The 115,020-nt window shown below is 40.6% G+C and overlaps 5 protein-coding genes and 1 non-coding gene across 8 annotated transcripts; 4 read left to right on the top strand and 2 right to left on the bottom strand.

Moving 5' to 3' along the window:
• Positions 1–973: 973 nt before the first annotated feature.
• Positions 974–14,644, bottom strand: LOC105928174 (STAM-binding protein-like A). The gene is made up of 10 exons (XM_012865314.3): positions 14,510–14,644; positions 10,581–10,809; positions 10,357–10,432; positions 10,173–10,268; positions 8,903–9,302; positions 8,620–8,744; positions 6,785–6,922; positions 4,385–4,497; positions 4,174–4,273; positions 974–3,252 (listed from the first exon to the last, which is right to left on the bottom strand). Exons 2-10 carry the CDS (start codon positions 10,781–10,783, stop codon positions 3,196–3,198), a joined length of 1,308 nt encoding a protein of 435 aa, XP_012720768.2. The 5' UTR covers positions 10,784–10,809; positions 14,510–14,644; the 3' UTR covers positions 974–3,195.
• Positions 14,645–14,911: 267 nt separating this feature from the next.
• trnap-ugg lies at positions 14,912–14,983 on the top strand. Its single transcript has one exon. It is a non-coding gene; the product is annotated as a tRNA-Pro (tRNA).
• Positions 14,984–17,369: 2,386 nt separating this feature from the next.
• slc39a14 (solute carrier family 39 member 14) lies at positions 17,370–55,375 on the top strand. Of its 3 annotated transcripts, none has more exons than XM_036144359.1 (10): positions 17,370–17,595; positions 29,083–29,261; positions 31,549–31,894; positions 36,948–37,125; positions 40,663–40,832; positions 44,131–44,253; positions 46,880–47,050; positions 50,952–51,186; positions 51,293–51,477; positions 52,221–55,375. In XM_036144359.1, exons 3-10 carry the CDS (start codon positions 31,577–31,579, stop codon positions 52,371–52,373), a joined length of 1,533 nt encoding a protein of 510 aa, XP_036000252.1. In that variant the 5' UTR covers positions 17,370–17,595; positions 29,083–29,261; positions 31,549–31,576; the 3' UTR covers positions 52,374–55,375. The 3 variants fall into 3 exon arrangements, with proteins under 3 accessions (XP_036000252.1, XP_036000254.1, XP_036000253.1); XM_036144361.1 differs by lacking the exon at positions 40,663–40,832 and adding an exon at positions 38,946–39,115; XM_036144360.1 differs by lacking the exon at positions 17,370–17,595 and adding an exon at positions 21,434–21,534.
• Positions 55,376–58,315: 2,940 nt separating this feature from the next.
• On the top strand, positions 58,316–72,021 carry ascc2 (activating signal cointegrator 1 complex subunit 2). The gene is made up of 19 exons (XM_012865319.3): positions 58,316–58,457; positions 60,140–60,250; positions 60,342–60,500; positions 60,578–60,751; positions 60,837–60,966; positions 61,375–61,442; positions 61,530–61,643; positions 62,745–62,857; positions 62,947–63,021; positions 63,108–63,212; positions 63,297–63,365; positions 64,220–64,294; positions 64,467–64,716; positions 65,982–66,178; positions 67,732–67,851; positions 67,957–68,184; positions 68,996–69,086; positions 70,942–71,033; positions 71,144–72,021. The coding sequence occupies exons 2-19, from the start codon at positions 60,167–60,169 to the stop codon at positions 71,313–71,315; spliced, it is 2,316 nt and encodes a 771-aa protein (XP_012720773.2). The 5' UTR covers positions 58,316–58,457; positions 60,140–60,166; the 3' UTR covers positions 71,316–72,021.
• Positions 72,022–73,269: 1,248 nt separating this feature from the next.
• Positions 73,270–82,133, bottom strand: rnf215 (ring finger protein 215). Its single transcript, XM_036144358.1, has 10 exons — positions 81,777–82,133; positions 80,469–80,621; positions 79,263–79,334; positions 79,028–79,113; positions 77,207–77,261; positions 76,992–77,096; positions 76,695–76,811; positions 74,651–74,794; positions 74,470–74,572; positions 73,270–74,390 (listed from the first exon to the last, which is right to left on the bottom strand). The coding sequence occupies exons 1-10, from the start codon at positions 82,005–82,007 to the stop codon at positions 74,368–74,370; spliced, it is 1,089 nt and encodes a 362-aa protein (XP_036000251.1). The 5' UTR covers positions 82,008–82,133; the 3' UTR covers positions 73,270–74,367.
• Positions 82,134–83,568: 1,435 nt separating this feature from the next.
• LOC105928182 (SEC14-like protein 2) lies at positions 83,569–109,487 on the top strand. The gene is made up of 12 exons (XM_036144357.1): positions 83,569–83,896; positions 88,878–88,953; positions 94,948–94,991; positions 95,379–95,441; positions 95,528–95,716; positions 96,103–96,198; positions 96,282–96,342; positions 96,917–97,000; positions 97,604–97,710; positions 103,175–103,314; positions 106,344–106,513; positions 106,596–109,487. Exons 1-12 carry the CDS (start codon positions 83,843–83,845, stop codon positions 106,769–106,771), a joined length of 1,260 nt encoding a protein of 419 aa, XP_036000250.1. The 5' UTR covers positions 83,569–83,842; the 3' UTR covers positions 106,772–109,487.
• Positions 109,488–115,020: the final 5,533 nt, after the last annotated feature.

Below are 115,020 nucleotides of genomic sequence, written 5' to 3'. Positions count from 1 at the left end.
TTAGCCTAATTAGACTTTTTCCCATTAATCTGATTCAAAAAGTCATAGAAATTATTTAAAGTAAATTTAAGTTTTTCAATAAAGTCCAGTTGGGTAGATTTTACTAAATGATAAAAATATATTTTTTGCTGTGGCAGAATATATATATTTTAACAAAAGTTTAAAAAAAAAAATTATCATAAGCATTATAAAGTTAAAAGACTCATGTTTTACACATACTGTACCTAAAGTCGCATTATATAAAGTCACAGTTAGAAGTTAACACCCCCTCATGATAAGATGGAATGTCATTAACTTGTAACTCTTAACAATTTATACAGAAAGGAAGCGGTGATTATACAGTGTAAAACATGACATTTGAAGTTCAAAAGCTGGGTAGAACTTTTAACTTATTGTGGCTTTTCGTTTAATGTCATATGGACAAAATTACGTGATATGTAATATAAATAGACCCCCAGCAGTATTTCAACAAAAGCCCTCTTGCAAGTTGCACCTCAACCACACGATGTTTTGTAGTAATCAATGAGCAGGCCTGATTTTGGCTGGATACTTGATCGCTCTTCTTGGTAGCTATGGTGCTGTTTTACTGATTGCACAAACTGGAAAAGCAGAGAGGTGGTTGTATTATGCTTTCAGGCCATTTCTGCTGACAGTCAGCTATTAATCATGGTGGGGGGGGGGGGTGCCATCCTGGCACAAGGTTGTTTCATCAACAGTTGCAAGGGTCAAGCATGGAGGGAGTTGCTGCCTCATGGTTTGGGGGTCTTTCACCAACTGCAAATCGAAATTTTTTAATTTCACCAGAAATCAACACATTGGTGGTTGAGGCAACAAACCCTGCCACACATCAGGAGAAGAAGATCGACAATAAATTAAATTTGATTACCACAATTTTCAAAATAATGCAACAACAAAAGGATGCAAACTTCTGACTCGAACTATATGATGAATAAAAACAACAGTAAAGACTAAATTCATCCACAAGTTTATTTTCTTTCTTGGCATATAAGTGATAGTTATGGCTACAAGAGAAAGGAGAAATTAAACATGGAGAAGCATTAACCATGAACACCCAGTTAGTAATGCTTAGTGTTGGGGGGATTTCTACTGTTTTTGCTCTTTTTTTGTCACATGTTGGACAAATATAACCCAAATAAGTACAAAAAGCAGTTTTCAAATGATTATTTCATTCATTGGGAGGCAAAAGCTATCCAAACCAACTTGGCACTATGGGGAAAGCAGCGGACCCTAAGCTAACGCCCTTAAGAGCAACACCAGACACCAGGAGTTTGCAGCGACAGGCAATCTTTAGCATCACTGTGGAGCAATTCTGACCCATCCGCCTTTTGCTCAAATGTTTTATTTAGTCATGTTTAAAGTCATACTGCAGCATCTGAAATGATCTAGACCACTGCAAGACTTTGATTTTTGCGTCATTCAGAGGTGGCCTTGCTGCTGTGCTTTGGATCGCTGTCCAGCTGCAGAACCAAAGCGTGCTTGGGCTTCAGGTTCTGTACTTACGGCTGGACTTTCTCCTGCAGGATGTTCTGGTAGAGCAAAATTTATGATTTTAATCAGGACAAATCGTCTTGAGGAACCAAAGCGGCCCCAGATTATCTCTGAACCACATTTGACTGTCTGATGTTCGGTTTCTGAACTCTTGTTGGTTTTAACGAGTTTTAACACGACCCACACCTTCCAAAAAGGAGCCCCCCCCCCCTTTGTCTCGTCTGCCCACAAAATATTTTCTTTCTTGCAGATCATCAAGGTGTTACTTTTTTGGTAATACAGAAACTAACCTTTGAGGTTCTTTTGGGTCAGCTCAGCTGTAATGTTGGCATATGAATCATGAATTCTGACCTGATCTGAGGAAAGCGAGTGCTTTAGGTGTTCTTGTGATTTACGCGACCTCCTGGTTGAAGCGCAGATGAGCTCCTGGTAATTTTCAGTGACAGACTTCTCCTGGGAAGGTGACCATTGTTTTTTTTTTATTGACTCACTGACGTCTAAGAAATGGCTTTGTAAATCTTTCCAGACTGATAGATGTTAAGGAATTTGTTTTTCAACCGTTTTAGTTTTTTTTTTCTAAGCAGATGTTTAGCTTTTTGAAAAATTTTAGTCATCAGAGAGGCTCTGTTTGAATTATTTACTATATCTGTAGGTCAGGTTATAATCAGGCTTGTGAAACTGAGCTCAGATTTCTAATAAATTCATTACTTAACATGGGGGGCAATTACTTTTCCCCCTATAGAGCCAGTTCAGTTTGGACAGATTTTCAGCTTTTAATGTCTGAAATAAACTGAAAACCGGTTTTTGTATTTCAAGTTATCTTAGTCCAATATTAAAATTAGTTTGATGATCTGAAACTTGCAAAAAAAAAAAAAAAAGCAGCAAAAACAGAAGGAATCTGTAAGGAGGCCAAACATGTTCACACCGCTTTATGATGATGTAGAAAATCACCTGTTGCACACGGCTAGTCTGACACATGGACAAAACCCGCACCTCTACGTGCCCGGTTTCTCTGAAAACACCAAGAAACGATTAAAAAGATGGTTCCGTCATAAACCATTTTAGAAGCAAACGTTTCATTTGGTGAAGAAAGGCAAATTAAAATGCAGGGCGGGAACAGCAGCAGTGCCTGTGTACCTGAGTTACTGCTGAGCTTGCAGGTCATAAGTTAGAGCGCTTCAAACGCTGAGGAACGAAAACCCGGAAGAGTTTGGACCCTGGCTTCACACAGGGCCTTGCACAGTGGGAAATAAAAAAAAAAATAACAACTCAACAACGTATGAATGTCCAAATCCTTGGCACTTTATCTGTTAGGCAGAACCAAACTCTCTCCCGTCAGCTGTCACTGACAAACATGACTCCAGGAGAAAAGCAGAGCAGAGACTTAATAATAATAATAATAAAAAACGCAAAGGAAAGAAAAAGAGAGGTGTGGAAAAGACCAGAGGTTCAGAAGTCCACAAGTCTGATAGTAGTTTCTTACTTGGAAAGTGCAATAATGTGTGGATTTCTCTTCCTACAGAGCAGAAAAATTGTTTTTTTCCAACTTAAATGGTAAACATGTGGCCGGCCTTCTTCTCAGTACCGTCCAGGAAATAAAATGAGTGTTTCTGGCTTTTTGCTTTTCTTCCAGTAAAACAGGTTGTCTTTGATAAAACAGTCCTTGAGTGTTTGGTTTGAAGGAGATCATCGCAGGTCCATCATGCACACGGAGTCGTCGGTGATGTTCACATGTCCCGCGTGCTGTGAAGAAGAAAAACCTTTAAATTACACATCGACAGAAAGCATCCATTCTCCTGCTTTTAGATTAAAAAAAACAATTCTTCTCTTTTCCCCCAAAGTGTTAATGTGCTTAAAAGCGGGAAAAAACGGCAAAAAACAACTTCCTGTGGTTTTCAGAAGCTGGTGGTGAATGAGAATGGTGAAGCTGGGGCCAAGAAACAAAAGAAAAGACAAAAGACACTTCAGTTCTCTATACGCAGATGGGTGCGCTGCATTTTAAAACCTAAATCAGATCTGTGGACTTACGGAGGTTTTCGCTCATTTAACACAAACCGAAAACTATTAAGGTTTGTCTCTAAAAAGTTTTTGGTTCAAAAAGCTGTTGCATGCGGGAGGAGCTGCAGCTGCAGACGGTATCCTTCCCTCTCTGGATCTAACCCCAAAAACACACCACCGAATCGGTGCAGCGCAAATATCCAATATATAATATCAGACCTAAAAACAATTTCACAGCGGTCAAAGTCTACGGTCTTGCGCTTTAAAGTCCTTACTGTCCTTCTCACCATGGTGGAGGCAAAAACTTCCCAATAAAGTCCTAAATTTTAACTCGTGATGTGTAACACCAGACTTATGAAATACCTGTAACTTTTAAAACTTTAAAGACTCTCTTGCATAGGAATTTCCTTACTAACCAGCAGGACTCAAACAGGAAGTCCTAACCCCGACGATTATTGAAAAGATGATATAAACAATCCAAAATACAGGATTAAAGCCAAATTCAAGCAATCATTTCAGAGTTTTTTTTTTTTACCAAAATAGTAAATTATCCAGGGGAAACATGAGGTGTATGATATTTGACACGTTTTCTTCCTATATTACGAAGCTCTAACCCTTCTTAATAGTCTACATGTCTACATTCGCACGCAGGCTTTTTATACCCACCGTGAAGAGAGGCGGCTCTTTGCTGTGAGGGTGGAACCCCTTCTGTTTACACGAAGAAATCTCATCTGTTCCTCGGTCGGTTAGCCGGAAGTAGCCGATTCTGACCGAGAAAACAACCGGGCAGCGTCAGAGCAGAGTGTGGAAAGCATGGAGAAAACCACGAGCAGTACGTGGGCAGACTTTTCAGGGCAGGGGTGATTTTCAGACTCACTCGTTGAATTTCGGTGAGCAGACGATGGCGATGGCCTCGGGCAGCATCATCTGGTAGGAGCAGTGCGTGTGGAGGTCGACGCTGGACAGGAAGGCCGTCTGAGTGGGGTGAGTCTGAGAAACAAAAATTAATAATGCAGTTTCAACGTAATCCAAAAAAAACAAACATAGCTCTAGAACAGGGGTCACCAACATGAGGCCTGCGGGAACCAGGGAGCCCCCAGGACCATAGGCTGTACTGTAAAGCATTACAAATTTACTGAGATTTAAAGGTATTTATCGCTGTATAATAAATACATGATTTGTAGTAAATATTACAGTTTTGACTTAATCCTTCTACTCATGCTGGCGTGGGGGGAATGCTCCAAAACCGATGACTCGATTTAATCAACTGAGCTTCTTAAGGTGGAAAACCAACTTGGTTTATAAACTGGATTTGACTTTGATACACGATGAACTGAGATTAAATTGGAATGCGTGTAATTCAGTCTGAATCTGATCCAAATGTTTGGGCCTATTGGATCATTTCTGTCTATAAGCTGCACCTTTTGGCCAATTAGAATAGAACAGAAAATGCCTTTTATTGTAGGTTGGAATTAAAATTAATTATCCTGACAGAAAAATATATACACAAATAAAAACATCTCTTATGTTATAAAGAAATTATTAATGCACAGGTTGTTGGACGGACGGGCCTTTTCGGCCAGGGGTTCCCAAAGGAGGGGTCAGGAGTCACGAGATGATTCAGTTTGAGGAATACCCTTCAATTTTCTACCTTTGCAATGTTAGAGAATATACTAATTTTTATACAGCAAATGTATACCTTATAGTGGAATATTATCCTTCTCAAAAATGTAAGATTTTTTTTTACATCAGAGAAGTCGACGTTTTTGTCTCCCACCCCCCACCATGCCAAGGGGGTCCCCAGTCTCCAGCACTGTTAATTTGGGGGCCGTGGGTTTAAAAATTTGGCAATGCCAGTTTTAGACAACAAGAAAGTGAATATATATTCTGAAAATACAAAAGTTTTTAAAATAATCTGTTTTCTGTTAACATGCAAACCAAGATATATCCAGAGTATCAAGGTAAGCTGACGTCATTAAATTAATGTTTATATTTTACATATTTTACCACATTTCTCCACTCAGCTTCCTCTGCCTCACCACTGAGAGAACCTGGACGTAATCTCGGATAACGAAGAGCTCAGATGCTGTTTGTAAATTTGTTTTTCTTTCTCTCGGTGGAGGCGGTCACATTGTCCTATGGATCTGGTCAGCTGGTCTCTCAATGCTACCGATCACATTTTTCCCACGGGAAGGCAGAGAAAAGGGGAGCAGTCCTGTCCTGTCGGGACACACCCTAGATTCTTGGAACAGGTGGAAAATGGTTTGTCTTTCGATTTGGTCAGTTGAGGACGTTGAAGACGTATACATGTTTGGATTCATGATACTCAGATTTCTTCTATTTGGATTCGGAGGATTTCTTATGTATCTGCAACTTTAGAGGATGTTGGTGGCAATTATGGCCATGATCAGGCTGCCGGCTGCATATGATGCAATCACTACGGCTGTGAACGAGCAGAACCATAAGTTGGATGCGATTGAACGCAGGCTGGGTGGTGTGGTTAAACTCAGAGGATAGACGGGATGAATCTGGATGTGAAACGTGGAAAAAGCCCAACAAATTTGGAATATTGGATTAGAGATGTGGAGCCCAGCGACAAAGGACTTTAAAGCTGACGGAAAAGTTGGTGCAGTTTGTTCTCAAAACAAAAAAGTGTATTTGAAATTGCCTGCTGCCGGCGGTCAGAGGGCCGGTGGCGCCGGTGCGTGGCCGTCTGTCAGTCTGCTCAGGGCAGCTGTAGCTACTAACAGCTTCAGTCAGGGTGTGAATGTGTGAATGACTAAACTGTAGTGTGAAGCGCGTTGGAGGTTATCAAGACTAGTTAAAGCGCTATACAAGTACAAGCCATTTACCATGGACTCAAACTGCAGCACCTTAAATGCCTCCAATGTAAACCCTCTGCTGAAATGTTGTCTCATCATATGTGCTTTTCTCGTGATGAGGTTTTTTTGATATCTCAAACGGTACCCTGTGTGAAATATGTATTTTTTTCCCTCTCCCTCCCTAAATGTGTCTCCTGTCTTTCTACAGAGTTAAAGACAGCGCTCTATGGAAACGGTGTCAGACGGGGTCCTGGGCAGTTTGGAGGAATGCGCCTTACAGCAGCGTTCTTTGGCCTCAGTCGACCGTTCCCCCCAAATGTATGTGATGGATGGTTATACTGGAACTGTAATTTCGATTACAATGCAAACTGTAGTTGACAATAAAGATTGATTGATTGATTGATTGATTGATTGATTGATTGAAACTAAACCAGGAGTTGCTTCTGGTGACTCACATGTATCCATCCCAGGGTGATGAGGTCGTGCTGGTCCTGGATGAGGAAGAGTTCCTCCTCGTTTACCGTGTCACAATAGTCCGGCCCGCCGCACTGCTTCGGGACGATGACGTGAGTCACGGTAAAAGCGTTTCTGGTCTGCAACAAACACAAAGAGCGCCACCATAAAACATCCCGGGCTTGTAGACTGTCGGCACAAAAAGTTATCCAGAGACTGTGCCGGACATTAACACGCAGGAGTAGTGTAGTCGCAGAAATGCTTAGTCATGCTTTTACAAAGGGAAAACAAACAATAGCTAAACCAGAGCGAGGGAAATTCTTTAAACAAAAAGGACAGAGAGGAAATAGTCAGAATTCCCAGCAGCCCTCTGGTGGGAGACGTACAGTGGCTTCATTCATGGCCCTGGAAATATTTCACTTTTCAACAAATAACAACCAGGAACTGTGATGGATCATATCTGGGGTTTTATGTGACAAACCCACATGAAGGGGTGCATTGTGAGCTGGAAGGAAAATTGGACATGGCTTCTTAATAATAGAAAATCTGAAAAGTGTGGTGCGCATTTATATTCAGGCCCACTAAGTCAATACTTTGTTGAATCGCTATACTTTCTCTACCAGCTACGCGTGTCGAGTGGTTGACATTTTGTCCTCTTCTTCTTTTCAAAGTAGCTAAAGCTCAGTCAGAGTGAGAGTGAAACATCTTTAAGAAGCCATTTCTATGGCTTGTATTACCACAGATTTAGTAATAGTAATAGTAATAGATTTGTGGTTTCATGTAGGTCTAAACTATAACTGGGTAGGGATGGGCACCTTTTACATTTAAACCAATACGGTATCCATACTGGTGCTTAACGGTGCCCATTTTCTGAATTTTTAGGTGTTTATGTAGTAATAAATGTTAATTTAATAATAAAATCTCTACATTTTTCAATTTTTTCTCAATATGTAAAGTTGTTTGGATCTACAAATTAATCTAACGAAATAATTTATTAATCTTAATAAAGTTCCTGAATCCACAGCACAAACCAAAACAGCAGTTATCAGAGGCACTGAGTGAACGAGGCATTGCGTCCAATGCTGTTTGTGTTCGGCCTCTCTTCCTCTCCCTCAGCGTTTAGGTACTGAAACCGTTTGATTTTACGTTAGAGGGTCCTCGGTAGTATCGATGGGATTTGGTCTGTACCTATAAAAGTACAGAATTAGGCATCTATGGGCGACTCTACTCATTAACACAAACTAAAACCCCTCAATTGTAGCTCTGGCTGTTTGTTCGGGGTCGTTTTCCTGCTTCAGGGTGAACCTCCGGCCCGGTCCCACTTCTTTATCTGCAGCCATCCATCCCATCATCTCTGACCTGCTTCCCGGTCTCTGCTGAAGAAAAACATCTGCACAGCATGATGCGGCCACCACCATGTTTCTGTTTGAGGATGCTGAGTTTAGCTGATTTCTGAGGGCCACCTTTTGCTCTGGATATTAATTAGGAGCAGCGGCGTAAAGGAGGGCCACACCTTTAAGATTTTTATATAAACCACAGTTTTAAAACCATAATTTTCCTTCTTTGTCATAATGATCCACAACTTTGTGGATCACATACGATTCCAAGGAAAACTGAAGTTTGTGGTTGTGACATGAAATAAGTTTAATTATGAATATCTATGAATATTTTTGCAAGGCGCAGTAGGTGGATTTGTCAGAAAGTTTCAAAGTTTGCACATTTCTAGCTATGAATGGTCTTTAACCATCTCAGGCGCAGCTCACTGACGGTTTAAGCTCCCGGCTGAGAAATATGACGAGTGCTTTGTGACTTCAGCTGCTCTGCTGCCCAGACCTACCAGTTTTCCACACAGGATGCCACAGGTTTCCACAGCTCGGCTGGTGTTGGCCTCAGCCAGCCTCAGGAAGCTCCGGCACAGCTCAGCAGGAACGGCCAGCTGCCGGACGGCATCCACCATCGTGTCTGCAAAGAGCGGGCAGAGAAGGAAAACAGCAGCTGAATGACGCATGGCGTAAAGCTGAACTACAGTAGGTCAGGAGGGAAGAGATCTGCTCACAGGAATAAACGCTGTAACCAAGGAGCGGGGCAGCGTTTCAGTGTAAAAGGAAACATCAACTCACTGTTGTTCCCTGGGCTGACCAGAGAGCCGGGTTTGAGCGAGCGGTCAAAGCTGGGTGTGGCCGTGGCCGGCGTGCCTGGGGTGGCGGCGGGACGGGAGTACTGATAGTCGTTGGCGCCAGGCAGATCCCTGGGGCTCAGCGGGGTTATGGGGGATATCACCGGCGGGCCCTGGACGCCAGGAATGAGGGGCGTGTCGGTGGAAGGCGTGGCCGGGGTGGCAAACTCCAGGAGCACCTGCTGGCGCTCCTTCTCCAGCTCCTGGCGGCGGATCATCTCCTCGAAGGCACTGAACTGCTCCTGCTCCCGCTGCCGCCGCTGCATCTGGGCCACGCGCTCCCGCTCGGCGTCCAGCGCCCGCTGCCTGGACTGCTCCCGCGCCAAGGCCTCCTCCTCCGCCTTCTGCAGGGGCGACACACCAAAGCTAAGCAGGAGGTCCGTCTCAGCTCTCTGCCACAGTCTGCGTACGCAGATTTGAGTCGATACGCTGCAGAACCGCATTTCTCTGCGATCGCAGCTTTAAGTCCTTCTGGGTTTGTCTTTACAGGCCTTCACCATCTACAGACATTTCTGCCCATTCTTCTTTGCAAACTAGCAGAAACTCAGACAGAGTGGATGATGAAAATCTTTGGGAAGCATTTTTGTTTTACTAATTAACTGGGGAATAGAAAGTATGAATTGAATGAGGAGTGAAAATCAGTTTTTCATTTGAAAACATGAATAAGCTTTGATCTAAACAATTATCTCTGGACGTGTATTTAGCATCGTCCTGTTGAAAGCTGAACATCCACCCAGTCTGAACTCCATGGACGCCTCTAACAGGTTTCCTCCAGTTTTGCCTCATATTTAGGCCCCTCCATCTTCCTATCAACTGCGTACAGCTTCCCTTTCATTCGTGAAGAAAAGCATCCCCACAGCATGATGCTGCCACCGCCTTTCACAATGAGGATTTCACAGTGGAGCGTCTAAAGAGCTGCAGGTTGCAGACACAGGTGATAAACCTACAAAAAGTCACGCACAACTCAAGAAGAAGACAAATTAATACAGTTTTCCAGTTTTTTATTAACAAAAATCTGAAAGGGGCGCTGTGCACTAAAACATATCCAGCTTTCCTTCCTCTTCCTAAGCATAAACTACTTTGTGTTGGTCTGTTGCATAAAACCAAACCTAAATAAATGGCTGTAACCTGACAAAATGCATGAAAAGGTTGAGGGGAGTGATTATGTTTTTAAGAGAGTCTGTGCAGACGGGACAAACAACGCTTCAGCTTACCTTTTTGACCAGATACTGCGCATATTCTTGTTCAAATCTTTTTAAAAGAGCTTGTTTAAGAATCTCTGCTTGAGGAAACGCCACATCCTTGAGTTTCTGTTGAGGAATCACAAAGTTGAGCTGTGAGTTTTTTCCCCAAGACAAACAATCAGATAAATGGTGAAACAACAAAGTGTTCCGGCACCTTTACTGTGTCCTTTTTCTCCGGAATATTTGCCGTCTTGTAATCCCGATGTTTGGGAAGTTTTTCAATAAAAAGCCTAAGAAATGACAGAAGATTGTGATGAGCGTCTCCATTTACGGTCGGTTGAACATGCACTTTAAATAAAAACCACAAACTTTTTTTCAGCTAAAGCCAGAGATATGTTGAAGGTGCTTTTGTTGCCACAACTTTTGGACTAAACTCACGTGATGTATTTATTGTAAAGCACGAAGGCGTGCTCGATGTTGCCCTCCTCCGTGTAGATGTGGGCCATCCGGATTATCTCCATGCCGGAGCGGAAGTAGCGTCGCGGCGGCACGTCATCGTTGACCTCCACCGAGCTGCCCTTTTTGGTCAGAGCGCGGACCCGCTCCTCCGGCTGCAGACTGACGTCGTTGGGATCCGCCATCGCAGCAACCGGCTCAACCTGACAGACTGGAGAAACGGACCGAAACGCTCAGCATAGTTAAATAAGCTCTGATAACACCAGTCCACATTTTATACAGCCAAGGCCTGAAAAGGTCTGAGAATGTTCAGGTTTGCACTGCAAAAAGGGAACTAAAAGTAAAATTTTTCTTGAAATTTGTGTATTTTTCCTTGATTTAAGCAGGTATATAAGACAATTTGCCAATGTAATGAGTTTTTTGCACTTAAAATAATAATTCATCTCCATCATTTCAAGTGCAGGATAGCTAATAATCTTATTTTAGTGGTAAAAATACTCATTCCATTGGCAAATAGTCTTATTTACCTGCTCAAATCAAGGAAAAATACAATAATTTCAAGAAAATTTGACCTACTTTTAGTTCACTTTTTGCAGTGTGTGCTTGCTTACTGTATCTTTTTCACTGCTAAGAAGCAGTTCTTTATCAAACAGTGAAGTTTTTCAGTGAACGTAGCCGGACACGGGGCTAACTTTAACCCCGCTTGGCTGTTTTAGAAAACCTTCGCTGCTTTGGTCTTGCACTGACTTTCGAAAAGAGACGGCGCCTGGCTGCTGTCTTTCCAGCGCCTAGTCATCATGACATTGTCGTCTCAGGGATAAAGAGCTTGCTCATTCGTGCAAGTCATCCCCGGTGATCTTTAGCAGGAGAGCTGCTTCATTTGCACCTGAATGTTAGAAGCAATCTTTCATACTGCAGCCGTATTGCACCCGCACAGGGCAGCTTGGGTGTGATATTGAGGAGGAGTAGGACATCATGGTTTGAGTCTGATTCATGCACATCAGGGCTGCATGATATAAAAAGAACTTGTAATGGCAAAAAGATAGTAAAACATTGCACTTATGATATCAGTTGCTAAAATTGTGCCTGTGTTCTTCTTTCCTCTCCTTATCTGTGCTTCCATCGCTCTGTGACCTTCAGCGGTTTGTAATTTGTCTCCAGCGTGAGCCTCTGCTGCTGCAGGACTCTTTCCAACTGCATAAATACTACAGTAACGTGGAAAATGCACGTTCACAACACTAGGAATATAGTGACCTCAGCTATCTCTGGATGTTTTAAGCATAAATTAGCACCGCAGTGTTTATCCACCGTCAGGCAGCTGCCTGAAAGGAGGCTTCTCCACTTTTTGTCCCCTTAAAAATACATCTGACAAACCACAAGCGGTCGGTTAGCCGGGCAACGGCTGACTGTGTTATACTCTTTAAACGGGTCCAAGTCACGTCCTATAACCATGAAAAGAAAAACACAACAAAACCATATATTTATCTTCAAATAAAACAATATACACCAAGCCTGAAAAGAAACTTGCACGGCCACGATCAGCAGATATAAACATTGTTGTGCCATCTGCTTACAGTACCGCAGAACTATCAGAAAGCAAGATGGCGACAGCTGATGCAGCTCCTGAAAGAGCCAATAGCTCGTCCCACGATGCCTTCAGCGGTTTGTAATTAAATAAAGTTTGTAAGCGAAGTGACAGCTCTGCGTGGTCGAAGACCAACCCGATCTACGGGTCAGGGTCACTTAACCTCTTTCCTTTCGCACCTCTGCTGGACGTTGCTGACTCGTTGAGCGAGTCCTTAACATTACTTCATACTTGCATAAAATGTTCACTTGTCTTTCCCTTTTGTGGCCAAGTTTCCAAGAGGCCGACCAAATTAAGCAATTTACTAAAATGTTATCATACTATATCTGTTGTTGTAATACCCACAGATGAAAACAATAATCTCCTTGTTAGGTCAATTTTCTGTGAATCTTTCTAGACTATAAATGAAGACTGATGAGAGACTACACCCTCTGCACACTGACTAAGAACTACAAGGTCCTGTTTTGATGCAGTTTTCATATCTAGTTTCATTTTTTTAATGTAAATCTACCAAAAATAAATTAGTAAAAAAAAATATATGAATCAATCTTCTGCCAGTAGGTGCAGCCTTATTACTTATTAACAGTTTTGCTTAAAAGGGCGCAGTGCAGATAAAAGGAGTGGGGGAGCCACCAGGCTATGAAGCATGAGTTTGTTCATACTTGTTCTGATTATTTTTGGCTTGATGTGCAGCACCTGCACAGGAGTTCTGGCTCCTCTAAAACTGAGGCCAAGCAGGAAGGTGGAGAACAGACAACTGTATTAGAGTGATGATGGGAGAACAGATCAGGAGATGGAAATGTGGATCAATTTACTGGTCTGTCTACGTTCCAGCCATCACCTAAGGTCACAAAACAGAACTAAATCCAGGATACAAGTGGTTACAATGAGATTCCTCTGTAGGAAAGGCTTAGAGTAAGAGTGAGGGGCCGGGCTCCATTATTTTTGGGGCGTATTAGCTCTCATGTCCCACATCAAAAACATCTAACCAAAGTTCCTTGGGGCATCCAATTAAGAACGCATTGGAGACTACACCTTCCAGCTGGATGCCTGTGCTGACTTCGGACTATTCTGAGCGTCTCCAATCTTCCTCCAGGCTCTGGTCTCTACATTTCAAAATTAATATTTCAAATTTCCATAAAAAAAAATACTTATTTTCTTTCCATAGTCCGGACACTTCTAGTGAGGTGAACTAGGTGCAGCCACAGCCCAGAAATATTCCTGACAAACCCTTAAATGGGATATGCCTCACGATCATTTTAATGCTGCAGTTACTTGTGCTTCCTGTTCTACCAAACTTCTTGCTTCCACTCAACCTTCCCTTTATAATTCTTTCTCTCTAGCAACAACCTTATGTGACTTCACCCTTCTTGTGAAGAAAGTCAGTGACTGCCTGCTTATTCATCATGACTATGACGACATGCCTTTCCTCCAATAAAAAAAAAAAAAAAACACCCTTTCTTTATTGATCTTTATGTCCAGAGAAACAGGATTTTTTTTTAGGTCTTTATTACTTTATTCCATAATCATTCAAATGACCAGAAGCAAAGGCTTGTATAATGAAATGACCTAAACACAAGTTTCACTTTCAGTTTCCAAGCACCAAGTCTCAGCTGCTGTCCTGGTCTTTAAATCCATACAGGAAACTATTAATTATTTTTAAACATCCAAATGAAACAGGAAATGATGGTAATGAATGGGATAATGTACTTGACCTTGATACAGTTTTAATACATCTGTTAGTCTCAATTTATTGCGCTCGATTACACAATTTGCATTGGGTTATTTGTATTATAAAGTTGTTGAAAGTAAAGAACTGGTTTAAATTTAAATCATACATCAACTGAAACAATTTGTTATTGTTCAATTCCCATTATTAGGCGATGTTAGTCTTCCTTAAAAAATAATTGCAGATCATACATGGTTTTTATCCGAATATATAAATTATATTAGATATAATCAATCGTCAAACTTGACATTTAGATTTGGATCAGAAAAGTAAAGATTTCTGGTCCGAATGAAGCTTGGTTAGTCATGCAACTTTCCAGAACACATTTTAAACTGATAGACAATTTTTCAGCTCTACTCTCGTCCTTTTCACCTCTTCAGAGAACATGGTGACACCACGAAACAAAAGCCAAAAGATACGTTTCGTCCTGCACACACGATCTTTGTATCGACCCACGTCCCTGAGGAGGAGGCGATCAATGTTTCCAAAGAACGTCGCCTTGGCCGTTAGCTAACTTAGCTAACGTGAACTTTATCAACGGTTTAAACAGAAAACAAACCATTAGATAAAATAAACAATTTGTTTTTCTATTCTTACCTGGTCCACCCGAGAGCCTGCAGCTCAAAGAAACCTACATACAGCAAAATAAACGGACCGCGAACGCTTTAAAGAGTCGCAAATTTGATCGCTACAGACAGCTATAACAACAACAGAACCACTGTACCAGTTCACTTCCGTAATTAAAGCAACTTCCGCCTCACGCTACTACGTCATTGGAGATGTAGATTTTTGTTCTTTTAAACAATAGATTTTATTTTTCAAATAAAACGTATACTGGACCTATATAATTTATGAACTAATTGTATATTTTTAATAAAAAAAAAAATTCTAGCTTTGTTGCCGTATATCTTGTATCGCGCATGCGTCATCCACACCCTTCATATTCCAAGCATCTGTGTTAGTTTTTTTGTCCAAGGTTTAGAGGACACGTTGTCAACTGGCTCGTTGGTCTAGGGGTATGATTCTCGCTTTGGGTGCGAGAGGTCCCGGGTTCAAATCCCGGACGAGCCCTTTATTTTCTTTGCAGTGATGATGTAAATTTGTGGTTAAGTCTAAATAAAAAATTATTTGTGATTGTCCCACAAATGGGCAATTTCGGGCGTGACAGTGTCACAGACGCATTTAAAACAAATTGCAGTGCAGTACGTTGGCAAACTGTCTTCATTATTAAATGTGTTCCTCACTGGCAGTTCCATTTTCATCCTATAATATTTAACAACGTGTGAGATTTTATTTGTTTTACAATGAGATGTAGTTCATTTTGAAACATGTATAGAAGCGATTTATTGTTTGGTTGTTAGAAAGTATGCACAATAAGACCATGTTCTGTCTGTATATGTCTGGTATTAATTTACTTATTCAATTTGATAATTTGAGTTGCAGTCTTTGATTAGACATGTATTGATTGTATTAGCAAAAATAAATACACTAAATCCAAAACGTATTGACTCACCTGTCTTGACTCACATATGTACTTCAGTGACATTCTGCTCTTAGTCCACAGGGTTCACCTGTGCAGCTATAACAGCTTCAGCTCTTGTGGTAAATCTGTCTGTCCACAAAGCTTTGGAGTGTGTTTCTGGGAATTTTTACTCATTCTTACAGAAGCGCATTTATGAGGTCAAACACTGATGTCTAATTTATTGCAAAGGTGTTCTGGCAGGTTAAAGTCAGGCCTCAAGGTCATCCACACACCAAATCTTGGTCTTTATGGACCTTGCTTTATGTCATGTTGGAAGACCAAGGGGCCATCTCAAAACTGTTCCCTCAAGTTTGGAAGCCTGGAGTTGTCCAAAATCTCTTGGTCTGTTGAAACATTCAGAGCTCCCTTTACTGGAACTAATGGACAAAGCCCAGCTCCTGACAAACAACACCACTCCAGAATACCCCCCCCCCCCCACACACACACACACACACTGGGATTCACCTGTTCTTTTCGACCCATTCTTCCAAACATATCTGTAGAAACAGCGTGGGCGGTTCTACACAGGGGCCAACAGGGGCCAGAGACCCTGTAGAACTGGCCGTGGCCCCTGTTATGGCCCCTGTACAGAAAACTTAATACTAAACCAGTGTCTTATGATATGCACTGCAACAGGGACTGTAACTGATTAATCCCTTGGAACAGCTTAATTTTTTACCTTTACAGTTTTATTTAACAATAAAACACAGTTTAGGCATCTGCAGTCTGCAGTTCCATAGACACAAGTATCCCATTTACTCTTAATATATTAAATGACAAAACATTACCCTGCTTTTTTAAAATTTTTTCTTTTGTTCTGTGCCCTCATTAAAAAAATACTGGCCCCACCGGTAAATTTGGTTTAGAACCGCCACTGAGAAACCGTCTACATGCCTAGGTGCTTGATTTTAGACACCTGGGTGGCCATAGAAGGAATCGAATCTCTTGATTTCTATTATCTGCAATACTTTTGGTAATTTAGTGTATGTAAGCCAAATATATCCTACATTTTTTTTTTGTATTAATACATTTATCAGTTGGTGCCCTTTTTTGCTTGAGGACCTGCCTCCAAACATTTGGACTGGCTTAATGTGAGGTAATCTGAGTCCTTTCATCTGCTCCTGGTCACCACGGCAAGTCAATACAACTTGCATCCAGACATGACAGAGTTTTTCCGCTAGATACCTATGGAGTAAGATAATTGACAGTGTAAACATATGCGTAGGTCTCTGAATTTGTAAATGTAAGTCAATAAACTTAAATAAGATTTGTATTTGTTTTTGGTTGTCAACTCAAATATATGTCAACTCAAATATATGTGTGACACCACGTTTAATCTGTGAGAAAACAAGTTACAACTTTGCAAAAATGCAAGTATAAATAACAAATTTGTGAGTAGAAATAGCTATGACCTGTGACAACAGATGTTTCATTAGTGAGAAGAAAAAACATTCAAGTGCATTACCGTCATTACCGTTCTCTTGCATCTGGTAAGGAGTGTAAAACTGCTTCATCAGGGGTTGTAGGTTTGTAATTATATATTTTGTTATTTTTAGTCATAAATTTGTGATTTGTAGTTGTAAATTTGTGATTCGTACTTGTACTGTTGCAAAGTTGTAACTCTGTAACTTATGTTCGTAACTTCTAAACTTGTATTCCCACAAATGAAACGTGATGTCACACGCATACATGAGTTGACAACCTAAAACAAATACAAATCTTAAATTTATTCACGTTTGTCGACTTACATTTACATGTTGAGAGACCTATGCAGACGTTTATATTGACAGCTGTCTTACCCCATACCTGCCCTTCATGACGACGCCGGGATTCGAACCCGCATCCCACTCACAGCCTCGCCGCAACACATTATTGTAATGGCATATTCCAACCGCCTGGGGGCGACACATCCACTTCAAAACCCACCGGCAGAAAACCATCGACGTCACCACGCATCCCGAACTTATGTCTGAAACAAAGGTCAGCAGCAGCAGCAGCAGCAGCAGAGAGAGCGAAAACCAATGTTAGCGGACGAGACTGGCCCCACGCAGGGCTTTTTTTCTTCTAACGTGACCGTGGATGTTTGGCGTGTCAGAGCCGGAGGGACGCAGCGGCTGAGTGGAGTTGACGTCAAAGCCCGTTTCCTGTCACCATCACTGGGGTAAGCTAACTATCGCCACAGCTAAAGAAGAAGAACCGGGACCAACGGTCCTGACTCGGGCTAAATTATCAATATTTTTTATTACGTATTAGTGGAGTAATGTCTAAGACGTAAACACAGGACTAAAACAGAGGAGCTAGCATAACAACGCATCACCAGCTATATTACTTCTATAGCCTTATTATTATTTCGCTAGGAAAGCAGTTACTGTGTTAAAACACATTCCAGCCTGGAACTCTGAAGCCTTTGGTTTGTTGTCAGATACACAGAAAGAACATTCGTGAAAAATTTAGTAGAATAACAATATTGTTATTCCGCACTTTATTCCCGCTGTGAAAGAACGAAGAGTCTGTTTAGAAAAGGAAAAAACACTAAAAACCAAAACAGAGTTATGTCTAAATAAATGCCATACACTCTTGTTTAAATGTAAGTCATATATATATATATATATATATATATATATATATATATATATATATATATATATATATATATATATATATATATATAAGTTAGAGGATGTACTTCAATAAAAAATAGAATACCTTCCTGTGCATCTAAGCAATAAAAAGTAAATATAAAAATGTTATCCTCTCAATAAAAATATATCTATCATTGCAATCACAATGGACTGATTGTAGGCAATATCTTAAAAAAAGAAAAACAGGTTTAATGGGTTCAAACTCTGCATACCAGTAATATATTTGGCCAATTGCATTGGTATGGTGATAGTGCTATTTGTTGTTTAATAGAAAGCTTGCGCTACAGAGCCAACCAGAGCTGCACACAAACCACTGGGTCTCCCTGGCAGCTCAGCAGGCAGAGTCTGCTGTGACTCTTGCTTTAAATTACATTGGTGCTAGGGGGCCAATTAACCTGTCAGGTGGTCATTCACCTGACAGGTTAATTGGTCCTGGAGTAGGGCTGTACGATTTTGCCAAAAATCTAAATTGCGATATATAGTTCAATGATAATTGCGATTTAATTTAGACTATTCTCTGCATTAACCACAAGCAACAAAAATGGCCGGTTAGTTAAAGATGCTTGTAAACAAGGACCGTTTAAAACAAGAAATTTTACTGTTTTTTTTATTAGTCAGAATGTTATTATTCAAGAGAATAGCTTGTTGAGTTGGACATCAATTCTTGTTGAACATAAAGTTTGACAGTTTGATTTATGAAAGTTTCTGGTAAAACAATATGATTATATCAACTCTAAAACAAATAATAACATTAGATTATCTCACTGCTGCAACTCTCCTCCCTTCCATGTGGAGGCAATCCCACTTTTAACTTATTACAACACCTAAAGGACGCGTCTGATCCATTAATTGTTACATAGCCACAAATTGCTGACCTCTTTGATTTGGAAATTGCGTTTTTATTGCAATATATTAAAAACGCGATTAATTGTGCAGCCCTACTCTGGAATACCTATACTTCACTTGTATCAAACTTAAGGCCTACAGGCAGAATCTGGTCAGTTAGGGCCAAAAACAGTTATATCATGTCATAAAGTGGACACATATATCCTTTTAAAGTGTATAAAGTGGCTAAAACTGTGACTCCTGTAGCAAATGTTGATTATTATTTTTTAACAGTGTAGTAACAGCATCCTGCCACTAATGTTAGTTTTCTCACAACACATTAAAACGATCAAGAAATGTCCAAAAAGAGAAAAAGTGACGCAGAATGATGAGTTTAAAGAGTAACTCGCCCCAATATAAACTTTCTTTTGCAGATAAACTGTTCAAATGAGCCTAAGGTGCCACTTTTATGTTACTATGAAATTATTTTACATCCTTATGTGAACTGGAATGAAATTATGAAATCAGAAGTGTCATCTCTAACAGATTCATTGACTTCATGATGCCAAAGCGGCCCCATATAGAAATGAGTGTGACTCCCCTGCTTTACTCATTTCTCTCTCCTCTTGCTGTTTACTGGCGTCAGTGTTGTGTACGGCACCTCATTCAATCCACCGCCAGTTTTTTCCTGCTTCTTTTTCTTTTTTAAGTGTTTCCACTGGCAACCGTCCATTAAATGTTCTGTTCAAAGTGTCGTCCTCATCGGGGTGGAGGCCAGTGATGGCAGAGTTCTGCAGAAGGTTTAGCAGACGGCTGTTTAGAACGAGGCCTGCCACGTCCAGGTGGAGGAGCTAAACAGAAAGCGAGAAAGCTAAATGATAATTAGCTTGAGAAGAACACCATGATTTATTTCCTCTGCGCTTCCAAGGGTTCTGTGAAAGAGTACGAGCTCCGGTGCCGGTAGATGATAGTGGTGAGGATGTCAGTCGCCTTAATAGCAAATTGTTAAAGTAAAAAAAAAAAAAAAAAAAAAAAAACAGAGCTAGATATCCTCAGCAGGCACCTTATGTGGTAAATAAATTGATTACTTCTTTTATTATTTTACTTTTAATTGAATCAACAAACAAATACAATTATTATTTAATTTCCCCCCTGTTTTTTTTTAAACATATATAAAAAAAGAAAGAAATTATTCTAACTGAAAGTGGGTCACAGGTTCTGCAGTGTTGCCTCGCAGCTGTAAAGTCCAGACTGTAGCGTGAAGTTTGCTGGTTCCTCCGGAGCGTACGTGGGTGGTTCCATGGTCACTTCTGTGTTTCCTTGAAACGGACTGCTGACCTATTTCATCCAGTCACCCCCCCCCCCCCCCCCCCCCCACCAGGCTACGCTCGATAAGGATAAGTGGCTTTAGATCAAAGATGGGTGGCAGCAGAAGAATAACGGGGCTTATCTTCCTGTTTCTAGTCGTTTATCTGTGGTGAGGACCAGGGATGATAAATCCAGGAGGTGCCTGTGCATCTCTTGGCTGGTTTTCCAACTCGTCGGCTTTTCCCACTTTCCTCAGATAAAAACAGTTTAAATCTAGTTAAATTCTGAAGAGTTTGGACCGTCAGGCAGGAATTTCATTGTACTGATATTACAGGTCAGATAGATAGATAGATAGATATCTTTATTGTCATTTTGTATGCACAAAGTGCGTACAGAACAAAATTTCGTTTGCATACAGCTTGAAAACAATCACTCTAGAAATCACTCTACAAAATCACAGTAGATTGCACTATTTTTCAGGATAAAGATGCAGCAGCGATTTATGTAAACAATTGAGATGAAAAACAATGTAACAATGTAAACAATAGTCCATTTGTGGCTTCATCAGTCCAGCATTCTGAAGCATATGTGCAAAAACACAGTTCTGTGTTTTTACAGCTTCCTTCTGAAAGGGTCCTGCTAAGCATCTGTAATAGTACCTGTACAACCATATAGTTCTAATGATCTCTTTTAGACACGTGAATAAAAGTCTGAAAAAGGTCCGTTTCTCTTCAAACATGTTGGATCAGTTGTCAGCCTCATTTACAGATCTGTCAGGAGAAAGAAAAACATATATATGTGAAGAGAAACTGATAATTTTTAGGTTTAGACTAAAACTATCGGGTCTTTAGAGGTTAAATAAAGAATTAGCGACGGTCTGGTGGTAGATATTGGTGAATGTTCTGTGCCGTTGGATACCTGGATTACTGATGTCAGAGCCGGCCTCAGGGTAAAAGGGAGGAGTCATTCCCTAAACCTGTAATTTTAGGTTGGACAGGAGTTTGCTGTGAGCCCAGGATGAGTGGAGGACGTGGACAAAGAGCTCGGTGAACCCACATCGGGCCTGAAACCACCATCTCTCATCTAATGACCTGCTCTGCAGGTGGGCTAGGCTGAGAAATGAGAGAGGCAATAATTAGGGGGTCTCAGGTTGAGGGGGGTGAATCACTCTGTAGCTCAGGCTGCTCTCTCCTCCACCTGGATATAAAGCAGGATGAGAACGCTGAGTGCAGCGTCTTCAGAGGACAGATGGTGATCAGACTGCTGCGGGTCAGGAGGGATCTCACCGGGAGCTGCTGACGTTTCTCTGCTGCTCTTCTTTAAAGGTACAGTTAGATAAGAGCCGTTGGGATGGCTCCACCAGTCAGGCTTTCATGGACCGACCGTTCTTTCTTTCTTTCCTTAAGTCTCAGTTTCTCATTTTTCTGTCTTGGGAGGAATGTATTAGAGAGAAATAAGGCTGAAAGGTTTTGGAAAATAATTGCAATTTTTTTCTATCTCAATATTGCGATTTAATGCGATTATTTTTTTCAGTTTAATTTATCATGTCTTGTTAAACGTTTCATCGCCGTGCAGATCAGGTGCTAAAAGAGCCGCTGCGTCTGAACTCAGAGCAGAAATTATTGCATTCTGACTATGATATATTTCAACCATAAGTGCGATTTAATGTAGACTTTTCTCTGCATTAACCACAAGCAATAAAAATGGCCTCTAGACAAAGATGTCTCTAAACAAGGACTATTTATAACAAGAACTTTTAATGTTTTTATTAATCAGAATATTATTCAAGAGAACAGCTTTTTATTGATCTGGACATCAATCCTTGTTGAACAACCAACAAACAAGTCTATGTATTAAACTGATTAACCAGAACTTAATGCTGTGGAGAGATTCCTGAAAGTTTCTGGTAAAACAGTATGATTATATAAACTCTAAAACAAGTAATAAAATTAGATTATCTCACTGCTGCCACTGTCTTCCCCTCCATGTGGAGCAAACCCACTTTAAACATTTTATTGACACCTAAAGGACGCGTCTGATTGTTACATAGCAAAAAAAAAAAAAAAGTATAGACCTCTGGGATTTGGAAATTGCATTTTTTTAAAAAAAATTGTGATTATATTGCAAATGCGATTAATTGTGCATCCCTAGAGCAAAACCTGCGTCCTTAAAATTTAGTTTCATAAAAAAATGAAAGACTTCTGATTTTGACCATAGAAGAAACACCTTTATCCTCATGATGCAATAAGTTCACCAGAGAACATTCTGCAAAGATGTGTTTACTTTAGTTTTTACAATGAATCGCTAATTAATTGTTGCTTTATCTGTATTTATTTAGCTCTGCAGCTGTTGTGTCGTGGAGGACCAGTTGTTTGTTCTTCTTGTTTCTGATAGGAAAGATCAGTAAAGTGCTGAAATAAAAAGCAATAAAACACAACCTACATTATTAGTAACACTGAATGATTCATTACAGCACCTAAACAGTTTTAAGTGAAGATTAACACTCAATGATTACCTTAAAGCTGCGTGGATCTCCTGCCCAGCCTGTTTAATTGATTTTAATCTAAGCATCAGGCTTGTTGAAGCCAACATGTAGAAGACTTTAAGTTGTGAGACTTCAGATGAAACCAGCCCAGAACTTTCTGGACTGAGAAACTTCTGATAAGGAACCAGGAGTAGATCTTTGTTGGAAGGTTGTCCGCTTATCTGTTATTTTCTTTCCATCATTTTAAACGAAGGACGTCTTAAACAAAGTTCTGGATAGGCCACACATGTTTGATTGGATGATAAAGGAGATTTTTAATAGCTAAAAGTTAACATATCTTTGACCTCACAGAACTTTATCTTATGGCTGTCAATGTTCTTTTAAATCTTTTTTTTTTTTTAATAATGCCACATTTTAAGAAGAAAGAGAGAGAGATTTAGAATTGTGTTTAAGCTGCAGCTGGTTGAAAAAGAGTTTTGACCACAGGCCAGTTATGCTAGCTTCTGCAGAATGTAATTAAAGGAGGAGGAACATTTTTAGACAAGCTTTTATTGAGAAAAGACTCTTCTAGGGATCCTCTCATCTAAAGGCAGAGTATAGGCGCCTTAAGGTCGTCCTTTGTGGTGAAACCTGCTAAAGAATCTCCTCCTGTTGGATACAAAGATTGAATACAAGCCTCTTTTAAACTCTAATCCTAAAAGTTAAGTAAACAAAACATGGTACCAACGCCTTGACCTATTATCATGATATTTGGATAGAAATACTTAATGTTCAAGGGCTAATGCCGATCGCCGGCAAGGATTTAATTTCTAGCTACAAGCAAAGATCACGGACCGATTTACTGGAGAATCCGCAGTTTGCTAGTTTAACAAAGAGAAGTCAACAAGCGGTTGTTTTTCCTGAGCTGTGGCCGCATAATTATTTCATGTTTTTTTTTTGTTTTTGTTTTGTTTCACCAAAAGGTATTTTTATTAGTGTAGGGAATGGGAGGTGTTTGTAGTCATTGTAGCCTTCTGAATCGTTTTTTCCCACTTTTCCGTTGGCTCCCGTTTCCTCCACCCGTCCATTCTCAGTACCTGCGTGGGTGAAGCATGATGCAGCTTCTCCCTCACATTTGCCTGTGGTTTCATCAGCCGTCCTCCGTGATGTGGTTTGTTGGAGCAGTGGCCGACCTGCAGCTGAGAGGGAGCGTTTAGATGAGCTCATCAGGAAGGTCAGCTGCTGCATTCTAGCTGCACAAAGCGGCGCCATCGCAGATCCTTCCTCCCCGCAGTTGTTAGACTTCTTAACCGTCACTGTTCCAAACAAACGCAACAAGTTGGTTATCCTGCAGCTATTCACACAGTTTTTTTCCTTCATGTATATTAGGGCTGTGCATAAATATCGATACAAAGATTATTATAGATGTTTTTAAAAACGATTTAATATCCATATTCTGGCTTTCAATATTGATATACCTCCCGACCCCTAGGGGGCGGTATTACAGCACACCATTACTGTTCACAGCTAGGAAGAGCAAGTGAGACGAATTTGTGGAATGGCCGACAGGATTTTAGAAGCGCCTTCCTCACTAAAATCAGGTTTGGTTTCTGTGAAACGTTAAGTGCATTGAACCAAATGCACTTTATGTTCGTGTTAATACATCAGTGTTGAATAAATTTAATATAAATATAATATGTGGCTGGTGTTGTTGATTGAATGACTTTAAGCATTAATTTGAAAGTAATAAATATTGATATTGGAGTCAAATCAAGCTGAGCTAGATGATACCCGGCTCTAATGTAAATAGTCTGTTGTTAAAAAATCACTCTGCTCAGTTTCACACTTCTTTAATCTGAGTTTGTTCTTTTCAGTAACTGCACCATAGATTGTTTTTTTCTTGTACTGTAAATATGACCTTACAATGTGCAGTCTCCAATTCTTTTCAATTCTTATTTTATTTTTTTTCCATTTTTTAAATTTTTTTTTACTTTTGCATGCTTCCGTTTGCCTTTTCACTTTGTTTCTGAGTCACGTGAAGTTCGCCGCCATGGGACAATACAGGACATTTCTGTTCTGCTAACATCCTGCCAACAAGCTGTAGAAAGGAGTTGGAAACTGCAGGACCCTGTCAGATAAACAAAGGCTCAGAATACTCACATTTTACTTTTTTTCAGGGTTTTTGTTGTTCAGCTGATTTTATTGGGTGTGTTGACGCTGACAAGCTGCCGTTCATACGGTAAAACTGATATGATTGAGAAGGTCAACAATCCTACGTTTTGTTTCCCGCCTGAACTCCTGGTTAAAATACGGAAGAGGATTATGGCCATTCAAAGAAAAAAAATTATTTTCAATTCTGACTTTTCTCTCAGAATTCTGACTTTAATCTCAGAATTTTGAGAAAAAAAGTCAGAATTAAATAGTCTTATTTTTTTATTGAATGGCCCTAATCCTCTTCCGTATTATCATGTGAGCCGTCGCTGGTTGTTTTACAGCTCGGTCACCTGGTGAAGCTGATGATGACAGGCAGAGTACTTTCTGGGCTGTGGTTACTAACTGTTGAATGTGAGAGTGTCGGACTGCTAAATAATTTGTTCCACGTTCTCCTTTACTTGCTGATAAAGCCAGAGTTTAGTTTGAATGCTCGTCACATCAGCAGTTTCTCTTCTCTGTTGTGTTTCCTCTGGATCCACAGCTACACTGGACCTTGATACTTCTTTTATCCTGCACCCATACAGTGCAATAAAATTAGATTATCAAGACACTTTCTAAGAACTGAAAAAGATCAGAAGAACGGCTTTGAAGTCCACGATGTGTCAAAAATATTTACAAGACCACTCCAGAGCAAGAAGCTGGCGAGTATTTTAAGAGACGGCGGAGCCCACAGCGTTCCTCTTTTTTAGCGAGTAAAACAGAAACAGACCTGAATTTAAACACTGAACAAAATATTACTACATAAACAGCGTAGTAGTGTTGGGCCATTTCATCCCTTGCTTTGAACTATTTCTAAGTTCAGCTCACGCAGTTTAAAACTGCAGTTAAAGTTCATAGTATATTGATTAAATATTCCAAACAAGTCTTAATTATTTATCATGTTTTTTTGACATTAGGTTTAAAACATATAAAGCTCATAGGGATGCAAGTTTTCAATTAATGAGTTAATCTAAAGTTGATCGATCTTATCGACCGACTAATGATTGATTAATAAGCGGCCATTTTTCTGATAAACAGATTTTTCTCTTGTATCAAGAGGGTCTTTTCATCACATGAAGGGTGTTTTTTTAACAATATGATTAATGTAAAAAAATAGGCACATCATTATATTTTAACAATTTATTGGGTTTTTTCACACATTGTTAAACTTAGACATATTCATAATATATAGAAAAAGAGGAACCTATTAGGTTAGGTACAAAAATAAGATGAACAGAATAAAAAAACACACTTATAGTCTTCTCAAAAGCCTTGACTTCTGGCTGCCTATATGGTGATAAAGACATTTTGTGTTTATCCGTAATAGAAACTGCAGCAGGTTAATAGTTGAAGATGTTTGTTGCATTGATGGCTAATGTGAAATATTTTAATGGTAATAAATACAATATGTTCTGGCAAGACAATGGCATAAATTAGTAGCTACTTGGAGACAAAGTCACGATTCTCGCCTCGTGGATTTTGTCCTTTTTATATTCAAGCTTTAGTTTTGTGTATAAGTTTCCTTAAGTTTTTGAGCATTTTCTCTTCAGCCTAAAGTGATAAACCTTAATTTCTTGTTCAGTGCCTAAAATGATTTGTAGATTTTTTTTTTAATTCAGTGCTGTGTTTGCCGTTAGTAGTCTTTAGATGGACCAATTGTTCCAGCGTAATTCTCCACCCTTGATCTTCCTGTTTGCTGAGCAACAACAAGAAACAAAGGTCCCTACGTCATGCAAATCTTTGCTTGATTATGAAAGAGCAAATGCTTGGAGATATAATACCAAAAAATGAGAGATAAAGAGGCTTATGACATTTTTTTCCTCCTTGTGGTTTCCTCATTATTCCCTCTTATTGCCCTAAGCCTCCATTTGATCAAGTTGAGCGTAAAAACCTTTGCAGACAGATGTAGTTCAGTCTGGAGAGGTGGACTAATTGAAGACGGCAGTCTTGTCCTCCATCCCAAAGCTACGTGGATATGTAAAGTTAATAAGGTGAAATGCTGTTGACCTAGCACACTGCAAGGCTTAATAGTGAGGAAAGCTCTATGGATTTCCTGGTCATAACATCAAATGTATGAATTATCTTTAGGCTCACAGAACTGGATCCATGCAAAGAAACCGCCTTTGAAATATAATAACATTTGGCAGAATTAAACAAATACAGATGTGGTGATAATAAGCCCCATTGTCCTTATGCTTTATCAGTTTACTGGCCTGGAAGTGTCGATAAATAGACAAAATAATACTAAGTACCCAAAATGTGCCACAAATACTAAATATAACTTTTCATCGAGCCAGATGTAGAAAAGTAAGAAAGGTATCAATCCCAAAAATACTTAGTTTGTGTGGGTATTTAAACACAATGTTGTAGTTCATTGTCATTATAAATCAAAATTCTCACAGTGATTAAAAACAACAACAAATCATGGCAACAAAAAATGGTACAATCCGTCTCTAATGTGAAATCATGAAGACTTAATGGTGAAAAAAAAGGACCAAGCATGCCATCACATTTATATCCTTTATATCAAGATTAAAAACACATTAGTTTAGGATTGCCTTCGACTGTTCTAGTTAAACTGTTTTAATAAATAAAAGCCTGTAGAAATAATGAATTATATTCAATCCTTAAAGCAAACCTAAAAGCATGACGTGACTGAAACATCGTTAGTTCAGCTTTGTAGTCCATTTTTAATTTTGCTTTAATTTCTATTTTCCCATGTTTTATTTTGTTTCTACATTCTATTCCAACTCGCTTTTATTCTGTTTTATTTTCCTATGTTTTAATCATGTAAAGCATTTTACATTACAAATAAATTTGCCTTGCCTTACGCGGTACTTTCTAGAACTTACAACTTGCAGGTCACTTTCTCTAAAGTAACTAAGGCTATACGTTCACACTGCAGGGAAATGCGACTCATATCCGTCTTTTTGACGCCAGTGGGAACGACCCAATTCCGATCTTTTCACCCCCGTAAAAATCAGATTTCTGCCTCTTCTATATATGGTACTAATTCGGATAGGTATCAGATATTTTTGAAAGCGTCCGCAGTCGCATTTTATTCATAATGTCGCATTTTCTTTGCCATTGACATCACTGTCCTGACTCTCATTACACATCAACTAGCACTCCATAAAAGGCCGTTGTTAATAGTTGTGCTGCTTTCTTCTTTCGTCTTGCTATGATGTTGTCTTAATATTGTTATGTATTATTGCTCCCATAGCTCAACAGCTTTCTGATAATAAAAAGGAGAGATGCTAGATGGTATCTACATTTAAAAAAACAGCATGTGGACGTAGCCTGCGTTAAGCTAATAACAGCTAGCCTGTTAGCTATTTAGATGGGGAGGTTTTCTCCTGGAGGGGATCTAAAATGACCGCTTTTTGTCACTGTAAAACATTGAGCCGTTTAAAATAAACAAACGATGCTTAGCCTGACGTCCCCTGTCACTTTGCACTCTTGAACTATTCAGACAGCAGTATGACGGTGGTCTCATTTATTAGTATGAACGGCCACCCCAAAAAAATCAGATTTATGCAAAAAATGTGAACGAAATGCAGTGTGAACGAAGCCAAAGTGCTTTCTTAGACCTACAGGCTTTCCTGGAACGTTCAGGTTACATTCCCAGAATGTACAGTTTACTCTCTCTAAACTTACAGTTCACGTTCCAGACCTGCTGGTTACTCTCCATGAAAGTAGAAGCTGTATATTGTGTTGGTAAACTAAAAAAAACACTCTAAATAACATGAAAACTCCCTTGCTCTAAGGCATTCTAGCTTTTTTAACGGAGGTTTACTTGTGCCCTTTGGCTTGCGGTATTGTTTTGGTCACAGTTGATTTCTTTCGTCCTCCGTCACAGAAATGTGATTGTTTATTTAGCTTGCAGTGTACTTTGTCTTTTTTTACTGTGACTAAACTGCATTTTTGCGGCTCTCCGTCTGAGTACTATACCAACAAACTAAGTGACCTTCCCTTTAGATTGCTGGGTACAAATCAACAAGGAATGTTCATTGCAGGTTTTTAGAGAAGAAAAGATCAGGAACGGCTTTAATGCCAAAACTTTGTGTCTCGATCGTTAAAGTGGAAAAGAAACAAACTTTGCTTGTATAGTCATCGTTTCAGGGTTGTTTTTTATTCCACCTTAACCTTTTTTTTTTTTCTCTTTCCCTTCCATCAACAAGTCGTAACCTTAAACTTTATCTCTTTTTCTCCACAGTCCCCTCCATCCTGACCCATCTGTTCCCATCAGGCACTTCTTCCAGCTCCCGCTGTTCCCGCGGCGCAGCTCGGCTACGGGGTAATCAGTGGGCATCGCTCCGCGCGGTCAGCGCCTCGGCCCAGACTGAATCAGGCGCTTCACGCTGCAGCTACCGTTAGCGAGTCCAAAGAAAAAAGGTGAGCGTTCTCCTGCAGCACAAACATGAATGGTTCTGTTTGTTTGGTCCAGCTTTACATTTACATCTGCAGGCGGCTCTGAAGTGAATCACTTCTCTGCAGGCTCAGAAATGCTGGAACTGTATTTAATGTGGGCTTCAAATTTTGTAGGAGGAACTGGATAAATAAAATTATCTTTGAAGTATAATAGCATAAAACATGTCATTTTACTGTTTGTATAAAGATGAAAATCATAATATGCTTCCCTAACAAATCTCTATTACCCAATCAGGAGGTAGTTATTATGCAGCTGCTGGCTGCTCTGCTGTCACACATTGCTAGTTTGATCCCACTTTGCTTTAAAAACTGATTTCAAGGTTCAACGTCGCTTCAAGGTTTGTGTTTCAGAGATTGTAATTTACTTATCTTGGTTGTAGCAGTTATTTGGGCTGCTGTCCTGAACTTTCTATTTGTTATTCAAAACACTTTTATCTCTCTGTAGCAGTCACAGTGAATTAGTGAAATAATTGTATTTCCTTTTGTTTGTTGGTGTGTTTCTTTTTTTCTTTAGCTGCTGTCACACTATTTTCTATCCCACCATGTTTTCTAGTCTAGTTTAAAAACACGTTTTACGAGGGTCTAATACACGAGGAAGTCGTGGTGATATTTTGTGGAACATCAAGTCCTGAGATGTTAGAAGTACTCCTGTTTAGTTAAATCAATAAATGGCGTTTTGCTGTTTTTATGACTTTTGGCTCAGCTCTCTCTTCACCACAACGGATCGGTACAGCGCCCGCTTCACAGCAGACGCTGCACCAATCCGCCTGTCCATCTCCCGCTCCATCCTCCCCTCATTCCTGAACAAGACCAGAGATACTTAAACTCCTCCACTAGGGGCAGGACATCCTCCCCAACCTGGAGAAGGCACTCTACCCTTTTCTGGCTAAACTGACGCCGTGGAAATTAAAATGTTGGTGCTCAATGTTCACAAAGGGTCAGATAATTATTAGCTGAATGAATCTAATGTTAAAGGATGCTTTAAGTTTCACTTTCACAAGCAAACCATCTGCCTAGAGTTGTCTGGGATTGTGTAACGCACTGTTGGGTCATTGCTGTGAGTTGGATGTCTACTCATTCTGTAGCAGTGGTGCTTTAGTGCAGTTTACATGGCGTGGGAGAGCTGAGGGGCTCGTGCAGCATTTTTCCGACTCAATTCATGGAGAGCGAACCCTAATCCAATGTGATCGTTGCTAATACAGCCACGTTAACTTTTATTATTTAATGCGTAATTATGTTGAAATCTCCAGTTATACACACCTTTGTTTAAATCCCTGTGGATTCCCTGGAGTTAGCTTCAGTATTAAGCAATCTGTTCATTTCACCACCTTAACCTCCATATTAGTCCTACAGGTTCATTTCGTGAACTCCTGCTCTTCACCTAACATTTATGGCCTGTTTTTTATCTTTAAATCATTGCTACAGGGACTTATTTCTTCTTCATAGAAGGTACACCTGGTCTGGCGTTCTGTTAGCTGTGACATCATCAGGGGAGGCAGATCATCCTCTATTACCATCTACCATAGAAAGTACTCCTGGGTCAATGTGAGCTTCTGAGCTTTCTGTGTCTCTGCTCTGTCTTCTCTAACATAGAAAGTACTCCTGGGATCTGCCTTTCTGTGTCTCTGCTCTGTCTTCTCTAACATAGAAAGTACTCCTGGGTCAATGTGAGCTTCTGTGCTTTCTGTGTCTCTGCTCTGTCTTCTCTAAGCCCCAGTGGGTGGAGGCAGATGAGCGTTCACACTGAGCCTGGTTCTGGTTCTGCTGGAGGTTCTCCTCCCTGTTAAAGGGGAGTTTTCCTCTCCACTGTCACTTCATGCATGCTCAGTATGAGGGATTGCTGCAAAGCCATCAACAATGCAGACGACTGTCCACTGTGGCTCTACGCTCTTTCAGGAGGAGTGAATGCTGCTTGGAGAGACTTGATGCAACCTGCTGGGTTTCCTTAGAGAGGAAACTTTCTCACCAACCTGGAGGATCTGATGGAGTCTGACTTTGGAAAGAACCTTGAGATGTCGTGTATCTTAATTGGTGCTATATAAATAAAATTGAATTGAATTGAACTTACCTGCTAAATGATCAATAATCAGCCTCTTCTGTGGGTCTATTAGTGTTTGGCCAGATTTAAGATTTTACTTTCCACCTTTTGTTTACTGTAACAGACAAGCCGTTCATTTCTGTTTTTCAGTTGGACCAAAGTAGCTGTAAACATTTCTTTTAAAGCAACACTCTCTGCTTTTGTCCTCTGCAGATAACACCCACCATCCATTGAAGAAGTCATGCCCATCTGGTCCCCTCATGGCAGGGTCACTATGACAATCACCTTCTTCTGCTCCCAGCCGGTGTTTATGCTGGCGTTGGCTGTGCTCCTCTGCCCAGTCAGCCAGGTGACTTGTCAGGATGCAGGTGAGACACAGTCACCTGCCCAGGTTCTTCAGGACCTGCTGGCCCGCTACGGAGACAACAGCACCATCACGGTGCCTCAGCTGCGCTCGCTTCTGGCCTTGCTCAGCCAGAGTCAGGGTGAAACGTCCGACCACAGCAGAGAGGAGGCAGAGACGACTACAGCTACGCCTCCCAAAACGAACAGCTCTAAGGTAGAAAAACGCTCCATCTTTGGTCAGCATCGCTAGAGTTGGCAGAACTGATGCCATTTGTTGCTTAGCTTTCGTTAATTTTTATAGTTTGTCAAACTCTGGGACGTAATGGTTAAGCAGATGCTTAAAAGGAGGGTCTAAGTAAGCTTAATAGTTTTCAGCTTCTTTGGCTCGTCAAGTTTGTTTAAGTTGTGGATACATTGACTGGACAGTATAAACATTCAAAATGTTGTAAAATATAACCTGAATCCTGTAAATGCTTAATTTCTCTAAAGTCGATGCAGGAATGATGTTTAGAGTCTGAAAAACTCTTTGGGTTTGGAAGAGTCTGCCGTTCTGTTTGTGTTCGCCGAACATTTTAAAAACTTTTAAGTGTTGATTGTGTTCCTGATCCACTCTGGTTGGATCAATATCAGACTTTCAAATGTTCTTTCTACTCCTGCATTGTTACATCACAAAAGCCAGAGAAATGAATTGTGCTCCAGCTTAGCGTCAGAGTAGAATTAGTCACCGGGGGCCGGAACGCAGGCATAGTTTTCATATTTCCCATACTTAGTGTCACAGATGCTTATCTGCTTTTGGTAAGATTTATCTTGGCTTCTGATAAAAAGTGGAGAAAGCCCTGAGTGATTTAAACGTTTAGATATATTCAGCTTGTTCCCACCAGGGGGGTTGCACTGTAATTAAAGGTCACAAATCGAGTAATTTGAGGTCAGGCATTTAGTGATGTCCCAATCCAGTACATTGAAGTAAAGAAAATCAATATCAGCTTTATGTTAAAAATCTAAATAGCGTTGCTTTTAAACAACACAAAGAAGCAGAACATTGTAGATTCTCCATTATAGTCCAGGAGTGGAAACATACACTCCTTCTTCTCTTCTCCCTGTCCTGTGCCGGTCAAGGCTCTCATTTTAACTGTGGTTTGTGGGGTATTTTATTTTGAAAAATTAGTTATTTTGAAAAGGATATACATTTTCCGCTTGTGTTTATTTTATTTTTTTATCCAGCAAGGATGCCTTACACCTTTCTGCCGTTCTGCCGTCTTTGTTGCAGTTGCCTGAACTGATGCACTAGAGCTGGGTCAGTCTAAGCAGAGGCTTCTACCACCATGTGACACAAGTCGTTTTTACTTGTTGGCACTTAGCACACAGGTACACCATACATAACCCCCATCCATTTAAAAAGCCGGGGCTTACGCTGACTACGGTTACGATCCTGATCCAGTTCCGGTTAGCCACAAACTCCGAGTCAGAATGCTCCCAGGGAAATGGTGGCAGCGGCAGAAATGGCGCTCGGTAGAGCAGAAGTTCACGCGGTCCTTCCTGTTACTATCCCTCGTATATGATTAAAAGACAGCTGTGTTTTTTTGTTTTCTAGCTTAAAAACTCGTTATCTGTGCGCATAAATGTCATATTTCATTCCCCAAAAGCCCGTCTGCTTCCTCGGGTTTCTGTGTCGCCGTTTTGTTCAAAATAAAATCACCCCACCAATTTACACTAGTCAAGCTAGCGTAAATTGGTGGGGTGATTTTATTTTGAAATCCATCAGAACTTTATCTTGTCTGGTACCCGATGTTTCCTGTTTGGCTCTTGAGTTGAAGTTTTCATTTTAAATAAATGTTTGTTAGTTGTCATTATTCTTTTTTCTATTCCTTTTATGGGAGCAAGTATCTAGATTGCTCCAGGATCACAGCTTGGCTTTAAGTCAATTAAGGGGCACAATCCTACATGCGAAACAGGACGAGAAAATCTGATATGAAAATGTTTAAAACTGTTTAGGTTTATGTTTTAAGGCATTAAGTTATTATAAATTTGTGGACATTTTGTGGCGTAGCTCTGAAAAGCTGCTGGATCTTCTTCTGGCTCTTGTTGCTGAACCGGCTGGTCACTAAAGACGGTCCTGATGCTGTAGATCAGGCATTTCCATAGTTTGGCCCGGGGGCCATTTGTGGCCCCTGGACTGATTTTGTGCCCCCACCCCCCCCCCCCCCCCCCCCCTTCCCAACTGCATTTCTAGAAAGACTTGGTCTACTGGAAAGATCTGGCTGATGGAGATGGAAACATTTTATTTTTATAAGGGTGAAATCAGCACGGACATGTTAGGATGTTACAACTGAAAATGTTGGGTACAACACAACGTATTCATTCATTCTTCTTTATTTCATAACTACACTTTTTACATTCTAAATATGACATAAATACGACCACACCTGTCTTTAACTCAAACTGCAAACATTTGTGGATTAAAAGATGTTTTTTTAATCATTTATCAAAATTAGCTAAATACAGTAAGTGTTTTCAAAGAAATATCAGCCCAAGTCCTGTTCTCATGTTGCTAGACCAAAATTAATTAAGTTTTTTTATTTTTTATTATTCGAGTCTAACATAATATCAAACTGGGTAAACTTCTTTTAATAAAGGAAATGTGGAAAACCTATTTTTAACTTTGGATTTCCTTCAGAAAATCAGAATAAGTTGTTTAAATATAAATGATCATATTCTTTAAAGCAGGTAAAAAAAAAAAAAAAATCACACAATTTTTGGGTTATTTCTTTATTGTAATTATTCATTTTTTGGCTGGTAACATCTCACCTGAAATGGTAAAGCTCACACGTTGCTCTTGCTGATCATGATTTCATGAATGCCTCTTCTCTGACGTGCTAGGCTATTGTTAGCACCTTTATATCTATTTTCATGTTATTTGTTCACATATGATTAAGATAAGATACGCTTTATTGATCTCACATTGGAGAAATTCAAATGTTACGTCCACCAGGCTCGTTTGGTGGTATAACATTACAAGGAGACCACACAAGGATTTTCTGGTTAAATTAAAACTGAATTTTATTAAATTATACTAAAGAAATAAAAGCCCAAAGAGAGAATACCTGAAATAAGAAACCATAACTAACCAGAAATAAGCAAATTCAAAACAAACCTAACAAAACCCAACCATAAGCCAAGCTCCAAACCAAACAAACCAAATGGGGATCTGAGGAGGGAGAGCAGGAAGAGAGCCTCCCCTCTGCTGCAAGCATAGCAGCTTTAAAGCAGCAAAGCACCAATCAGGGAAATGCATCCCACCTGCAGAAGGCCTGTCTCTAACCCGGCAAGGAAAATAAGGTAGAGACCCACTGCAGCCATAACACACATGTCACATATTTATTCATGTTATGTCTGGTAAAATATTTCAGTGCGTTTGCAGTTAACCTTGTGCAGACAGAACTTCCAGAAAAACCTTCTCAATACGTGCTTTACTTTGAATGTCATGAAATTTTAATGAGTACTACACAGACAGGACACATGAGACAGAAGGGAAGCTGCATCTTATTTTTTCAGGGGGGTATAACTTTCCTGGGGGAAAAGCTCTTAGATTAGGGAAAACCAAAATTATTAATATCAACAAAAGAAAGTACGCTGCCTGTAATCCAGTTTTGTAAGTGGTGGACACCAAAATAAACCTTGATTTTTAATAACCTGCTGCCTCTTTCATGGCCACGTGGCTTGCTGGATAACACTCTGGATGTTTCTGACATTAAATCACCAACAATACCCCAGAAACAGTGAGCTGGAGGTTAGCTCGGTGTAAGTGAGCTGTGATTGGGAGCAATTGAAGAACTATTTTCCTTATCTAGCCCTGCTGTTGTCAGCTGATGTTTTCTTCTGCCACCTTTGTCTGTGGCAGCTTGTGTGAACACTAAACATGCCCCTGATTAAAATAGCGCTGGCTGCTTGATCGAGCGTTCCCTGACAAGAGAAACATTTTAATTTGTCTGGTCAAGCTGATAAAACTGAAACCAGACCTGCTCTGGTAACCTACTAATTATTCTGATGTGTCTGTAATGACGAGAACCCCCATACTGACCACACATCTGCATAAAAAAGCATCCAAATGAAGTGGGACAACATCCAGAGCAAGAGGAACGCTTTCATTACCCTTAAAGTTGTCTCATTGCTTTGGTTTCTATTCCATAAAGGGTAGTTAGCATATAAAAAACCTGCCCATTGCTATCTACATCTACAAAATACTGTTTGCATGACTATGAGAGGTACGAACTTGGTAAAATATTTAAAATATCTGCTCTGGGCTTGGCCTGAGTCTGTAAAAGTTCAACGCTCTCTTATTTAGCTTTTTGCTGTTCATGTTTTCTGTTCACATCAGTCCTAAATGTCTGTCTTTAAAAAGCGTGTGCATTCATTTAGTTTATTTCTGAAATGATTGATGAAGGTTTATACAGTGCCACACACTGTGGGCTGTATGCTTAGCGGTGGTTTAGAGTCTATTTAGCGCTTTGCTAGTCGTACAGGTTACTAGCTTCACACTAGAGCCACATTCACATTCGTACAGCGCTCTGTAGGTAGTTTAGGGTTAGCAGCGTGTCCCAGGGGGGCATCAACATGTGACAGAGGAAGCTGGAATCGAACCCAAAGCTGAGTTCCTTTATAAACAGATAAAGGATGGAGCTCATCCCTTTATCTCATGGATAATTCTCACAAACATTACAGGTGTTTGGATTCAGGTACTTACAGAAATCCCTATAAATAGCTTTAGCTCTCACTTTATACATCTTGTATTAAACAAACTTCATATTATTCAGTGATGGTGTGAATGTGTTGGTTGTTTACCTGTAATAATATATCAGTTGGTTTTTCTGTTCTTTTTATATCTCTCTTTGCAGGTGTAGAAGCAGACTCAGAGCATGTTATATTGCTCTCTCCCTTTCCTCTCCTCTCTTTTACCTTTTCTCCCTTTTTAGCATTTCGTCCCATCTTTTTCTCCTACTTTCTTTCTCGTTTACCTTTCCGTTTGTGTCCATTAAACGGGAAGTTAATACCAAAACAATATCTAATAAAGCTTTTTGCATATATAAATCAAGCGGAGCAACTATGGTGAAAGCAGTAATGCTCCACATGTGGAAGTAAATCTGCTGGGCTCTTTTAATGCCACATTACCAGACAGGACACGTAAAATAAATAAAGATAAAAATCAATAGTGGTTGATGCCAAGTTGGTTCATAAATCTGACTGATTCATTTCAATGCTTTCTTTTCCAGTGCTTGCCTGCAGACACGCTGGCAATCTACAGCATCAGCGAGCAGTCCCGGCTGGATGGGCAGGGGCTCCAGAAGCTCTGCCCCACCATGCTGCAGCAGCTGGATGCTGGCACCTGCAAGGCCAGGAAGGGGGAGGAGCCAAGCCCAGACCCCTCCCCTAGACCTACAGATGCAGAAGGTGAGCCATTAAATCCTTTTTTTTTTTGTCATATATTTAAATGGAATTATATTAAGATGTGTCTTTATGTTGGCAGAAGTGTTGTGCTGTCACCTCTGACACTGATCGTTGTAAATAATGATTCAGCCCCTAACCACACAGGAGGCTAAACGCTCTGTTTTGTAGCCTTGGAGTAGGGCTGGGCGATAAATCGATTTAATCGATTAATTCGAATTTACAATTCCTTAAGATTTCATTTTGGGAAAATCTGGATTTTATTTTGCCAATACACTCACTGGGTTTCCATGAAGAGAACAGCATGTGATGCTGAATATAAGTTTAGGCAAATGTATTGTCAAAATATTGTTAAGTGGAAACTTTTTTTTACCATAATACGAGGTACTTCATTTACTTATTTACTTTTTTTTTAACTTAGTTTGAAGTTAATAAGTGCAGTGAAGCCTGTTCTTAGCTCAATGTGTAATACCACTAGCAGCAAATGTTTTGTTATATTTTCAATGTTTATAATGGCACGGCTGCCATCTTGTTTTACAAGCATGTTTCACAGCTTGTTTTTAGTTGCACTTTGAATTCAGGATAACTCCCTGATGAAATGCTTGACATAAAAGCAAGGTTTTAAAAATATTTCTTTAATTTCTTTTTATGAAACAAAAAGGAGGAAAAAATTTAATAATCGGATTTGGTATGATAAAATCGGAGATTTATTTTTTAATCCATATCGCCCAGCCCTACCTTGGAGTGTATTCATCACGTTGGTTAAAGACCCAATAACCCTCCAGAATCGGCGGTAATGCTCCGGCTGCACATCCAGATGAAGAGGTCCACATAGGAAAGCTCATCTTTCATCATCTGCTGATTCTCAGTAACTTAATCCCAGATGCTGAGTGTACACAGCCGGGCGGGACGTCCTTCAAACGCCTGGAAATACACGGACCTCTGCAGGCTGTTGTCACAGACTTCTAGTTTCATATAGGCTGCTTTAAGGTCGAGGCTGCAGATTTAAAGTTTCTGTGAGATTAATGTTGGTCAGGTGTCTGCAGCTGGTTGGATAGTTTTGTTCTCTTAAAACTGAACCTGTTCAACGCTGGACAGGTGACAGAAAGAGCTTCCTGCTCTCCACTGACAGATTTGTTTTTCCTTACCAGACACTTTCTCGCGCCCTCAGCTCACCTCAGCCACCCCCCCCCTTCCCCCCTCAATCCCCCCCCCCTGTGAGAAGCTTATTTTGGCCCCTCAGCAGTTTTTCTTTTCAGAGCCGGTGAAGATTTCCCAGCAGCACCGAGGCAGATGAACGTTCATACCTGCTGCAGATATCGCTGCCTTAACCTGTGACCATTTTCATTTCACGCACATTTGGACCGTTTATGAAACTGATTAATGTCCATGCTACAGTTAAGCTTGTTCTGTTTTTTACCGCCGTTAGTTTTACTTCTCTTAATTGTATTTATTGCCTTTATTCAGGTTTGCTTTTTGTTGAATCGCCATAAACACTGCTGACGACTGCAGCCGCTGTCTGCTCTGCATTCAGATGATTTATAGACGTTCCTACTTTTACTGTCTGTATAAACTGTTCAGATTTTCATTTTCTAGCCTTTTAGATGTTATTTTTATTGTGTTATTGATATTTATCAGTTTATTTTTCTCTCTTACTGCCTTTTTGTTTGGATAAAATTGTTTACATTTCACAAACTGTTAAAGTTGAATTTCTCCCTCTAAGGTACCAGTGATGCAGGTTATTTTTCATCATATTTCTGTAATGTAGACGTCATTGCAGCTCATTATGCCCGGTGTTTTAACGCTCCTCTCTATTCCACATCCAGTTTGGGGTTTTTCTTTTTTGAGCGTGACTGTGATCAGTGTCTGCTCCCTCGCCGGAGTTGCCATCGTGCCTCTGATGAAGACGCATTGCATGAAACATGCGCTCACCTTTTTCATCGCTCTTGCCATTGGCACGCTCTGCTCTACAGCCGTCCTGCAGCTCCTACCCGAGGTTTGCTCTCTGGCTGTAAACATACACCTTTTACACCTTTTACACCTTTCCACAGCCCAAACGTCAACGCTTTTCTCCTTCTTTGAAAAGGAAATGTGTTTCACCTTTGGCCAGTCTTGGACTTTTACCTCTTCCTGCTTTTGTTTCTTCAGGGTGGTTTTCTTTAACTTTAATCAACGTTGAATTATTTTTTTATCCAATCTAAACGTGATACATGAACATTCATGATAAAAAAAAAAAAGAACAAAACACCCACTTTGAATTGTGGGGTTTTACAAATTAGAAAATGATCTGGTCTTTAGCAGATTACAAATGATATAGTTGTTAGATTGGGTGTGCAAAGACACATCAGCTTACCAGCTTACTGTATATAGAAGATGAAGATTATAGTAATAATTAATGTGTAACTCCATCCTGTTGTTCCAGGAAAATAAAGCAGCCGGTCTGGTTTTAATCAAATGTTCTTGACTAGTGTGAGAACCTCCTATAAAAGCTGTAAATCTGGCTGGTGGCCGTCATGAAGCCAAGGCAGAAAGACATCAGCGAGTGCAGAAGCAACGTTTGCTGCCCATTAACCTGATTAGGGTTCAAAGATAATTTCCAAAATATTCAAAGTCCCTCATTCTGCAGTGGGAAAGATTTTTCACAAGTGGAAAACATTTCAGATGGCTGTCAGTCTTTCCAAAATGATCGCTTTAAGCAATGCCCAGACATGCCTCGTGTAACACGCCAACATTCATGACAGGAATATTTAAAAACAATCTGATCAAGTTGGGCTTTTTTTAAAGAAGACAAGTCCTGCTATCAGGCATGGTGGTGGAGGGGTAGCGATATGCGTTTGGTTTGTCTGGCACTCACTGAGTTTTGAGGCTATCTGTCTGAACGCTAGAGTTTAGGGTACAGCAGGGAGATTAAAATCTAAATTAAAAAAGTAGTGTATTGAATCCTGGCTTTATCTTTATTTCATCAATAATGACAGTGTGCCATCTGCTGTGTGTTTTTGCACAGCGTATTTTAGATTTATACAGATGTTATGATGCGTTAAAGACCAGATCAGTTTTATTTTGTCCCAGCGTGAGCAGAAAGGTCCAGTGTTTTCTCTTTAGCAGGACTGTAAGCGTACGCTGAAAGCATTCTCCGTGCGGCTGCTTTGGCGTCCTTTGTCTCAGCAGCGATGTAGTTATTGTTTTCCCACGAGGCCCTCATAGCGACACGAGCACACCCGACTGCTCTGGAACAAGGTTTGTATGTCTCCCCATAATATCTTCCTCTGTACAGGAAAGGAAGGGCTTTCAGACTCTGCTTCACAGGAAGGAGAAATGTTACCTCCCAATGCAGATTCTCAATTCTCTTCATCTGATTTCACTGGATAATTGGCCTCTTGTCTGTGAATAGACTGTTCAATTCTTCCTCCTACAGGGGTCATTGGTTGGTGTTCTCTTAACTGTTATTGTTTCTTGCCCTGGTGATCAGTCAGATCAGATAATCGCTGAACTAACCTCCCCTCTTTGTCTCTCCTTCCCTCTCCTTTCTGCTCCGTTGATCAGTGTGGGGTTATGGGATCCTGTGTGTGACACTGATCTCTCTGTGTTCGCTGGTGGGGGCCAGCGTGGTGCCCTTCATGAAGAAAACCTTTTACAAGCGACTGCTGCTCTACTTCATAGCCCTGGCCATTGGCACGCTGTACTCCAACGCGCTGTTTCAGCTCATCCCAGAGGTAGAGTTGCTGCTGCTGCTGCAGTTTGACACCTCAGGGCAACGTTGTTGTGTTTTAAATCCTCTGTAAAGTCTCCTGGGTGCTGATTTTACATAATCTGAATCTAGGTCTGGGCGATTGATCGATTTAATCCATTAATTTGAATTTACAGTTTTTTTTTAAGATCAGATTTTTTTTTGAAAATCGGGATTTTATTTTGCTAATGCACTCGTTGCGCTTCCATGAAGAGAACAGCAGCTGCTGCATAAATATGTTTAGGAGAATATATTGTCAAAATATTCTAAAGAGGAAACTTTTACCACAAGATAAGACCTTTTAATTTATTAATTACCTTTTGTTTTAATTATTTTAATTAGTTACACCAGTGAACTGAAGCTTGTAACGCCACTAGCGGCAAACATTTTGTTTACAACAGCAGGGCGGCCATCTTGTTTTACCAGCATGTTTACCAGCTGGTATTTAATAGCACTTTGAATTCAAGTCATCTCCCAGAGTAAATGCTTGACATAAAAGCATTTTTTTTTATTTCTTTTTGTGAAATGAAAAGGAGGGGGGAAAATAAATAAATCGATTAATTGGATTTGGGATAATAAAATGGTAGATTTAATTTTTATGCCATATCGCCCAGGCCTACCTGCTTCCATCTGGTATTTTCTTGGCTTTTTCCTGCTTCACATATTCCTGTTTGATGCTATTTTTAACTGCATTTCTAAAAATGACTTAAACTCCATCGCCTCCTTAATAATGACACATAAATCCACCACCATCAGAGTTTAATTGGACAAAAACGTTTCATCAGATTTGTTCACAAAGACGAGTTCACATAAATACCGATTGGATTAAATAGATCTGCATATATTTATGTTGAGATAAGTGTTCACCAAGGTACAACTTTTATAAACAGGCTGTTGTGGTTAAGTCGGTGCTTTAGATCCTGTTCAGAACTTGCTGTTAGCATCCTGGGCTGATTTATATACAGACGGACAGATTTAAGTGTGACTTTTCACGCTTCTCCTTAAAATCTGACCTAAAGGCAAAACTGTGTCACTAAGTGGCCTCTCAGCTCCATCAACATGTTCTGAAAAATCGCTGATAAGTTACTCCTCAACAGAAATATAACATTAGTGAGATGATTTACAGGAATCAAATTTTTTCTTTTATTCAGGCTCCAATGCGGCTGCTTATGTTAAATATTGATCTTAAGGCTCTGTTCATACCTGGAATCAACATTCACTCTGCTTCAGATGAGATCTGATCCCAGCCAATAATTAAAAACAAAACTAAGCGACCAAATACATGCGAATAAATACATTGTCGTTGCCACACCATAGGCCTAACATTCAGTAATATTACTTGTCATTTTATTGGATGTTTTTAACAGTTTAAGTTCAGCTACACAGTATATTTCCCTAACAGTTTTTTGTTTGTTTTTGCTGTTAATGTGACACTTAAATATTGCAGCTCAACAGATAAATAATAATAATATTGATCACTGATAACCTGAGTCAATACAAAATGGAGTTATCAAATGATGATTTGGTTTAATAAGGAAAGAAAGCTAATAACGTAATTTAACCTTTTGCACAAATGAGAATTTAGTCTGATTACTGCAAGACATTGGTATTCGAGAAATAGTTTAAATAGAACCTGTCTGACAACATCAGATGGGCTACAAGATCTCATAAAGCAACACATTATACCCCAATGTAAAGAAATTTAAGTATGGATGGGAAAGTCGTCCTCTTTCAGCTGGAAAAGGCTTAGAAAGCAGCGGTTGACTCTCTGGAGTGGCTGCCTTGTCAAAATTACCCCAGGAGTGCTTAGTTTACTCATCCAGAAGGTCAGAAAAGAACTCAGAACAGTTTCATGTCCTAAAACTTCAACATTACTGCTTTTGTTATTGTTTAAAGGAGCAGGAAGGCGATATTTCAGCCCGCTGGGAGTCCTGTCGGGTCAGCGGGCGCTTCAGCGTGGCTCAGGACGGATTGTGTTCAGATCGCTAAACTAGCGCAGATAAAAGTGTCTCAGAACATCTCTGAAGGCGTTCTGATCCGTGCCATCTTCAATCTGCCTTTAGCACGTTCACACCTGTGTTTAACGCTGTGATCGGATCACCCAGGGAGGATGCTGGTGCCAGGTCTGAGCAGGACGACCAAAGACGGGTTAAAGAAGTCAGTCAGGAGACAACACGTTAAAATCTTACTTTTACTACTTTATTTTGGAGGTTAAAATGAAATAAGAGGCTTGCCATGCATATTCTTTTGTTCCTATAAAGCAAAAGTTAACTGAACATGTGAGAGGATGCCTAATAATCTGATTTCATCCTCTTTTGTGTGAAGCTTTAAAGCCTCTTTAATGGTCTGGCTTTATGAAGCTCTTAATCTGCTTTAAGTCCAGCTCAGAGCGTAAAATAAAGACACCTAACAGTTTTAAACACTAAAAAACTACAGATTAGCCTGAAATTATTCATTCCTGGCAGATTTTAGATAAATATTTGTTTTATTCTATGACCAAGACGTATGTTTTTGATAGGAAAAGAGATGGAAATCCCCCAAAAGCATGGAACAAAAAAAGAAAAACAACTTTTTTTATTTAGATTCTATGATAAAATGGCGTGTGGAAAGTTATGTACAGCTTTCTCAATAATCAATGAAAAAAATATTTTTTTGGCATTACGGCAATCAAACCTTGCTCATGATCGCTACCCAGGGTTTTGCACCATTCCTCTGGTATTTTGATTATTTAACGTTGGAGATGAGCTCCATGCCTGTGAGGCTGGGCGGCCTCCTCACCATCACCCTAATCTTCAGCTAAAATTAAAAGCTCACTTTAAACCTAAATCTACCAGGGGTATGAATAATTTTGGGGTTAACCGTAATTTCTATTGCTTATTTCTAACACTAACACACCCACTGGGTGGGTTTAAGAGACGAAAATGTTTCAGCTGTGCTCACAGTGATGACAGAGCAGTTGGGTAACCGTAAATAATCTGAAAAATACACACCTTTAAACTCCAAGTACCCGCAGACGAATGAGTCACAGGTGAATCTGAGCTTTGAGCCTCGCTTGAAACGATGCAGTTTAACAGGATTTTTATTGGCCGTCTGCTCAGTTAAACAAAACGTGACGTTATTAGAGTTTTCGCGTGCGTTAAATATCAATAAAGTGGTTTGAAGTTTGAGCTACACATGACCTCGACACACTGAAGTTTAGCAGAAAAATAACAATAAACTCACAGGTTATTGTGTAGTAAACCGTGACAGCACAAACTGACACGCCCTCTTTCTCCGCCTGCTAGGCCTTTGGTTTTGACCCCATGGTGGACTTCTACGTGTCCAAGTCGGCGGTGGTCTTCGGCGGCTTCTACCTCTTCTTCTTCACAGAAAAAGTTCTCAAGGTTCTCCTCAAGCAAAGACAAGGGGTGAGTTTATAAGAACGATGATGGGCCACTGCTCTCCACCAGATGCTGCAGCCTGGAAACCTCCAAATGAGCCACAACTGTTCCTGAATCTGCTAAAAAGAAGAATATACATTATTAGGTCAGACTAAAGGTCACTTGGGATTGAAACATCAGTCTCCATTTGCTAAATCCCAGAATTATCAGACGTTTTTTACAGAAATGTCATCAAAGTTTATACATTTGCTCAGTATCAGCTTAGCACTACTGTTGTCCCTGATCTGTATGGATTAGGTCACATAATAATCTCCTTTAACAAGCTTCTCACAGGTTCTTACTTGAATCTCGACTCATTCTTCCCGGCAGAACCGGTGAAACCGAGCCAGGTTTCTGGGCTGCCAGCTCCATGTGTTTTCACACTAACTTTATTGTCTTTAAGCTACTTTATAACTAATTTAAAACCATGTTTTGGGTCATTTTTCAGACGTATTCAAGCTTTAAGTACTTGCTTGACGTCTTCAGTGTCTCGTTTTCCTCCCCATCCCTACTTTGTGTTGCCCCTTCACACTAAATCCTAATAAAATACATAGAAATTTGCAATTGTAACATGATAGTTAAATGAATACCATTTGCAAGGTTCTGAATTCCCTCTTCATATTTGGTCGTGGCAGTTTTATTCATAAGACTAAACATTTGCTTTGATCGGTATTTGCTCTGAATGCCAAATAAACCTCTTGAACTTGTTTTTTCTGTTCACTTCTGGCAGGTTTGACTTGTAGGATGGGATGTTTGCTTTCCAGCAACGCATGAGATCAGAAATGACGTTCAGTAGCGTTACGGCTTGTTTGTTATTTCCTTTTGTTTCCTCGGGGCGTTGCACAGTCAGTCAGAGTGCCAGGTGGTGAATCATTGTTCATAACGTTCACAGGAATCCTGCTAATGTACAGTAAATAAAACGAAGAACTGGGACAACTTTCTTTTCTTCTGCATCCCCTAAACAAGGTTTTCTCATCACTAAATCTTAAACTTTAATACAGTCTATAGCTCATAGCCACTCAACAACTGCGGTTGTTTGTCTCGGCGTTAAAGTGTTTATTTAACCCAGAATATTTAAGATCTATTACAGACTTTTCCAAAAAGTGCGAACATGTTGTAGTCTGACAGTTTTCTTCATTAGAAAATGATGAGAATAAACTTGGTCTTATTTCATTCACAAAGTACAGCAGGAGTCAGTAAGGAGGGAATTGTTGAGCAGCAGCGCCACCTAGTGGTCGCTCCGTTTGAATTAGCAGGTTAGAGGTGCTGTCTGACCAAAACTGGCAACCGCAATACTTTCCCCCCTAGCAAATAAACAGAAGAGCTTCTGCTTTATATCTTTAAATCTAAATCTGAATTACTTCTGGATCTCTAAAGCAGAATACTAAAATAAAGTGTTTTACAAGCAGTTTTACAGCCACCATATCAAGCAACCTTTCTCAGTCCTGTGGGCTTTCAGGAATTTATTCACAAAGATTCTTTAAAATAAAATGCCTAAAAATAGGGTTAAAGACTCCCAGAAGCAGATTAATTGTGGCATTATTAGTTCTGTATCTATTAACAGCCTTCTGAGACAAAACCAGCCCTCCTCCCAGAGAAAACCTGTGAGGTGAGCTGAAGAGACGAGTCCACAGTGGTCCTAAAAAAACAGCAATCACAGATTTGTCTCTCTGTAGGCTACCTCGTTAAATCTGCTCAAATCAAAGGTCTAAAAATCTCAGTGTCATGTTATCCTGCAGCAGTAAAATATGAATTTAGATGTATAACCTTTTCTGCTCATTCATCAGCTTTATCTGTTACTGAACTGTTCTTAAAGGGGACAAATGATGCAAAATCCATTTTTTTAGCCCTTAAATTCATTTTGATTGTAGTCTCTCCAGCTGCTGCATAGATGTTGTTATATTCTTTTTGAGTGATATTTATTCAGCTTTCTCTCTTTTCTGTTACGGTTTTGACTAATTACGTCACAGTATTTTAGATTAGATTAGATTAGATTCAACTTTATTGTCATTACACAGGTACATGTACAAGGCAACAAAATGCAGTTTAGGTCTAACCAGAAGTGCAATAGCAGCAAGTGCAGAATAAACAATGGTTCCATAAGTACAGGACATGGATTATTACTGAATAAATATAGAGATGAATACTATTATAGACATAATTTTACTGATAGATTTGTCCTATGAGTATAATATATAGATAACTAGCATTGTGAACCAAATTTACAGCTGGATATGTACCGAATATAATATGCAGGTGGATATTACTATGAATAGAGTTTTACAGATATGTACAATAGCATAATATACAGATGATTTTTATTATAACAGAGTTTGCATGTACTATGAATATATGTACAGATGGCTATTACTAAAGGCAGAATTGTGAGCATAATATACAGGTAGCTATTACTATAAAATGTATAAATAAAGGTTGGACAGAAGCTATTTAAATTAAAGTGCAGTGGAAGGTAATTGCATAATACAATTAAAGTACGGTATTGCACATGTATATGTAAACAATTGGTACTGTGAATAGACAGTCAGCAGTGCAAAAAGTGATTGCATTTTTTAATTTATTTTTTTTATTTAATTTTTTGCCATTTGGATCTCAGAGCCACGGCCACAGTCACTACAGCGGCGCCGACCACTACTCGTCCCCGGACAGGGATGCTGAGGAGGGGGAGAAGCTGCAGCAGAACGGAGAAGCCGGCAGTCTGGCTCAGGGGAAAGTGGACGACGCTGAGGAGGGAGAGCTGATGCTCAGCTCCACGCAGACGCCACAGGTCCGTAAAAACGGAGAAGTTATTCTACTGCATTAAAAAACTTTAATCAGAAGGGTTCACAATTATCTGCAAAGAGCTGTGACGATCCGATGTTTTTGCTTTTTTTCTTATCATATATGTGTCAGATGATTAAACATAGAAGTATTTAGATGATGATTTAATGCAATAAAAGGAGCAAAGCTTTCCAAACCAACCTGACCCTATGTGGAAAAAGTAACTGCCCCCTAAACCTAATATCTGGTTGTGCAGCCACTGCATTGCTGTGAAGGAAAATTTGTCTGATCCTTTCTGCCAATTTGATTTATATAAGTTTGGGCTGTGACTAGGCCACACACACATTTTTTTTTAATTTTGTTCGTTTTTTACCGAGTCAGAAGTGGACTTGCTGTAGATTTTCATTAGATTAAGACAGCAACCCGATGACCGGAGATTCTCTTCAGCCTTTTTGTGCTCATGGCCAGAATTAATGGGCCCATCATTTACAGATTGTTGTATAGCCGCCCCAGAGCATCATACCGCCACCACTGTGTTTGACTGTCACTGTTGTTGTTGTACTGAAATGCTGTTAGTTTACATCAACTATAACGGCATGCACCTTTCCAAAATGTTCCACTTCTCTCTCATCAGTCCACAGAATATTTTCCAAAAAACTTGGGGTTCATCAGGATATTTTTTTAGTAAACATGAGATTGGCTTTTTGGTCTTTTTGGTGATTTTGGTGTGGAAGCCATCTTTTCTTTCTTAAAGGGGAAGTCCGGTCAACAAGGAAAAATCAGGGTATCATTAGCTATAACTAAAACTAATACGTTTGTGGTTATTTAATGAACTTATCTTTAATCAATAAGAAAATAAAAACATAAATTGTCGTCTGAATCACTGTGTATGGGGGCTGACATTACTGCCCATATTTGGGCAGTAAGGGGCGTTTGACATCACATCCTGGGGCGTGGAAAAGCGGAAGCGGCGACAGCATTTCTCTCCGCTTTCCATGCAAAGTCAATAGGAGCCGTTCTACATAGCTGCAATCATCAATAATTTTTTCGGATTTCCAGAGGACTTCACTGCTGACATTCCCAAGAGCTTTTGCTGAAGCAACAATGCCCACGTGCATGGCCATCGGATGTTCCAACACAACTGGTAAAAGTAGAAAAAACATTGCTTATTTCAACTTCCCGATTCATGAGCCACCAGGCTCATCGCTGGATTGCCAACTTGAACAGAGCGGATTTGCCATCTAACTTCTGGCCAGAGAGAAAACACGTCATATGCAACAACCATTTTGAAGAAGAATGTTTTGAACATGACATGAGAGCGAGGATTTTCGGTAAGTTATTTTTTATTTTAGAATTTTTTATTTAGAATTTGCGGGGATGGTCACCGAGCAGAGGGGCGGAGGGATACCACATGTGATGTGGTATCCCTCCGCCCCAGCATGTGCTGGAACGCTCTTATATTTTAATATTTATACAATAATGACCACCTGCCCTATTTACTAAAGGGCAAATATATAACTTAAGTCACTTCAGCAATCTCTCCTCCGCTGTGTGTGTGTGTGTGTGTGTGCGCTCCGCTGCAGCGCCGTGCTGCGGCGCTGCAGCGGAGCGCACACACACACACACACACACACACACACACACGCGTGTATACATATATACTGTAGGACCCGACTGAGTTTGCACTGGAAATAAGTACGGCTGGATTCCGTCAAAAGTCCGGTTTCTGTCAAGAAACTCTTCTAAAAAAATCCATATCGCTATCAGATGATGATAGCTCCACAGAACTCTCATCACTGTCACTAAGTACTTCATCACTCTCTGCTTCGTACAGAGCACCAGTCGTCGACATGTTGGAAAATAGTGCGCCGTGACAAACAGAGCGTTGAAACTTGCTCAACTGTGGGTCCGCCGAGTGACGTCAAAAAATGGGAGGTGACAGTACTATTCTTGACCAAGATGGATTCATCCACATAAACATGATTAAATGAAAATTATTCATAATTAAAAAAACGTATATTTTTTTGCACAGTATGTAGTAGTTTTGTATTTAAAGTACTTTCAGTGGTTTGAATTCTGATTTTGACCGGACTTCTCCTTTAAAGTTGAGTCTGGAACACTGACCTTAAATGAAGGGAGGAGCTTTAGACGTTGCTCCGTCTTATTTTTTGACCCCCTGGATGAGTCTTTAATGCGCTGTTGGATTTATTTTTGTATGGCTTTGCCTAGGAAGGTTCGCCACCATTATCCTACACAGTGGAAAGTGGGCCTCACTGTTGTTCGCTTTAAAAATGGCTTTGGTAGATCGGGACATGATTTAATGTTTTTAGAGATCTTTATTTTGTCATGCATGTTTTTTTTCTGAGATCTCTTGATCTTACAGGTCTGATAGTTATTGGACGCAGCTATAACTATTGACCCTAAATATTTTAATATATAATTTATGCCTTTAATCATGGAATATTTATGACTATTTGACATTATCTCTCAAATATGTGAAATTAATCTCAAACATTTATTTATGTATTTATTTATTTTTTTGCAGAAATGTAGTCCTCTGTGGCTAGTAATTTATTTTCATTAATCATCAATGGCTGTAATGCTTTTTTTCATTATAACGAAAATAAAGTTATTAAATTAGGTGTAAAAGAATGAGAATAAACACAGCGGCCTTTTGTGTGAGTTCTCATAAAATCAATACCATCCTCTCACAATTTTATGACTTTATTCTCGGAATTTCTAAAAATAAAAAAGGAATGCATTCTGTTAGCTGTGACATCACCAGGGGAGGCAGATCATCCTCTATTACCATCTACCATAGAAAGTACTCCTGGGTCAATGTGAGCTTCTGAGCTTTCTGTGTCTCTGCTCTGTCTTCTCTAACATAGAAAGTACTCCTGGGTCAATGTGAGCTTCTGAGCTTTCTGTGTCTCTGCTCTGTCTTCTCTAACATAGAAAGTACTCCTGGGTCAATGTGAGCTTCTGAGCTTTCTGTGTCTCTGCTCTGTCTTCTCTAACATAGAAAGTACTCCTGGGTCAGTGTGAGCTTCTGAGCTTTCTGTGTCTCTGCTCTGTCTTCTCTAACATAGAAAGTACTCCTGGGTCAATGTGAGCTTCTGAGCTTTCTGTGTCTCTGCTCTGTCTTCTCTAACATAGAAAGTACTCCTGGGTCAATGTGAGCTTCTGAGCTTTCTGTGTCTCTGCTCTGTCTTCTCTAACATAGAAAGTACTCCTGGGTCAATGTGAGCTTCTGAGCTTTCTGTGTCTCTGCTCTGTCTTCTCTAACATAGAAAGTACTCCTGGGTCAGTGTGAGCTTCTGAGCTTTCTGTGTCTCTGCTCTGTCTTCTCTAACATAGAAAGTACTCCTGGGTCAATGTGAGCTTCTGTGCTTTCTGTGTCTCTGCTCTGTCTTCTCTAAGCCCCAGTGGGTGGAGGCAGATGAGCGTTCACACTGAGCCTGGTTCTGGTTCTGCTGGAGGTTCTCCTCCCTGTTAAAGGGGAGTTTTCCTCTCCACTGTCGCTTCATGCATGCTCAGTATGAGGGATTGCTGCAAAGCCATCAACAATGCAGACGACTGTCCACTGTGGCTCTACGCTCTTTCAGGAGGAGTGAATGCTGCTTGGAGAGACTTGATGCAACCTGCTGGGTTTCCTTAGAGAGGAAACTTTCTCACCAACCTGGAGGATCTGATGGAGTCTGACTTTGGAAAGAACCTTTATAACCTATATAAATAAAATTTAATTGAATTGAAATGCCCCCAACCTGCTAAAAGGTGCTCTCCAGTTTCTAGCAGCGTTATTTAGGGGGACGCAGGCTGATAAGTTTGGGAACCTTTGCTTTAGAGAACAGGTTTATTCTGCTTTTTGTTCTAAATGTCGTCACCCAAATCTCCTCCCGTCTCTTCAGGAGTCTCCGAGTCCAGACAAAGGGGCGCGGTCCGGCAGCCGAGGCGGCGGCTGCTATTGGCTGAAAGGAACGACCTACTCTGACATCGGCACGCTGGCCTGGATGATCACGCTGAGCGACGGTCTGCACAACTTCATCGACGGCTTGGCCATCGGAGCCTCCTTCACCGCCTCGGTCTTCCAGGGCATCAGCACCTCTGTGGCCATCCTCTGTGAGGAGTTCCCTCATGAGCTCGGTGAGTCTGGGAAACACAAGGGGAGGTGAAGATAGACTATATAAGTGTTATTAAAGCATAACTTGTCAGTGGTGTTTAGCCGGTCCCTTCTTTTTTTCCTCTGCAGGTGACTTTGTGATCCTCCTGAATGCCGGCATGAGCATCCAGCAGGCGTTGTTCTTCAACTTCCTGTCGGCCTGCTGCTGCTACCTGGGCATGGGCTTTGGCATCCTGGCCGGCAACAGCTTCTCCCCCAACTGGATCTTTGCTCTGGCTGGAGGAATGTTCCTCTACATCGCCCTGGCAGACATGGTAAGCTATTTATTTATTTAACGAGGATAAACATGTTGGGGCTTTTTGGAGAACTAGTTTTAAGAAGGTAGAGGACAAAAGCAAAACATGGAACCGTTGCAAACTATCACGAGGGATTCTGGTGGCTCTGTTACACTTATAGTAGATTTTTTTAATTTATATTTTTCCTGGGATGGTTTCTATCTCTTATCGTACCAGAAAGATGGATCATCACCTTCTTAATTACCTCCAAATGACCCTAAATTATGACAAGTTAAAGTAAACGCACATCAGGTTGAAAGTCGGACTTTGACTAGACCACTGCAACAACTCTAGCCTAGATTGTGCACCAAATCATGACCAAATAAAAATGTTTCTGATTCAAATCATTTTGTTACATCCTTCTTACACCATGCAGAATGTAATCAGTGATGTCTCTCCGTCTGGCCGTTGGGTTAACGCACTTCTGCATGTTGAGGAGCAGCAAAATGCCAAAACCCCTCGTTTCATGAAGAGTTAGTGTTTAATGAACTTCAGGGGTGTTTATTCTCTCTCTGATCACAGATTTATAGCTGCTTGTTGTTAGCTTGGGACCTCGTTTTTACATTTTTTACGTTTACATGTTAAACAATTTGGTCAGTAGCATTTAGTTTTCCTTCTAAATCTTCTAATAAAAGCAAGAACCGTTTATTTTATAAGCAGATATGGGATGAATCAGGCGGAACGGCTTCGCTACAGTAAATCTAATCGTTCTCTCCTCTCAGTTTCCGGAGATGAACGAAGTGAGTCGGGAGGAAGAGGATGCTGGTGGCACCAGGTTCCTGATCACCTTCGGCATCCAGAACGCCGGGCTGCTGACGGGCTTCGCCATCATGCTGCTCCTCACCACGTATTCAGGACACATACAGCTGGGCTAGCACCGACCGTCTCAGTGGGATTTACTGATGGAATCTGGGCCCAAATGAAGGAAGGATGATAGAAGATGTTAGTTTTTTTTTAGTTTGTGGTTTTGCTGTATCTTGGGGGAGTTTTTGGGACTCGAATGTGCGGCAGGAACGCACCGTCCGAAATGCCCTGACATGCAGGACAGTTCAGGCCCATCTGCCCTCTTCCTGCAAACTGTTCCTCCCTTTTAACGGTTTAAAACTTCAACTGGATCAGTCGACAAAGACAAAGCCATTCTCCTTTTTAAAAAAAAAAATAGGCTTTTGATTCCTCTTAATAATGATTATGTCCCCCTCTTATCTTTACTCCTTTTATTGTTGCCGGCTTGGATGTTACACTAAAGTTCATGCAGAGTCATTTATTCCAGTGATCCTTTGTGGAAGCAGAAAGCTGCTGTGGACCTTTTACCCATTCGTTTGTTTCATGCCTTCACATTTTAAACCAAAAAACACAACTTTTGAAGGACTCTAGATCTGGATTTCATTCCTCACAAACTGACTTCCATTTGAACTTGTTTTGGCTGTGATCATTTAAAGATTTATTGCACATGTTAGACGTGTGAAGCTGACTTTAAAAGACCAAACATGGCGGTGATGCGTTCTGTGAAGGGATTTCTGACGCCTCGTTGTTTTGGTTCATCGTCTTTATGCAGCGAGTCGCTGATGATCATGTTTAATGGTTTTGGGTTTTCAGATAAAATGCAGCATTTCTCTATAGTTTACCATCTGTGCCCTTCATTTATATAGCTAAGAATAGTTTTTAGACGTTTTTATTATTATTATTATGCATATTCAAATGTTCTATTGTTTTACAGTTGTTTTTTAACAGCCTCATGACCACATCTGTATTTACCATCCTGTATTGGAGCAGAACTTTGTGGTCAATAAGTTCCTCCATCAATTTACCCCTCAGGCCTAAAAGTTTTATGAATGCGATCCTTTCATGGATATTTATTCGTTATCAAACAGTTAACTGATCTACAAACAGGTATTTAGTCACCAGAGGATCTAAAAAGTCTCCACATAACAACCAAAGAGCTGCCAGACTTTCTCCTAAAGTTTCCATTTGGGGTTTTTTTCCTTCAAAATTAGAACGTTTGGTCTGCTTGAGACTCATGAAGTAGTTGGTAATGTTTAAATTGCAAATAATCAGCAAAGAGTTGCTAATTGATGGATTGTTAAATTGATGCATTTTCTTCTGGAAAACACCAAATTATCTCTGCTTTGGTTGAACAAAACTCCTTTTCTTCAGACGTCTCCTGGCAGGTTTACTTTAAAGTGTAAGCTGTTAAAATGGGCTGGAAAAAACTCGTATTACGTCTCCTGAATGAGGCGATATGGGGCAAGGCAATAAAAACCGAATGATCTTTAACGTTAGAGAGAGTTTCACAGAAACGGCACTGAAGACATTTGCAGAGTTGCGTTCGGCTCCGGTAAAGAAAGCCCGCTGTCGTCAGAACTTCACCGCGCACAAGCACTGCCGTACGAACCGGGCTCAGATTGATACGGGACGTTTTACAGTATAACGCCCACCCAGAGATCCGGTAACTCATTCCATCACAACAAATGATCTGTTTTTATGTAAAAGGAATCAATGAAATCGTTTCATTTCCAACTTTTAGTCCCCTGAAAACCACGTAATGAAAATGTTCTCCCAGGCAGGCGGTTGGTTATTTTCTTGATTAGCTGATGCCTGGGCAAGAAGAAGAAGGTTTAATTGACCTTTAGGAGGTCATTTACAGTCATTCAGTAAATTAGAATATTTAAAAAGCTCATCTATTTCAGTTACTCAATTCACTAAAAGAAACATATTGTATAGATGAACACAGACGGATGCCGTTTTGAACCCTTTATTTCTGTTTTTTTTTTGTTTGTTTTTTTACCACGTCCACCTAATAGAAACACAGCTTTAAAAATTAAGTTATTACATCAGATCAATAAAAAAAACAAAAGTTTTCATGCAGAAATTGGGGCTTAATGAAAAGTAAGTTTAATACCAGCTTAAACGTCGTTGTTTTTTTAAAGGTACTTTTTATCTGACAAACAAGGTTCTTAGAAATACATATTCTAATTTACTGAATATTTCTTTAAAATCTTAATGCACTCGTCTCTGAGGACTTAAATTCTCCAGTTCCCAGAAACTGCAGTAAAAACTATTATATTGACTACTTAAGATTACTTCAGCCTGAAATATAGAACAATTAAGTTGAGTGCTGTAACCCTTTAACGTTTTTCTTTTTTTGTGACCTAGTCAAGAGAAATCTTTAGACGCCAGGTGAAAAGGTTTATGGCTGTTTAGGGAGCAGAGTGTGATATCCTGTATGACTTTTTTAATCGCGGTCTGCACCGTCTGTGTGTGTGGATGCAGTGAGCCACGTCTCTGTCCCTTTAAACATTCTGACATCTTAGAAATAAATGGCACCGATTTTCTTTTCTTTTTTTTCTTTAAATACAACAAAGCCAAAAGGATCCCAGATCAGATCCTACAAACCGTTCCTTAGATCCAGTTATTAGATTTTATGAGAACTGGAGAACGTTATCGTTGTTAGAAACTTGGTGCAGTGAGTTCCTGGATGGACATTTAAACACACTGTGGTGTGGAATCACTGCTGATTGATGATGTGTGGGACTATTTATTCCTTTTTTTTAAGTAATGACGTATTTATTTTGTACTTTACACTCCAAGCCATTGCAGCAGTGATATTTTCTGTTTTTGTTTTGTTTGTCGTTTGCTTTGTTGTTTTGTTTGAGGGGGAAGAAAAAAAAAAACCTGGAGAAGTGATACGGTAGATCATGAAAACTTGCAGCATACCATATTTTGACTGTACGTTAAAACTGTACTGAAAACAGAGCATAAGAACACGCTAAGACATATATATGTGGATCATTTTTCAAAGTATTGTATGCAATGTAGTTTATTGTTAGCCTTCTTTGTCATGACAGACTTTTTATAAATATTGTTTTCTATGAAAGTCGTTTGTGTCCGTGTCCTCATTGAGTCCCGGTTCAGATCTCATGATTTCTTCATTCAGTTCAGGGAAAGATTACGGTTTTATTTGCAAATTGGTGGGGAAAAAAAGCTACAGTGAAACAAATAAAAAATGTTTTAATGATTAGTAAAAAACAGAAATGTGGAAGAAATCTTCAGGAGTCCTTGTTGAGCAGCAGGCTGCAGGTAGACATCTAAGATCTCTCCCCTAACGAGATCTAACGAGATCTCTGATGGTACAGAAATCTTTACACGGCTACTTTAAGCCCACAGTGGGAGCAGAGATCCTCCCAGTGCGAGGAAATCGAGGAGGAACTCTTTAGGCAAGGCAAGGCAAATTTATTTGTAAAGCACATCTCAGTACAAAGACAATGCAAACACTGAAAAAATTGAACTAAAAACAAGTAAAATGTTCTTAAAATTAGTGTATTTTTCCTTGATTTGAGCAGGTAAATAAAATGATCTGCCAATAGAATAAGATTTTTGCACTTAAAATAGGAACAACTCATCTCCATCATCTTATTTCAAGTGCAGTATATCTAATTATCTTATTTTAGGGGTGAAAATACTCATTCCATTGGCAGCTAATCTTATTTACATACTCAAATCTAGGACAAAAACTCTAATTTTAAGAACATTTTACTTATTTTTAGATCCGTTTTTGCAGTGAAGTGCTTTACATGATTAAAATTTAGGAAAATAAAAGAGAGGGGATCAGGCTCTGGTTCAGTCAGTCGTTTTTTAATAAACTGTTGCCTCCTACAACCGGCAGCGCCCTAACCATGACACTCCCACCACCGTGCTTGACTGCAGCCTAGATGTGTCTTTGTGCTCCTCACCTGGTTGCCGCCGCATACACTGGACACCTGTGAACCAGGTGAGTTTATCTTGGTCACATCAGACCCTCAGGCCTAGTTCCAGTAAGGATGTCCTCCGTCACTGCGACACTCCAGTGAACTCTGTTGAGTTCTTCCGGGGCGCCATCAGATCCCAGGAGCTCAAGAGGATGCAGTACATCAGCGCTCTCTCACCAAGATGGAAAATATGTGTAGAAAATAGGATTACAGACACCAATGCCATCAATTTCTCTTTCACAGACGATACACCTTCGGTCAAAGCTGTTTTTAGGAGGGCAAGTTTGAATTACTTTCTGCACAGATGCACGTGAGAAGCCCATGAAGGTTAAGGAATAATTAAAACAAATAAATAATCAATGCAGTTTTTTATGCCAAAATAAATTTGAACTCTACCTCCAACTTCCCAAGTTTCTTTTTGTGGACATTATTGACCAAAAATGTTAAAAATGAGTGGCTAAAATCTTTAGGTGAATTTTCTTGCTTTCCAGGGGTATATGACACCACTTATTTATTTATTTTTGGTTTCTTCACAAGTAACCAGAAAAGTCTACTGAAATGTATTGGAATGAAAATACATATTGGTGATAATTTTTATTATCTGAATTATCCCTTTTTTCCTCCCCTTTTGTATCTTTTTTTTGTGGGCTGCACAGTGATGCAGTTGGTAGCTCTGCTGCCTTGTAGCAGGAAGGGTTTCAACCCCTGTTGGGTGTCTTTCTTTGGGGAGATTCCATGTTTTTCCTGGACATGTGTGGATTCTCTCTGGATGTGTCTGATCCCCCCCTCCCACCACCACACACACACACACACACACACACACCAAAACATGACTGTTGGGTTGATTAGTCTCTAAATTGCCCTTAGGTATGTGCATGATGCACAAATGGATGGATCGATCTTTTTTCACATTCTCAAGTAATTTAATCGGGTTACTACCCACCTCTGACCATTGGCAAACGTTTTTAAGGAGTAGTTTGACTGCATCATGCTTTTTACTGAAATATATATATTTTTAAATAATGCTACTATTGGAGCTATTTATTCTTTATTACCTTGAATTTTACTAAAATTTGGTTTTGGGTTGCTTTATCCATCCATCCATCCATTTTCCAAACCGCTTTATCCCTCATGGGGTCGCGGGGGGTGCTAGTGCCTATCTCCAGCGTTCAATGGGCGAGAGGCGGGGTACACCCTGGACAGGTCGGGTTGCTTTATATTTTGGGTTATTTTACACGGTTTATTTTTAAGCTAATAAGCATTTATAATAGGGATGGAAACTATGGAAAAAAGGCATAATTCGATAAAAATAAAAATAATATTGATCGATGTCAATAATTATCAACAAATTCAAAACATATATTTTGAGTGCAGCCCTGGCCTTTTTATGCTGTTGCTTAGCAACCTATTTTTAGATAAAGAACACACAAACACTGAATTCAAACTCAACTCTTTATTAACCAACTTTTTACCAAAACTGCAAGTTTTTATAAAAGAAAAAAGAATGCATGCTCTCTGTGAATGACTATAATATTAACCTACATGATAGGCTAAAATGAACTTCTAATGAACTTTTTATTGACCCCTTTTTTCTGTCAATGTTTATCAACAAAATTTGATCTGACATCTTAGAAATAAATGGCACCGATTTTTCTAAATGCAACAGAGCCGAAAGGATCCGAGAACCGTTCCTTAGATCCAGTAATTCATTTTTATGAGAACTGGAGAACGTTATCGTTGTTAGAAACTTGGTCCAGTGAGTTCCTGGATGGACATTTAAACACATTGTGCTGTGGAATCACTGCTGATTGATGATGTGTGGGACTATTTATTCTTTTTTTTAAGTAATGACGTATTTATTTTATACTTTATACTTTTTATTCTTCGTTTGTCTTTGCTTGGTTGTTTTGTTTGAGGGGGAAGAAAAAAAACTGGAGAAGTGAGACGGTAGATCATGCAACCTTGCAGCATACCATATTTTGACTGTACGTTAAAACTGTACGTAGATATTCAATATTTCCATTCTCGGCCACCAGGGGGCGGTCGAGGCGTCTTCCGGCAGCTGCTGTGTGCTTAACGCCGAAGAAGACACGGCAGGCGTCAGTTCCTGGTTAGCGCAGATGTCCACAAGACGTCTGGAAAGAGAAACTGGTGAAAACCGAGTCGGACTGCGATGAGATGGCTTGACGGAGCCGCAGGGCGTCGTGTTCAGAGGTAAGCGGGCTCCTCCAGCTCCGGTTCGGGACACTTTGTTTTTCCGCTGAGTCACGGCCGGGGACGGTGGTTAGGCAACCAGGTGGTTAAAACGGTCCTTCATTCATCAGCAGCCGCTATTAAACCGGCTACCCGGTGGCTTTAAACAGCGGCCGGTTTTAGGAGAACAACTCAGGCCACCAAATGTTTTAACTGTGGAAGTTAATCATTAATATCTCCCTGTTTCAGTCACTGCGGGGCCGTCAGCTGTCTAACTCCAGATTTTACAGGTTTCATACCTTTAGGCTTGGTTACCATTAGCCATTAGCTAACATAACTTGTCCCCCCCCCCCCCCCCAAAAAAAACCAAACAAAACAAAAACAAAATATAGTTTTAATTATTACGTAGAATAGTTGGTTTGTTTCACGGTTCTACACACGTTTGTTTACATGACAATTATTTTAACAACGGTATAAAAAGTTATTTCTCTCTCTCTCCCTCCATCTTTCCCCTCAGTCCAGCTCATTTAGGGGCAAATAATAACATAACATAACATTTTATTTAATGAAAATATGTTTTTAGGAAAATTGTCGTCATTTTAAAAGAACTGTCGTTTTATTTGTATTTTTTATTTTTATTTTTTTATAATATGGAAAGGAACTCTTTGGGGGGAAAAAGAGGATTTGAAATAAAAGCACATAGTTTTCAACCTAGTTATTCACATTAAAAAAAGGATTTTAAAACGCGTTGCTGCGACTTTCAGTGACGTTCTGTTGTGGAAATTCAAAGCAATTATTCCATGCAAACAAAACAAACAGAAAACGAACTGTCAAATATTTCAAAACCTTTAATTGGAAGAGCTGCTCCAGCTCCAGGGCCACAGGTTGCAGACTCCTGGTCCAGCTGTTTGTTGAGCAAATTGTTGTGGAAGTGGACACCACTGCAGTCAGGGAATTACATGTAAATAAATGCATTTAACTCACCGTTATACTACTCAAAAGTAACCAACGGGACATTTCTGCCATGCGGATGTTTGGAAAAGACCAAACAATTCAAGACGGCCCTGCAGAGCGGCTTTTGTCAGTCACTGTAATCTCTGGATTGGAAGCTTTTATTCAGCATGTTTTTTTCCCCCTGCCAGATATAGAAAGATGTCAGATATAAGACGTACATCTGTGAGTCTTGACAAATTCTCACAACGAAACACAAATAGAACAGGATAGAAACTCCATTATTGTCCCTCAATGGGGGAAATTTAGGGTTCCTAGCAGCAAAGTGAGAGACAAACAGGAGCATGCGGTGTTAAAATGTAGTTAAAAAAAATAGACTGAACAGTATGAGGGCAGATTTACAACCTGAGAAGAAATACTGTGCAGTATTTAATAATATCATACTCAGCTTAAAGAAATGTATAACTGATGCACATTTGTGCAACCTAAATAGAAAAAAAAAACATTCAAAATGTCAAAGTATTTTATTTTGTTTAAGAATATTTTGTTTGCTTGCTCTATTTTCTCTAATTTCTCAGTACTGGTGGTGAATTTTTGTTTTGATCTTTTATTTTGTCTCATTTATTGCAAAAGATAGTAATTCACTGTCAGGTCCAGTATAAACTTTAATTTATATAAAGCCTTCCCAACAGACCCCAAGAATCTGAACCACACAAACAAACCAGCGTTTTGTCTTTTCCTCGTTTCCTCAGCTCAGAGTAAAAGTCTGAGGAGCAGCCATGGCCTGCGCTCGAGTGCCGCTGGACGAGCAACAGGTGACCGAGCCCGGCCCGTCAGGAAAGGAGCGCACTCTGCCGGCGCTGGTCCGTTCAGTCCCAACATCTCTGCATGACAACATTTGACCCAAACGCCTTTTTTTTATGTCTCATATTTGTTTTTCACGTTTTCCACCAGCACCCCGACAGAAAGGAGGAGCGCTGCTTCGTGCCTTATACACCTCCGCCGGAGAACGGCTCACCTGCTGAGGTGGAGGAGTTTTTGGAGCGTGCCAAATTTATAGCCGAGGATCTGGAGTGGCTGCTGGCACTGCCTCACGACAAGTTCTGGTGTCAGGTACGGGGCGGCTAGCTGCTGCTGCAGGTTCTCAGGGATGAAGGAACCCAGAGTGGCTGATCTGCGTTTTCTACCAGGTGGTGTTTGACGAGTCCCTGCAGAGGTGTCTCGACTCGTACCTGCACCAGGCTCCCCGCGGCCTTGACCTCGCCCCGCTGCCTCTGTCGCCAGCCGTGGCAGATGTGCAGCGTGCCGTCCACAGGGCGGTTTTCCTCACCTTCCTCCGGATGGCCACGCATAAAGAATCCAAGGTGTGGGCAGAGGGAGGTCTGAGCGTTACATTTAGGTGTTGATTTGTTACTAAAACCTACATTTCTTTTTGTTTTCTCGAAACAGGATCACTTCTTCACCCCGGCCGTGTTTGGGGAGATTATCTACGACAACTTCCTGTTTGACATTCCCAAAATTCTGGATTTGTGTGTCCTCTTTGGAAAGGGCAACAGCCAGCTGCTGCATAAAATGATAGGTGAGCCGATCGAGAACGTCTCCTAATCCACTAAATGTATCAGTTATTCAATTGTTATTCAATTCAGTTTTATTTATATAGCCCTGATTCATGAAACACGTCATCTCAAGGCTCTTTACTAAATCAAAATCAATCAGATTATACAGGTTGGTGAGAAAGTTTCCTCTCTAAGGAAACCCAGCAGGTTGCATCAAGTCTCTCCAAGCAGCATTCACTCCTCCTGAAAGAGCGTAGAGCCACAGTGGACAGTCGTCTGCATTGTTGATGGCTTTGCAGCAATCCCTCATACTGAGCATGCATGAAGCGACAGTGGAGAGGAAAACTCCCCTTTAACAGGGAGGAGAACCTCCAGCAGAACCAGGCTCAGTGTGAACGCTCATCTGCCTCCACTCTTGTTTCTCCTTCCAGAGAACATTTTCACTCAGCAGCCAGCCTACTACAACGACCTGGATGAGACGCTCCCCACAATATTACAGGTGAGAGGTACAACCAGCTTTGAAAAATGGATTTCTGCATTAGTTAATTTTAAGTGAGTCATTTTTTTTGTTTGTTATGAATCTCAGGTGTTTGACACGATCCTCAACAAATGCGGTCTGCGGTGTGAAGGAGCCGCGGCCATGGAGCCGATGAAGCTGAATGCACAGAAGCAGCCCACTGCCATGAGCATGAACCTGGAGGTCAGACTCTGCTTTTACACCCCCCCCCACCCCCGTGCTCTGAGATCACAACACAGTTTCACAATAAAAACACTCAGTCAGAAAATATTACTTAAAGTTTTATTCAACCTAGCATTTGAAAGGTTTTGTTGGTTCACTATTAGAATGAAAACATAATGGAAGTGACTGGAAGCAGTTAAAAGTCTAACTTTTCTACACATAATGACTTTTATTTTGCGTGTGGAGGGTTTAATTTTATCTCACCGCATTAAATCATTTATTCAAACAAAGACACAGCGTTGAAAATGGTGTCGTCTTTTATCTAAAACTGAAAAAAAGAAACCTGGGAATATGTGTGTAAACCTTTGTACACCTTACATGTTGTCATTTAAAATAAACAAAGTAAGTGGAAAATGCATGAACCTGAGGTCACTTCAGCCAAACATGCAGTAGTTTTTATTTCTGTTCACACAGACGATAACGAGGCTGTTATCAGTTCAGTTATCAGCATCAGATGCTGCTAATATAAAAACATTAATTCATAGCTGATCTGATATCTCCCTTCAAAACAGCGTTGCATCATAACTTACTTTAGGCCTAAAACGCCTCTGAAAGTCTCTGTGCCAGCTGTGGAACAACCATGATTGAGGACTTCTTTAGAGGAAATGAAACCTAACTCCTAACTGGCCACTAGAGGGGAGCAAATGACCAGCCTGCAAACTAAACCTTATTTTTAATGTAAAAAGTCACCTGGAGCTGGAAGTGATCACCAGAGCCAGTAGAATAGCTCCTGTTTAAGGTTTGCCGGCTCTATAATATAATGTTTGGTCTTTAAAATGCTGTAATTTCAATTAAAGCTTGTTTTTAATAAACAGAGCGTAGTTTTGTTGCATCTGTTTAAAACAACAAATAAATTCAGAAATGGTTCTGAAATCATCACATATTAAAAAAAAATCATCCTAGTCAATAAAATCTTTAGATTGATTTATTCTGGTATAATTTAAGGATATAAAATCATCGTGTTTTTGTTTTATAAACTAACTGTGAAGGATTGCACAGTAGACGAGATGTGGCGTTATAATCGGCGTTGATGATTAATTTCTGCCTTTATTTCCCCTGCAGGAGCTTGCAGATATAATTTTGTACCTGTGCGACTCGACCACCACCATCCATGCCTTCCTGGACACCTTCCCTGCCGCCTGCTCCAGCTTCCACTCCCACGGTTTCCTCAGCAGGTGAGCCCACCTGCAGCTTGGCTGCTGGGAGATCAGGGTGGGGCACGGCGGCGTAAAAGAACCGTGTGTTTTCTTTCTTCTGCTGCCAGACTGCCGTCGTTCTACGAGGCTGTCGTCCCGGACTTTGAGAAAGCCATCAGGAGGAGGAACTTTGACGATAAAAGGCGAGCAGCCGTCGCAGGGTTTTATTGTAGGAAAATAACAGGATGTGTTCTGGTCAGTACTGAGTTCAGCTCTTACTCGTCTGCAGCCTGCAGGAAGACTTGTGGACGAGGCTGAGCCACTCCTGCCGGAAGGTGGTGGAGACTACTCACCTGTTGCTGCACCACACCTGCCTGCAGCCCATCCTGGAGGGGTGAGCCCAGCGTGCAGCTCAGCTAAACCCACACAAATGCATCAGCACGCTCTTTGATCACGCTCTGTTCTCTCATCTTTGCAGCCAAGAAAACATGCACACGTTTGCAGAGGAACTTCTGCAATATTTCACATCTTTTTTACCTGAGAAAAGGTGAGAACCATATTTATTATCCAACCTTTTTATGGCGTAAGAACTGGTGTCAGTGCAACATGTTCTTAACATGTTAAGTTGTGATACTTTCATAATGTCTTTAAAATGTCCGTTTAAGAACTAAAGTAAGGCCATCTTGGGGTCTTTAATAGTTCAAACCTCCAGATTTCATCACATCTGTGTTATGCAGGCTAAAGTAAAACATAATTTAATGTTTAATTTGTTTTTCTGGTTAAATCAGCTTCTGGGTTAACATTCAGCATAAGCATAAAATATTCTCCTGTTTATGTGATGCCACAGCTGAATGTAACTACTATAGCAGAAAAAATCTGATTTGTGCCTAAAATAAATACATTTTAGTCAAGTTACAAGCCAAATAAGACCCTAAAGGGCAACAGCAATACTTTATATGAAACAACCCATATTGGGGTTCAGTAGAGAAAACTGAAGTAGTTTATAAATTCCTGAATGTCTTAGCACCAAAATACATTAAAGACCCTGCAGACCTCTCAGATCCTCTGGTTCTGGTCTACTCTGCAGAACCAGAACCAGACATGGAGAAGCAGCATTTAGTTCCTGTGCTCCACAAATCTGGAACAGACTTCCAGAAAACTGTAAATCAGCAGAAACTCAGAGTTCCTTTAAATCAGACTGAAAACCTGTTTAGATTTACTTTCAGCCATAATAACAGGAACACCGACCAACATATTTGATGTTTTCACCTGATATTTAATTTAATGTCTGTTACTGATCTAACAATCAGTGACTATTTCTTATGTTTTAATGATGTAAAGCCCTTTGAACCGCCTCGCTGCTGAAATGTGCTACACGTTAACTTTAATCGTGTTTTTCAGGTTTTTGGTCGACTACGACGAGCAGTTTCCCCTCGCAGACGACATCAGCCTCCTCCAACAAGCTCTGCCTGTCATGTATCTCTTTTTGCCTGAAGGCAGCGTCTCCAGTAGCTCTGCTGCAAACCGCAGCTACACTTTATGCTCAGTTCAATATATATATGCGTAAAAGCTTTAGGGCGTTTTAAACCTGCATTTTTTGCCCCAGAAGCCGGTTTCTTGTCTTCTTTAACTGGCCGCTCCTCCTCAGCGATGAGACGAGGACGTCTTATTTGCTCCAGGGGGTTGAAAGCGCCTGGGACAGCACGGGGCGACGGAGACCGCAGGGCCACCTTCAGAGCGCAGCAGCTTCCTCGTTGTCGGCCAATCAGGGAGCAGCAGGCGGCGCGGCTGCCTCCTCAGACGGCTTCAGGCCTCAGCAGGTCGACGAGTCGAGGGGAGAATCAGGAGAGCTGAGGGGGGCAGAGGCCATGATCAACGTCCCGCAGAGAGGGAACAACGTGAGTCCTTCGGTTTCTGAACATAACCTCAGAATACAACCACAAACCTCAGAATACAACCACAAACCTCCGGGTTTGGATTTTATGGGAAAGAGACACTTAAAGTATTACAAATATGTAAAGCTGAAGGAAAAAGTTGCCGGGTTCTCACGGCGGTATCTGTAAATAGAAATCTGAAAAGTGCGGAGTGCATTTATGTTGAGCTCGTCTGCACGTCTAGAGACGGAGGTTTTCCCGTCTTTGGGAAAATTGATAAATTTTCTGGGAACAGCAGCTTTCAAGTGTCGGACTTTGACTAGGCCACTTTTGCAGATGATTATGCTTTGATCCAGACGGCGCTTCTGTTTTATCGTCTGATCTCGCTGTGTTCACGGTTTGTTCATGCAGAGCTCCGGCTTCACTGGATTTTATTTAATCAGATAAAACGGGTCTGGATTAAAAATGCACAGATTTGTTAATAAAAACTAAGGCTGAACAATTATTCTCATTTGCAATATATTCGCAATAAAAAAAACACAATTTCCTAATCGCAGAGTTCTGCAATTATTGGCTCTGTAACAATTAATAGATCAGAGGTTTAGGTGTCAGTAAAATGTTTAAAGTGGGTTTTCTCCACATGGAAGGGAAGACAGTTGCAGCAGTGAGATAATCTAGTTTTATTAATTGTTTTAGAGTTTATATAATCATACTGTTTTACCAGAAACTTTCAGGAATCTCACCATAGCATTAAGTAGCGGTCAAACTGTTTATTACATAGACTTATTTGTTGGTTGCACTTTATGTTCAATAAGGATTGATGTTCAACTCAACTAAAAGCTGTTCTTCTGAATAATATTCTGATTAATGAAAACAGTTTTAAATAGTCCTTGATTACAAACATCTTTATCTAGAGGCCATTTCTGTTGCCTGTTATGTAAAGAAAAGTCCAAATTAAATCTCAATTATTGTTTAAATAAAAAAATCTTAGAGCCCTAGTAAAAACACTTTAAAACAATTAATCATTTATCTTCCACGTTACGATGCAAAGACACGGAGCAAATACTTTGTGTTTGTGAGGAATTGCGTCACACGCAGAGTTGTAAAAAGGTTCTCTTAGAAAATCAAATTATTTTAAAGCTGTGGTTGGTGTGTATACTTTGTCTGATGTAAAAGATTAAAGTGTGTCAAAAACAAAAGCAAGACTCAATTAAAATGTGTGAATTCTAATGTTTTTATATTGTTCTCCCGTAACAAATAGTAAAATATGGACTTATTGGTGTTTTCAGGGCGCGGTGTGTCCTGTGAGCGGCCCGGAGCTGGAGTCGCTCCTGTCCTGCATCAGGGATCTGCTTCCTGACCTGGGGGAAGGCTTCCTGTTGGCGTGTCTGCAGGAATACGGCTACAACTCTGAGCTGGTCATCAACAACATCCTGGAGGACCGCCTGGCCCCCAACCTGGAGAAGCTGGACCGCACCATGCCCAGGTAGCACCGTTTGGTACCGTCTCATTGTCTGAGGCTACAACAACATCCACCAGGAGGGGAGGGGGGGGGCAGTTTCATCCATGGTGTCACTTCAAAGGTCCTGTTGGGGTTCAGTGTTTCCTCCAGAAAGGTTGTGAGTTTAGCTGCATGTGAACCTGGGTGACTCTGAGCTTCATAGTCTAACAAACACTTATTTTCTATTTCTTGTGGTAAATTCCTACATTACTTAGACTTGGACAAACTTTATTCTTGGTTTTTAGGTACAGAGTGTATCGTTGCATACAGCTTACGACAATGTAATGAGATTGCAATCGAGATAAAATAACATTACAATAGAAAGTGTAGCAGTGCAGGAGACAGTTTATAAAAAAGTGTTCAGAAGAATGTTCAACCATGTTTGTAGTGCAAAGATAGTGGTGCAGGAAGAGCATTAATTTGAAAAATGTTGGCAGTGCAAAATCATAATGGTGCAAAAAAATGCAGTAAATGTTCAGTTGTGTACTTTTAAATTTAAATGACTTATAAAAGTTCAGCAACGTTCGTATAGTGCAAAATATTGATGCGAAATGGCCTTAAATGGCCATAAAGTTCAGTTCTGTGCATGTTTGATGCAGAGTCCAGTTTAGGGTTCAACAGTCTGATGACAGCGGGGAAAAAGCTGCAGAACCTGGTGGACCTGCAGCAGATGCTGCGAAGCCTCAGACACCCAACACACATCTGTCAGTCTGTGGTGCAGAAAGCTGATGCTGCTGCAGCTTCTTCCTGCTGAACAGTTTAAAGCAGGCGTCTCCAAATCCCGTCACGTCATTTAGCTCGTTAAGATGGGCTCTGCATGTACCTGTCTGGAGTCTTGTCGACGTTGTTATGTTGCTGCAGGTTCTCCTCCCTGTTAAAGGGGAGTTTTCCTCTCCACTGTCGCTTCATGCATGCTCAGTATGAGGGATTGCTGCAAAGCCATCAACAAAGCAGACGACTGTCCACTGTGGCTCTACGCTCTTTCAGGAGGAGTGAATGCTGCTTGGAGAGACTTGATGCAACCTGCTGGGTTTCCTTAGAGAGGAAACTTTCTCACCAACCTGGAGGATCTGATGGAGTCTGACTTTGGAAAGAACCTTGAGATGATATGTGTATCATGAATTGGTGCTATAGAAATAAGATTTAATTGAACTGAAAAATGTAATTATGTGGGAGCCTAGAGGCAGAAATGGCTCAGGATGTGATCTGGCACCATTTATAAAGGCTAATCTTTTCAAAATTAATTGAACACGCTTCAGTATGTATAATAATTCACTACATGCCGTGACCTTCTTGGGAACCCCCCCCCCCCCCTTGTAGAATGGTAGGGGGAACACTGAGGTTTAAACGTGTTAAACCACCCTAATGTTTACGCATTATTTAGAAGAGCAGCAAAAGTCCGGCAAACTGTTGCATCAGGGTCTCTTTAAAGGCTCAGCAGAAGTTCTGGGTGGTCTGAAGTGATGATTGGAGACTTTTGCACCAAAGCAGCCTACATTCTGATGTGATCAGAGTTTAACGCTCCCCTGCATCCACAGACCAGTGAAGGAGGAGCTTCCTGCTGTTCTGAACAGCCGGTCCAACGTCTTCGACGACGACGAGTTTGACGTCTTCCGCAGGGATCAGGTGGACATGTCCCGCATCTGGAAGGGCCGCAGGTACGGAGAAAAAAAAAAAGCTTTTTGGTGTTAAGCAATGCAGTTTAATCTGTGGCTTTTTTTTTAAACTGGCTGCCGTCTTTCTGCGCTTCGCTCGTCCCGCAGGAAAGGCGAGGACCCCAGAGAGTTGCTGAACGACAAGCAGCACATAGAGGAGCAGCGAGCTCGTTATCGCACCTATGAGACGGTGGTGGACGAAGTCGTGGTTGAAGCTGGGGAGCCCGCCGGCGACGCCTACGACCTGGACGCCTACGACGACGAGTACGACGACACCTACGACATGAACCAGGTCGGCGCCAACGACCTGGACGGAGACAGCTTACTGAGCAGGAGGTGGGTCGCTCTCAGGTTTACGTCCTCCTGCTGCTTTTAGGCTCCGTCTGAACCAGGCGGGGCCAAAGGGCGACACGGGGGCCATGTGTGGCCCCTGGACAGGTTTCAGGATGATTTGGCTCACCATCAGTACAGGTGGTTAGTGCAGATCTCTTCATTTTTAATTAGGGTAAAATGATTAAAGACAAGTTGAGATCTTCTTACATTTAAAAATGTCAGACCAACACAAAGCATTTGTCTTCTAATGACAACAATTTGTACATTCTCTTTGGTTTCATAGTCATTAGGACCACATTTATACAACAACTTTTACTCAAATGCAAATATTAGTGAACTAAAACATGCTTTAACATCATTTCTTAAAACTGGGTAAAAATAAAACAAACATTTTCAAAGAAAGACTGACCTTCTTATTGCTAAGAATAGCCAACAATGTTGTTACATTTTTTTCAATCGAGTCCAAAAAAATTTGCAAACTAGATAAAAAGTAAACTTTGCAGAACTAAACTACAGGAAATGTGACTAATTTCATTTTGTGGAGCAGATAAAAAAATAACTTGCAGTACAAGTTTTGGGTAATTTTTTTCTGCTTCAAACATTATTTTTTGGCCCTTGAGTACTTTTGCCTTGATGACTTTGGCCCACGTGATGAAAAGTTTGGAGTTTTGCAGTTCTGAGTTTTATAATTGTCCTAGAAAAATCTATCTGGATATTACTGTCTAGAGAGATTTCTGGCAGGAACATTAAGTTATGTAGCAAAAATTAATAAATGTTTATGGATTGCTTTCTTTCTTTCTTTTGTTTCCTGCAGACCTTTCACCGTCCCACAGGTACTGAGAAAAGGAACCAAAGCAGAGGTAGAGGAGGAGCAGGAAGAAGATGAAGACGAAGATGCTTCACAGGTACTGAAGAGAATTATTCAGCTTTGATCCGTCTTTTTATTTTTATTTTTTTTATTAATCCGTCTTTAAAGGCATGCGATGACCCAGAATATTCACCTTTAAATGTTTTTTTTTTTTAGTTGCCTTAGGTTTTATGGTCAGTTGTGTAGACTTTGTTTAGTGGAATCATTCTTGCAGAAAGTTCCACCTGATCAAATCATTTAACTTCATTTTAATATCCTACAACCATGAAAAAAACACATTTTAACCGCTGGGGGGGGGAAGTTATAGCCTCGTGAGACCATCCTGATCTCGCGAGGTTTCAAGGTTTCACTCGCAGATCAGTCTGGATACTCTCCGTTAAAGAAAATTTGGAGCCGTTCACCAAACGAACGTCCAATCAGCGTTGGCTTTGAGGCAGGTTGCGGTGTGACGCAACCGGAAGCGCGTCAGTTCAGTCTAAAGAACATGGCGGCTTCAGCCGATGAAACTAGCGTTAGCGTGGCTATCGAGCAAGTTTTATCGGAATTACAGAGTATTTCTTTGCTGGGCTAACGAGCCTTTACTTGCAGCAGCAAGAGTAGCTTGGCTTGTGGTTGTGTTTTCGTCGTCGCTCTGTTACGAGCGACGACGAATCTGATTGGTTTATTTGGCCCGTCTATCACCAACATAGGCCAATCAGCTGACCAGTATTTTCGCCCCTTCCCAAAATTACTTCAACGGAAGGTTTCCAGATGGATATGCGGAGCAAATCTATCTGGCGGAGTCAGGTAAGGGAAGTTATGTAGCAATCACTGCTTGATAGCAGCGGTTCAGCAGGTTCCTGCTGAAGCTTTGTGATTTAGCCTCTGATGTTCAGAAAAAGATGGACGGTTGGCGCTAGGGTTGTCAAAATAATTGATACCTTAATATAATCGATTCTAAACCAGTGAATTATTCAAAGATACTCATTCAAGTTAAAATTAAAATAAACGGAACCGTTCACGTTTGCTTAAATTGTTCCAGCGCTGCTTAAACTACATATTTCTTTAAACCAGGGCTGAATTGTCCCCTAATTATTGCTTTTGTCCTTATTAAGGAAGCAACAAAATTTGCCTTTTAACCTGAAATAACGCTTCAGTAAAAAAAAAAAAATGTTGGAGCAATACAAAGTACCGGTCTTAAACATTCACTCTGCGTAGACCCAGAGCCCCACAAATAATGTAAAAATAAAACGTATGATCAGGTAACCAGTTAAATTAAATAGTCCCGTTAAAGAGGACGCAGTAAATGCAATCAATAATGATAATTAATATTTATTAATGCTCTCATGGAAACGGGCGATATTAAAACAGAATTAAACGACAAAAGTAAAAATCCCAACCGTTCCGGGAGTTCTTGGTGGGTTTTGCAAACATTTTACACAATTAATCAAAGTTTTCCCCCCCCTGGTAGCAATAAGTGACATAATTGCCCCCCCCCCCCCCCCACAGGTAGTTATTTTTGCCCCGTCTTGCAGTCGCGGCTGTTTTGTATCTCATTTTTACGGATATGAAGCGAAGACGTTCACCACTAACAGTTTTAAAGTAATTCTTTGTTCTCCTAATCATCTTTTGTAAGGAATATGAAGCGGAGATCCAACAAGAACCAGAAGAGTTAATTGTCTTCAAAGGAAACCAGAATCAAACAAATGGAAATATGTTGTAATATAAAGTTAAAGAAATAATAATTTCTATACAAGATTTAGGCTTTTATTAGGATTTATCTCCAAAATTCCTACACTTTTAAAGACATTGGTGAGAAACGTGTTGATTTACGGCTGTAAACAGAAGGACGTCACCCTGTGGTGACGGGTCGGTACCAGCGGCTCATTAAAAGGTGAATCTTTGTGTGTCAGAACCAGGTAAACCGGGACCAGTTCGTTCAGGACCCGGCTCTGCTGAGAGAGAGGGCCGAAGCGAGACGAGCCGCCATGCAGCAGAAGAAGGGGTAAATCTTTCATCTCCTCTAAGAATAAGAGCCTTTAAAATAAAAATATTCTGGGCCCGGTGTTCTGTTTCAGACCTAAAAACAATAAATCACCATCCCTTGTCTTCCAGCGTTCGCCCTGAGCGCGCCGGTAACGTTGTGGGGCGACCCAAAGGCCAAGGCCAAACTCTGGAGACGTTCCTGGACCGACGCAAGAAGGAGGCCAACAAGAACCGCGTGGGGAACCACAACCGGCGCTCCATGGCGGACCGCAAGAGGAACAAAGGGATGATTCCCTCCTGACCCCAACGACGGTCCTGGAGACGAGACGGACTGTGCGATTCTGCTCAGACGCTGGTGGCGAGCCGCCCAGAAGGAAGCCGCGGGTTTTTTTGGTCGTTGGTTAACGATTTAATTTGTTTTCAAAACTCATCTTTGACGTTTTTAGGCTTTGCGTTGAAATATTTTGAGGCGACCCATAAGATTTCCTTTCTTAGCGCGTTAATGTGCTCCGAGTGCGAGACGGCGACAGATTAGACTCGTCTTATTTTTGATTATTGCCGAGTAACAAATCCATTTTATTTTGACATCACGGTGCAAAGATGGAAACAGACAAAAGACGAAGGGTTTGGAAGAGGCGGCAGCTTCCTCTTCATCTGGAAGAACCGCAACCAAAGGATGGAGCGTGGACCCGAGCAGCCGGCGGAGCGGCTCCTCCAGTGCACCCTGAGCCCGGTCAGGGCCTCACGTCCAGTTCTGCTCACCAACAACACGACTCCATGACGGTCTCTGGAAGCACGGCGGAAAGGAGGGAGATCCTGCGTCGTGTTGCCACACAGAAAAACTCTTTTCTACACAGAGAGCCCGTCTATATGTCAGCAGTTTTGTAACAAAGCAAATAATTAATATTTTGGAAGGTGACATAACAAAAAAAAAAGCTGATAATAAATAATGCAATGTTTTAACATCCTTCCAGTTTGAGTCATCTATCACAAAATGCATAGTTAAGAAAACAAAACAATAATAAATCTGTGATCCCTTCATAGTGAGACTGGAGCTGCTTCAGGATTCTGACCAACCCGGCTAAGTTTAAGGTTTAAACACTGTTGCTGGAAATAAATAAAAACATTAATGCCACTGAGAGTAAAGCTAGAGTCCTAAAGCGGCTTTATGGGAGCCTGAAAGCGGTGAACAGCTGGAGGAACATCTGCTCTGTCCAAAGCTCAGGGAGTGAAGATAAAGTGGATATTTGGTCACAGGAAGTCAAACAGCTGCATTTTAAAAAGCGGCCAACAGGGGGCGGGCGTCACCCTTACACTCTGACCTGCTTAACAGTGCCGTGCAAAAGTCTTCAGCCTGAGGAGAAACATTTTTAATGCTTTCTAATCCATTACAGTTGAAAGTTTCTTGTTCAAGTTTTCTTACTAATCGTGGAACTTTTGTAAATGTTATTTTTTCTCTAACATAATCTCACTCTGTTTTATTAAATCTGACTCTGGGTGGACACAGACGGCTTTCATCTTCACCCTCTGATAGTTCGCCTGCTTCCTAAAGTCACATCACAGATTTTCTGCTAACTTTCTCCTAGTTGAGGTTAAACCTCCATATTTCTGAATATTCTTCCATAAATGTAACTACAGGAAAATAAACCTAATCACACTGTTTGGCCAGACTGCTGCTAAAAGGCTAAAATCCCTCTAAATGATCCAGTACTGAAGTGGATCAAGAGCCAAGACTTAAGAGAATAACTTGAATCAAAAGTACGTGGAATAAACTTTTCTGGGTGTTTTATGGCGTAATATTGAAAATGAGATGAAGACCTTTTGCCCAGCACTGTTCCTGTTTTCTGAAGAAGCTGCTAAAGTCAATCAGACACGGCAGCAGAACTGCGTCTCTAACACGATGATGGAGAACCTTTTCCTGCCTTTAGTTTCTGGTTTTTACCTCTTCTTCTCCGTAATCTCCTCCTCCAGAGTTAACGCACCTCTCAATGGCATGAATGTCATCGGTTGTGCTTTAAATGACGTTTTCTGGACCTTCTTTTCCAGGGTGGAAGGATTAAACATTGTTTTTTTTTTTAAATATGTGAATTAGAGTTCAGATTTATTATGAACCCAAATAGGGTCAAAGTAATGTTGCGCAGAAAGGCTCCAATAGTAGATACGGATAAACGTCTCCTAGTTGCAGCTTCTGCAGCCGTCAACCTGCTTCTTCTGTAATTCTTCCCGGATGTTCGACATCTTGACGCATCCTTTGTGCCGCTGACAGCGAGACGGTGCCGCAGCATGATGCCGAACGTTAAAACCTGCTGTTTGTTCATGCTGACTCCTAGAAAGCAGATTATTTTCTTCTTTTCTTGACCCTCTCAGGTGCAACGTGGTGTAAAAATCAGCTCGACTTCCACCGTCATCGCTGAGCATTCGGTTGTTCCTGAGCGTCTGAATCAATGTGCTTCCATCTGAGAGTGACATTCTGGGTCAGATGGTTGAAATCTGGACATAATTGGGTTTTCTAATGGGACACTGACCCCAGAACGCAGATCAGAACTGGTTAGAGACGGGATTAGTTAGGCTTACAGACGAAATTACAACCGGTTTCAATTTTAGGAGCTAAACCTTAAAGCTGGGTCAGGAAACCAACATATTTCAATGAACTCCTACCAGATCTCAGCTGTAGGACAGATTCAAGCCAGAAGCTTGTCGACGGCTAATAAAAGCAGATTGTCCAGGTGCAACTTTCTACGGGAGATTTAACTAAATATTAGTTACGTAGAGATTTAGGCGTGTTTGTATAATTTGGAACCTGAGTTAATCTTTTCACCCTGGAAAACGAAAGCTGCCTGTGATGCAGACTTCTGACCAGAACTGTAGATTTAGCGCCGCTAACCTTAAAAAAAAAACAATACATAAAACACAGAAGGGATTGAACCAGGAAACAGAAACAAGATAACTGAGCGGCGAGTCACTGACATCATTAAAGAGAGCAGAAGTCGTCCATGAAGCTAACAAACACACACAGAGGTCGTCAGTTTTCACGTTAAGACGTTAGCGACTCTCACATCATCGCTTCTGCAGATATTCACAGGGGACTTCCACGTGTTTCTAAAGTTAACAGACGTTCCCGGGACGGTTCCACCGCACCGCTTCGTAACGCTTGAGTCTACGCCGCCAGCGTTGGGTCCGCCTGCAGGTAAGAGCTGCAGGTAAGCGCTGCAGGTAAGAGCTGCAGGTAAGAGCTGCAGGTAAGAGCTGCAGGTAAGAGCTGCAGGTAAGAGCTGCTGCCAGGACCCACGGCTGGACGGAGGAAGAGTCGGGATGAGGTCGGTCTGGAGCGTCTGCAGGAACCGAAGCGACCGTTAGCTGTCTCTGCAGACGCTGCCTGTGGGGGGGGGGAAGCAGGAAGACTTCAGCCAAAGCGTCCAATCAGGTGGATTAGCTGTGAGGAGGCGGGACCTCACCGAGGATGCTGCGTTTGCACAGAGGGCAGGTGTGCTGCAGCAGCAGCCAGGGGTCGATGCAGTCCCTGTGGTACTCATGACGACACGGCAGGACCCGCAGACACTGAGGACATCAAAGGAAAGATTTTCAGAGGGGGGGGGCGTTCAATCAGCTGAGGGCTGCAGACGAAGGGAGGCTCACCTGGTTGTTGTTGAACGGCTCCAGGCAGACGGCGCAGTTCTCCGTCTCGGCCTGCTGGGACGGGTCGCACCAGGGCTTGGGCTGACGGTACCTTTTGGTTTTCAGCGACGACATTCTCTTCAGGACGTCCTGCTTGGGAAGAAGCTGCAGGGAGGAAAAAAAACCAAGTTAAAACAAATCGTTTGTGTCACATCACCTGAAGGCTCTACAGTATGAAAGAGAAACTAAGTTATTACACCAGAGAGGAAATAAAGCTGACAGCAGACCAACATGATGATAATTATAGAGGGCAAAACATTTTATAGAGTTTCCAAATTGCTGAGTCGTCACAACCAAAAAAAAAGAAAAAAAAAAAACCAAAAAACTCTGAAAGCAGCGCATGAAACGCTGCATCTTGCATTTTTTGGCTTACTGTATTTTTTGGACTATAAGGTGCATTTTATCCATAAATCTCAAATATTGATGGTGCGCCTTATATCTGATCACTGCTGTGCTTACTGACTGATTTTATGTGGAACTATGTGCTCATAAATCTGTTAAAATGTGTAAATATGACTTTGGTTAACAATGAAGCCGCTCCGCTAAATGGATATTCAGAGCATTACGGTAACCTGTGTCACTACCTGAGCTATATAATACACTGGAGTGCTAATCGCCGCTGTTAGAACGAGTTGCTTTGAAGCCACCAGCCGCCATATTGGTACTCCCTATTTTCCTCCAGTAACTAGGGAATATGTGCGCTACAGCATCGAATAACGAGGATTTTCTCATGTCATTTTGCATGTTTTATATATATATATATAAATAACAATATACAAAAACATATGTATATTTATGTATACATATATACATATATTTATATATACATATATATATATATTTAATATGAATAACATGTAAAATATTTCAGCACCTAATTTCCTAGTAGTTGATAGTTTTAGTACATCCACTGACTGTAGAATTACCTGTGAAACGTTTTCACACAGCCAGAAAACTGCTTGTTGTTGCAACCAAATCCTATGGGATTCTGTGAGAGTAGGGAGTAGCAAGATGGCGGCCAGTGACTTCAGTTTTTCGGGAAAATTAGCACTCCAGTGAATAAATAGAGATCAGTGGTGTCACTACCTAAACTAGAAGTGCATTCATGTAAAGAACCCAACATTCATTTTAGGAATCTGCCACAATAAATGTAGGCAGCAGTACGCTGGACTATGAAGAGTAAAACATCCAGAGAGAGTCAGCGTGGAGTTCTCTAAGCTCACAGTATGCCTGAATATGTGGAAACATTTAGGCAGCCCACGCCTGGAGTACACGCTAGCAACAATAAACCTAGTAAATTAATTAAATATAAAGCTTATTTTGGCCTTATGTTATAAACAGGGCAGTGTAGTCCACCTACTCTGTCCTCCTGACAGAGACGATAGAGAGCTGTGGACGTGGAGGAGAGATATTACACACCTGGGAAGAATATTTAATGCTCTTAATAATCCGGTGCGCCTTATGGTCTGAAAAATACGGTAAATAACGATGCTGATGTACTAGTAGAGCATCTGAGGTTTGATTACAAACTTTATGCTCAAACTTTTACTTTAGTTTAGATTGAGACCCAAAACATTGCGGTCCTCATCAGCTTAATGTAGCCAGATCCAGATCTGAGTACCCTGGAAGTATCCAGTGTGTACCTCATAATAATCTACAGGTACAGCACGACGGGAGGGAATAAAATATTTTATTATCCCTGCAGGTACCCTGTAAGCACAGAATAAGTACTTTAGGTACCCTATAAATAAATCCCATGATGAATCAGTTATAGAGTCAACAGCTGAGAAGCAAGTTGTTGTTTTTTTCACGGAGTTTGACCCGTCAACTGAGTCTTGGTTGGATTCAATCAGCTGAGGAGGACAGCGGTGAAGATGGATGTAGAAATGCAGCGTCTGAGCTGTGGTCAGAGCTGCAGCCTTCGCAGAGAGACGGCGCCGGTTTACGTAAATCTATTCTGCCTCGTTTATCTCAGCAGAACCTCGGATGGTGAAGAGGCGAGTACCTCTGAGTTGTCGTTCAGCTGGCGGTCCTGGTACTGCCAGCGGGCCTGAACGATGACTCCGGTGCAGAGGACCAGCGCCACCAGGAGGACGGTGTCCCACAGCTGCTGCAGGTACTTCTGGAAACCCGCAGAGAAGAAGAAGAACCTGAAGCGTTGGCGCAGCGGACCAACCTCCAGCGACACTACCCAAACTCCCAGAGCGACTCTCAGACATGCAGGTTAGAAATAAGAGCAGGTGATGTGTGTGTGTGTGTGTGTGTGTGTGTGTGTGTGTGTGTGTTGGTCCCGCCTCCCCACCTGGACCTGAGAGTTGGTCTCCCCCGTGCAGATGACGCCCTGCCACTCCCCGTACAGACCGCCTCTCGACCGGCCGCAGCTGGACCACAGCGTGAGCGTGGCTCCCTGCCCGGACACACAGCAGCATCAGCTCAGTCAGCCCGGCCTGTCGCCTGTTCACTCACCACCAGAGGGCGCCACCGGCCCAGAAACGCAGCCACAGGGGCGGGGCTCACCAGGTTGTCCTGTAGGATCGTCTCATACGTGATTTTGGCCGTCGCCCGAAGACCCCTGCAGTCAAAGCAATAAAAATTAATTATCCTGCAGCGACCAAACTACTGGTGTGAATGAGAATATTTCATTGCCCATTGAGCAGAACGACAAAGATGACCAAATTATGGAAGCCCGTTTCCGCCACATGAAAGTAAAAAAATGGCACATAGAAAGTCATAATTATGAGATACCAAGTCATAATTATGAGATACCAAGTCATAATTATGAGATACTAAGTCATAATTATGAGATCTCATAATTATGACTTAGTATCTCATAATTATGACTTATCTCATAATTATGACTTGGTATCTCATAATTATGACTAAGTATCTCATAATTATGACTTGGTATCTCATAATTATGACTTGGTATCTCATAATTATTACTTTTTATCTCATAAATATGACTTTTTATCTCATAATTATGACTTGGTATCTCATAATTATGACTTAGTATCTCATAATTATTACTTGGTATCTCATAATTATGACTTAGTATCTCATAATTATTACTTTTTATCTCATAAATATGACTTTTTATCTCATAATTATGACTTTGTATCTCATAATTATGACTTTCTATGTGCCATTTTTTTACTTTCATGTGGCGGAAACGGGCTTCCATACTAAATAGATCGTTTTTAAAAAAAAAAAAAAAAGCTGTTTCTCAAAGACCTAAAAAACTCAATACACACCTTTGCAATTCTAAGGTTTTGCTTTTAGGGCATAAAACCAAGAGGAAGCAACATTTTATATGTTGTCACATAAAAAAAAAAGGATTTAAAAAGTGTGACATGCATTTTTATTTAACCTTATCTGCTCTGATAACCTGAATAAAACCAAATATTTGCCTTCAGAAGCAGTCTGGTTGGTAAACAAAGTCCATTAATGTGTATTTCACCTCAATATTAACCCGGCTGCTCTCTGAAGGCCTCAAAGGTTTGTTAGAGAACAAACGGCACAATGCAAAAACGGAACTAAAAATAAGTAAAAATGTTCTTAAAATGTGTGTATTTTTCCTTGATTAGAGCAGGTAAAAAAGATTATCTGCCAATAGAATAAGATCTTTGCTCTTAAAATAGGAACAACTCATCTCCATCATCTTATTTCAAGTGCAGTTTATCTAATTATCTTATTTTAAACGTTTGAGGTTCTGAAAGAGTTAAGACTGAGGCGGAGGTTTGATTCCAGCAGGAAAACCCTCATAAAACGTTCAGCCAGAGCTACGATGGTAGGGTTTGCACCAAAAGCACCTTAAATTGTTAAAACGGCCTAGTCAAAGTCCAGGGCAGAAAGCTCATTGAAAATCTGTGGGAAGACTAAGAAGCTGATGCTCACAGATGTTCTCCGTCCAATCAGACTGAAGAGGAGGTACTTCATCAACATGTCTGAGTCTAGAAGTGCAAAGCTGGTAAGACGCACCCCGAAGGACCTGCAGCTGCAGAGAAAGGAGGTTCTTAAAATGATAACTGGATAAAAATGCATGCCACACTTTTTCATTTGCTGAAAAAAAAAGATAAACTAGCTTTTCCCTTTTGTTCCCCTTCAGTTTAACCGTCACATTAAAGGCCGGTGAAATTGTCAATGGTTGTGGTTGTAAGATGAGAAAAGGTGGAAACAGACGCTGGACTCAGCAGCACTTTGACTGTGAAGGCGATACCTTCTAATGTGAGCGACCCGGAAATAAAAAAAATAAAAAAACTGCAGCTGCATGTCTGGATTTGAAGGACCGGGGGAACTGAAATGTGAGGCTGTGTCTGTAAAAACGTGACTTTTCTGAACCTTAGCAGAGCTCCAAACAGCCTGGTGACGTTCTCTGACGTCTGGATCACAACGATGGGCTTGGACAGCACCTGAGACAAATCCATCTACAACACACAATAAAAATAAATAAATGGACATTTCACACCAGGCCTGCACAAAGATTTCTACAGAAAGGACGACCAAACGGACGAGGAAGAATAAAAGCATCAGACGACGTTAGAACTGCGGCCATGATAATGGAGGAGAGGTTTACCTCGCTGACTGAGTTCTGGTTGAGAGCCAGGATGATCAGCGCCGACGCTCCGAGGACCAAAGCCCGCTTCATCTTGTGCACAAAAAAATTTAAGAAATTTACATTTTACACATGAATAAAAACATCCTCTGAACCTCAATGAGAAGCAACAGCTGAGATTAAACAAGATGGCGGCGGTGTGTGTCTCTGCTCACGTTGTCTCTGGTTAGTGCTGCTTTTAAATCTGTTATGCACACTAGGTAAGCAGGTCGGTGACCCCCCCTCATGTTTTCAGTCTCTTTGTTAGATTAGAATAGCAGCGTTTTCTGTCCCTTAACTTTCTCCTTAGTTCAGCTGACAGTTTGGCCCTGTTGGGTTTATTTCTTTGACTTGCCACAACCTAACGGCTCATTTCTCCCCCACAGGTGTTTCAACCTTGTGGGATTTCTTTCTTGGTAAGAGGAAAATAAATCCTATTGTGTCACATTTACACGGACTTGACATTTTCTTGATTCTGTCCTGTGTTTTCTCCCAATAGGGCTGGAGGATAATTCAATAACAATAAATATCGATCTATAGACGTATATCGATGATGGAAAACAGGGTCTGTAAAAAGTTAAAAAGAATAAGAGTTTTCCTTCCTTATGCATTTTAGCATGTATGTTAATATTACAGTCATTACATCCTCCTAACCAATCACAAAGCAGACCCAGGAACAAAGCCCCGCCCCCTTCAAAGAGTTCAGAGAACAGGATTTCTTTTTATATATATAAAAAGAAAACATAAAAAGTTGGTTGAATAAAGATTTGAGTTTGAATTCAATGTTTGTGTATTTATCTAAAAATAAGTCACTAAACAGCAGCATAAACTGTCCAGGGCTGCACTTAAAATGTATATTTTGAATATGTTCATAATAATCGAGATCGATCAATATGATTTCTATTTTATCGATATTCTTTTTTTTTTCTAGATCGTCCAGCCCTGTAACAAAGCCATTTTTATTCTTATGCTTTCAACATCAGCAAAATTTGGTTTGACTTGTTTTTTTTTTAAATTGGTTTAATCTGAATTGCTTAATTTTAATGCTTGTTTATAGTTTGCAGTTTTGTGCAGCCCTGCTTCAGCTGTGACTATTTTTTTATACAAATTACATTTGTATGCTATTTCTTGCATGATAAAGTAAAAAAAAAAAGCCCTAAATAAACAGGGCCAGAAATAAAGTCTTACTCTGTTAACCACTGCATCAGCGAAGGACTCCTGGTTCCCGGTTGAGGCTTTGCTGTCGTCCATCTCCACAGGCACCACGCCGATCCAGGGCTCCTGCTGGTTGCTGTCGTCCTCGTCTCCTCCTCCGCTCGGCTGCGTCTCGTCATCTCGAACCTGGAGATGAGAAACCAAATGACCTGATCGCACGCCCTGCTACAACAAATCCCCAAAGGAGTGTCTGAGGAGCCCAACTGGAGGTTTCTTTTGAAGCATGACGGGGTAGCCGGAGTACCCAGAGACGACCAACGCATGCATGGAGACAACATCCTAACGACGCAGAGAATTCAATGCCAGGACCGTCGCACTGCAAGGCAACAAAGCTCAGCCCTGTTGAGAATACTGTTGCTTTAAATTGCTAGAAAAAGAAAACAAATCCATACAGCAAGTTCTGACAGCGGCAGCTCAATGTCTTCTGTCTTTAAATAAAAAATAACTTATAACCTTAAAAATGTGGAAAACCATCAGCGTTCACTCTAAGCCATAGTTTCCGCTCCTATTTTCTATCTCCTCACAGATTAGAATCAGTTTTAAAAATATATAATCCTATGTGGGCAACAAAACAAGATGTTTTAATAAGAGAAATTAAATGTTATAGTCAAGTTAAGGGCTACACAATCATAGAGGAGACCGCTTGACAGCAGATATTCCATGAAAACATCCACGAGGAATGGAAGTAACAAAAGGGCCCCGCTTTAGAAGCTAGGTTTTTACAGAGCGCTAGATCCAAGTTTATTTATGGAAAGTTTAGTGGAAGGAAAAAGTGTGGCAATTGCATAGAAAACAGGGATAACAGCCCATTTAGGTGGATAGTGGCAAAGTGTGGACTGCAGCTGGAGTCAGAGCTTCAAAAATCCCCCATGCAGACACTAAATTTACATAATTCTGATTTTCTGAGAACCAGAATTTTTAGATTTTTAAGAGCTGTCAGCATTAATCATAAATCTAAACGCTGGAAATATATCACCCTGTGTGCAATGAATTGATATACCACTTTAAACTTTTTGAGCTGAATCACTGGGACAGCTTTTACAATATTAATAAGTTGTTTATTCAGATTTCTTATACTATTATTTATTCAGTTCAGTGTAAAAAAAAAAAATTATTGGATATTGCAAAACAAGAATGTTCTTACAGAAAAATCTACTCATCTTTGCACCCTGTCAACTTTAAGCAGCATGTTTCTGATGCATGGGAAGATTATCAGGTTTATTTAATGTTCTCACATCATTCTGGGAAATTAATATAATTAAAACAACCAGGAGGTCTCACCAACACCAGGTTCCCCTCCAGCTCCTCGTCCCGGGTCTCTGAGCTCCTGCTGCCGCGGCTGGACTCCACCACCTCCCCCTGGAGAAGGGCGCTGACAGCGGGCTGCTGCTCCAGAAAAACCTCCACCAAAGCGACCTGCTCTGCGGCCACCAGCAGCCCGGCCCACCGCAGCAGCAGCGGGACCAGCAGCGGTGCGGGGAACCAGAGACAACGCCGGTGAGCCGAAACCATGTCCCCCCGAAAACACAGCAGGAAGCAACGTTAAACACACAAAACTCATCAACTGTCAGACATTATGTCGCAAATCCCGCAGCCGACTGTTTCTGGCTGTTAGCTGGATGTAAACAGGAAAAATACGAAACTTCCGGTTCTAAGCGGAAGTGCGGAGGGCATCATCTTGTGTAATAGCGCTCAGATTTTCCAGAAAATCCTGTAAATACTTGTTGGCTACCTTTGAACTTTGATGGATATGTTTAAATTATTTTAAAAACTAGCACAATATGCAATTTCTACTGTTTATAAAGATGTTTAATGGCGTAAACTCGCTTTTTCCTCAAAGAGGAACGTTGAACAAAGAGCGTTGTCCCCTTTACGCTTCCGTCTTGGTTTTAAAGCCACCGTTGCTCGTTGAGACGGAATATTCGGTTCAGAAGTAACAAACAAAACAAACGTGTGCTTGCTCAGAAGTAGGAGCGGTTGTTAATCGTTGTTGCCCTAATTATGCCATAAAAGCTCAACATTTTCTTATTTTGTAAAACTTGTGGCGCTGAGGTGTTGAGTCCAGATGCCCTAAAGCGATTTCTCCCCTCAGTTATTTTCCTATTTAAATTGACAGGACTAGAGTCTTTGTGGTAAACTACTGATCTGGACTATTACACATTTTTGAGTGCTACTATTAAGGAGGGACATGGAAGTAAATTACCAAGTGTTTCTCTTTAATTAGGTTATACCTTACTTTGTTGTTGCAGATGTTGCCTAGCTATACTTGTTTTAGGGTGGAAATGGATTAAATATATGGCTGTTTAATGGCTTGCTCGTGGGTTACATGAAGCCCTAGATGTGTTTAATAAAGAAATACAATGGTTAAATACTAGGATCCATATGGGGTTTAGATTTGTTGCTCACATTTTCTGATTTTCACATCTACTTGAGACCCAATTAAGACTAATTAAATCGGGGCCCCACTAGCTTTGGCGGTAAAAGTTTTACTTTTTTAAACCCAAGTCTGAGATGGACAGATGGATTGGGGCTTTATCTGCAGTAATGTGGGTCCTACTCCAGTCTGTCATCATCCGGGCGAGCTCAAAAGAGGAGCTGCTGCTTCTCCGCATCGAAAGGAGTCAGTTGAGATCATGGCGATGTCAGGTGATGGATGGATGGATGGATGGATGGATGGATGGATGGATGGATGGATGGATGGATGGATGGATGGATGGATGGATGGATGGATGGATGGAACCCGAGTCTGTGGCATCTTAGAAATCAGCTGTGCTCCAAGGCCCACTTAGCAATCACAGCAGATGATAGCAGATATTTTAGTAGGTGCAGTGCTGTTGAAAGTAATTGCCATAATTTCTGGTTTCTGCTATTTATCACACTTAAATATTTCAGATCACAAGTATACATTTTATTCATAGACTATATTTATGCATCCATTTCCAGCATCAATTAAATGTTTGCCACACTTAAAAAAACAAACAAAAACAAAAAACAAACTCGTTTGACTTTGGGCACCTTTGGGCCTCCGTACTTGTGGGCGGATCCTCAGTTTTTCTTCTGCTGAGACGGAGTGACTCCTCTTGTTTTCTCCTGGATCTTTGGCCGAGTCAGCCGCTTAAAGTGATCTGCTGCGGACGATGCCGGAGTGAGAGCCGTGTTTACATTCGTCCTCTGCGGCTGTGTGTTCCGCCTGCAGCCGGCTGCCAGCGGAGGGTACCAGGAGACTGTAGCCGTACAGGAGCATCACAGGGCGGCGTCAGAACACGGACTACCGGCCTGCTCTCAACTGCGTGCGTCTGTGGATTTGACTGTGAAGAAGCGCTGCCAGCTTCCAGGTCTTTAGGGACATGAGCGGAAGAGTTGGAGACCTCAGTCCTAAGCAGGCTGAGGCACTGGAACAAGTACGTTTCTTTTTTTTTATCTGGATTAATTTCTAGAAATGACCAGGAGCTCTTCACAGTGTTTATGTCTCGCTGGTTTAATCTCTTCCTTGAAGGCTTAATTTGTAGAGTGCATGTCTGACAGGTGTCCTGTAACAAGATTCTCTCACAAAAAGCACTGGAACTCTGCAGCTCCTCCAGAGTCACCATGTTCCCGCCTGCTTCTCAGACTTATGCACTCCACACACCGGCCTGTTGGTTTATGTCAGCAACCTGTGGCTCTTTGGACCTTCCACAGTGGCTCTTAATAACTACAAATTATATTTTTATTATGGTATTTAAATGCAGGTTTTAGCAGTTTTTTCTTGGGCTAATTGCTTTTAATTTTCACAACAGAACGATGCTAAAAGTGCCAGTAATATTTAATTTCAAATTAATATTTTTTCATTATATTGGAAACTATGATTTTTTTTTGACATCATTATCCACAAATATCAACATCCCGTCCTCAAAATAGACACGAAAGGGCGTTTCTTTAACAATGACAACATATTTCCTACAGTAGATCTTTATCGAAAATTATAACTTGTCTCTTTTCAAAAGGCCAGGCAACATTTGCGGCTCTGAACGAGTTTAATTCAAGTGGACTGTAGGAAAAATGGCTCTTTAGACTGTGAAGGTTGCAGGCCCCTGGTTGAGGTAGATGTTATTACATAGTCAGTTCATTCTTAGATGCCCCATCAAAGATAGTGATATTATTTTAATAATAATAATAATCTTTATTTGTCATTGCAACATACATTCCAATGGAATTCATCCTCTGCATTTAACCCAGGGAGTAGTGGGCTGCCTCTGCACGGCACCTGAGGAGCATTCTGAGTCCAAAGGTTAAGTTTTACACCCTAACCATGCTTCAAGGAGCATGCACTGCAAAAACAGCACTAAAAATAAGTAAACTATTCTTAAAATGAGTGTATTTGTCCTTGATTTGAGCAGGTAAATAAGCTGATTTTGCCAGTGGAATTAGATTTTTGTACTTAAAATAGGAACGATTCGTCTCTATAATTTTATTTTAGGGGTCAAAATACTGAGATCATCTCAAATCAAGGACAAATACACTAACTTTAAGGACATTTTACTTATTTTTAGATCCGTTTTTGCAGCATGGATACTTGTGCAAAGTGCTACACACACATGGGTTAAGGCAAAACTAAAACATCAAGAAGGCCAAACTCTTCCAAAACCAATGCTAGCTTTTTATTGCATGCTTGAGAGCAACACAAGCCCCAACATGCTTCAGTCTAGCAGCTCTCCTCAGGGAGTCAAGCTGCTCATAAAGAACAGGTCCACCCACCGGAGAGAGCCACACCTGAACAAGAGTCCTCCAACCAAACACCAAGCAGGACTTAATTGTTACAAAAGTAACAGGAGAGGGTACACGCTGTGTCCGATAAATAATGGCGTGGGAGGGGAGGTGCGTGGAGACGGCGTTCAGTTTTAACAAAGACATGATGCCAAACAGAGGATGTTATCTCTAACGGAACACAGAGGATGGGAACGTCCCAAAGTAACTGAAGGATTTCAGGCTCATCGTAAAAGGTGCAGCATTGCAGTGACACGCATCAGTCCTTTGTTACGGTTCAGGGGCGGTGGCTCCAGGTTTAAACGCTCCTCCTGTTGGTGTGGGAAAACTGGCCGAGCTTCAAGGTCCAACAGGATGAGGTGAAATCCTGTTCAGAAACTCGCCGTCAGTCCCAGTGACAGCCAGCAGATGTTAGAAGAACTCGTGTGTTTTTATTTGACTGTTTTTGGTTCTGTGGCGATGCTGTTTGTGTCAGAAGTACTTAGGAAGACGTCTGCATCTGGTTTAGGGAACCTCCGGGTCTTAAAGTTGGTTCTGTTGGTATCTTGCCCACAAACAGTAAACAGTGCCTTGCCAAAGTATTCACCCCTCCTGGCGTCTTTCATGTTTTGTCGCCTCACGGCCTGCAGCTTAAATGCGTCGTTTGAGAGTTTGCATAATTTCATTTTTAGAACATGCCAACAAATTTGAATATTTAAATTTTTATATTGTGAAGCAAACAACCACACTGCAAAAAGGGAACTAAAACTAAGTCATATTTTCTTGAAATAAGTGTATTTACCTTGATCTGAGCAGGTAAATAAGATGATCTGCCAATGGAATAAGGATTTTGACCCCTAAAATAAGATAATTAGACATCCTGCACTTGAAATAAGATGATGGAGATGAGTTGCTCCTATTCTAAGTCCAAACATCATATTCCATAAATCAAGGACAAATATACTTATTTCTAGAAAACCTGACTTACTTTTACTTCCCTTTTTGCAGTGCAATGGGACAAAATAAGAGAAATAACTGTTCACCTGCTAAAGTCAGAACTTTGTAGCATTTTGCAGCATTTCCAGCTGCACATGTCTTTGGATCAGAGCTCACCACATCTGGCCTCTGGGATTTCTGCTCATTCCTCAAGGCTGAACTGCTCCGGCTTTTTCATGTTGGATGGTTTTTACTTCAGGACAGAGATCTTCAAATCTAACCACAGATTCTTTGTTAGATTGAGGTCTGGACTTTGAGTGAATATTTCCCCTGAAACCCATCAGGTGTTGCTTTAGCACAGGTAGCGCCCCCCCCCCCCCCCCCCCCCCCCCCCCAGGACCATAGGTGGCGCCCTCAAGCCTGTTCAAAAATAGCACACGCCTCCAGTGAGCTGCATGTAAAATGTTATTTATTCAGTTTCTCTTCCTTTTTAATCATACTTATATTTAGATCAAGGGTGTCCAAACTGTTTGGCACATGGGCTGAAATCGTCAAGTCAGACGTACTCGGGAGACATAAATTTAATAAATCACCAAAATATTATGTGAATTTGTTATTTTTTACCTGCTCTGCAAAACATGATAATTTTGTTTAAACAAATTAGTCAGAAATTCAGCCAGAAAGGGATGTATGTGTATATATAAAGGGATGTATGTTCCCTTGCTCTATTTTGCCAATTGTAAGAAATTAATTGAAATCAGATTAAATGCACCAAAGTCTGCATTTGAGAAAACATCCTTGAATAGCTGTGCTACTATTTACAATGAATTTAAAGAGAATGTAAAAAAAGTGGTTATTGAAAAACGATCACTTTGTGCTTTACCCAACATTTTCAATTGTAAGAATTTAACTTGTCGATAATAATTTTGCCCTAAATAAAAAGGAACAGTTGCCATTTGCATCAGCCACCTTTGCTGGTGGACCAAATCTTTCTCAAAATGCACAGGAGCTGCAAATGACCCCCGGGCCGCAATTTGGATACGCCAGAGTTACATAGATTTAAAAATAATAACAGCCTAAAAACATGTTTATATTACATAAAGTTAAAGCGAGCTCTAATTCTTCTTATTCAAAGGTTAGTACTGGTTCGTATGACGCTGTACCAATGAAGTAGCTCGGCTTCAGAAACGTTGGTGAGCCCTGCTTTATCAGGACGCTCCGGGTCGTTGTCCTGCTGGAAGGTGAACCTCCGTCCCGGTTTATAATCACAGGCAGACTGACATCAGTTCTGCTCCAGAACATCTCTGTATTCAGCACCATCCATCGTTCCCTGGACTGAGACCAGTTTCCCAGTCCCTGCTGCTGAAAACGTCCCCACAGCATGATGCTGCCACCACCATGCTTCACTGTGGGGAAGCAGGTTCATGGTGTTTCTGCCTCCTGCTTAGTGCTGCTGCTCCTCTGGGATCTTTCAGGAAAGGTGTGTTTATACTGAGAGGTCATGTGACGCATGGATTGCTCAAAACATGCCTTCAAATTTTTAACACTTATTAAGGCTTTTTTTCCGGCAAATCACGGTTTGAATATTCTTTAAACCCCGCCCTGACTTGTACTTTTCGTTGGTCTTCATGGAGGTCAGCAGTTACTCAGTAGGCAGACCTTAATGATACCGGATCCGAGGTTTCTTTAAAGATGCGGTACTTTTACTTGGTCAGTCAGTGAAGCGCCTCCTTCCTGGAAGCTGTCCTGGATAAAGGCTAACGCTGTGCATCCGGGGATTTAGAGTTTCTACTAACAAAACTTTCTTTTGTTCGCAGTGGACTTCAGTCCATGCTGTCCTCCGTCTTTGGCTGAGTCCAAACTCTCTGGACAAAAGACATTTGGACTTTTGTCTTTGCACGTTTTTGATAAATAGGAAATTACCTACTAGCTTTACAAAAACAACAATCGTAAATAAATAAAAAGCAGCAACTGATAAAAATCAATTCACAGACAACTTTTTCAAACCGTTTGGTTTCATTTATAAAACAAACCATATAAAACCTTCCAAATACTTTAAAACCGAGCATGGCACGGTTAGAATAATTACTGATGGGTGGGAAGAACTAATTTTAGCTCCTCAGCTGTTGTTAATTTGGGCTACAATGGAAGTAAATAAGATATCTGGAATACATTAAACTTTAGAGGTGTCATTACGTATTTTAACTGTGGAACAAGCTTTAAGTAATTAAACCAATTAAGATGGCTGCAAGTATGTTTCCATTGTGACGTCTGTGTTGTTGGAAACATAATAACCCGAGGGCAGATCTGAATTTGTGCTCCTGTAAAACATGTTTACGGGCAGCAAAAAAAGGCAGTTTGTCGAGTGCAACGCAGATAAGAGCAGAAAACAAAAGGCCATGGTGAAAGCAGGAGTAACGTCTGAAAAATAAAAATGGAGAGGTTTTCCTCTCCACTGTCGCTTCATGCATGCTCAGTATGAGGGATTGCTGCAAAGCCATCAACAATGCAGACGACTGTCCACTGTGGCTCTACGCTCTTTCAGGAGATGCAATCAACTGGTTTCCTTATATAGGAAATATTTGACCAATCTGTGTAATATGATTGATTTGACTTTGTAAAGTGCCTTGAGATGACATGTTTAATGAATTAAACTCTACCCCTGACCCTAACTGTAAGGTTTGGGCTGGATTCTCATGGAAATCTGATTTTTATTTGTTTTAGTTTCGCTCGAAGATACAAGACATTCTTCCTCTACTTCCGGCACAGCATGACCACTTCCTGCTGCGTTGGCTCCGAGGTGAGTTCTTAATAAATTCTGCATGTTTTTTTTGTTTTCGCCTGCTAAATCAAACCCGGTGCCGCGGACGGTTCTCCAATCAGCCCTCTGCTTCCGGCGGCTGGATGTCTGCCTCCCTTTCCGGGAATCTTCTCCGCGCACTCGCAGGGGGAAAATCTGTGTCATCGCTCTTCAGCCGTAAGCAGAAGCTGCAGGGGTTTGCTACATGAATGCATCTGATGCAACACGTTAAGGGAGTTTGCAGAAGTTCAGAAGGAGAGTCGTGGTCAGCTGAACCTGAGGCCGAGGCGGCTGATGGCTGAATTACAGAGTATGATTGTCTTTGGCTGCATTAGGCTGGTATGGGAGGAAATGGGAAGCTAAAGCAGGTCCTGCTCTGATTAGTTCAGCAGCGGAGGACCAACAGTCTGCGTATCGATCTAATCCAGACTTAATCGCATTAAGAACGGAGCACAATAACCGCAGGGCTCTGCTGCTGTTCATGCTGCTCTGCTGGATTTAAACGTCCCGGTTTTAGAAGATATTTGAGAAATAGTTTCTCACCAAGAACTCAGACAGCATTGAGGGCGCTTTGTTCTCCTAATTAAGCCTCGCTAAGTGACTGTGCCAGTTATGAAATGCCAGCTTTGCCCTCTGGGAAACTGATTGTTGCGTCGCCAAACACGAACAATAAAGCTGTGTTACTGGGATGAATGCTCTAAACAAGCAAAGCTATCTCATCCTGACACGGATGTAAAGTTTACCATTTAAGCTGCGTAAAACTAGATTTTTACGCGAATGCCCAGACTAATGAGTCAGTGTTTTTGAATTTTGACCACATGGTGCAGTCAATAGCTTAAAGTGAACACAGTTTTTGCCTTTATTTAAACTCTTTCCTTGCAATTAATGAGATGTTTGGGACACGATTCGGTTAAAATCCCACAGGGGTGTGTGTTGTACCAAGCCGGGTAGCCTTTACTGGGAAGTGGTGGTGGTTCTGTGAATGAAAGGTGCGTCAGGCAACCCCCTCCTCATCTGAATTCAGTTTCTCAGAAGATTAGAACATCGTTATGGTCATGCTGCGTTCTACAAAGTCATGGGAAAGCCTGCTGATTCGTGGGCTGTTCTGCATCAGCTCACCGGCTTATGTCCTCCGCTGTATGAGGTCGTCACTCAATGAGCTGCCTGTTCACAGGACGCTGGATCCAAGCACATTAATGGAAAGTTGAGTGGAAGGAAAAAGGCGTGGTAGACAAACTTGCACAAGCAACAGGAGGTTGTGAAGCAAAGCCTGTTCCAAGAGTTTGGGGTGACTGTCGGCGCGTGGATGGCAGGATCAGTCAGAGCTTCAAGAGCCGCTGCTGAACCGCTGCAGACACGTCTTACCTGGACTGAGCAGAAAATGAGACGGATGTAGCTCAGTTGCCCAAAGTTGTCTTTTAAAGGCTGCCCCAGAATTTGGGAATAAAGGCCCTAGTCTGAGCCTGGATAAAGAGCGGAGAAGCACAGAATCCAAGCTGCTTAAGGCCCAGAGTCAAGTCGGTGATGACATGGAGAGCTGCTGGTGCTGGACCACTTTTAATACAGTTTAATATATTCTCACTTCTATGATTAATAAATCTGACGTCTCACCTGGTGAAGAAGGCCCAACAACGGCTCTTCTTCCTCAGGGAACTGACAAGGTCTGGACTTTCCACTAAACAGCTAAAGAACTTCTACAGAGCTACCATAGAGAGCATTTTAGGTCTCAGCATAACTATGTGGTATGGGAGCTGCAAAGAGAGGAAAACAGAGCAGGGGATTGTGGGACGCCGTCTACAGAATTTGGACTCAGTTTATGCAGAATAAGTCCAAAGAAGGACCAGACGCATCTCCACTGATGCACCCCCCCCCACCCCCCACACCCAGGCAATGCGCTGCTTGTCCCTCTCCCAGCAGGTAAACGCTTCAGAACCTCAAAGCCAGAACTAATAAACTTAGAAACAGCTTCTTCCCAAAAGCTGTGAGGGCAATCGCCCCCTGATGTTACTAACACCTTAATGTTGCTGCCTACTTCACACCATCATCTCTGAATGTCTAAATGCACATTTCTGTAAACAAAGCCTCAAATCATCATTGTTCAATAAGCACCTTATTACCTCATTATCGCTTATCTGTGACTTTCCTAAATGCTACAAAACCCCAAAACAAACCTTGTTCATTTGACAGTTTGCCTTATTATGTGTAATATGAACCGTGGCCAAAGAGAAATGTTGCCGCGGTGACTTGTCTTACAGTTGGTCTAATTCGCTGCGTCCTCTCAGAATAAAACCAGAAATGGTTCCTGATATTGGACATGTTTGCATATCGGTGTCTTTTGTTGCCGAATTCAAGATGTTAACCTTCTAGCTGGAGGAAAAAAAAACAGGGAGACCTCCAGATTTTTCCAGACCTTTTTATGCGAGGCAAAAAAAAGTATCTGAGTACCTTATTTGTTCATATTGAGCTAACAAGAGACTGAACAAAGTTCTAATAGTTGTGTAGCTCCATTAAATCTACTAATTATATTAAAATGTTCTTAGAATAAAGCCAAGCTGAAACATAAAGTCAAGATGTGCAGACTTTTCTTTTGCAGCGAATGGACCCTGGAGCAAAGTGCGTCTGGGGGCGAAGATGGGAACGGTGGATGACTGTACTGAGATAAAACTGAGATAACATCCTCTATGGAACCTGAGGCGCTGGCTGAATGAGATTAAACAGCTTAGGTCAGCTCCAGAGGGATTTGCCACATAAAACAAGTAAACATCTTTTACAGAAAGTCAAAATACATCCCAATTATCTTCCCATTTTGGTCCAAACAGAGAACTGTGTTAACTTGATGTCACAAGGCTAAATGTGCCGAATAAAAAAAAGTATTTATTTCTGCTGTGATGCAACAATAAATACAGTGATGGTGAGAGCGAGGGTACGTCTCCTGTAAATTCCAAGGTGGCAGCTATTAGGGCACAGAAAGAATTTACCGCTTTCTAAAATGGTTTCCATCCAGTTTAAAGTACGTAAAAACCGGAGATTCGGCGGCATGCCAGTTAGCCGCCCTGAGCCTCCTGGCTGGGTCTAAAGGCGAAGCAGATTTAGAGCTGCCAGCTCTTTAAGTGCCTTAAAAACAAAACAAAACAAAAATCTAATTATGAAATCGGTCCTGTAGCTCAGAGGCAGCCGGTGCAGCTGACCAATGAGAAGCCAGGCTCAGCGTGGATGGAGCTGAACCTCCTCTGCATAAATGAAAATAAAACGGGGAAAGTGACCTGCTGAGAGGATGCAGCAGCGTTTATTTTATTGGGATTATTTCTGGTAATAACGTGACATTTGACAGATGGCTCAGTGCAGAAGATACATTTTATGTCTTTATTGTGTCGCTACAGCCTCTCCAGCGAATGCAAAGTATAAGGAATGGAATCGGTGGAAGATATGAAGCGTAATATCTCCAGATCTTTGAGAGATTGCTTCTGACCTTAGCTCGGGAATCCACGTAGGTAAAAGCTTGACTTTATGGCACAGCTCACCTGCTTTGCAAATTTAAAACATTTAAGACAGGTGGACAACCCAGAAAACTCCCCCCAAGAGCTCCACATCAGACTCTACAAGCCTCCGCCTGCGTGATGTCCGTATTAAAGCACAGCTTTCTTGGAAGGGTTCCATCCCGTCATGTTTGGAGAAAACCAAGCACCTCATGGGAACGGCCAAGCACAGCGGCACGGTGCTGCGGGGGGGATTCGGGCTTGATTTGCAGATCTATAGCAGAGTAGCAGCTAAAGAAGACAACCGATGGCACCGGTCAAAGTCCAGACTATAAACGGGTCGATATGTTGTGACGTGACCTTAGGAAAGATGTGCAGAAACTGTCTGCAAACCTCAATGAGCCAAAGCAGCTTTGTGAGAAAAAATCCCAAGAGAAACATGAGCGACTGATAAAGAAAACCACTAAAAAGGTCCACAGCTGATAAAGACGGCTCTGCAGGTGGCTGAAACATGGGGGCGTACTTACAGCTTTTAGTTTTTTTTTTTTTAAGGTTTAATAACAAGGGAAAAGGGGAAATCCATTTTTGTACACAAGTTAATATTTCTATTATTTCCCAATCTGGTAAATACCGGATCATTTCAGTACCTCCTGTCCTGACATATGACACCCTAGACAGGGAGGAGGGCGTACTTTCTATTTACTATACCTTTACTAGGCATGCCTCCAGTCTGCCAAAGGCCATACGAATGTTTTATATAGAAGTTTAAGTTCCTTATGGCCATTAAGAGAGTTTAAAATCTAAACAAGGAAACATCGCCTGATCTGCTCTGACATTAAATGAACCGGGGGGTAGACATGCTGCTGTGTTCCTTTGCTGCCCACTACTCCACATTTATCTGAGAAAGCTCCGCCTTCACAGATAAACAGCCGGGGGGGGGAAACGACGCTCGTTCAGCGTCTAATCGTCTACATATGTCTGAAAACAGCTGTGCAGAAGGCCTTCAGTAAAACGGGACTTTATAGCAGCTTTAAACACCTCCGCCGTCTCCTTCCTGTCACGACACGATTATCTTTCACAGCTTGTGATCACATGTGCGCATTTTGACTTTAACCTTCATATTTAGACATTGTCTTTTTCCTTTTGTTGATCTTTATATTTGTTTTATGAACTGTTTTGGATTCATAAGATTTGCAGACTTTGTACCAGCCGTCGGCCACGTTAACAGATTTGTTTACACTGCAAAAAGGAACTAAAAGTTAGTAAAATATTCTTGAAATGAGTGTATTTTCCCTTGATTTTAGCAGGTAAATAAGACTATTTGCCAATGGAATAAGATTTTTGGTCTTAAAATAAGAACAATTTATCTCCATCATCTTATTTCAAGTGCAGTATATCTAATTATCTTATTTTAGAGGTAAAAATACTCAATAGTCTTAATTAGCTGCTCAAATCAAGGAAAAATATTCTAATTTCAAGAAAATTTATCTTACTTTTAGTTCCCTCTTTGTAGACTTTGTACTAGTGGTCAGCAACATTACCAACCTTATTAACCCCTAAATGTTCCTGCTAGAAAGTGTCAGGACCTGCTGTTTCTGAGTGAAAACGTTCACCATGGTTAAAGTGGAAGAAAGGCCCGTCGGGTCGCATTAGAGGTTCTGTGCCAGAGGCGTTTATGTGCCAAGGTGGACGAGTGAAGGCAGCGTAATCCACTGCCAGAATAAACCAGGCTACCAGGCTGTCTGCTGCAGAGTTAATCACCTTACTGAGAGTATTAGACAATAACCTGTCCACTCTGTTCAGCACGAGCATGTCCTCAGAGTGGTTTTATGAAACTTTGCTAGCTAGGAACACCTGAGAGTGAAGCAGAAAAACCAATAAATAAATGGACCAGTCAAGTCTGGACTGAAGAGGAAGTCGTACAAGTGGAAGAAATAAGGGAATGGATGGATGTAGGAGAAGAGGAAGGAAGGATAGACAAGCATGTTTAGAAAGAAGGAATGAATATATATATATATATATATATATATATATATATATATATATATATATATATATATATATATATATATATATATATATATATATATATATATATATAGGATAGGAGGTCAGAAATTAGTTTTATTGGACAGAAGGATGGCAGGACAGCTGTAAGAAGAAAGAGAGTAAATGAAGTAAGGGAACAAGGAAGGAAAGAAGGGAGAACAAGGATACTAGGAGGAAAGGCAGGTGTTTAAATGACAGATATGTCTCATTATAACCTGGAAAACAGTCAAATTGGATCCTTTTCCAGGCAGCGAAGAAACCCTGAGAAAAATCTTTCCTTCTCAGCGTCCATCTGAATCTCTAACTCGTGTTGTAAAGAACTCTTCTATCGGTTGTGTTCCTATTAGTTAGAACTTTTTAAAACCACCTTTAACAATGTTCATTTCGTTTGTGGAATCCCATATTAACTCCTTTTTTTTAGCGCCAACTACGTCCGCTCGCATTATAACGGCCGCCTCTTCTTTTTCAGCGAGAAACTTCAATGTGCAGAAGTCTGAGGCCATGCTGCGAAAGGTAAGGGACCTAAAGCCGCCGAGGCGTCCTGAACACGTTACACCAGGAGCTAAGTACCGTCATGGGGGATTTATTAGCTTTTAATGAATGGCATGCGTGGAGGTGCACTTAGCCGCAGCTCAGACGGTGTAACACATCAGTGCAGGCGTGGCTCCAGATTACAGAGGAGCGGGGGGGGGGGGGGGGGGTGAAGGTTCAGCCTGAGTCATCACAGCAACCTGAGCGAGATAAGACACAGACGGGAGATTAAATAAGCACTTATGGCAGGTTAAGATTAACCGTTGCATCATTTAGTTAATCGCCCCTCCACTAGGATGCAGAACCCGTTGCAATCCTCCACGCTAATGCTACGGCTAAAGCTAAACACCAACAAATCTTCTTTTTCAGCACCTGGAGTTCAGGAAACAGATGAAAGTAGACGCAATAATCACTGACTGGCGTCCGCCGGAGGTAAAGCATGAAAAAAACAAAGACGTTTAAGAACCGGACACACAGAAGAAGCCATTTGATTAAAAATGTCCCTCTCCCCTGTGCAGGTGATAGAGAAGTATCTCTCAGGAGGGATGTGTGGATACGACCGCGAGGGCAGCCCCGTCTGGTACGACGTGATCGGACCCGTGGATCCCAAAGGACTCTTCCTGTCTGCGTCCAAGCAGGACTTCATCAAGTCCAAGATCAGAGACTGCGAGATGCTGCAGCAGGAATGCACACTGCAGTCAGAGAGAGTAAGTGGCGTTACGGCCGGCGTTACGGCCGGCGTCTTCTGTGGGTCCAGGAATGGAAGAAGCTCCAGCTTCTGTACTTCCAGTAGATTTGCTGTGGAAGCACAGAGGTTTTCCTCGTTTGCTCAGACAAAACTTCTCTTTTAGTGAGTGTAAATAATCACCAATACAAGGATTTTCCAGGCTTTTATGCTGCAAACAAGCCTGCAGACAGAACAGGTCTGCTGACAGTCAGGGCTGAAGAGGCTCTAAAGCCATACTATCACTTCTGTCAAACATTTATAAACCATAATAAGAATATAGTGAAAATTGGCTGGATTATGTTGAATTACAGTTTAATTCAATATTATTTCTGACCATGCAAGTTTGTGTTGTTGTTGTTTTTTTAGCTGGGCAGTAATGTCGAGTCGATCACGATGATCTACGACGTTGAAGGTCTGGGACTGAAGCACTTATGGAAGCCTGCGATAGAAACATACGGAGAGGTACAGAGTTAAACCACCTGTGTGTGAAACTTTCTCTCACAATGAAGAGTTTGTTGTTAACATCTGCTCCATTTCCACACCAGATCCTGCAGATGTTTGAAGATAACTACCCAGAGGGCCTGAAGAGGCTGTTTGTTATTAAGGGTAAATTTAAAAATAAAATAATGTTCTGAATGATAAGATATAAAAAAAAAAAAGATCAGAGTAGTCTGTAACTTAATCAATGCTGATTAACACCCTTTACCTGCTAACTAAACATGGACATGGATGTGTTTTACCTATTATAACTGTTTATTTCCCCACGGTGGATTCATTAAACAAAGAGTAACTTGCATCCTTTTTGAAAACTAGAATTGGGTGCAAAGATTATTGAATTTAATTCTATTTTATTTATATAGTGCCAATTCATTATACACATCACATCATCAAGTCTCTTTCCAAAGTCAGACTCCATCAGATCCTCCAGGTTGGTGAGAAAGTTTCCTCTCTAAGGAAACCCAGCAGGTTGCATCAAGTCTCTCCAAGCAGCATTCACTCCTCCTGAAAGAGCGTAGAGCCACAGTGGACAGTCGTCTGCATTGTTGATGGCTTTGCAGCAATCCCTCATACTGAGCATGCATGAAGCGACAGTGGAGAGGAAAACTCCCCTCTATATTTAGTGTGAGCAGACTCCTAAATGATGTATTATTTTACATTGTCATATTGTTTCCTCCTTTAGCTCCTAAACTCTTTCCTGTGGCCTATAACCTCGTCAAGCACTTTCTGAGCGAGAACACACGGCAAAAGATCTACATCCTGGGAGGTGAGATGTGGACACATCGCTCCAGAGCTGCACAATGTCTCACAAATAAAGCATCCTAGCAATATCAGTGTGCTCTACAAGAATACCACAACTATTTGAAATGTGCTAATTGTTTGCTGCTCTATTCCAAGAGTCACGAGTTCACACTCTGCGTGTAATATTCAGCCAGCTGGAGTCTCGCTGTAGCAGGTGTCAGCACCTGATGATTGTGCTGCACAATGCTGAAAAGCCAGCTGGAGGCTCACGTGACAAAAAAGAAGATGTTATTTCAGCCTGACTGATACTATCATTGTGATTTTCTAATGCGATCACTCCATCCTCTTTTGGGAAAGATATCAACCACGACTGTTTCTAATTAACTGCAGTAAAACTGGTCTTATGAAACTTCAGGACACTGCATAACATTTTTCTGAATTATGACACTTGTGCAACAGATTACACGAAACAGAGCATGGCACAACGTTGAACTCGTTTGTGCAACGGTTATTCCTGCCAGTGCAGTAAACCTAAACTACATTTTCCTCTTCATACACTAAGCATATTGAGAGAAACCTAACTGCACTATAGCTGTATATGCATGCTGTTTTTTATTCTCCACCCCAGCTAACTGGCAGGAGGTTTTACTGAAGTACATCGATGCAGAGGAGCTGCCGGCCATTTACGGAGGGAAGCTGACGGATCCTGATGGCGATCCTCGTTGTCGGACCAGGGTGAGTCAGCAAACCCGCCGCCGCCGCTGCTGCTGATTATTTCATGCAAGAGATGGCTGATAAGTTGGAGAAGATGAGTATCTGTAACAAACAACTAGATCTGAAATAAATATTTCTTTGCTCGAAGATTCCAGGAGACATTTTTGCCTCTTCGGTTTCAGCGGAGTTCAAACCTTTTGCAACGCGGGGCACAATCAGCAAGTTTGAAAGAGTAGAAAATCATAAGTTATCATAGATCAAAATAAAGGGGCTCAGGTGGTTACATTATTAAAAGAAAGCTTCTGACTTTTTGGGTTGAACATTTTCTGTTTAGTTGGTCTAGAAACAGAAAGATATTTAGTTTGTTTCCTGGTAAAAAAAAACCCAAAACTTCTCACTGCATTTAGACCAAGTTTAATGAATGAGTCTCTTTTTGAGTAACAATTTACTAGATGCTAAGGCCCTACCTACTATAATATTAAAATCAAAGCAAAAAACACGGCTAGTAACCCCCCCTCTCCCCCCCAGATCCTCAACACATGCCATATTCTGATATTTTAGCCTTTTGGACCCTTGATATCACCTTGTAGATTGTCTAATCTTGATTAAATATCCACGTTTTTAATCACACTTGTAGTAAAACAGCCGTAATCATCGCCTGGAAGGTTATCTTGACCTCTGTACTCTGATCCTTCGCAGCTAGAATAAAAGGTGACGATTAATGAGACCATATCTAATGGTATTCTGGAAAATCTTCTTGAATCAAAGCAGAAACCGCGGATAGATGCAGCCAATGAGGTTACTGAACCGATTTTTCATCACAAGTTGTACAACTTGAGCCTCTGAACAGAGACGCAAAAAAGAAATACTGAGAAAATCTTCAAGAAGCAGCAGAACCAGCAAGCATATATATATATATATATATATATATATATATATATATATATATATATATATATATATATATATATATATACACAACCCCAAATAAACCCAAAATGCAGAAAAATCCAACATTAGACACATTTTGTTATTTATGTTTATTTTGTCTACCTCTTTTCCTACAATTTTCATGGAGGCGGCACACAAGCGCCCCCTATTGACAAGCCGCCGCTGTGCACGAGTAATAGTTGGACTTTCAACAGACTCCCCCACCTGAGCTGCGTAACTCTGCAGCTCCTCCAGAGTCATCATGGCTGGTTCTCTGGTGCCGGTCTGCAGCCGGTCCATCCTCTCTCCATGTTCAGATTGAACAGATGTTCAAAGCTTGGCCTGTTGTTTAAGAACCCAACTCTGCTTAGAACCGAACCAGAACTTCCTCTCTGACCCGTCTGCTGGGTTCCTTGGTCTCCGTGATGCTGGTTGTTCTCTAATGCGCTCCAACAAAGCTCTGAGGCCTTCGCAGAGTTTAAATGACACACAGGCGGACTCTGTTTACCAATCAGGTGACTTTCAAACACAGTGAGGACCCAATATATAAGCAGATATAACCCCTTTTTGGACATTTTCCCTTCACTTCACACTTATGCAAGTGGTCTGTTACGTAAAACCGCTGTAAAATATATCCACTGTGACAAAATGTGATAAAGATCAAGTGCCATTACCACATCTGATAGGCTCTAGCTATTTTAAACAGATGTGGTTTTAAAGGCACCATGTTTTGCTCTAAAATATCTGGTTCATTATTGTGAAATGGTGAATGGAAAGCACCGTTCTAGTCAAACTGGCCGCTGAAAGCACTCTCTGTGGTGGGCGGCTCCAACCAAACAACCTTAGCTTGCCACAGTCTTCCCATCTGTGTCACCAAAGCGGAAATGGGTTTTAACACAATGATGCAACCCCATCCCTCTCTGGATCCAAGCTGTAGGACGTTAGCTAGTCTGGGTCGTTTTTTTTTGTTTAGTTTTGTATTTGGTTCAGAGCGCAATGATAGGTTCTGCTGACTCATTTGGATAGAACAGGCTTTAACAATGTGATCCTAAATATGAGCCCAGAGGGAAGGCGATGCCAATGCTGAATCTTTATTTAGGGCTTCGTTGTTTAAACATTAACTTGCTACCAGAAATATCCAAAATTAACGAGTTTGTATTAACGAGATGTAAAATGTTGAGGATAAAACGTGAGATGCTGTTGTTTCTCCAACATGTTGTTACTGGATACGAGTCTGATTCCAACTTCGGCCTTTCAGCCCTGCTGTAGATTTAAACAGATGGAAGAAAAATGACCTGAAGCAAAGTAGCAGTGGAAATAGTTGGCTGCTTTGGAAATGCGGGATATGAATATTATTTCTATCATCTTCACTCTTGCATTATTTAAAGGAGCAATAAGTAACAATGACACCTAGTGTTTCAAATTGGAACAACAGCCTGCCATGGAGAACAGCTGTTTCCTCAACGATCCGTTGCTGGTGTGAATCCCCACTGAATTTTAGTCTATGATGTTTTATTCTGTTTTATTTCTGGTCCGCTTCTCTTACTGGCTTCCATGTTTGCAGGCTGCTGGTATTTTGCCAAAATAAAATACCAAATGCTGCGCTCTGTTTTGAGAACCCTGGGGACTCTCATATGATTGGCTGAGGAACCAGGAAGTAAAAACGGGCTGCAGTCTGAACTGAAGTAGTTCTGGACGGTACCTCTAGGTTTGAAAGGAGATAAATGTGACTAAGACACTGTTGATGGAGAGAACTGATTGTTTCTAGGAAACGTTACTTCCCTCCTGGGTGAGAAATGAGAATGATTTAGATTAATTTTACAGTAAATTTCTTACTTATTGCTCCTTTGGTTTAATCTTTTGCTCATCTAGTCTGTAGCAGCTTGCAGCTTTGCTTTAGTGAAACACAGCCTGGCTAATATTTACCCTGCCCATGGAATATTGTGAATTTACATTTGACTTGCAAAATTAGTGTAATGCAAGCTCTAAAACCGCCAGATTTACCTGTCCTGACCGAGCAGCTAGAACAAAGAAATCATTTTCCTGCACAGGAGTAAAATCATATCCCATCCAGGGAAGTAATGGGAGTCTCCAGGCTTTCCTGTAACCGGATCAGTAAATGTTTTGATATTGTTTAGAGCGTTTTAATATGATCTTGTTACACATGAATGAACCGGACAGATCAACATTGTTCAAAGCCAAAGGAAAAGGCTGTTCCTGTCTGCTCTGTAACAGGACTATTCAGTTTGGCTTCATGCCACCGCTTTCCCGCTTCGCAGTGCTGACATAGCAAAATCAGTGGATATAACTCACCCTGGCAGATCAGAGATTCTCTTTAGTCAATCCATTACAGGCATGGGCCGGGACGGTCTTAATATATGATAACCTAAAGTAAAAATGCTGCAATTTCATGTTCTTCACTCAAAAACGTTAAAAGAAGAATGCAGTACAGGATCTAGTAACTTTCGCCTTTCTGCTCTTTGTGTAATTGCACAAGTGTAACAAACAGATATAGACGGTTTAATTAGTTTGGTGGTCTGTTTAGGAAGCGAGGCTACCGATTAGAGCGCCCAAATTTAGGTTTAATACCCCGATGGGAGAGCTGGGTGGCGCTCAAACCACCACTGCCGTGGAATATAATAGGACATATAGTAGCCGTGTTAAGCCAGCTGAGAGGCAGTGTACAGCAGCGGGTGGGGGAGGGGCAGTATTGAGTTACTCTATGCAGGCTTTGAAATTCAAGGCCAAGTCTAGTGTTACATGTTGGCTACTTAGTTTCCAGAACCTTTAATTTAAAATAAGTTTTCCTCCAGATCTCACATATCCACACTGCAGGCCCTTCGTCAAATGAGTCAGATTCTTAATGTGCCAGTAGTCTAAAATATGTCGGCACTAAATCAAGGATCTGTTTTTAAACCTGACACTTTTAAAAGCTGCTAACTGGAACTGGCCCATGCCTAAACTAGTGGCCACCCGCTAGAAGTTGCTGTAGGAGTCCGGCTCCAGGAGACGTTTGGAAAACTGACCCGTTTTTTGTCACTGTTTCTTCAGATAAGACATTTGGCCCTGGACAGATGAGGAACTGACGGAGGCAAATTCATTTTTGACTGCGTAGAGGAGTCTTGGAATTTACTCTCCGTTTGTTGATGTGACTTCTCCTCTAGTTAGCTAGATGTGTCCTTCACGTTGTACCGGGATATTTGGGTTAGCTCGGGACCTGTCCCCCTGTTCACGTTGTTCTTCCACGATAACGGGCCAGACGTTGCGCCTCCACATCTGGATTGCAGCTGTTACAGCACAAGGTGTACATTTATCAGGAAATATCTGGTCACAGGAAATCTATATTAACTTTTAGGTTTGTTAAAAATAACATTTAAATTTATTAGAGTGCATTATTAAGCCTGTTTCCCCCAACTGCTATTTTCATTATTAAGTATGTTTTAGTGTGTTTGTTTCAGTTAGGGAAGGGGTCTAGGCATAAAAAATAATACAAAATTTTATTTATTAGAATCAGAATAAAAGATAAATGATGATAAAATACAGAAATCAGGGCCAGGAATCAAAGCGCTAATCTTCTTTTAAAGTAAGAGCGCCTCAGATTGAAGGGAAACTGTGTTTGACTTTATAATGGACCCTTCATTTGCAATGATATTAAAAACATCTCTATTATTGTAGTGTTACCTTTTTGGTTGTTGCTAATTTATGTTGCAGAAAACATATTCTGGGCAACAAACACATTTTTAATTGGAAACATTTATCAGCTGAGTCTCTATGACAAAGATGGTGCTGAAAATGAAGAACAAAGACGTCTTTAACTAAAGATATGGAGACAATGGAACCAGCGTGGGTCTACGGCCCAAACATAGTGCAGCCGTTTAACCTCTTCCCCCTTTAATTACAGTATTTATGACCTTATGGTCACGGTTAGAAATTGCAAACCTTTAAAATCTCGACATTTGAATAACTTGAAAAATCTCGAGCCTTATGCGTTTTGTAATTTTTTAAAATTTGTTCTTGTTTCTTTTTTCTCAGTTTGGTGCAAGTCGTGCACAACTTGTGTGACAAAAGTGTTTTAAAACTAAACAACCTTCACTGGAAGGATCCTACTGCTTTGCTTATTATTGTCTCTCTTTTTTTTGTTTTAAATTGCTATTATTTTTCCTTTTTCTGTTCTCTGTGGACATGTCCAGATTACACTTTTATTCCTAGATATTTGTAGTCACACTGCAGGACGCATTAAGCAGAGATCACGTCGGGCAAGCAAAGGCCTGTCCCTTAAGCTGGGTTTATGTATTTTGTTACATTATTCTAATTTTATTGTTTTGAGTTTGTGTGAATAAACAGATAAAATGTGGAAAAAAAAGATCCTGTTTGTGCTTCATGTGATATATTGTATGCTGAATGTCTAAATAAGATGGTTTTGTACAAGAGAATAACAATTACAAGCAGCTGTAATGGCACCGTAAGTCAAGCCTCTTTTGCTTCGATTTCTTTTTAACCTTCAACTGGTATGTTTTCATCCCCTGTATTTTGACTTTTTATGATTTTCATGCAGATAAACCATGTCGGGCCAGTTCCCCCTTCCTACTACGTGCGGGACCACGTCAAAGTGGATTATGAGTACTGTATGACCGTCAGTCGAGGTTCGTCCCAGCAGCTGGACTATGAGATCTTGTTCCCAGGCTGCGTGCTCCGGTCAGTATACTAATGGGACAATTTACCCTAAATTGTGTATATTTTGCATGCCACAAAAAATCTTTTATCGCCTTTCCTTGATACAATCCCAGAGAGCAAAACGATGCTGCGGGTTAGATGGTAACCACTATGTTTACTTATGACAATGTTACATTCCTTCTGCAAAAGGTTTGAGTCTTGGATTGTGTCACTTAAACTGCATCTCACAGACTAAATTCATTAGAAATATCAGCATGCTATTCTTCTGTAAAACATACCATATTTTTTGGACTATAAGTCTCACTTTTTTTCATAGATAAGCCATACATTTTAAATGGTAAATCATACTCACCAACATGAACCAAGTAGTAAACATTACCGTCTAATAGCCACAAGAGGGCTCTCTATGCCTGTGAAAACTATATGCTGCTCTTGCATCACTTTAAAATGTATTAAAACATTAACTTCTAAACAACAAACACACGTTTCACTGTTTCAGTCTGCATTCATACAGTGAAGCGCTGCGTCGTGCAGTTCGAAAGGAATCAGACCGTGACAGAACCTGTTACTGGGCTGTCTGTGAAGCTAATAGCAGCTAGCGCTAGCTTGCAGCTCTGTTGTCTGAGTGTTTTTACAACTTCGCTGATTTACGTGAGCTTTATGTTGCTCTGAAACATCTGCGTCGTACTGTTAGCTTAGCATGTAGCACCATTACGCTCACGGTCTAATTTCAGCATAATTAGACCTAAATGCTCTGACGAGAACTTTCCCGGTAGAAGTTGCTAGCTTGTTGTGCTAATATACGTCATTCATCCTCCCACGCATGTTTCATATTATTCAGCCGATTGTGGATACAGTTGTGCAATTGAATAAGTTGCCTTACTTGATTAAATGTCAGTTTTTATTCTTGGATTGTGTGAAATAGATTTCTAAATAAATGCGACTTAGATATGTTTTTTTCCTCTTTATGACTAATTTTTTGACTGTTGCGACTTATATTCCGGAGAAACTTATTGTCCGAAAAATCCGATAATTAGCTCACATGGAGGGGGAGTTTTGATTTCCACTGTCTTTGTGGATCACAAACTGTTTATTCGTCAGCTCTGCTTCTGCCTGTACTTCCATGGTGTGACGTTCTGCTATGTTGTTAATCACAAAAGACTCTAAATTGTTTATTTTTTTGTTTTTTTTTATTTCGCATCTTCTGTCTCTGTGGGGGAGGTTGTTAGGATGAAAGCTTAAATGGTCAATAGATTAGATAACAACTTTAGCATGATTTTACAACTTAGGTTTTGTCATTTATGTCACTGAAAATCTATTATTTTCATTAAAAAAATAGATTTAGCCAAAACACAGCCTGAAACACAGCCAGAGTAGCAGCAGAGAAACCTACAGGAGATATCTTCTTCAGGACAGTCCTCATCCCAAAAGGGCTGCCGTTCTCTGGATTAGCATCAGGAAAGTGTCTGATGATATCTCAGGAGTCTTTGAATCACTGCACTGGCTCCTTTTTGTGAAACGATAGATTTAAAAGCCTCGTCCATGGTCTCATAAAGCCCTGAACGTTCTTTCAGTGCTTGTCGTGTAGTTCCCTCAGGCCATCAGAGATTGAATCACTTAGTGTTCCCAAGACGACAACTAAACGGCGGCAAGCGGCATTTACTTTCCATGCTACTCAACCCTGAAATCGACTGCCTGAAAACGGCTGGCTCCTTTAAATCAGGACTAAAAACACTGCAGTTTACTGCAGCTTTCACATAAAAGTCAAACATTACTTTAAAATGATATTTTAATCATGCCTTAGCTATTTGGTAAAATTTTATTTAGAAATAATTTTTTGCTATTATTCTTTTAATGTATTTCTTCTCTTGAATATAAATAGAGTTGCAGGTAAGCTCAGCCTTACAAGCAGCACCTTTGCACAGGGGATCAACAAGTTTAAGTGTGACAATCAAAACTGGTTGCTCACATGCAAAAGAGGACCATCAGGCCATCGTTAGTACTCTGATGGAGGCTAATTGTTCCCAGGCAGCTGAGTCCTGCTCGCGATCACATGGTTGTAAGAGGGGACAAGTGGACCTGGAGACCCAAAAGGAGGGTCTCCGGGAGGGTCTCCAGCACAGAACAGCAACATCAGGCCAAGATTCAGCGGTTGGCGGTCATCTGCAGACTAGAGGTCACTCTTTCAGGGATGAAGATGTTCTCATCCTGGGTAGGGAGGAACGTTAGTTTGAGAGAGCAGTAAAAGAAGCCATTTCTGTGAAGAGAAAGCTCCCGGCGTTAAACAGGGTGGAGTCCCCCGGGTCCAAAGAAGAGACAAAACGTTTCAACAAAGAAGAACCCGTCCAGAGGACCTGCTCATTTTTATTTTTATTTCTCTACCTGGATTACTGAGATGCTTGAGGACACAACTTTCTGTACTTCTGTTCCTTTATTTACCCTCAAAGTATAAGAACGATCTGGTTTATGGTTGGTGCTATTGAAACTTTCCCTTCCCCTTCCAAACATGACTGGACAGTTTGTGTTTAGCTGCACACGTCTGGCCTAGATTTCAAAGCAAAGTGTTAATGACGGTACCTGGGCGGCGCTGGTCACGGTTCTCTGGTTACAGTATACCCTGATCGCTGCATATCAAACTACTCCTCAAGCACAGACATTTGAGGTCTGATGAAACACACGTCCGTCGTTCACTGTCTGCAAATCATTGATGATCAGGCAACGTTAAAGAAATTTGAAGTGGTTCTGTGTAGGCGGCACGGTTCTGTAACATCGAATTTGAGTTCAAAGATGAGGCTAATTGGCTCTGAGCACCATCCATCATAATGTATGGGCATAGATCCAGTAGGAGTCAAAAGTTTACCTGAAGGTTCTGGGTTCAACTCCCACAGACTGCCAATCTGGCTTCCTGAGCAAGACCCTTAACTCCAGATTAAGGGTCCCCAAGGGGATGGGTTAAATGCTGAGAACACATTTCATTGTAATGCATGTTGCAATGACCATAAAGATTATTATCAATGTTTTAGTGTTTTTGTCACCTTTGGTTCTTTCAGGTGGCAGTTTGCCTGTGAGGGTGCAGACGTTGGTTTTGGGGTGTTTCTGAAGACGAAAAAGGGCGAGTGGAGGAAGGCGTCTGAAATGGAGGAAGTCATTCCCAGCCAGCGGTACAACGCTCACCTGGTACCTGAGGACGGATCGCTGACCTGCGAGCGTCCGGGAGTCTGTGAGTAGCCCATCGGCTTATCTGAAGACGCCACCGCACAAAGTCCGACGCTCTAAAATCCTTCGCCCACTGTCGACCGCAGATGTGCTGAGATTTGACAACACCTACAGCATCTTCCAGGCCAAACGGGTCAGTTACAGCGTCGAGGTCCTGCTCCCGGACCAGTTGCAGTCTCAGCGGGAAGCCCACGCCAACAGGACCAACGGCAAGTCCAGCGGCCACGCGCTAACGGGCGACGACAGCCAGTCGCACGTCTGACTCGTTCAGGGATGTTTAGCCGCTAATGAGAAGCACAGCCTGACATACTTGATGTAAACCGGACCGCGCCGCTCACTAATTCTGGGTTCTTAGTGGGGGTGTAACGATACAGCTAGGTCTGTTTTGAATGTCTTATTAAAGAGCCAAAAAATATCTATCTAGGTTTCTTTTTTCTCCCATTTTAAACAAAATAAAATATCCCCCTCAAAAAGAAATCAAACCATTCTTACTAACGATGAGCTTCAGACCCAGTGGGCAATTTAACTTCATTGTTTTTCTGCTGTAAAATTTGAACAAAGCCATATGTCAAACTTTACTGTCTGATTAACAAAAAGGCATATCTGTTTATAAGAAAAAATGTAATAAACAAATTTGTTTAAAGAATGCCAAATCAAATCAGAAAACCTTCCCTTAATAATAAAATCTTTACATTTACTGTTCATTTGGCTCTAAATTAGGCACTTGGTTAATTTAGTATCTATTAGGTTTATACATATTCAATAAATTTGAATATTTTTGAAAAGTATATTTATTTCAGTAACTCAGTTCCCTAAGGGAAACACGTTATATAGATCAACACATGCTGATGATGTTTTGAAGCCATTATTTCAACTAATTAGCCCCCCCCCCAACTCCAGCTAATAAAAAGAAAGCATTTAAGATTGAAATATTGCATCAGTCCAATAAAAAAGCAAAATGTTTCATGCAGAAATGTTAGCTCAATCAAAATTATGTGTTTTTCTTTTCCAAAAGGTAATTTTGATCTGTCAAAAAGCCTCTCAGAAATGCATATTCTAATTGATTGAATATATCTGCACATTTTCTGATGTTAATTGCAGCTGCTTCAAAGTGAGATTTTTATATATTTTACCATATAGTCGCCCTTTGCTGGCCACCGCTACCACCGTATCCCCGGGCCCCTGAAACATTTGCAAACGGCAGATTTTAAACCAAGAATGTGGGATTACAGAGGCCCCCTGCACACTGTCAATACTACCATACCATATCAGCATTATTTATAAAGTACGACCATAGTACTCTGCAGTTACAGTCAGCTGCAGTCACAGCGTATAATAAAAAAGCCTGAACACAAAATTAAAACGATAAAAAAGAACCAAGCAGTTCTAATGTTGCTGTGTTTGCAAACAGGCTGACAAATTGTGTTTAATCTGTTCAATATAAACGGAAGAATCCATAAATGTCCACCGTGTGAACATCCCAGCGGTCACCAGCAGCACTTACTTTTATTTACGGCGCGTTCCAGAGAGCGTAGCATGGCGCTTTGGTGCAAATACCTGAACGTTACATTCCTACTTATCATCAAGGCCCAGTAGTGCAACAGTTCAGATGATGAATAAGTCATTCAATAAATATTTGTGTATGTGACAAATATATGAAGGCTAAAATGCATATAATAAATAAATAAACATGTAGCCTGCAAGAATCCGTGGGTATAAACATCGGAAATAATTCTGCATGATTTTAAAAGGCAGTTAATTCTCGCTTTAAGTATTGGTTTCCACATTTGAAGATTTAATCATGTGTTTAATTAATTCTTGACACATTTTTGAACATACAGTATATATATTTTTTGTTTAATTAATTTATTAGTTTTATATAACACATAAAAACTACGAATATGTATTTGACAACTGATTATGGTTGAATATTCATCAACAGTTTAATCATCTTGTTTGCCCATTTTCTGAAATCTTTGAATTTATTTTTAGGTTTTAAATCAACCAATGTCATTGTTGTGTTATTTGACTTGATGTAAAAGTGGATATAAATATAAATTTATGGAGAATATCTAAAAATTATAGACCGACTAAATATGTTTTCTATGTAGAAGATAAATATTTTTTTCCAATTTTTTTTTATCGTGAGCAGCATAAGAAGTGATTTATTGATATTTTGCAGTGAAACAAAAGAAGCACTAGAATTTCTCAAGTTTGTACAAAGTTTGGTAATTGTCCACGTAAAACGGCAACAATACTCGGACCAAAAATGCCAGAAAGATTTTTTTTTTTTTTTAATTTAACCTTTATTTATACAGTTATTCTTGTCCAGATGCAAGATCTCCTTTCTATGAGAGACCTGTCTGATGAACAGATGCTTACATCTTGTATTAAATGTTCTGTACATGAAATGTTATCCTGTTTTGAACTGGTCTGTGACCATTTGCTGATGTTTTCTGGAATTATGTAGCAGAAAACCCAAAAGAAACGGGTGTTTCTATACTCACAGGTACATGTGGATGTTAACCATTCCTGGTGCCCTGCTTAAAGGCACGTCTTTCTCTTCTTTACATGTAACTAACACAACTTCAAACATTTCTGTAAATATTGAAGGTAATCAATATGAGAAAAATAATCTTGTATTGATGCAATGTTGGCAGATATTTTATTTTTAATCAGCAGTATTATACATTCATTCACTGTCTTTGAGATGTAATTGGATCTTATTTCAGTGTTTACGTCAACAGATATTTGCTGAATGTAGACTGGGAGCTGGAAGAAGTTCTCTTTCCTCTCTGCATTATGACTGTTTCTATCTTATTCCAAACTCCCCAATATATTGGCTTACCTGGACACTTGTTTATGTTAAGATTTAATTTAAGTCTTAATTGGTCACTGTCTGCTGTTTATTGTGTGGCTTCCAATTGAAGTGTGTTTCAGATGTTCATACTGTACCTAAATAAAAAAAAAATAAAATACTGGTTGGAAGTTGTTTGAATTAAAGTTTATTTATATAGCACCAATTCATGACACACGTCATCTCAAGGTTCTTTCCAAAGTCAGACTCCATCAGATCCTCCAGGTTGGTGAGAAAGTTTCCTCTCTAAGGAAACCCAGCAGGTTGCATCAAGTCTCTCCAAGCAGCATTCACTCCTCCTGAAAGAGCGTAGAGCCACAGTGGACAGTCGTCTGCATTGTTGATGGCTTTGCAGCAATCCCTCATACTGAGCATGCATGAGGCGACAGTGGAGAGGAAAACTCCCCTTTAACAGGGAGGAGAACCTCCAGCAGAACCAGAACCAGGCTCAGTGTGAACGCTCATCTGCCTCCACCCACTGGGGCTTAGAGAAGACAGAGCAGAGACACAGAAAGCACAGAAGCTCACATTGACCCAGGAGTACTTTCTATGTTAGAGAAGACAGAGCAGAGACACAGAAAGCACAGAAGCTCACATTGACCCAGGAGTACTTTCTATGTTAGATGGTGATAGCAGATTATCTGGCTCCCTGGAAAATGTCACAGCTAACAGAACACCAGACCAGGTGTACCTTCTATGACGAAAAAATGACAGAGAACAACAAGTTAAAAGCTGAAATAACAACAAACAATGCAGATTGGAGAGCAGTAGGAGAACTCAGCAGAGAGAGAAATAGACCCTGATGTCCTCCTGCAGCCTAAGCCTATAGCAGCATAACTATAGAGGTAGATCAGGGTAACATGAGCCACTCTGACTAGAAGCTTTGTCACAAAGGAAAGTTTTAAGATTAGTTTTAAAAGTAGACGGGGTGTCTGCCTCACAGACCAAAACTGGGAGTTCAAATCATTGCTGAACAAAAACCAAATAACTTTTAGTCTTTTGCTCTCACCGCACTTCCATTAGAAGAAAAATGCTGTCCAATAAAGTCCTATAACCCTTCCTCTAATTTGCTGAGGTACTGTCTGGCATCTATTGTGACTGCAATTAATTTCTCCAGTCACATGGCGTTTACCTTACAATATTTTTTGACCAAAAATGTACTCTGGATCGAAAACTAACAAGTAGACCTACACACTGTACCTTAACCAATCATTGTTAATGTGACAAAGACACTCTACTAGTTCAACTGTATATTTACCATATTGCCAAACGTATGCAGCTGTCAGTGGAGTTATAATAAAGTGGAAGCAGTTGGGATCTACAGCATCTCAGCCATGAAGCGGTAGGCCACAGATGCTGAGGTCAACAGTGGCGCAGGAGCTGGAAGTTCATCCTGCAACCGGTTCCAACTCCCCGCTGCAACCATCCAGGGCCCGGTGCCGCCGAATGTCTGGCAGCCTCACTTCTCCCCCAGGGCAGCTGCGGCTAAAAGTAGCTCCCCACCATCAGCTGTGAAAGGGTGATTGTGACATGAAACGCTTTGGGCTCATTAGTGTTATACAAGTGGTGTTAGATCAGGACAAAACAAACAAAGATGAATATCGAATGATGCCTCAGATGGGCTCAGTTGGATCCAGGTGTGGGGGAAAGGCAGGTCACTCTGGAGCAGGGCTGTCAGACTCATTTCTATATGGGGCCACTTTGGCATCATGAAGTCATTAAAAGGGCCGGTTACACGTGAATAATTGATACTTTTCATTTCAGAATTTTAATTTCACTTCACATAGAAATATAAAAATGCACAGTAAAATAAAAGTAGCACCTTAGGCCCAGTTTATCTGGAAACATAGGTTGATATTGGGGTGAGTTACACTTTAAACTTTAAATTAAATTTTTGGGCATTTCTGGGTTGTTTTACCGCGTTTATGAGAAAAGTGACATCTAGTGGCAGGATGCTGTTACTACACAGTTAAAATAAACATTTATTATAGGGGGCACAGTTTTAGCCACTTTATACACTTTAAAAGGATATACACCTCTACTTTATGACATATATTATTTTTTTTGGCTCTTGATGAGCCAGATTTGGCCCGCAGGCCTTGAGTGTGACACATGTGCTCTGGAGGATGTTGCAGCAGCAGAACGTTCTCCACAGCGTCTCCAGACCCTGTCACATGTGCTCAGTGTGAACCTGCTTTCATCTGTGAAGAGCTCAGGGCGCCAGTGGAGAATTATCCGATCTTGGTGTTATCTGGCAAATGCCCAACGTCCTGCATGGTGTAGGGCTGAACAATTACTCGCATTTTCAATATAATTGCGATTTAAAATAACGCAATTTCCAAATCGCAGAGTCTGCAATTTTTGGCTATGTAACAATTAGTGAATTATACACGTCCATTAGGTGTTGGTAAAATGTTTAAAGTGGGTTTGCCTCCACATGGAAGGGAAGACAGTTGCAGCAGTGAGATAATCTAATTTTATTACTTGTTTTAGAGTTTATATAATCATACATAGCATTAAGTACAGGTCAATCAGTTTAATACATAGACTTGCTTGTTGGTTGCACTTTATGTTCAACAAGGATTGATGTCCAAATCAACTAAAAGCTGTTCCCTTGAATAATATTCTGATTAAGAGAAACATTTAAAGTTCTTGTTTTAAAACGTCCTTGTTTACAGACATCTTTATCTAGAGGCCGTTTTTGTTGCTTGTGGTTAATGCAGAGAAAAGTCAAAATTGCAATTTTGGTTGAAATATATTGTAGGCAGAACGCGATAATTTCTGCTCCGAGTTTAGATGCTGCGGGTCTTTTAGCAACTAATCTGCACAGTGAGGAAATAAATTGATTTGTTGTTTGTATATGTTTAAAAAGACATGATAAATTAAACAGAAAAAAAGAAAAGAAAAAAAAATCGCAATTAAATTATTTTCCAAAATCGTTCAGCCCTAGCATGGTGTTGGGCTGTAAACATAACCCCACCTGTGGACGTCAGACCCTCATACCACCCTCAGACACATGCACACCTGTGGCCTGCTGGAGGTCATTCTGCAGGGTTCTGGCCGTGTTCCTCCTTGCATGGTGGAGGTAGCGGTCCTGCTTCAGGGTTGTTGCCCTCCTACAGCCTCCTCCACGTCTCCTGATGTACCGGCCTGTCTCCTGGTAGCCCCTCCATCCTCTACATTACGCTGACAGACACAGCAAACCTTCTTCTTCTTCTTCTTCTTCTTCTTCTATTGTTTTATGGCGGTTGGCAAACAACTTTTGGTGCATTACCGCCACCAACTGAAATGGAGTGTGAATCGGGATGACCTACTCTAATATCCTACTACTATAAATAATAAAAATAATAAAATAAAAAATAAATAAATAAATAAATAAATAACTAAATCCGTTTTATCAAATTAGTCTTTTTAAGATATCTTAATAATAAAGAATAACCCTCTGATTTGGTGTTCATATCTAAAAGATATTTTATGTTTAACTTTAATTTACTGTTTTGTAATCTATTTACCAATTCATTTCTCTCAATATGATATTTACTACAAAATAATATAACGTGCTCCACTGTTTCTTCAACAAAACAAAAATCACACTTTCCTGTATCATGAATCCCCATTTTAAATAATGTGCTATTTAACCCTGTATGTCCAAAACGTAATCTTGACATTACTGTTTCTTCCCTTCTATTCCTTGATGTCATCCTCATTAATCCTACTTTTCTTTGAATATTATAAAACCATCTTCCAGTTCTTTCTTCTTCCCACTGTTTCTGCCACCTTGCTCTAATCCTTTTCTTAATTACTGATTTTATTTCACCTTTACTAAATGGAATTATTATATCAATTAAACTGTATTTACTTGCTCTTTTTGCATATTTATCTGCCATCTCATTCCCTTTTATTCCTATATGAGAAGGAATCCATATAAAAGAAACAGTTAATCCCATTGCTTGAATTCTGAATAATAGTTGCTGAATTTCTACCAATAAATCCGGTCTGCTATCTGAATGATTGTTTTTAAATTAATATAATGTTGAACTAGAATCTGAACAAATTACACTTCTTAATGGTCTAATTTCTTCAATCCATTCTAATGCTAACATGATGCCAAACATTTCTCCTGTGTAAACTGAAACTTCATTACTAATTCTTTTACCTGATTTAAAATTAAATTCTGGAACTACAAACGAAACACCATTCCTATTATTTGAATCTTTTGAAGCATCTGTATAAATTTTTACATATCCATAATATTCTTTATCTATATATTGCTCAACCATATTTGAATCTAAAATATCCTGTTTATTTTTCCGTTTATACAACAATCTTAAATCTACATCAATTTCAGGTAGGATAGATGGATGAAGTATTGATCTAATAACTGTTCTACTGCCATTTATTTGAGATAATTCAAGATCTATTATATTAGAATCTGCTATCCACCCAAAAGAATTTAATTTCTTCTTCCCTTTTTCCCAACTTGGTTTTAAAATTTCTTGACATGGATGATTTTCACAATGATTTTTTAACTGAAACCAGTAAGTGGAAAGTAATTGTAATCTCTTCAACTTTAGTGGCATTTCTCCCATTTCTACTTGTAATGCTGAAGTTGGTGTAGTTCTTATGGCCCCTGTGCATAATCTCAAAGCTTGATACTGAACAATATCCAATTTTTTAAGTAATGAAAATGATGCTGAACCAAAAGCTATACATCCATAATCAAAAACAGACCTAATTAATCCTATATAAATTGATTTCAATGCCTTCCTCTCAGCTCCCCATTCATTCCCAACCAAACATCTCATAACATTTATAACTCTTTTGCATTTATCGATCATCTTCTCAATATGAACTTTCCAAGTAAGCCTTTCATCCAACCATATACCCAAAAATTTAAATTGTTTTACCCTTTCCAAATCATATTTATAAATTTGTAACTTTAATTCTTCAGAAACTTTTTTCCTTGTAAAAAACAAAATCTTTGTTTTATCTACAGAAATCTTGAATCCCCATCTAAAAGACCAATCTTCTATTTTATTAATGGCTTCTTGAACTTTTTTAATGATGAAACTTATATTTTTACCCCTCTTCCAAATTGCTCCATCATCAGCAAATAATGAAACACCCATTTTATTTTCCACATCCTCAAACATATCATTAATCATAATAGAAAAAAATAATGGACTAACTATACTTCCTTGAGGAATACCATTTTCAACATAAAGATTTTCTGATAATTGATTTCCTATTCTTACTTGTATTGATCTATTATTGAGAAAATCATTTATCCAATTAAACATTGAACCCCCAATTCCCATCTTCTTTAATTTTATCAAAAATCCTTCTTTCCACATCATGTCGTAAGCTTTTTCGATGTCAAAGAATACAGCTATCACACTCTCTTTATTAACTTGTGCCTTTCTTATTTCATGTTCCAATAACAAAATAGAATCCATTGTATTTCTACCTTTCCTGAAACCACTTTGAAACTTAGATAAATACCCTATCTTTTCAACAAAATAAGTCATCCGTTCATTTATCATTCTTTCCATTACTTTACATAAATGCGATGTTAATGCAATTGGCCTATAACTCCCTGGATTTGATCTTTCTTTACCTGGTTTTAAAATAGGAACAATAATTGCCTCCTTCCA

Source organism: Fundulus heteroclitus, chromosome 12 (genome assembly GCF_011125445.2).
Source record: "Fundulus heteroclitus isolate FHET01 chromosome 12, MU-UCD_Fhet_4.1, whole genome shotgun sequence".
Classification (NCBI taxonomy): Eukaryota; Metazoa; Chordata; class Actinopteri; order Cyprinodontiformes; family Fundulidae; genus Fundulus; species Fundulus heteroclitus.
Note: the sequence above shows the minus strand (reverse complement) of the source record. Positions and strands in the feature narration are given on the sequence as shown.

Coding starts and splice junctions, on each gene's coding strand:
- LOC105928182 (XM_036144357.1), top strand. CDS start 83,843: ATGAGCGGAAGAGTTGGAGACCTCAGTCCTAAGCAGGCTGAGGCACTG. Junction 95,442..95,527: donor CTGACTGGCGTCCGCCGGAG/GTAAAGCATGAA, acceptor TCCCCTGTGCAG/GTGATAGAGAAGTATCTCTC. Junction 103,315..106,343: donor TTCCCAGGCTGCGTGCTCCG/GTCAGTATACTA, acceptor TGGTTCTTTCAG/GTGGCAGTTTGCCTGTGAGG.
- slc39a14 (XM_036144359.1), top strand. CDS start 31,577: ATGCCCATCTGGTCCCCTCATGGCAGGGTCACTATGACAATCACCTTC. Junction 47,051..50,951: donor GCTCCACGCAGACGCCACAG/GTCCGTAAAAAC, acceptor CCGTCTCTTCAG/GAGTCTCCGAGTCCAGACAA. Junction 51,478..52,220: donor ACATCGCCCTGGCAGACATG/GTAAGCTATTTA, acceptor CTCTCCTCTCAG/TTTCCGGAGATGAACGAAGT.
- ascc2 (XM_012865319.3), top strand. CDS start 60,167: ATGGCCTGCGCTCGAGTGCCGCTGGACGAGCAACAGGTGACCGAGCCC. Junction 60,251..60,341: donor AGCGCACTCTGCCGGCGCTG/GTCCGTTCAGTC, acceptor GTTTTCCACCAG/CACCCCGACAGAAAGGAGGA. Junction 66,179..67,731: donor CTGGACCGCACCATGCCCAG/GTAGCACCGTTT, acceptor CTGCATCCACAG/ACCAGTGAAGGAGGAGCTTC.
- LOC105928174 (XM_012865314.3), bottom strand. CDS start 10,783: ATGGCGGATCCCAACGACGTCAGTCTGCAGCCGGAGGAGCGGGTCCGC. Junction 10,269..10,356: donor AGAAAAAGGACACAGTAAAG/GTGCCGGAACAC, acceptor ATTCCTCAACAG/AAACTCAAGGATGTGGCGTT. Junction 4,274..4,384: donor TGCTCACCGAAATTCAACGA/GTGAGTCTGAAA, acceptor TTTCTCGGTCAG/AATCGGCTACTTCCGGCTAA.
- rnf215 (XM_036144358.1), bottom strand. CDS start 82,007: ATGGTTTCGGCTCACCGGCGTTGTCTCTGGTTCCCCGCACCGCTGCTG. Junction 77,097..77,206: donor CGATCCTACAGGACAACCTG/GTGAGCCCCGCC, acceptor GTGTCCGGGCAG/GGAGCCACGCTCACGCTGTG. Junction 74,795..76,694: donor AGCTGAACGACAACTCAGAG/GTACTCGCCTCT, acceptor TCCTCCCTGCAG/CTTCTTCCCAAGCAGGACGT.